Here is a 108,022-nt window from a genome sequence, read left to right as displayed (position 1 = left end):
TAGACAAAATATAACACCCTTTCATGATAAAAAATATCCAACAAACTAGGAATAGATGGTACTTCTTCAACCTGATAACGACCATCTATGAAAAAAACAGTTAATATCACACTTAATGATGAAAGACCAGATGGTTTTCCCCTAAGATCAGGAACAAGACAAAGATGTCTGCTCTCACCACTTCCACTCAACATTGTATTGGAGGTGCTAGGAGGGCAATTAGGAAAGAAAAAGAAATAAAAGTCATAGAGACTGGAAAGGGTAAAATCCCTATTTATAGATAACATAATCTTGTATATAGAAAACCCTAATAAATCCACTAAGAAACTATTAATAAATGAGTTCAACACATGTATTAGTCAGAGTTCTCAAGAGAAACAAGACCAGCTTGGGGGGGAGGGTGCAGAAGAGAGGAGAGGAGGAAGAGAGAGGACAGAACAAAGAGGAGAAAGATTGAGATTTATAAGAAACTGACTCACACGATTGTGGGGACTGGCAAGTCCAAAATCTGCAAGACAGGCCAGCAGGGAAGACTTAATGTTTCAGTCTTGAGCCAAGGCAATCTGGAAGCAGAATTCCTCCCCCCTTGAGAAACCTCAGTCTTTTTCTTTCAGGTGTTCAACTGACTCGATGAGGCAGTCCACATGATGGAGGGTAATACACTTTACTCAAAGTCTACTGATTTAAATATTAATAACATCTTTAAAATATCTTCACAGCAACATCCAGACTGGTGTTCGACCAAACAACTGAGTACCAAAACCTAGCCAAGTTGACACAAAAATTTAACCATCATAGCAAGGTTAATATACAAAAGCCCATTTCCATACACTGGCAATGGACATTCCAAAAATGAAATTCAGAAAACAATTCCATTTATAGTAGTACCAAAAAGAATAAAATATTTAAGAATAAATTTTTTAAAGTAGTGCAAGAATCATACACTAAAAATTGTAAAACATTTTTAAAAGATATTAAAGATCTAAATAAGTAGAAAAATCCCCATGTACATGATTAGAAGACTCTAAGATGGCCACACTCCCCAAACTGATCTGCAGATTCAATGTCAACCCTATCAAATTCCTAGCTGGAAATTTTGATAAGCTGATTCTAAATTTATATGAAAACTCAAGGGATCAAAAATTATCCAAAATAAATCTTGAAAAAGAAAAACAAAGTTGGAATAGTTACATTTCCCAATTTCAAAACTTATACTATAAGTTTACAGAAATCAAGAGAGTGTGATACCAGCATAAGGATAGAAATATAAATCAATGGAATAGAATTAAGAGTCAGAAATGAACCTTTACATTTATGGCTGATTTTCAATAAGGGTGCCAAGATAAAATGGGAAACAACAGTCTTTCCAATAAATATTGCTGGGACAACTGGATATTCACATACAAAAGAATGAATTTGGACCCCCTATCTTACACCATACACAAAAATTAACTCTAAATGGATCATAAACATATATGTAAGAACAAAAGTATAAAACTCTTAGAAGAAAATGACCCCGGGTTAGGCAACGGTTTCCTAGGTATGCCACCAAAAACGTGTGATGAAAAAAATATATAAATTACACTTCATCAAAATTAAACCTTTTGTGCCACAAATGATACCATCAAGAAAGTAAAAAGACAGCTCACAAAAAAAGGAGAAAATATTTGTAAATCGTGTTATCTAAGAAGGGACTCTGATTCAGAATATATGAAGAACTCTTACAACTCAAGTAAGAGTTGTAAGTAACCCAACCGAAAATGGACAAAGGGTTTGAACAGACAATTCTCCGAAGAATATATACAAGGCCACATGAAATGATGTTTAATATCATTTAGTCTTTAAGGAAATGCAAAACAAAACCACTTCACGCCTCCTAGGACAGCTGGAATCAAAAAAGATAGATAATAACAAATGCAGATGAAGATGTGGAGAAACTGAAACCCCCATACACTGCTACTGAGAAGACAAAATTGAGCAGCCACTTTGGAAAACGGCGTAACAGTTTCTCAAAGGCTAAACATAAAGTTACCATACAATCCAGCAATTCCACTCCTGTTATATACCCCAAAGAAATGAAAAGCATGTGTCCACACAAAGGCTTGCAGGTGAACGTTCACAGCTGCATTACTGATAACAGAGAAAAGGCAGAAACAACCCAAATTGTCTATAAACGGATGAATGTATGAATCATGTGTGTTAGATCCATACAGGGGAATATTACTTGTCAATGAAAAGGAATAAAAGTATTTATGTGCTACAACGCGGATAAATAAAAAGGAATAGTGTACTGACGTGCTACAACATGGATAAATCTTGAACACATAAAAGAAGGCAGGTGCAAACAACTACCTTATGCATAAGCCCATTTACACTGAATCTACAGAATAGGCAAATCTTCAGAGCCAGAAGAGAGATTAGTGAGTGGGGGGGGTGGAATTAGGAGTGACTACTAACGGGTAAAAGGTTTCTTTCGGGAGTGACAAAAATGCTCTATAATTAAACTGTGGTAATGGTTGCACAACTCTGTAAATAAACTAAAAACCACTGGATTGTACACTTTACAGGGAGGAATTTATGGTAAGGGAATAATATTTCAATAAAGCTGTTAAAAATTTAAGAGAAAAAAGATTCAGACAAGAAGGAGGAAAGAGAAAAAAAAGTAAAGAGAAGGAAGAAGTTATCTGTGTTGTCTTTCCAAAGTCATAAGGAAAGCTCTAAACACATCCTTGGAATGAGAGAGACCAACCTAAAATCGCAAGAGGGGTCACAAGTCCAAATGCCTTAGACATGTGTATCACGACTGCGGAACACCAAGCTTAGGAAACCAGAATATTTCATTAATCTTTTATTTGTTTATCTTTTATTTATTATACAGGCTGCTAGCAAACCTGTCTGACTTTTACCTTGAAGGGAGACGTTATTATACTAGACAGCAAACAAACCCTACTCTCTGCTCCACAAGGACACGAGTTCTCTATTTTCCAAGGCTATTCGCCATACAAGTGTTACCGAGCAAAGGCTCGCCGCCTGACACGCACAGGAGCCAATATCCTGGTACTGGCTTTTGAGAAAAGAAAGAGCTTTATTGCAAGGTCGACCAGCAAGGAGACAGGAGGCAAGGCTCAAATCTCTCTCCCAATCCAGGGTTGGGACAAAGGAGTTAGGGACAAAGGAGTTAGGGGAATTTCAAACTTGGAAGCTGATTGGCTAGTCTTGAATCTGGCCATATAAGCTACTCATGCTGCTGGAAGCCAGATTCTCCCCCCATTGAAGGACTTCTCACTTCATAAAAGGCTCTGGTGGCAGCATTTTTTTTTTTTTTTCGGTTCGCGGGCCTCTCACTGCTGTGGCCTCTCCCGTTGCGGAGCACTGGCTCCGGATGCGCAGGCTCAGTGGCCATGGCTCACGGGCCCAGCCGCTCTGCGGCACGTGGGATCTTCCCGGACCAGGGCACGAACCCGTGTCCCCTGCATCGGCAGGCGGACTCTCAACCACTGTGCCACCAGGGAAGCCCGTGGCAGCATTTTTATTCTTTGAGTTCCGTAGACTGAAGGTTCTTGGTTCCAGGATCATGCTGGAGACACGGGTTCCCATCTTGCATATGCACAAGGCTGTCATTCTCTAGTCCCTGGATAAATTCTCATTTGGGTACGTTTTCAGTCATCATCCCGACTCTTGCGTCTATGTTCCAGATTACTTACAGTTTTCCAAACACGTGGCTTTCGGAAATGAACACACTACTCCAGGTGTGGCTGACCAGCACAGAGTGAAACGGCCTATCACTTTCCTCTTCCCAACTTCTGGACTTCTATTAATGCAGTCTGAGCTCATTCCAGGGCTTCTGCTTTTTGTGGATTTTTTTGGCAGTCACTTCACAAACTGATGACTCACACTGAGATAACTTTTTAAGAAAGGCACGAAAAATCCAAAAGTCTATTTAATAGGAGATGCTGCAAAACTACATGGTCCACATTCTGCACTTGAGCAAGTGGGTATATGGATCAAGACCAGGACTTTTCCTAACTGCTACTTGTCACGATTCTTCTGAGTCCCGATTTCTGTTCCACAGCTCAGTGTAACATACAAGTGTGAGAACTGTGCCTTCTTTGAGTCATACTGCAGGATTGGCATGAGACATGATGCTTCCTTACAGCACCCTGGAGCAGGTGAGATCAAAGAGGAGCCAGGACCTGAGACAACCTTTATCGAGACAGTCAGAGGAGTAGACGGAGCCTCTGCAGAGAATGCTGTGCCTGGAGGGGCAAGCGAGGTATGGCCAGCCAAAGGATACGACCAACGTGGTCTTCAATCTGGCCACTGGTGCTAGGGTAGTGAAGACAGTGAAATCCTTTTCTGGGGGGTTACAATGGAAGGGGCTGAGAATCTGATGGGCAAAAAGCCATGGTCCAGGGCAGCTCTCCAAAGGGCTACAATTATTTGGAATGTGCAAAGAAAAGGCTTGGTCCCTGGAAGTAGATCTAGCAAGAACAGGACAAGAAGCACAATGGAAACCCAGTCCTAGCAAACAGGGCCTAAGGAGAGCTTCTGCTGGGCAAGGGCATGGGGCAGGAATAGCACTTCCTGACCTGAGTCCAGGAGTGACAACCTGCTGATGGACCTGCCTGGACAGGACTGGTTTGGAGGCTGGGATGAAAGGGGGTGGTGCTGGGGATGAATCCAGCAGGAGACAGTTGCAAGTAACGGAAGAGGCAGAAACTGGGAAATGAGATATCTGTGCCATCGCTGAAGCCCCCAGTGAAAGCGCAGAAGAGGACTGGGCTAGATAGGGTCCTAACACCCACTTGCAGCCACACCACTCTCATCCTCTTCACTGTGAATTCCCCTTCTATGTAGTTTTCTCCACTTCTTTCTAAAATCTCACTTCATTGAGAGCAATTTCCCCTGTACTTTTTCCTGATGTTACTTGGCCCTTAAATAGGAAGATATGTCTTTAAATAATCAGGCATCAGGTATCAGTACTCAGCACTTACACCTAATTGCATTAGCATTTAACCTGCATTTTCCTCTTAACCAAAGGGATAATGTTTTTTAAAAAAAATTAGGGGCTTCCCTGGTGGCGCAGTGGTTGAGAATCTACCTGCCAATGCAGGGGTCACGGGTTCGAGCCCTGGTCTGGGAAGATCCCACATGCCACGGAGCAACTAGGCCCGTGAGCCACAACTACTGAGCCTGCGCGTCTGGAGCCTGTGCTCCGCAACAAGAGAGGCCGCGACAGTGAAAGGCCCGCGCACCACAATGAAGAGTGGCCCCCGCTCACCGCAACTAGAGAAAGCCCTCGCGCAGAAACGAAGACCCAACACAGCCAAAAACAAATAAATAAATAAATAAATTTATATTAAAAAAAATTCTCTTCACAAGGAAAAAATCTTTAAAAACAAAAATTATATGCCTTGCTAAATTTCAGTAGCAACGTCGACCACTTTGCCAATCTCTCAATTTTATAACTGGATCAAAAAAGGAAATGAAGCTACTTCAGTATAGTTTTTAATTGAACCTACTGCCAAATTCTAGTCACCTCTTGCTTGTGCAAGTATAGACAAGCAATTCATTTGCTAACCTATTCTACAAGACTACAGTCTATAGAATGTAGGATGTACCTTCTTTCCCTTGGAGAAAATGGAAGCACCTCTTCATCTTTGTTCTTCTTACATACTCCAAATACCTGTGATGTGGTGAGTTCAGCTGCTCTGAAGTTCCTTTGGCTCAGACCTATAGAACAAGCAGATAATCTCTCAGTAGAGCTCACCAACCAGCAGACCTTGGACATATCCAGACCACAGCTGTATTTGATTCACTCAAACAGGTTTTAAAAACTATGAATTAGTTGCCAATGTTGAACATTGAAGACATCACATAAAATCAGGATTCCTGACCTCTCTTGAAAATTTGGAAGCTATGACACCCCTGGGCCCTCATTTCCACATGGTACATCAGGTGTCTTGGGGTAGCACGTGTTTCTAGTTTGCCTCTCCACCTGGCCCACCTGCTCCTCCATATTGGCTTGCTGGCCCCTTCTGGTGTGGCGTTTGTGATCCCTGATTTAGAGTTTCAACATTCACCCTGGACTCGGTTTCCCCCTTCCAGTTACAACCTTCCTATCTGAGGTTAATACTCCCCAGATGAATACTAAGATGCAAAATTTGAGTTGAGAGCAACGGCAAATACCAACATAGCACCTGCCAGGCACCACAGACACTGCACTATTAGTTCATGTCACACTCAAAACAACCCTGTGTGAAAAGTGCTATCATCCCCACCCGCCCTTACAGGTGGAGACACTGAGGCTCAGAGCTCTTAGTCAACGGCCATGTATACATCTTCTGCTCAACTAACCCTTACACTCCGGATGTTTTCTGCTCTGAACCTAATATTCAGACTGGTTTTTTTTCTTGACCTCAACGTTTTGGGCTTAGCCTCAGCGTATCTGGGGGTTAGGGTACTAGCCCTCCAGACACTATTCGTCCAGCTCTGTGATACTTCAGTCTCCCTTCTCTCATGTTCTGTGTTTGCCCACTTCTAAACTGGAGCTCATCTGAGTATGACTCCCGCCATGTCTTCTTGGCTCAGGAAACCAGAATCTGTTAAACAAATGAAGTCATTGTTTTGGATACACCACTAAGAATGCTTAACAATAAAACTGTCTGATAGAACTGTGTGTAAATGGCCTGGGAAAATGAAGCGTGGATGAGCATGGTAATTATTCCTTATGAGTCAGGGAAGTTTTAAATTTACTTTCTGAAGTCAGAGGGTTAGAGGGTCACCACTGCAATCTGGTGAGTAAGTGGTTTCAGCACTTTTCACTTGTCATTGTAAATAAACCTGAAACTGAAGGGAAGTGAAGAAACACGTTTCAGAAGAGCATGGTGTCTTTGACCTGAATTACTAGGGCAGGAACTGCACACAGACGCCTAAAACCTCACCCAGTAAAGCAGGAGAGCATTTAGATTCAAGGACATTCACGCAGTCAGTAATTCATCAGGTATGTATTAAGTGCCTACTGTGTGCCGGAAACTGTGCTAGGTGGGCACCAACAGTTTCATCCAATCGTTAATATTCTTTTGTGGGCCTACTACGTGCAAGCACCACATTAGGCTCTGGGATGTAGCCCAAACTTTGGAGCTTATGTATTAGCAGAAGAGCCAGACTTTCAACAACCAATTACACAAAGTAGTTAATTATAAGTGCTGCAAAAAGAAAACGCAGTATGCTCCCCAACTTAGGTGTTCCCGAACATCTAGTTCCCGACAACTAGTCTGGGAAGTAAGGAAAACCCCCCTGGTGAGGTAAGGTTTGAGCTGAAACCTGCAGGAGTTGGAAGAATAGTGAAGTGAAGTGAGAGAAAAGGGAATAGAAAGTGCGAAGGACCTAAGGAGCGAAGGAGCCCTTGACTTCAAGGGACTGAAAAAGGCCAGTAGCAGCACACGTGGAGCACAAGAAGTGAGAGGAGAGGCACGGAGTGGGACCAGTGACCTGGGCAAAGATCACACCAGCTACAGCTGGTGGACCATGTTAAGAATTTTGAGATTTATCCTAAAAGCACTGGAAAACCAGTAGAATTTTAAGCAGGATGGTGATAGGATCAAATTAGCATTCCTAAAGTTCAGCATGCCATTATGTGAGGGAAGGTCAGAGGCGGGGAAGAGCAGGTGCCGTGGGTCAGTGATCAGGCTAACTCAGTGGGCAGGCAAGGAGTGCAGGGTTAGGGACTTCCCTGGTGGCTCAGTGGTTAAGCATCCGCCTGCCAATGCAGGAGACACGGGTTTGATCCATGGTCCAGGAAGATCCCACATGCCATGGAGCAACTAAGCCCACGCGCCACAACTACTGAGCCTGCACTCTAGAGCCCGTGAGCCACAACTACTGAGCCCGTGCACCACAACTACTGAGCTTGCGCTCTAGAGCCCAGGAGCCACAACTACTGAGCTCATGCGCCACAATGACTGAGCCTGTGCTCTAGAGCCTGAGCTCGGCGACAAGAGAAGCCACCTTAATGAGAAGCCCACACACCGCAATGAAGAGTAGCCCCCGCTCACTGCAACTAGAGAAAGCCTGCGTACCACAACAAAGACCCAACGCAGCCAAAAATAAATAAATTAATTAATTAATTAAAAAAAAAAGAAGTGCAGGGTTCGTGCTGAGTTTCTCAGCAGCAGCACCACTGGCATTCTACACTAGATGCTTCTTTGCTGTGGGGCTGTCCTGTGCATTGCAGGATGTTTAGCAGCAACCCCGGCCTCCATCCACTAGATGCCAGTAGCACCCTCCCTTAGTCATGACAATCAAAAATGTCCCAACATTGTCAAATGTCCCTTGGGGAGGAAAGTCACACACAGTTGAGAACCACTGGTTTAGACTAAAGTGGTGACAAGGGAGGTGAAGAAATGTGGAGAGATTCAAGATGTACCTTGAAGCTGAATCAAAAGTAATTATTGATGGATGCATTAAAAAGAATAAAATACCTGGGAATAAACCTACCCAAGGGGGTAAAAGACCTGTACTCGGAAAACTACAAGACACTGATGAAAGAAATTAAAGATGACACAAACAGATGGAAAGATATACTGTGCTCCTGGATTGGAAGAATCAGTGTTGTTAAAATGACCATACTACTCAATGCAATCTATGGATTAAATGCGATCCCTATCAAATTACCAATGGCATTTTTCACAGAACTAGAAAAAATCATTCTAAAATTTGTATGGAACCACAAAGGACCCCGAAGAGCCAAAACAATCTTGAGAAAGAAGAACAGAGCTGAAGGAATCACGCATCCTGACTTCAGACTATACTATAAAGCTAAAGTAAACAAAACAGTATGGTACTGGCACCAAAAAAAGACACATAGATCAATGGAACAGAATAGAGAGCCCAGAAATAAACCCACACACCTATGGTCAATTAATCTATAACAAAGGCAAGAATATACAATGGAAAAAAGTCTTCAACAAGTAGTGCTGGGAAAACTGGACAGCTACATTAAAAAAAAAATGAGATTAGAACATTCCCTCACACCATATACAAAAATAAGCTCAAAATGTATTAAAGACCTAAATGTAAGACCTGAAACCATAAAACACCTAGAACAGAACGTGAGCAGAAAACTCTTTGACATAAATCGTAGCAATATTTTTTGCATCTGTATCCAAAGGCAAAAGAAATAAAAGCAAAAATAAACAAATGGGACCTAATTAAACTTAAAAGCTTCTGCCCAGCAAAGGAAACCATCAACAAAATGAAAAGACAACGTATGAAATGGGAGAAAATGTTTGCAAATGATATGACCAACAAGAGGTTAATATCCAACATATATAAACAGTTCATACAACTCAGTATCAATAAAAAAAAAAACAAACAATTAAAAGATGGCAGAAGACCTAAACACATTTTTCCAAAGAAGACATACAGATGGCTAACAGGAACATGGAAAGATGCTCAACATCCCTAATTATTAGAGAAATGTAAATCAAAACCTCAATGAGATATCACCTCACACCCATCAGAGTGGCTATCATCGAAAAGAACACAAATAAAAAATATTGGTGAGGATGTGGAGAAAAGGGAATCCTCACTCATTGTTGGTGGAAAAGTAAATTCCAGCCACTGGGGAAAACAGTATGGAGGTCTCTCAAAAAACTTAAAATAGAACTACCATATGACCCAGAAACCCAGAAATTCCACTAGGGTATATATCCAAAAAACCCAAACTACTAATTAGAAATGATATACGCACCCCAATGTTCATAGCAGCATTATTTACAATTGCCAAGATATGAAAGCAACCTAAGTGTCTATCAACAAATGAATGGATGTGGTATATATACCACATCACATATATATATATATATACACACACACATACACACACACACACATACACAACGTACATGTTGCCATCTGCAGCAACTTGGATGGAACTGGAGGGCATTATGCTAAGTGAAATAAGTCAGAGAAAGACAAATACTGTATGATATCATGTATACTGGAATCTAAAAAGTACAAAAAGCTAGTGAATATAACAAAAAAGAAGCAGAGTCACAGATATAGAGAACAAACTAGTGGTTAACAGTAGGGGGAGGGAAGGGGGAAGGGGCAATATAGGAGTAGAGGATTAAGAGATACAGATTATTATGTATAAAATAAGCTACAAGGATATACTGAACCACATGGGCAATACAGCCAATATTTTATAACTATAGAGTGTAACCTTTAAAAATTGTACACCTGGGGCTTCCCTGGTGGCACAGTGGTTGAGAGTCCGCCTGTCGATGCAGGGAACACGGGTTCGTGCCCCAGTCCGGGAAGATCCCGCATGCCGCGGAGCAGCTGGGCCCCTGAGCCATGGCCGCTGAGCCTGCACGTCCGGAGCCTGTGCTCCGCAACGGGAGAGGCCACAACAGTGAGAGGCCCGTGTACCGCAAAAAAAACAAACAAACAAAAAAATTGTACACCTGTAACTTACATAATATTGTACATCAACTATACTTCAATAAAAATAATAAGTAATAATTAAAAAGTAAGAACTAGAAAAAAAGAAATTAATGATGGGTTTGAAAATGGACAGAGCACGGGGTCAGGGATGACTCTAACTTAAGCTACCAGTCGACGGCATGGCACCCACTGATAGAAAATATGCAGACCAGGTTTGAAGGAAAAGAGAAAGGGTTCCATTTGGGGTATGTGGAATGTACAGTGCCTCTTAAGACCTGCAAGGAATGCAAAGAAAAACAAACAAACAAAAAGTGCCTGTCTTCCAGGAGTTTAGAATCTAGAGAGACTGACAAATACGTTAATGAGTGTGGTGCACCGGGTCAAACACTGTTAGCTGTGCTCACGTGAGTGGCCGGGAGTGAGGCACACACAGACGCAACCAGATGTAACTGGAGAGGGAGGCCAAGGGTGGCTTCTTAAAGAAAAGAACCTCAGGGTGGCTCTTTTTTTTTTTTTTTTTTTTTTGGCGGTATGCAGGCCTCTTACCGTTGTGGCCTCTCCCGCTGCGGAGCACAGGCTGCAGACGCGCAGGCGGAGCGGCATACGGGATCCTCCCAAACCGGGGCACGAACCCGTGACCTCTGCATCGGCAGGCGGACTCTCAACCACTGCGCCACCAGGGAAGCCCCAGGAAAGCCCCTCAGGGTGGCTTTTAAAGGCTGGGTTTAAAGAAACTGTTTAGAGACAGAGAAGGGAAGAGGAAAGCAAATGTGAACAATCTGTGCAGCAGCGAGCAGCCTAATGAACTCAGACAAGGTGCAGAGCAGCTGAAATGAGGGCCTCTGCTAAGACAGTGAAACTTATACGGGGTGAGTCTGAGAGGTCCATTCCTCAAGACTTCAGACCGACTGGCCGTAGGGGCGAGAGGATGGGCTGCTCGAGCATGACCTCCAGCTGGCGCAGCAGGTACCACCACCAGGACATGTGCAATATGGGACCAACTCCCCTTGACAGAGACTTCAGGGTGAGAACTAGATTTCGTGGGAGATATTTGTGTGAGTTTAGGAAAGGCGAGTTTGAGGTGTGGGAGGGAGACAGGCAAGCGGCAGCAGCCTCTAGCGCACTGACCCCAGGCTCCTAGACCCCTGGCCTGTTTCAGAGCGAAGTCGGGCCCCAGCAGTGGTCCTTCCAACAATCGTCCTCCCCCACCACTCCCCACGCCTCCCCCCGGGTTCTGAGCCGGGTGCTGCCTACATCTCACCATGTCCACCGCTGCCCTGGTACACCTCGGACTTCCAGTCTCCATGTGTAAGCAGCCAGGGTCCGGGCGGGGAGGCGGAGGGTCTGCGCGACGCCGAAACTGGGAGCGGGTGCGCTTCGGACGCCAGCGCCGGGGCTTCCCCTGGAGCCGCTTCCGGCCGGCGCCGCGGGGCGGGGCTGCACCCGGAAGGATGCTGAGCCTCTACCTTGCCGCTCACGCAGCCCGCCCAGGCCTCGTCTTCCGTGAACATTTAGTGCAGGTTTCCGGCACTTCCGCTGAGCTGAACTGCAAGCTCTATGGCGCCGACCCCGTTCCGTGAGGCCCTGGGAACTCCTTACGCTGCAGACATTGCTCGGGGCGTTTCAAGGGATGAAATAAATTGGTAAAATGCGGCAAGCTGGCAACGTGTATGAAATGGGGATGAAAATAGATCAATTTGAAAACTTATTTTAAAAATTTCTAAGAAGAAAAATGCTTCCCCCATTATGAACCAAGACTGTACCTCATCCCCTTTCATCAATCCAAAAAATACCGCTATGGCTCGTCCACTGTCTCTTCTGTCACTTGGTCACAACTGAATTGAAAAGTGAAAAAGCTAAAACGTTGTGCATGGAGTAGGGTTGCCAGGTAAGATACAGAACATTCAGTTAAATTTAAATATCACATAAACAGCCAAGTTTTTAGTATACTTATGTCCCAAATATTGCATAAGACACACACTAAAAAAAACAAAAATAGGCATTGTCTATATAAAATTGAAATTCAGCTGGGCACCCTGTATTTTTATTACTAAATCTGACAGCTGTACTGTGGAGCGGTCTGAAATTGGACCTTCAGCCTCCTAAAAGAGGTATTTAAATGTGTTTATTCACTTGTCAGTAGGTCCCTCCTTGTTCCAGAAAGGATGGGACGTGCCTGAATAAAGTTGTGTCCTTCTAGGTGACTCTGTTGCCAGCTGTGGTCACTTACTCTTTATACTGAAGAGAAGGTCCTCCTCAGACGGCAGAGCAGGTCCCCCCCGGAGCAGTCAGAGACCCAGGCAGGTTCTGAGAGACCCTGACACCCTCCCTCGGTGCCTCCTGACTATCCTCTCGGCTCAGGGCATCTATTTTCCCATCGTAAAGCCGGCATTGAACCTACAGCAAACGTGATGAGAATCAAGGAGGTCTGTGTGCTGGTGCCACCTTCCTCTTCACCCCCTACTCTTTCATCCTGGGGGAAAGCAGAGCCTCTCACTCCCCACACAGTGCTCCGGTTCATTCTGTTCCCTAAGGATGGGTTCCCAGCGAGTCAAGAGGAGTGTCCTTCAAGTGCCAGGGGTCCTTTCAGACCTGTTAGGTGTGCCATGGAACCAGCATTCTGAGCTGATTCTGTTTGGGTCAGAAGCGAAACCAGGGAGAGGGACACTCAGGCAGTGGCATCTTCTTAAGAGTTATGTGTCATGGTGACAGACACAAAGACCGTGAGGAAGACTGGAGAAGTCCGAAAACACCTGAGAGAGAGAGAGAGAGACCAGGAGTGGTGCTGTTTTAATGTCCTCGCTCTCCCAACCGGGCTGACCCTACCCCCAGGCTTAGCCTTTTCAAAACTAAGAAACTGGTTGAAACTCTGTGGTCAGAAGTGCCTTCGAAAAGCTACCTTTTCAGGCCTCAACTCTGTCTGGTTTTGCTGGGAAGGGAGAGAAGCAAGGACGTGGACAGCAAGGCTGGCTGTCCCAAGGAAGAACAGGCACGGGCTGGTCTTCAGAGGCACACACCCACAAGGCCTGGTCTGAACTCCAGCCTAGAGCTCCATGGCAAGTCGCAGCTCCTAGGATGTCATCTTTAGTCACTCGTTAGAAAAGTCTGAACAAATACACAAGTCACATGCCTGGCCTCCTCCAGATGATGGCTCAGAGCTCTTCAAGGCCATTATTACATGAATACTTTTTAAGATTCACAGCAGTCATATTTGATAAGTGGTTGTAAATATTCCTTTTTATAAGAGAGACATGGGGGCACTAAGTTTACTTAAGATCAGGCCAGAGAATAGTAATAAGACTCCTACATAAAAATGATTTTTTTCTTTTTTAAAAATATTATTTAAAAGGTTAAACATATACAAAGTAGAGAGAATAATATAGTGAACACCCATGGACCCATTGCTCAACTACAACAATTATCAATTCATGGCCCATCTTATTTCAACATCCACTTTCCCCTCTCTCATATTATTTTAAAGCAAATCCTAATTATTTCATCTAGAAATGTTTAGTATGACTCTCTGAATGATCAGAACTCTTTTTTAAACATAGCCACATTACCAATCTCATACCTAAGAAAGAGTTAATTTTCCAGTAGCATCAAATATCCAGTCAACGTTTAAATGTCCATTGATCTCATAAAGGTCATAAATCTGTTTTTGGTTTATTTGAATTAATAGGATCCAAATAAGGTCTACACACTCGGATTGGTTGACATATCTCTTAAATCTGTAACTTCCCCTTCTACATTATTTTTTTCCCTGCAATTTGCTTGTTGAAGAAACCAAGTCATTTGTCCCGTGGAGTTTACCATAGTATGGATTTTTCTGATTGAATCCTGAGCTGTCGTTGAACCTATTTCTCTGCCTCTGTGTTTCCTACAAACTGGTAATGGGGGCTTGATCCACCTTTTTTTGGAAAACTTCTTCACAGGTGGTGCTGTCTACTTCCAGGAGTTCTTTTCATTCATCACTGGTTGTGAAAAGGTGACATTCTGATTCAGTCTTTCCTTCTTTTATCTGTTAGCTAAACTACATCCACAGAAAGAAACCACCCTCTTCTACTATCTGGTTACCCACGGGTATAGTTCATAGAGGAAAAGTAGGTCAACTGTTTGATTTCTTCCCTTATGTATCATTTTCAATGTACCACTTTTCAAAATAATGAGGTGATTCACTAGCGTTCTGCAGCTGTAATCAGCGAAGTTTCTTTTGTGTTTGTGTCATGATGATCACAAATTAAGATATTGATAGATCATGAAATCAGAAGGTAATAGAAGATTGGAAAAATAATTAACAAGCTTACATCCATAATTGCAGAAAATATATTTTTAATTGAAAGGTAATTCAGACATAAAATCCACCCTTATAAAGCATAAATTTAGCAGCTTTTAGTATATTCGCAAAATCGTGCAAACATCACCATTATTTAATTCCAGAGCATTTTTATAACCTCTCCCAAAACACCCTATAATCATTAGTGGTCATTATCTACTCCTCCCTCCACCCAGCCCCTGACAACTCCTAATCTACTTTCTGTCTCTATGTATCTGCCTGAAGATAATAATATTCTTTACAATCACATTTGTAACGTTTAAGAAAAATTACTGTATGAAAAGTCAGAAAGCAAGTCTCAAGGAATGTCAAAGGACTGATAATATTCTTTGACTACTGTGCAAATAAATTAGAAATAAATAACGAAAAGATACCACATAACTGGAAGATCAACAACACACTTATTTGACTCAGGGGCCAAAGAGTCAATAAATCATGTCAATATTTACAGTACCTAGGAAATTACTTCCTCTGCAACTATTTAAACCTAAATTGAAAAGTATTAGATATCAACTTAAAGGTATGGAGAATTTTTCAAAATCGTTTTATGGAAGCGTGAAAGAAAGAAGGAAGTTAGAAAGGCAGGAAGTTCGCTGGTTTAGAGACCACTTAAGGTGCCTGCCAACGGGGGTGGAGCCCTGCTGAGTGAGGTGGTGCTGAGCTGGTGGGCGGGGTCATCAGCGAGAGGTGATGGGCCATTCCTGGCAGTTCAGAACAGACAACAGATGTGCTCTGACTACAGGAAACATCCCTTTAAGCCAGGCACTGCTCTGCCGGGAGTGAGAGTGCTTATTAAATTGGTCACTGGAGCATAGGTGCTTCCCCAGTATCTCCGTCACTTGAAATCCCCTGCAGTAAGGACATACATCCCCATAGCTTCTTCCGGTTACCACCCAGACAATTGCCAGTCACTTCTTCACAGGTTGTACGATGAATGAGAATCCCTCTCAAAAGTGAAACTACTTCCACTTTGCTGCACACCTGAAACTAACACAACATTGTTAATCAACTATACTCCAATAGAAAATAAAATTTTTTTAAAAGTCCAACTTCCAACAATCCTATATTTCTAATTTTATGCTAACTCATCACTCCAGTAGCTCCATAAATGTGCCACGAAATTTGCATTTTCACTTGCATTTCAAGTGGCCCTGGCGTGCACCTGGTGGGCACATACAGCAACATCACTTGAGTGCCTTTTGTCAACCACCATGGATCAAAGCCACTCAGATGAACACACAGCAGTGGCGGGAAGCAGGACCACAGCAGTGGAATAAACAGATTGGTCAGCACTTGGGAAGATGAGGAAACAACACAGGGACCTGCACTGGCCACAGGGGCACATCTGACTCCGTGCCATCACATAGCGGCTAATGTGATATGAGGATTGTGTTAACTGTACTCTTCAGAATTCTAAAATAAAAAATACTTCTGAGGGAAACCGAGCCATGGTGCCTCAGCCTGCACGCGGTCGCTGAGTGGGCATGATGAGACGGCGCGGCCTGGAGACTCAGCTGCAGTGCTCAGGCATCAGGGTTTCACCGAGCCCAGCAGTGGTATGGGACTAGAGGGAGGCCTGGGGTTCCAGTAGTTACTGGTTTTGTTACCAAGAAGAGAAAGGTCCATTCCTCTTTGCTCTGTTGTCCTTTCTTAGACCTGCGGCCAAAGGAAAAAATGTAACTTGTGGAACTTGAAAGTTGCTTGAAAATTCAATATAAAATAGTAGTTAGTGGGGTTTCCTTCATCCAAAACCATCTTGCTAAAGCACATATCAGGGGACGGTCAGTGACTGAAGCCAGGGTATAAGGGTTCACAGATGGACAGCTAGGAAGCGGTTGGCTAAGGGCCCAACAGGACATCTGTTAGCCAGGAAAGTCAGACCTGAGAATAAAATATTTTAGAATATTATTTTCCTCTGGACTAGACTTACAAAGCATAACACAAGATGAAGAGGAAATGTTTCCAAGAGAAACAACCTGGAGTAGAGGGAGGCCTCGTTATCTTTGTACTCTTAGTAAGTCACCAAGCATGGAGTTCATAGAGGAGAATTCCCGATCCCCCCAGATCACAGAGAATGTCGCGTGATGTTAATTTTCATTATTTTATGCTAACTGTGCTACATAACGTTTCAGTGTAAGTCTCAAAGTGCTGGCTAGAGTAGGCCGAGCCAGCAAGCAGATGCCCTCTGGGAGGACTCGTGCAAGAAGTCCGCTCCTGGCCGCTACCCTCTCCTCCGTTACTGCTCTCCTGCGGTCCCCTCCAGGGTAACGTGCATATGGGCATTTACGAAGGAAAGCTGTCATGTGGCATTGCACACAGACTTCAGGGTAAAATCATAGCTGTTTTAAATAAATTACAGCTACACATTTTCTTAATCAACCCAGGTTCTAAGCATTAATCATATAGATTAAGGCCCAATTAAGGCCCATCTACTTTCTTCCTTGAATAAGATAGCTGTTGTTTTAAAAATACATATAATAATAAATGCTAATCATCAGAAGTTTAAAAAATTAAGAATTCTAGTGTATCAAGATCTTACTACCAGTGATTACTGTAATATAACAATACATATACACATACGTGCGCACACACACATATACACACGTGCTGAAATCTTGGCATTCACGAGTTAATCATTTGCAGTTTTAGTGATTCACGAGTAACTCCAAGTTCAACAATGTACAAATGTCACTTCGGTGTGTGAGAGAATGTCACTTTGGTGTTATCACTAAGCTAACGAGCTATCTTGCTGAAGTTCCTGCCTCGACTACCTGGATCTCTGGATGTCATAAATTAATGCATAAGAGAACCCGAATTCAATCCATTCAATAAATACATTTATTTGAAAGCCCTACTGATATCAATAGAGACGCATTCACACTAAGTGTATAAAGGAAGAGGGTGGGATTAATAAGCAGCAGCCTCATTGACATACGTGGAAAGAAAGGGACACACGTGTGGAGCTCACAGGGAGTAGAGAAGAAAATTGGGAAACCAGAAACCATGGCTACTCTCTCTGCCCTGTCTTAGGGATTTATTTGCTTCTAGTTGGTTCTTTCTGTGCCTCTGTGTTCCCCTCCCCAGTTTTCTCTGCTTCCTCCTCTTGCAAATGCCTAAAAATGGCCACCTCACCCTCCAAGGATAAATGAATCTGTCTTATGATGCAGAGAAACTGTCACATTTTCAGTGTCTCAATTTCAGCATCCCTGGAGTGGAATCAGAATGGCACAGTTCATCTTTGACTGTCAGACCAAGGCCTGCTAGTCCTTTGGAAGGACTGTCTTTTTTTTTTTTTTTTTTTTGCTTTGAAACCATATTTATATAATTCAGTAAAAGATAAAAAGCGGATGCATTCATCCATCAGTGTACTTATTTAACTGAGTGATTTCAATCTAGTGTGAATATGCTAAACTATTACTTCTCTTGGACATTTACAGTTTAACCCATTTATTCAGTATAAGTATAGATTGAAAAGTTTTATGTAAAGACATCTCAAGCATCAGTAACTTTTCCTGCAGATTGGGGGGAAGTGGTGGGTTGAGTAACATAAAATTCAAACTCTGGCCTTAGAAGTGATCTGACATTGTCCTTGTACATGGCTGGATCCAGAGAGTCTATTTCAAATCTCTCTTGTGGGAGATGGAGCTGGTCTAGTCAGATGCTGGAGGCTTATTCCCACAGGTATTTAGAGGCTCAGGGGAACCAGGACTCTTCCCTGTCTTCCAGGCAGAGGGCAATTCAGCAAGTTTACATCTTCTATAGAAGGATGGTCTCCTTGAGTCCAATATCTATCCTGATCTCGTCAGCTGTCCTCCCTCTTATGAAGGGCAGCCTCCCTTGGAAGGGGCCATGGACATCTTTGGCGTACAGATGCTCAGACCACCAGAACTTAGCACTTAGTCTTTAATGTGACAGTGTGATCTCCTTCCTTCGTAGCTGTAAAACAGATGAAACTTTATTTGGGTCTTTGCAGTTGATTTTGTATTCAGGGAATGATTTATCTTCCCGAATATGAATTCTGACAATAATCTCTGAAAAATTAATGTTTGGCCTTGGGAGATTGGGTATATGGTGTGTGTGTATATGGGGTGTGTGTGTGTGTGTGTGTGTGTGTGTGTGTGTGTGTTTAAGCAAATCATCTTCTGTTGGAAGACTGGGAATAATGGAAAGGGTTTTACTCTGTTGGGAAAACCTTCAAGGTCTTTGACTAAAGTGCTGAAGCCCAGGTGCTTTAGCAATGTTTTCCTGACAGCTCCTCCTCTGCAACTTGATATTGGTATAGTTTGATTAAATCAGACTTTAGGAAGCATGCTAAAGTGGTTATTATACAATAAGAACGTACCAGTGGGATAGGAATGTACCGGTGGGTGAGGAAATAAATCCAACACCCAGAGCAGGTCACTTGGTCTGGGTTCCCCAAAATGCAGTTTCATAGGTGCAGCTAGTTTATTTGGAAAGAGGATCTCAGGAAGCAGATGCAAGAGAGTGGGCAGAGGCAGGGAAGGGAGAGAAGTCAGCAGAGGCTGTATTTTGAGCTGTACTTGTTGTAGGCGAGTAGAGCTTCATCCACCTGGGAGCCTCTGAAGAGCCTGGGGGAAAATGCCTCAGAAAGGCCTCACAGGAAGATGGGAACATCTGTCCATGGGTTTCCACCTTCCTGAGGCTTGGGTTGCCCCCAGGGGCATTAGCTCCACTGCTCCTGGGCAGGGGCTGAGTGTCCTCCTAGGCCTTCACAGCAAGCCCTGAGGCAGGGCGACTGAGAGCCACTGCTGGTTGTAACCTGGAGAGCCCAAGGCCTGCGGTGAGGGCTCCAAAAGCAATGGCTGGAGCTGGGGATGGAGTTTCTCTAGAAGGTGGTGGAAGTTCCCACTGTAGAGGCGCCTGCAGGGAAGCTGAGTTCTCAGGACAGGGAGCTAGTCTGGGACCTGGGAAGTATCCTGAGAGCATCTCCCATGGAAAGTTTACCTATTACTTTGTTTTCTTTGTTTTCCCAAGAACTGTGGGACTAGTTGTATTTCCCAGAAGTGCTCAACCTTTCAATATTCTCTAGCTAGCATCAAACATCTGCATACAGTTGCCTAACTCCATCTGCGGTTAGTGTTTTCCCAGGTTTTCATTAACCATATGTATATATCTATCTGTATGTGTATATAAGTATGTAAATAAAACGTCTGGATGATTTGAAAGTAAGTTGCAGATGTTACGTCACTTCACTCCCAAATACTTCAGCAGTCTTAAGAGCGGCATTCTCCTGCATGACCACAATACCATTCTCATAGCTACAGAGATAATTCAATAATGTCATCTAAGAGAGAACTCATTTTCAGATTCCCCAACTGTCTCCAAGATGTCATCTAAAGTACTGACCCACCCCAGATCCAATCTGGTTCACACACCGAAGCCGTTAAATGTTAGTTTCTTTTAGTCTAAAACTTACCCCTTGCCTTTTCTTCCTTTTCATGATAATTGACTGTTTTTTTAAGAATCTGGGCCAGATTCTTAAATTAACCACATTCTGCATTTGTCTGATGGTTTCCTTGTGATGAGATTCAAGCCAAATTCTTTTGGTAAGAGTATAAATAGAAGATATTGAATATTTCTTATTGTATGTACCACGTCAGGAATTCCAAAATGTCAGGTTTTCTCACTGTTGGTGCTGTTAAATTAGATCACTTCGATAAGGAACCAACCAGTCTCTCAATTCTAAAACCACATCTTCCCCCATCTAATTAGTAATTAACCTATGTAATCTGTAAGTAATCTGTGGGATGAGGGTTTTTGTGTATAACATCCCGTTCCCACAACATTTTATCTCATCGTTTTATCATCTATCTAATGATCACTGATGAATCAGCAATTAATGATCACTCAGGGGTGCTGTTTAAAATTCTATCATTCTTTCTAAATTTATTCGCCGGCAGTTGTAAATAAGAACTTGCCTTCTTCTGCCTTTTCTTTCTTTTTGCTTTTGAATTTTATATGGACTCACGCAATTTTTTACTGTTATGACTTATTATTGTCATTATTCTTTTTGACGAACTGACCCATTTTGGGGCAGTGGGAGCCTCTTCCAGACCGTGTGTTTGTTGGTTTTTTGGTTTTTTTGGTAAGTGTTATTGAGGTATACAATAAATATAGAAACGCAAATCCTGTGTCCTTTGACCCTGTTTATCTTTCACTGAATTCTTCCTTGATTTCTGGTAAAACAAGATGATATCCCAGGCTCACCTCAGACTCCCCCGGTCCCAGGCCTAGCTTCAGATATTTCTTCAAGTGTTCCTGGTTCCTTTTTGTAAGAAATGGGATTTAGAAAACAAGCTCTTGCAACTAGAGATTATCAGACTAAGTGAAGTAAGTCAGAAAGAGAAAGACAAATACCATACTATATCACTTAATGTGAAATCTAAAATATAACTCAAATGAACCTATCTATGAAACAGAAACAGAATCATGGATATAGAGAACAGACTGGCGGTTGCCAAGGGGGAGGGATGGCGTGGGAGGTTGGGATTAGCAGATGCAAGCTTTTATATACAGAATGGATAAACAACAAGGTCCTACTCTACAGCACAGAGAACTATATTCAATGTCCTATGATAAACCATAATGGAAAAAACTGTTTTAAAAATAATGTATATATTGTATAACTGAATCACTTTGCTGTACAGCAGTACTTAACACAATATTGTAAATTAACTATACTTCAATAAAAAAAAAAACAAGATCTGATGTTTGTTGCTTTAGATCATTTTGGTATACAGACCCAAAAAAAAAAAGGTAGTATTTTTAAATGTTGATAAGGGCTATAGAGAAAAAAATAAACAGGGAGGAGAAGGCAAAGATAGCAATTTCAAAAGGGAACAAAGGAATTAGGACATTAAGAAAAAATGGAAGAGTAGAGCATAAAGGGAGGTGCGCTCCCTCCCACACCCACCCTCCAGCCGTTGAAGGCGACCAGCAGATGGGCAGGAAGAGGCTGGAGAAGTGAGGACAGCTGAGAGGATGGCTCAGGCGCAGACTCAAGACTGAGCACCCCACCCCACCCCCGCTTCTCGGCACGCCAGCCACGCCAGGACGTCAGGAGGAGTGATGAGTAGTGGTTGGGGGGCAAGCTGGCGGTTGGGTTACAGAATCATGGCCATTTTTTTAAGTAATTAATTTTTTATTGGGGTATAGTTGATTTACAGTGTTGTGGTAGTTTCTGCTGTACAGCAAAGCGAGTCAGTTATACAAACACCAATCTCCACTCTTGTTTAGATTCTATTCCCATATACGCCATCACAGAGTATTGAGTAGAGTTCCCTGTGCTATATGGTAGGTTCTTATTAGTTATCTATTTTATATATAGTAGTGTGTACAAGTCAGTCCCAATCTCCCAATTTATCCCTCACCCCCTGGTAACCATGAGTTTGTTTTCTACATCTGTAACTCTATTTCTGGTTTGTAGCTAAGTTCACTTGTACCTTTTTTTTTTTTTTTTTTGCGGTACGCGGACCTGTCACTGCTGTGGCCTCTCCTGTTGCGGAGCACAGGCTCCGGACGCGCAGGCTCAGCGGCCATGGCTCACGGGTGCAGCCGCTCTGCGGCATGTGGGATCTTCCCAGACCGTGGCACGAACCCGTGTCCCCTGCATCAGCAGGAGGACTCTCAACCACTGTGCCACCAGGGAAGCCCCTGTACCCTTTTTATAGATTCCACATATAAGCAGTAACATATGGTATTTGTCTTTCTCTGTCTGACTTACTTCACTTAGTATGATAATGTGTAGGTCCATCGATGTTACTGCAAATGGCACTATTTCATTCTTCTTTATGGCTGAGTAATGTTCCGTTGTATATGTGTACCACATCTTTTTTATCCATTACTCTGTCGATGGACATTTAGGTTGCTTCCATATCCTGGCTATTGTAAATGGTGCTTCAGTGAACACTGTGGTGAATGTATCCTTTCAAATTATGGTTTTCTCAGGATATAAGCCCAGGGGTGCAACTGCTGGATCATATGATAGCTCTATTTTTAGTTTTCTAAGGAATCTCCATACTGTTCTCCATAGTTGCTGCACCAATTTACATTCCCACCAACAGTGGAGGAGGGTTCCCTTTTCTCCACACCCTCTTCAGCATTTATTGTTTGTAGACTTCTCCGATGGTGGCCATTCTAACTGGTATAAGGTGATACCTCACTGTAGTTTTGATTTGCATTTCTCTAATAATTAGTGATGCTGAGCATCTTTTCATATGCCTCTTGACCATCTCCATGGCTTCTTTGGAGAAATGTCTATTTAGGTCTTCCACCCTTTTTTTGTTTGGGTTGTTTGTTTTTTTTGAAATTGAGCTGCATGAGCTGTTTGTATATTTGGGGGATTAATCCCTTGTCGGTCACTTCATTTGCAAATATTTTCTCCCATTCTGTGGGTTTTCTTTTTGTTTTGTTGATGGTTTCCTTGCTGTGCAAAAGCTTTTAAGTTTAATTAGGTCCCATTTGTTTATTTTTGTTTCTATTTTCATTACTCTAGGAGGTGGATTGAAAAAGATCTTGCTGTGGGCTTCCCTGGTGGCACAGTGGTTAAGAATCCGCCCGCCAATGCAGGGGACACGGGTTCAAGCCCTGGTCCGGGAAGATCCCACATGCCGCGGAGCAGCTAAGCCCGTGAGCCACAACTACTGAGCCTGTGCTCTAGAGCCCGCAAGCCACAACTACTGAGTCTGCGTGCCACAACTACTGAAGCCCGCACACCTAGAGCCCATGCTCCAAAACAAAAGAAGCCACCGCAGTGAGAAGTGTGTGCACCACAACAGAGAGTAGCCCCTGCTCGCTGCAACTGGAGAAAACCCAACACAGCCAAAATAAATAAAATAAATAAAAATAAATAAGTTTTTTAAAAGCCTTATTAAAAAATAAAAATTTTTTTAAAAAAGCAAGGACTCTTTAAAAAAAAAAAGAAAAGAAAAGATCTTGCTGCAATTTATGTCAAAAAATGTTCTATGTTTTCCTCTAGGAGTTTTATATTATCTGACCTTACATTTAGGTCTTTAATCCATTTTGAGTTTATTTTTGTGTATGGTGTTAGAGAATGTTCTAATTTCATTCTTTTAGGTGTAGCTCTCCAGTTTTCCCAGCACCACTTGTTGAAGAAACTGTCTTTTCTCCATTGTATATCCTTGCCTCCTTTATCATAGATTAGGTGACCATAGGTATGTGGGTTTATCTCTGGATATTCTATCCTGTTCCATTGATCTATATTTCTGTTTTTGTGTCAGTAACATACTGGTTTGATGACTAGCTTTGTAGTATAGTCTGAAGTCAGGGAGCCTGATCCCTCCAGCTCCGTTTTTCTTTCTCAAGGCTGCTTTGGCTATTGGGGGTCTTTTGTGTCTCCATACAAATTGTAAAATTTTTGTTCTAATTCTGTGGAAAATGCTATTGGTAACTTGATAGGAACTGCACTGAATCTGTAGATTACTTTGGATTGTATAGTCATTTTGACAATATTGATTCTTCTGACCCAAGAACATGGTATATCTCTCCATCTGTTTGCGTCATCTTTGATTTCTTTCATCAGTATCTTATAATTTTCTGAGTATAGGTCTTTTGCCTCCTTAGGTAGGTTTATTCTTAGGTATTTTATTCTTTTCGATATGATGGTAAATGGGATTGTTTCCTTAATTTTTCTTTGGTGGTACGCGGGCCTCTCACTGTTGTGGCCTCTCCCGTTGCGGAGCACAGGCTCCAGACGCGCAGGCTCAGCGGCCATGGCTCACGGGCCCAGACACTCCGCGACATGTGGGATCTTCCCGGTCCGGGAAGTAACATTTTGAAGACAGACAATCATTTTGCATTCAGTCATTCATCCAGAATGTAGACCAATTGTTCACCAATATTTTATACCAAGTGGAGAAGGCTTTTGGCATAGCTACTTATTTCACTTTGAAAATGTTACACTCTTTAACCATTTTTTGAGGAAAATTTTTAGGAATAAAGCTAATTTCAGATTTTCTTGAAATTTCCTGGGTCATTGCTTCTGTGAACAGGAGTCAGTTATGGGCTAAGTCACCCCATTTCAAATCCTCATAAGGAATCTACCCATTAATTTGACTGAGAAATCCAAGACCTAGAGCAATGGTCTCCTGATAGATCATATAATTTCCTCTGATGAAAACTAGGATGGTTTTACATTTAATTCACACCACAATGATTTTATTCAGTTGTTTACCTGCCCCCTTGAATGCCTAACTCATTAAGTTTGAGCTTTTCCTTGTTTTAAATGTGTTTAATTTTCCTCCTAATATTGCTTTAGCTACATTTCACAACTTTTTATGTGTGGTATTTTCATTACCATTCAATTCAAACTATTTTCTAATTTTCATTATGAATCTAGACCTATGAGATTTGGAGGCTATCTTTCCATTATTGATTTTTTTATTCTTTTCATTCTTTTTTTATTCTATTCATTTCATTTCATTTTATTCTTTTCATTTTCATATTCATTTCAGGTAATGAAATCTGTTTTATTCCAATTCTTTGAATCTCTTTAGCCTTGTTTTTGGAGATATATATACATACATATGTACGTACATATATATATATGGAGAGAGAGAGAGTGAATAAACATAGAATATATATATATCTCTTCTATGTCAGTTTACTTCCTGGTCGCTTTACACTAAGAGTGGAGGACTGGAAGTCCAGCTTTGTGGGAAAGAATCTGACTCCTGGTCAGGCTCTGGGCTCATTTTTCTCTATCTTTTCCATGATGTGACTGAGGTTGTTTGGTGTGTGGCTCTGCTCATGTCCCTTTCTTTCGCTGTGAAAATGGAGGGCATGTTCTCCGTGTTCGCAAAGGCTCTTGCCCATGGACTGGGTGCAGTGCTGCTTGCCTTTCCAGCTCCTGTCTTCATACAACACCAGCCTGAGGATGCCTAACTGTCCTGTCATCTCAAAGAAGCCTCTAAGTCCTGTAGACACAAGTTTATCCAGGAGTCTTTGTTGTTTTCAAGCAAATGGGTAGATGTGGGCATATAGCTTGTTTTTACTGAAAGTGGATACCCTTGAGGCTGTGTTTTGCACAGTGAGCTTAGAGGTTCTCGATTACATGTGAGTTAACAGAAAAGTCACAACCTGCTGGAGACTTCACCTGGAGACAGGGGAGAACAGGGCCTAGAAAGGGGTTTAAAGGGGCAGAGGCACTCTAAACTAAAGCCACTTTATGAGAATTGTGCTGTTGAATGTAATGTTTGCACTGAATTTTATTTTTATGATTAAGTGAGCATTTTCTAATATCAACTTTAAACATTTTTCAGGGAAAAATAATACAGTAATGCGCTATGATGTATAACACTGGGTGTTTTTCTCCCCTTTTCTCTGTGTTTGAGCAAAACCAAAATTATTTCCCAAAGAAAATCTTTTGGAAAAATGAGTCAAGAAGCTTTAAAATTTCACATCGTTTGATCCACTGATTATACTTCTAGGAATAGTTATAGTGGAACAATCAGACATGCAGAGTTACAGATAGGAATATTTTCCAAGTGTTATTAATAATATGGAGAAATTGGATATAACTCAGAGTCCAAAAATAGGGGCCTCCTGAAGAAGTTAGGGTGTTTCCTTTAGGTGGAATATTACACAGCCACTAAGATCACATTTTGGCAGACTATAGCATAGTTTGAGGAAATGCTCATGATAAAATGTTTATGGGTAAAAGTCAGGGTCTATATCTATCTATCTATACATATATATATATAGGCATGTTTTTTAATAGATAATTAGAACATTGCCAGAAAAGGGAAGATAAGAATAGGCAGAAACCGAATTAGTAAAATGTTAGACCAATCATCAGGAATATTGCAGCCCTGAAATTCCTGGGCAAAACTGTACACACTTTCTCAAAGATTATTAAAGAAATAAATACAAAGTATCAGTTTTTCATCCAAATTATAATATCACCATCAGAAACAATCAGCACAAAATACCGGCAACAATTAATTCTACACACAGAAGAAACGTTTGTTAGAGACTTTGTAAAACTGACAGAAGAATCTTGTAAAATCCGCAAGTTTTGACTTAGTAGAAATAAGCGACAGTAGGTAAACGCTGAATTTCTGGATTTTTGTCATGAGGAATCAATTCCTTTTAAAATGTGGTAAATAAACTTTACCATGACCAATTTTACTAAAAGTTTATTCCCAAACTGACTGAAAAGGGTTAGCTAGTTTTATTTTATTTTATTTGTAGACCCTAGAATGGCAGGACCCGTCCTCCACACCTTTGCTTTCCCTGGAGAGCTGGCAGGAGCTCAGAGAGGAACATTCACAGGGCAAACCTGAGGAGAATGGAGCTGGGGGAGCGGTCAGGGTGCCCCGCCTAGGCAGGAGCCCCATAGCATGAAGCCGAGGAAGCCCCACCTCCAAGGAACCACAAGGGCTTGGACAAGGGGCAAATGACGGTGACTAGTGTGACCTACAAACCAATGGGCTCTTCCTTAATGGTCTGGAAGGACCTGGATTCTTTGTGCTTCTCTAGTAGAAGGGACATCTGTGCTGGTTTCACTCTATTCCTCCCCAGCTCTAACCCCTCAATCCATCCCCCCCGGCCTTCTGCTCTGGGCCTCAGGAGGCTGACCCTTATGGGCATGATTCCTTGTGCTCTCTCACCTTCTGGCTTCCTGAAGCATTTGGCCGGTGGAAGGGCACTGACTAAAGGTCAAAACCGGGGAGGAGAGAGAAGTCAGAATATGCTTTCCTGAGAACGCAACAGAAGTTGAGAGAACTAATCCAAGTATCTTCTGCAATGATTTTATGTACCTTGGGCCAAATCAGAGTGTTGAGTCAAGTGAGTCCTTCCAGGAAACCATGGAACTAGTGGATGATGACGGGGCATCACCCACTTGATTAGAGAGAAAGAACAGTCTTGGCATGAAAGAAGAATTGCAAATGACAAAAAAGCAAGTTTTGGGCTTCCCTGGTGGCGCGGTGGTTGAGAGTCCGCCTGCCAATGCAGGGGACACGGGTTCGTGCCCCAGTCTGGGAAGATCCCACATGCCGCAGAGTGGCTGGGCCCGTGAGCCATGGCCGCTGAGCCTGCGCATCTGGAGCCTGTGCTCTGCAACGGGAGACGCCACAACAGTGAGAGGCCCGCGTACCACAAAAAAAAAAAAAAAAAAAAGCAAGTTTTACCTGCCCAGTGTAACAACATAGATGAATGCAGGTAGAATGAGGGTTTATTATTCTCAATTACAAGTAAACTTTCAGGGATCAAGGAATATGAAGATAATTTGTTCCTCCAGTTACAACTATAGTTGGGGGTCCAATGAGACAAAAATATACAAGCTTATAAAAATATGGAAGTTACCAAAGATTGGAGCCAATCTTCTAGTATTCTTAGATACTTCTGGGTGGAAGAATATTGCCTGCACACTTTGCTTGGACCCATCTTTTGAGTATTCTTTTATCTGCGAAGATTGGGGCAGTGGTCCTTGGGACAACAGATCAAGTGGGATTTTTCCAGTTGCCCCAGAATTAGTGACTAAAGTCCAATTCCTAGGACAGAAATGTGCTGAGTATCCCCACTATAGTCAAGGTCATCTATAGCCTCCCCCCGTCCCGAACTAAAAAGGAGACCTGTAGCTTCCACCTGCCTCACCAGAGGAGGAGTGGGTGTGGGCAGGTCCCTGAGTTACCTTGTGATCCGGCCCAGCATTCATGATGAGAGGCTTCTCTCTTCTGCTTCTACAGAGAAGCAGGAAGTTCTTCTCCCCTACCTATCCCCACCCAGAGCCCAGAGAGGAAGGAGGTGCTAGAAGAATTATTTAGGGGAATTAGGAGTGCCTGAATAATAGATTGGCCTCTCTGGAGCAGAGAGGTCACGGCGTGAGGTCGGAGCGCCCAGCTGCACCATGGCCTACTGCCAGCAGGAAGGGAAGGATTGAATCATAGTTGTGACCAAAGAAGACCATGAATCTCGGAGCTGGTGGCCGATGACCCCAAAGATCCGTACGAGGAGCATGGACTGATCCTGCCCCACGGAGACATCAGCTGGAACTGCCTGTGCCTTGGGGGCGGCCTTTTTCCTGCTTCCACCGCCACACAGAGGATGTCAAGGGGTCGGACTGCGTAGACCAGGTCCGGGCCATGCAGGAGTGCATGCAGAAGTACCCGGACCCCTATCCCCAGGAGAAGGAGGAGAAGCCAGCAGGTCGATTAAAGGAATCGGCTGCCTCTGAGGTCATGGCAACCAAAGAAGAGGAGGGGTCCAGCTGAGGAAGGCGCGGGGCGCTGGGCGCATGAATCTCTCCAAGAAATTGTCTTTCCCTCTGTTGTTCTGAGCGCTGTAATGTACAAACTACCTTACTGAACTGATCGGGGTCTTGGCCCCTTGACATATACACTGAAAAATGGGTTGCATGTATGTGTGTCTCACATAACCTATCAGCGAATGTAGCTACCCCTTTGGAATTCTCTTTGAAATGATGTGCTGAATAATCTCAGCAAGCAAAAATCTTTATCTGGGGGTGTCTCTTGTGAGCGAGCTGATCTATTCTGATCCATTGTATCCCTTTTAGTAGATTTTATACCTACTTGGAAAGTGAAATAGAAACAAACATCTTCCTTTAAAAATGTTGGAGTAGGGCCATTCCTTGTAGAAGAGACGGGATGATCAGACCTTGAGTATATGATGAAGCACTCTGCTTCTTTTCTTTTTTTTTTTTTTTTTTTTTTTTTTTTTTGCGGTACGCGGGCCTCTCACTGTCGCGGCCTCTCCCGTTGCGGAGCACAGGCTCCGGACACACAGGCTCAGCGGCCATGGCTCACGGGCCCAGCCGCTCCGCGGCATGTGGGATCTTCCCGGACCGGGGCACGAACCCGTGCCCCCTGCATCGGCAGGCGGACTCTCAACCACTGCGCCACCAGGGAAGCCCTCTGCTTCTTTTCTGATATATTTTGGTTTCCAGTTTGCATTGAGCTCCAGGTTTTCTACGTTTGGAAAACAGAGCTTTGGACCCTCTGAGGGACTCCCTTTGTAAGTGAAGAGAAAGGTTGTTTTTTCCTGTTCTTTTTATTCCGAAAACCCTGGTTTGGGGTCTCTGTTCACACTGGCTCTGTCTCAGCCTGTTCAGATGCAACGTTCTTGAGAGGTGGGGACCTAATCATTCCCAAAGTAGCACCCGAGAGAGGAAACGGTGTCAATTAAAAGGAAAACCTGGGCTTCCCTGGTGGCGCAGAGGTTGAGAGTCCGCCTGCCGATGCAGGGGACACGGGTTCGAGCCCCGGTCCGGGAAGATCCCACATGCCACGGAGCAACTAGGGCCCGTGCGCCACAACTACTGAGCCTGCGCGTCTGGAGCCTGTGCTGCGCAACAAGAGAGGCTGCGATAGTGAGAGGCCCGCGCACCACGATGAAGAGTGGCCCCCGCTCACCACAACTAGAGAAAGCCCTCGCACAGAAACGAAGACCCAACACAGCCAAAAATAAATAAATTAATTCATCAATTAAAATAAAAAAAGAAAAACCTGATTTAAAAAAAGAAAAAAAAGATTGGCCTCTCTCTCCCCCGTAGATGCCCTCCATGCCAGCAAGATGAGAGGGACCCACTGCGGGATATGCCAGAGAAGCAAAGGGAGTTACTCCTCCACCCAGCCCAGATCTCTGAAGCTCTTGGAGACATGAAGGGGGGATAAGGCATTCCAGTGTGGAGCTTAGATGCTGGGGGAGACAGGAGCCCTCGGGTCACCCAGGCACAGGACAAGAGATAGCAAGCCCTGCCCTGAACAGATGCTATAGACCTGGACTGTTGGTGCGGCTAACGGGACACACGGTTGCCCCCTTTTGAGGGAATACTCTGTGATAAAGTGTAGGTCAGGGTGAAGCTGAGCGCTGCCCCCTCCCAAATCAAACACACACACCATCTACACAGAGAAAGGCATAGCAGAGAAGCCACCAGAGTCAGATTGAAACAATCCAAGTCAAGGTAGGTCCAGAAGGGAAAGGGGATTAAGGAGCAGGTGCAGCCACACTCCCATCCCAGCCCTTGAGCCACAGTCTCTATAGAGACGATGGTGGGGATGCACATCAGATGCCACTGGACCAGATTTCATTTAGCTTTTTAAAATAAATTTTTAAGTGAAATGCGCATATAGAAAGTGCTTTAATTATAATTAAATTATAATCAATTATTAAAATTAAATTATAAGATTACAGCTCAATGAACCATCACAAAGTTGAACGCAACCCTAGATGTAAAGACTGAACATCACTGAAGCCACAGGCACCCCTCATGCCCCTCGCTGTCAATGTCCCCTCCACACAGGCAACCACTGTCCTGACTTCTAACAACAGAGACGAGTTCTGACTGTTTTTAAACTTTACCTAAATGGAACTTATACAGTGGGTTGCCTTTTGACTCTGGCTCCCTTGGTTCAGTGTTATGTTTCTGAGATGCATCCAAGTTGTGTGTGAAGCCATTCATTTATTTTTATTGCTATATAGCATTCCATTGCATGGCGTATTCCTTTCCTGAGCTGCTGTAACAAATTACCACAAACACAGTGGCTTACAATAGAAATTCATTCTCTCATGTTTCTGGAGCCAGAAGTCCAAAGATAGTATCACTGAGCCTTAGTCAAGGTGTCAGCAGAGCTGCACTTTTTCTGTCTTATAAGAAAGATCCATCCCTTGCCTTTCCCAGCTTCTGGTGGCGGCCGGCATTCCTGGACTAGGGGCCACATCACTCAGTCTCTGCTTCCTGGGTCACACTACCTTCTCTTCTGTGTATGTGAAATCTCCTTCTGTTTCCCTCTTAATAAGGTTACATCTGATTGTATTGGTGGTGGTAACAATAAACTTTACATTAGTGAGATCCATGATAGCCAAACTATAACTTTTCTTTTGCATCTTTCCTTATTGATCTGGATGGGTTCTATTGGACTTTCTCACTATCTTTATCAACCTGGTGCTAGGAGGAGGGTGAATGTTATATTCAACAGGACCAAGTACAGATGGAACCAATCTTAGTTAATCAATTCTTTTTAAGAACTGAAGCCTCCACTAGTGATATGAATTCTGGGTAGATATAATTTACTAAAAATAATAAGAAAAGAACATAGAGAGATTTTTTGCCCAATCAGATAGAATTCCATGATATTCATATTGCCAGAGAAATAATACAGGACTAGAAGAAATAACCAAGATGAGTCACCCCTACCCTTGCCAATTCTTTCCCTGACAGATGGAGAGATAAAAGATCTAAAACTGTGTATATAGTAAGAATTAACAGTCTAAAATGTAGTCACTTGTAGGAATATTATATCAATGATCATTTGAAAAGAACACATCAAGCATTTTGCTTATGGGACCCCAACTGGCTTCCCCCAGAAGGAGCTTGGATTTGAGAAGCCACGCAAAGTATTTCCTCCCCCTCACTCCACCCTCCACCCTTCTTTTCTCTTTTTTTCCTTCTTGCTCTTTCCCCTTGCTCCCTCCTTCCTTCTCCTTCCTTCCTTCCTTCCTTTCTTCTTTCTTTCTCTTTCCCTTTCCTCCTTCCTTTCTTATTTCTTTCTTTTTCTTTCTTTCTTTCCAATAGAAAGTATTTTATTGTTCTATTTTATAGCCCTATATTTAAATTTCAGTCAAGATGTTACCCTAACCCTAGAAAGGAATATAAAGAAAAGTAAATGTGGGACCTCCCTGGTGGCGCAGTGGTTAAGAATCCACCTGCCAATGCAGGAGACACAGGTTCGAGCCCTAGTCCGGGAAGATCCCACATGCTGCGGAGCAACTAAGCCTGTGTGCCACAACTACTGAGCCTGCGCTCTAGAGCCCACGTGCCACAACTACTGAAGGCCGTGCACCTAGAGCCTGTGCTCCGCAATAAAGAGAAACCACTGCAATGAGAAGCCTGTGCCCCTGCTCACTGCAACTAGAGAAAGCCCGCACGTAGAAAGGAAGACCCAACACAGCCAAAAGTAAAGGTAATTCTTAAGTCTCGTTATTTCCAAAGGTCTCTTAGAATAAGAACCTTTAACATACCCATGTCAGTAAAGAAACTATAATCATGTCATTTTTTGTAAAGATGCTCTCTCTTCTAACCCAAGTTCTTCTCAGCAGGAGAGTTCCTCAATATAATCAGCAATAAAGAACGCTCTCTTCTTCCCTGGTCAAGTCTTCACAAGCACCCTGTGGTCAAGGTGCCACTCTCTGGACCGAGACCTACACAGATCCATGCTGATTCCCGGAGCTGAGCATGGAGAGCAATGGAGAAGGAGGGGACTGGAAGGGTCAGACAAAGTAAGAGATTCAGAGACAAAGCAGGGATGCGTGAAAGTAGAAAGAAGCCGGTGACTTTGGTACAGTGTGTAGTCCACACTTTCTCAGCAGCACCACAGGCAGACACATAAAGGCATGACTAGTAATTTCAGGGTTAGCAGAAAAGATATCATTTAGTTCCAAGACTTCAACTCATAGTTTCTTTGGGATTCTCTAGCGCTTCATATCCTCCTTTTCCCTGACAGTGTCCCTGGGCTCCTAGACATGGCCCCAGCACAGCACAGCTCTACAGAACTATGTGTATTCTAAGATGTGCTCCTACGGATGTCTCAGGCACAATACAGTGTGAGTGGCGCCGCCCAAAGCTGGGCAGTGCCGTGTACTGTCACATGATCACCTTGTTACTGAACTCAAGTTCAGCTGCTTGCCACTCAAAAGCCAATAGTCGAGAGGTATGTGTCAATAGGAAGGAAAGGTGCTTTAATCAGAAAAGCTGGCAATCTGGGGAGAAGGTGGACTCACGTCCCAAGGCCAACTCCAAAGATTCTGCTCAGCCATTATAATGTTTGAAGGGACAGAATGAGGGGAAGAATCTCAGTGAATCATTGAGGCAGGAGGTTGGGTTCTGCATCCTTCTCCATTGTGTGCAGACTGGCTGACTCTCTCTTCATATGTTATCTTGTCTGCGTGATCTGCCTGCAGGATTACTAAGAGGGTCTCTTGAGGGTAGAGAGCTAGTCATTCTTTACTTAATTCTTCATTCTTACTTCTTATCTAGGAAAAGAATCAACAGGTTAATTAGGTTCTTTCAAGGTTAGAAGGGAACAGAAATGGGAAAACAGGAAAGGGGCAAAAGAGCTGCTTTCAACTTTGGTGAATAGCCAGTGGCCGTTAATATCTTATTATTTGTTACTCATAAAAACAAACAGAAACAACTAAACCTCTCATAATGATGTGATAAAATAAGTTCTGATAGTTCATACAGTGGGATACTATGCAGCCAATAAAATCATGTTATAGGAGATATTTAAGGACAGAGGTAAACATTCATGATTTATTGCTAAAGAAAAACATAAAATATATACAGGAGTTCTGGCTTCTATAATGGGGGAACGATTTCACCAAACTATCTGCAGGAGGTCAAATCCTCCCGCAGATAACACTGATAAAACCTGAAAAAAAAAAAAAAAGAGTTAGGGGCTTCCCTGGTGGCACAGTGGTTGAGAGTCCGCCTGCCGATGCAGGGGACATGGGTTCATGCCCCAGTCCAGGAAGATCCCACTTGCTGCGGAGTGGCTGGGCCCGTGAGCCATGGCCGCTGAGCCTGCACGTCCGGAACCTGTGCTCTGCAACGGGAGAGGCCACAACGGTGAGAGGCCCGCATACCGCAAAAAATAATAATAATAATAAAGAGTTAAAAAGACAACAGTGTGGTCCATCAACAGAGGAATGGATAAAGAGGATATGGAACATATATACAATGGAATATTACTCAGCCATAAAAAAAGAACAAAATAATGCCATTTGCAGCAATATGGATGGACCTAGAGATTGTCATACTGAGTGAAGTAAGTCAGACACAGAAAGACAAATATCATGTGGTATCACTTATATATGGAATCTAAAAAAAAGGGGGAAAATGAACTTATTTACAAAACAGAAGTAGAGTCACGGATGTAGAAAACAAACTATGGTTACCAGGGGATAAGGGTGGGGAGGGATGAACTGGGAGACTGGGATTGATATATACACACTACTATATATAAAATAGATAACTAATCAGAACCTGCTGTATAGCATGGGAACGCTACTCGATACTCTGTAATGGCTTATATGGGGAAAGAATCTAAAAAAAAATAAAGAGTGGATACATGTATATGTATAACTGATCCACTTTGCTATACACCTGAAACGAACGCACATTGTAAATCAACTATACTCCAATAAAAATTTAAAAAAAGGCCACAGTGTGTATATACTTGAGCATGACCAAAAGCAGGCAGAAACTGGAGTGGAGTCAGTCCTTGAAAGTCAGGGAGCCTAGTGCGCAAGATTTGTGATTATGCAGCTGTTGGCCTGAAGCAACCTGGAGAGCTCCCCAGGCCATAGGCTGCTCAAGGCGGCTTGAAGTGTCAGGTGACAAAATTTGGGGCCGGCAGAGCAGATGGAAAGTTTGGGAAGAAATCCTGGAAGGGAAGGAGACGCAGAGTGGCTAAACCCCAAAATCTGACTGTAAACTCTGCCCAGATTCTTGGCTGGTCTGCTAAACTACACATGCATGGGGATGTTACCAAACCAAACTTGGGTCTGCTCAGCCTTGCCCAGTAAAGCCAGTCTCCTGACACTGGGTTATGGTGAAGGAAAGTGCAGCCTTTATTGTAAGGTGCCACACACGTAGTAGTCCGGGACAGCTAGAGCTCAAAAACCCCGAGCTCCCCAATGAGTTTCAGTAAAGCACTTTTAAAAGCCAGGTGAGGAAGGGGTCGCAGGGTAAGTGATCAGCTCGTGCACAATTCTCTGATTGGTTCATGGTGAGGTAACAGGGTGGTGTCACAGGGGTTCACATTATCAGTCCTCAGGCTCTAGGAGACCTGGGGGCTATGTGCTCATGGTCATCTAATAATTAACGTCTTCCATTTGGTGGGTTTTTTCCACATCTGTAAAGCAACTCAGGAAATGTGCATCAGATACTATTATCTAGGTACTTCAGAGAGGAGCTAAAGCAGAGCATATGGGGGAGGGGTCTGTCCCGGGAAGGCCCCATAGGGTCGTGCTCCATCACAGGGAGACTTCAATGGTCCCAGCAAAAAGGAACAGCTGAAAGCTAAAAGAACGGTTAGCTATTTCAGCTGCTGTCCACTGCAGGGGAAACAGTTTGAAGTTCTTTTTTATTCTATTAATTTCTTTAAAAGAAAGATGAACACTGTGTTTGGATGTTTATGACGTATATACATGACATATATCTATAATAACACAAATGATAGGACATGTAACTGAACTATATATCTTTTTTTGTTTGTTTGCTGTTGTTTTTATTTTATTGTAGACAAAACACTTAACATGAGATCTACCCTCTTAACAAATTTTAAAGTGCACCATAGATTACTGTAGAGTATCAGTACAATGTGGTACAACAGAGCTTATTCATCTTGGGTCACTGAAACTTTATACCCGTTTCTCTCTCCCCCCAGTCTCTGGTAGCCACCATTCTTCTTTTCAATTCTCTGTATTTGACTATTTTATTCAAGCTCCACTTTTAAATTGAGTTGGTTTTTTTTGTTTGGCTGGTTTTTGTTTGTTTGTTTGTTTTACTGTTGTGCTGTAGGAGTTCCTTGTACATTTTGTAGATTAACTCCTTATTAGATATATGGTTTGCAAATATTTTCTCCCAACCCTTAGGTTGCCTTTTCACTCCAGTGATTTTTTCCTTTGCTGTGCAGAAGCTTTTTAGTTCAATGTAGCCCTGCTTCTTTATTTTTGTTTTTGTTGTTTGTGCTTTTGGTGTCATATTTGTGAAATCACTGTCAAGATCAATGTCATGAAGCTTTTTCCCTATGTGTTCTCTGAGGAGTTTTACAGTTTGGGCTCTTATGTTTAAGTCTTAAATCCATTTTGAGTAGATTTTTGTGTATGGTATATCAATGAAAAAAAAGTTCCCTCCCGTATCAGTAAACAAAGGATCAAATCAAGCCATCACATTACAGCCCGCCCTGTGGTGAGCCCTAAGGGAACTCAGGGTAGAAACAGGATGCCCACCATCAAGTAGTCAGTCACTGCAGCCACCCCCTGAACTGCCCCCTGAAGAGACTCAGGATGAGAAAGCACACGACACTGGCCCCAGATAGCTGAGGTGCAGAACAAAGGGATGATTTCAGTGAGCCCAGACTCTTGCATCTTCCCACACATAGAAAAGCACTAAATTCCTTAACTTGAGATGCCTGGTTTTCTTTCATTAACAGTAATCTTTTGATGTCCTGACTACCTGGTCTTTGTTGCAAAAACTCCTCTGTATCCCGGTTTTCCCCTTACCTCTTCGGGGCAGTCCCTCAGAGCGATCTGAGAGGCTGTGTCCCGAGCTTAAATCCTCAGTTTTGTCCACCAAATAAAACATAATTCTCAACTTTTAGCTTGTGCATTTTTTTCAGTCAACAGGTTTATAAGGGTCCAATTTCATTCTTTTGGTTATAGATACCCAGTCTTCCCATCACCATTTCTGGAAGAGAAATTGTATATCCCTGTGTATTCTTTTTGTTTCTCATATTTTATTTTCTTTCTTTTTTCATTGAAGTATAGTTGATGTACAATATTTTATGAGTTGCAGGTGCACAATATAGTGATTCACAATTTTTAAAGGTTATACTCCATTTACGTTATTTAAAAATATTGGCTGTAGGGCTTCCCTGGTGGCGCAGTGGTTGAGAGTCCGCCTGCCGATGCAGGGGACATGGGTTTGTGCCCCGGTTCGGGAGGATCCCACGTGCCGTGGAGTGGCTGGGCCCGTGAGCCATGGCCGCTGAGCCTGCGCGTCCGCAGCCTGTGCTCCGCAATGGGAGAGGCCACAACAGTGAGAGGCCCGCGTACCGCAAAAAAAACACAAAAAAACAAAAAACTATTGGCTTTATTCCCCACGTTGTACTCTTGTGTATTTTTGACCCCCTTTTGAAGAAGAGTTGACCATGCAATTGACTGTGACAGTCACAGGGGTGAACATGGTGTTCCTTCTTCTCTACTAACATTATTTCTGAAGTTGGGGGAGGTGATGAAATAAAATTTACATTTTAAGGCAAGACAAGAAAATTTAAGCATAAAATTCTCTCTGTTTGGGCCTCCTCCCTCCCCCTTTAAAGTGCAGTGTGTATCTGCATTATACATTAACCAGACCTCCTCAAAAGTGGGAGCGCCTGCTCGATGGTAAAGATCAATTGTTTTCCTTTCTTCTGATGCTAGCAATGGAACGTCTTAAAAGGTTAGTGTTCTTTCCCAGGTCTGTAGGGGGTCATGGTGACCTGCTGCTCACTTTGACCATGATTACCTGGACTAGTGTGTCTTTGGTGAATTTTATGTAAAATATAAGTATGTCATTTTTATGTACGATCCTTTGTCTTGAAAATGTGTTTGACTGGGCCCTCAACTTCTAACAGGCGGAATAGTTCCCAGGTTATAATCCTCAATTTCAAAATTCTCAATTTTTCCTTCTTAGCTTGATGATGAATTGAGTTTTCATTGACAAATACATACAGGAGGGTGTATAGGTCCCAAGGCAAATAATGTTCTGCCGGGCCATTATTTACACAATTTGAATCACCCCAAGTCAGTGTATCAGCCCCATTCTGAGGCCTAATCATTCTCCAGACCACTCTCCTAGAACCTGGGTCCAGCCAGGGGGACACCAGGGGATCTCCCGAGGCACAAGTCCCAGAGCTTCTGGGGCATCTGGTTTGTACCCTGCAGGGAGCGAGTGCTCTGAAGAAAAGAAATGGGAACGGACCCTTGTATGTCCTGCCAGGGCCTGGGGCACCCCACCCAGAAGGCATAGCCAGTCTTCAAGAATCCTGGGCAGAGGAAAGGAACTTGGAAGATTCCAAGGAAGGGCCTAGGGTGTATTATGCCATCTCTCTCCTCTTCTCTTTATCCTTCTCTTTCTTCCTCTGGTCACCGTACTAAGTCTTATGGGGACCATATCAGAGCACATTTGAGGGATGCCGTGTAATGTCACTCCCAAAGCCTTTTTTTGGCCAATAATCAATAATTAATCTGTGTCCCAGCATACAGCCTAGGTGTCTTGAGTTTCTCCACCTCACCTGGTGCAGGTGAGCACAGTCTTGCCACCCACCTGTGTTGGTGGAGAGTTGGATCATGGCACTCTTCTGCCTGGGTATCAGCTATCAGTGCCTCAACTGTTTTTTGTGTATAACAGCTTTATTGAGATATAATTCATACAGCATATAATTCACTCATTGGAAGTGTATGATTCAATGGTTTTAGTATATCACAGAGTTGTGCAATTGATTGTATCACCACAATCAATTTTAGACCGTTTTCATCACCACAAAAAAAAACCCTCCATATCTCCTAACCATCACTTCCTAATCCCCTCTCCCCTCAGCCCCAGGAAACCACTCATCTATTTTCTGTCTTTATAGATTAGCCTATTCTGGACAGTTTATATAGCACAAGATGTAGAGTGGGAGGGGGATCCTTCCATGCCATTATCTGCTAAGGAGATCGGGTAGCTAGCTAGTAAGCCAGCTCTTTCCTTATGAATGGGAGTCCAGTTTGCATTAAGAGAGGCCTATTTCTTTGCATGGAGAAGAGCTAAGGATATAATTAGCTAGATGGAGGCAGAGCAGCCACCTGAGTAGAAAAGATATCTTGTAGTACTCGTTACTGAAAAATCCTGTATTTTTTCCTGGAAAGAACTTATCTCTGCAACTGCTCTATGCACCAGGTAGGCCAGGTTCCCCTAGCTTATGAAGAACTTCTCATGAACAGTTGGAAGTCACAGTTCACTGGCTCATTACCTGCAAACACCCCGCCACCAAATATTTATGGGAATCTTTATAGTGCGTCTCCTCTGTTCTAGGGGGAGTCTGCTCCTCTGGCACTGCAACTGCTTCGCGGGGCACCATGCTGCCTTTGCCTCCCTCATGGGCTGTGCCTGGTCTGGAGGAAGAAAGGGGAAGTGCACAGTTATCCATGAAGCCCATTCTTCCTTCCAGTGTTTTGTAAAGCACTGTTATTAATCAAAATGCAGAGGCATAGCCGCATAGCACAGGGATATCAGCTCGGTGCTTTGCGACCGCCTGGAGGGGTGGGATAGGGAGGGTGGGAGGGAGGGAGACGCAAGAGGGAAGAGATATGGGAACATATGTATATGTATAACTGATTCACTTTGTTATAAAGCAGAAACTAACACACCATTGTAAAGCAATTATACCCCAATAAAGATGTTAAAAAAATAATTAAAAAAATGCAGAGGCATGGGTCCTCCCAGTTTTGCTCAGAGAGCAATTCAAAGATATAGATATATAGATAGATATATATATATCTATCTATATATAGATAGATATATCTATATATATATATATATATAGATATATATAGATATATATATCTATCTATATATATATATATATAGATAGATTTGATTTGAAAACTCTTGTGGGAATAGAGATTATCCTAATCATTACAGCATAAGAAAAACTTGAAATCAGTTCTGTCACTAGAGAATTCTATAGATCGTGATATAGAAGTATGTCTAATTCTTATTTTTAAAAAGTCAAATAACTGCATGTTTAGTAAACTGTTATATGCAGAGTGCAGTTAGTAAGAACCATGTCTCAAATGCAGTCTAAATTACTTATAGTTTACCTGTTTTCAGTTTCAGTTAAATTATTAACGTGTCCCTTCATTTCATTTTTTACTTGAACCCCTGCAATGTAACATCTAGGCAATAAATTTTGGAACAGACGTACAGTTTGTATTTACAGGAAACGTAAAATTCTGTAGAACTGACGTAATATAAAACTACGTTGTATTGCTAAATTAGAAGTTCATTCCTCAGTATTGCTCATTTAAATGTACAAATAACATCCGTATGTAATAAATTCATCATTTCCTGTGGGAGGGCGGGAAATGATGACATTCTCTTTTCTGAAAACCAATCCGGGTTGAGCTGGGGATGAGCCCCTGCCCCGCATTGTTCTAAGAATCCCACCACATCTGCAACTGAGGCTTTGTTCCTGGGCCCTATGGTTGCACCTGGCCCTCAGAGGGTAAAGGAAGACACATTCCTTGCAAATAGACTGTGCGGGGGCTGACTGCATGTCCCCAGACCTTCTCAGAGACGGCTGAGCTGAGTCAACCTTTCTGTCTCATACTTTGGGGCATTCCAGATGAGCTCGTGCTGAGAGCCTGTGGCCACTTCAGTGCTGTCTGCTCCTTCTTAGCCTTTCCTGCGATCTAACCAACTGCTGGGTTCACCCTTGCCTTCTTATCTATCTGTTAGTCTAGAACAACTTAAATCGTCCCACAGATTCCTGCAGAGATCTAGAAATCAAATTAGATATTTTGAGCAGTCATGATAGATTTTGATCTGATGTAGAAAGAGAGCATGAAATTGCCCATTTCGACTCAAAGATTTTCAAAGTTCGCCACGCCCTCCTCTGGTGAGAGCCGCTGAAGCATCCCCACGAGAGCACCCACGGGCACTGCCACAGAGGACCGGTGCTGAGAGCTGCCACAGGGGCAGGAGCAGAGAAAGATGCCCTCCAATCCACCACCACTTCTTCCTGCAAATGCTTGCAAAACCCAACATTGGTTACAATCTAAATTGTTTCTGGTTTCTACAACTATCATGGACGCAATAACATCCAGCTTACTTTTTTTTTTTTTCAGCTTACGTTTTAGATTTTGGCACAAGCTTTAAATCTATCGATACATCCGTGACTACACACGCAATTTGAGACAGGATCTCCTAACTCTCCTTTTACGTGTTGGATGACACCTAGCCTTTCTTTGATCATAATTTTCCAATCACAAATTGAGTTCCACAAAGCAAGAAATTATACAAATGACATCAAAATACATTAGTGTCATAGGGAGACCTAGTAAAAAAGACTACAGGAAGTGGCAAACACGAGCAGGTGAGGGTGCAGCTCTTTGCAGTGCTTACCTGCACATTGTACGGCTTTGAATCATGTCCCTGAAGTGAAATGTGCCTGATGCAACGGCTGGCTGAAGGCAGTGGTTCTCAAATGTCCGGCCTCAGAATCCCTTTACACTTTACAATTTATTGAGGACCCAAAATAATTTCTGTATGGGCAATATCTATCAATACGTACCAAATTAGAAATTCAAACTGAAAACATTTTAATATTTATTCATTTGTCAATATATTAACATAAACTACATGCTACAGATTAACATAAACATATTTTTATGAAAGATAACTATTTTCAAAACCAAAATAACAGATATGGGGATATATGTATAGCTGATTCACTGTTAAAAAGCAGAAACTAACACACCATGGTAAAGCAATTGTACTCCAATAAAGATGTTAAAAAAAATAACATGCATGAGAAAAGGGGCATTGTTTTATATTTTTGCGAATCTTTTCACCTGGCTGCTTCTCTACTTAATCCGCTATGACATCACGTATCATGTTGCCTCTGGAAAACCCCACGGTACACTCATGAGAGATGGTAGTTCACGAGTACTCCTCTCGCACATGACTCCAGCTGTCTGCACAGGCCCACTCGTGCTCTGTGTCCCGTGCACGTGTATGAGTGACATGTCTGACTACCAGAGCACCAGTTACCATTGCTGCTGGGACAGCTGCAGTTGGTTATCTAGTTTACAAAAGATTTTATGTTAAAGATCATTGCAGCCTTTCATATCCAGAAAAACAACCCTGATCTGTACTCCTGCTATTGTTGGAGGTCCAAAAGGTTTCCATTCTGTAACGGATTTCACACAAAACACAACAAAAATGAGACAGGCTGGGACCTGGGACCCTCTGCTGCAGGGCTGCCATGCTTGCACCTGGACAATCGGCTCCTAGAGCAACAAGATACAAAGAAACTATATGGGACTAAAAATAACTGTGTGCACGTGCAGTTGGGGCAAATTCTGGACAAAAGATACAAAAGACCAAAAAAAGCCCAACTGCCACTTCTGAAGAGCTGGCAGCAAAAGCAGGGTGTCAGGAGCAAAAGCGGGGCACTGCACGTGCCCCCGCACTCAACACCACCTAAGGGGTGAGCAAACAACCTAAGCCGCCCCTCTGGCCCGACCCCTCCCTGGATACACCCCTGCCCTCACCCCATATAAGGAAACAGCTTGCACCTCAGAGCCCCCCACTTCCCAACCCCTCAGGAAGCAAGCAGGGAAACCTGTTACTTGTTCTCCCTCCTGCTGCAGCAGGGGCCCCGATAAAGCCTTGACCGGCCTCTAGTCAATTTCTATTGTCTGGGGAAGGCCACGAACCTTGGTCGGTATCAAAAAGACTGGAGACAACGTGGGACCTCTGATCACTAAGAGATAAGAAATCTAAATGAAGAGTTTTGATGCTGCAAATCCATTTGTCATGATGCTACTTGATTGTCTAATTAGAATGACTACCCCTTCTGTCTAACGCACCTCCCTAGGTTCTAGATGTGGTATACTGTGAACTGCAGCGTTCATATCCACATTACTTACTTGTTGAAACTGGCCTGGTGAACATTTGTTTAAATTTTAAAAAAAAGGAAAAGGGAGAAGCCCACCTTATGGCCTGTGTGTTATTTTGGTCTTGTAAGGATCTGTTTCTTCACATTTAAAATAATGACATTAAGATATAATAGTTTATGTTAAAGTTAACATATCAAATTATTCTCAAAATCAAAACACCAAAAACTAGTGTTGGCTTCAGAGCCACCCTAAAGGGTCTCTGATCACACTTTGAGAACTGCCAGCTTAAGGGATCAAATTGGTCTTAAATCAGGGCTGTAGAGCATACACAGGTCCTGTATATGGACTGCAGCTGGAAGGAACCGTCTTATGTATCAACAGAGAAAGGGGGTAAAGCAAACCCCTCCCCTATACCCCTGGGCTTGTTTCTTTCCCCAACTAGCTAACAACTTGGACCCTGACGGATGGACAAAGTGTGGGGAAATCTCAGAGGGGAATGCAGTGAAAGACAAAGGGAGTGTGCTGGTCTGCCTGCTGGGACTTCCCCTTGTACCATCCAAAGGAAAAGCCTTCTTAATGAAAGGCTGGGCAGCTCTGGCAATGGGACCAGAGGACTCACTGGTAGCTGAGGAACATGGGCAAATCTAAAGCCTGTCAGATGACAAACGGAAGGATAAATATAATCAAAAGAAAAACACTTAATAAATCAAAAACAAACAAAGCCTCAGGCCTGCATGTGTCATCAACAAATGTTCCTTCCCCTGACCCCCTGCCAACAGGCATGCCATCTGGAAGTTTCTCAGCCATGCAGCCCTCTGCACTCCCTCAGGAAAACCTGCCGTGACAGGGAGAAGTCTCACTCCCTGGGCCCTTTCAGAGTTCCCAACCTTGAGTGGTGCCCTAGGTTTCAGCCAGGGAACACAGAGGCGCCCCTCTCCCAGTTAGATTCCTTTGAGAGAAAGCACAGGTCAATTGCAAATTGTCCTTACCACTCCTGGGATTTGTTTTGGATGGGCATTTAGCTAATCCTTGTACTGTCCATCTCACTTACATAGAAGGGTTGGGGAGGATGCCCTCCCTGTCTAAGAATTTGGTTTGGCCTAAAATAATTAAAATGTTGTAATTCAAGGCACTGGCCGAGTCTTTGTACTACTAAAGAGTGTACACCAGAGGAGGATGGTCCTGAGGTTTGAAAGGGAGAACGGATCCCCATACCTCCTGCATTAAGATGCTTCTTGGAGACAAGAAGGTGAGGAAAGGAGACAGTCACTTCTTGAAAAATAGTGTAATCAGTAAGTGAAATCTCCACTGAGGACAGGAACCTGCAGATCGGACAGCGTTTAGGAAAATTTGCCAATTCCTTAAACTGGGTTTAGCTATTTCGGTCTTTGAACATACCGGTTGTCCTTAGGCCAAGTTTGTGTACTTGCCAACAGTTGTCCATGGTTATGCCCAAGATTTTAAGAAGAATGAGAAAACCTGCCTTTACCTGGCACCAGGTTGTGGACGCAATGTTGCCCTGCCATTTCAGTAAACGAGGAATGGTCTGACCATCAAGCCCTCAGCCAGTGCGGCTGTTCCCAATGGTGCACCCTGAGGGGATTCAGGATGGAGAAAAGCAGGATACTGGCCCCAGACAGTTAAGATGCCAACCAATGGAATACTGTCAATGAGCCTAAAATCATTAATCTGCGATGTCTGGGGTTTGTGTGTGTGTGTGTGATTAGCAGTAATCTTTTCATATTCAACAACAGGGTTTGTTTTGTTTTGTTTTTTTCAGCAAACTCCTATATATGCTAGCTCCTAGGTTACCTCTTTGGAACAGTTCCTCAGAGCTATCTGAGGGGCTGCCATCCCAGGCTATAGCCCCCAGTAAGGCCACCGAATAAAACATAATTCTCAACTTTTAGGTTGTGCTTTTTTTTTTCAGTCAACAGGGGTAGAGAGAGATCAAAGGTCACCAGGCTTAACATAAAGCCAGCAGTGGAGGCTTCTGCTGCACCTACCTGCGGTGTTAGGGTCTACATAACGCAGGCTTTGGGAAACGTCCGCTGTGGGTTATTCTGTGTAGTAAAGTCCCTGAGGTGGGAGAAGGGTGGCTCCTAAGACAGGTCAGCCTCAGTGGTTAGGGTGTCACCGTGTGGACTTGCGTTGTAACAAAGTAGCTTCAACCGAGGAGGTCAACGGAAGGCCCGGAGCAGCAATCTCGGTTCACGATAGTAAACAAAGAATTGCAAACTACGACGTTAAGCTTAAGCACAAAGCAAAGTTTATTTAAGCATAGGTACACTCTCAGAGAGGGAGAGAGAGAAAGAGAGAGAGAGCGGGCTGTTTCAGAGAAGTGAAGGAAGCCCAAAGCAAAGTTCATCGAAGCAAAGGTAGAGACAGAGAGAGAGCGAGAGAGAGAGCGACAGAGAGAGAGAGAGAGAGAGAGAGAGAGAGAGAGAGAGAGAGAGAGAGAGGGAGGGAGGGAGGGAGGGAGGGAGGGAGGGAGGGAAGGAGAGAGAGAGAGAGCTGTTTCTGCGAATTGAAAGCAGCATTCCTGTACAGGCTTAAGAGTGCTTTTTTTTTTAATTTTTAAAATTTATTTATTTATTTAATTTATTTAAGAGTGCTTTTAAGGAGCATTTTGCAGGGAGGCGGGGGTGAGCGACAGGTGATCATTATTTGATTGACAGTCCCGAGCTATGGAACAAGTTTACTGCTGTGCATGCCCTCACCCTTGAATCGCTAAGAAATGCCCACCGGGGGGGCAGGGGGGCAAAACCACCTGTAGATTTTATTATAATTATGGTATAATGAGTTCGGGTTCACTATAGGTTATATGCCTGTGTGGTCTGGGCATGGGCAGCCCAGGGAAGTCCCCCTCGTATCATTGTGCCTCTCTTTACCAGGATAAGTTGCTCACCACACGACCATAGTTTCGCCCCTTCTGGGGGGGTCAGGGGAGAGTCCCCAGAAGGCTGGGGGTTTGACTCGATTTTTCCTTGTCTTTCTCGCCACTGTCACCTCCTTGCTGCTAATGTCTGACTAACTACCTAACAAGGGGACTGAATTTCCTATATGGTAAAAGTATCAGAATTCAGGAGCAGTTAGAAAATGTCCTTGACTGAGGGTGGGAGAAAGATGGATCCCGGGACAAACGAATGAAGCAGAAGAGTGGAGCGGGCCCCTCAAGGCATCCCGTTATAGCAGTTCTGTTTCCTCTAAGGATATATATTTATGCTAACCCCTTTATAATGATTTTTTCCAACAGTGGAATTTCCCATGGTCATCCTATAGGTAGGGGTTGTTTCACATATGCATCCTTGTACAGTTGGGGGAGACAACAGGACAGACAGGAGTGGGAAGCCAGGCCACAGAGGCAGGAGGATGGAGCCTTTCCAGTGCTTGGTACTGTTTTCCTCTATCATGTCACTTTTTGATATATTAATGTATACCTTGCTTGGTTTCAGAAAAGTACCCACATCATGCTAAGCTATGCTTACTTTTCTCACCCACTAACTTGGAATCCCGAGGGTAGAAACTATCTTTTGTCATCACCTAGTACCATCTGGCATTCAACGTTTAAATGCAAAAAAAAAAAAAAAGGAATAATATATTTCCCTCAAGGAGGAGAAATCATTACATTTATTTAGTTTCAAATAATTAAAGAAACAAGAAGAACAAAGAGAACCAATAAAGGCTGCTAACTATGTTGTGATTACATAAATGCAGATGTACTTGCTTGTGTCCTTTTATTATTATCCATGTTATGCTCCTGGGCAATTAAACTAATATTGGACGAGCCTGGGGGGGGCGGTCAATGAAATATTTAGGTGATTAAGGATGCTTTCACATTACATGCTGCTGCCAAAGATACCCGTTTATTCAAAACAAAGGGACTTAAAACCTAAAAGGAAAAAAAAAGGCGGTGGCTCCTCCTCCAGACCCCCCTCCCCCCCGACGGCGGGATGACTGGGAGGGACAGCGCCCTCCCCGGAGACGCTGCCCTTGCGGCGCCGCTGGCCGGAGCCTACTCCTCGGAGGGGACCCCGCTACCGCGGCGCCCCGGTGACTGCGAACCGCCGCAGCCTCCCCGAGGGCACGTCTAGAGCCGGGCCGGGGCGGGGCGCCCGCCGCCTTCCTTAGGGCTTGCCTGAGACCCGTCCGCGGCCGGGCCCGAGCGCCTCGGAGGAGGCTTGTCCCCGCTCGCTCGCCGTACCGCGCGGCCCCGCGGAGGGCAGGGCGCGCGGCCGACATGGGCGAGACCATGTCCCGGAGGCTTAAGTTGCAGTTGGGCGGGGACGCGGATATGGAAGAGCGGGCGTTCCCCAACCCCTTCCCGGACTACGAGGCCGCCGCCGCTGTGCCGGCCGAGGAACCGCCACGTGCTCGCTCCCAGCTCACTCCCGACGAGCTGGGCCTCCCCTTCCACAGCGATGGGAAGGTGAGTCGGCGACCGGCGGCCGGATTCGGGCCGCGCCAGGCGTTGGGGGAGGGGAGCGCCGGCGGTGGTAGCGTCCACCCGCTGCCCCCTCGCCGCGCGGAAGTCACCCACCCGCGCCGCGCGCTGCTCCTGGGTTAAGGCCCTGGGTTCCGCCGCTGGGCGGTCCGGGGCCGGCGAGCTCACAGCGCGCGGGCGCTGAGCTGCGGTCCTTCCCGGGCGGTGTGGCCCTGGAAGGCTGTGGAGCTCTGCGTTGTTAGCCGCTTTCCTCCTGGTAGTGCCTCCTGGCCCCTCGTGCCTTTGAAATACGCTCTTTCGGGGCTCTCGGAAGTGCGGGCCAGGTCTTCGGGGTCTGTTGAGGTGCAGATGTGTTTACCATCGAGGGCCCGCCCCCAGAGCTGTAAAGCGTACCCGCTGACCGCCTGTTGGCACTTTCCCTGGGGCCGAGGTTATCGTCAGCCCTGGCCTCCGGTCCCCTGCTCTTGGAATGTAGGGCTTGGGAACAGCAACCAAAAGGCCTTGTTTCTACACAGTAGTGTTACTGTAATGGGTCTGCTATGTGCGCCCAGGAGTCGGAAATGGAATACGTGTGAACAAGCTAACTCGGTAGGGGGAAGGTGGGCAGAAAGGAATACGTGAATATCGGCACAGCTGTTCTCGTTTTGGTAAAGCCGCGCGTTCACCGGTTAGGTTCCTGTGTTTCCACTGATCTCTGTTCCAACTCCCACTTTACCTCCCTGGCTCCCCATGTATTTTGTGTTTGAAAAGGCATTAGTTCGCCCCAATGAAGGCAATTTTGAAAGAGCTGTTATTGGTCTGAACATGGAATCTTAGGCAAGTGACTTCTCTAAACTCGCTCTTCTTGTATGTAATTCAAATCTGGAGAACAATTCCTAACTCACAGGGATGTTAGTGATTGAATTAAAGTATATCAAATGGTCTGTCAAACTGCCTTACGTGGTACCTGGTAAGCCCCCCAATAAATGCATCCTCATTCTTCCCCTGGAAAAGTCAGTGCTCGTGGTTTAGAATTCATATGTCAGCACTGATTTTTTCTCTGGATTTCTTCTGTTTTCACATATATTTCTGTTTTGTTTGTGACTTGGTGTTTAAATCCTTTGTAGTAAAAATAAGTCTCTGGCAAACATTTGAAAAATGTCACTCATACATATTATCAGTTGCTATCTCAATATTATCCTTAGAGTAAGGAGGCTACTGCAGTTTAAAGATAAGTGAAAGGAACCACTATTTGAGTCTCCCTGAGAACAGTAAAGAGGTGAGAACAGTTGAGTTTCATTTTCTACCTCAGAGAAGGAGATAAACACTGGTTCTGAAATTACATGTTTTTCTTTTTAACCTTTTATATCCAGTAAACATAATGTTGACGTCAACTACACACCAAACGGGCTTATGTAAAAGAAAATTAAGCCACAAATAACTAATGGGGCTTGTGATATCTCCATGCAATTAAACAATTAAAATAAGTCAGGGTGGGGGACCCATGCCAGTGGTCGTTGTTATATGCTAAAGGAAAGGGGAAGAGTTTTTTCATGTTCTTGAACATGAAAATGAGAGCACATTAAAGGGAGAGAGGGATTTCTGATTTTGAAAGGTGGATATGAAATGGAGCAGGACCCTGTGGTCCGCACCGCCGCCCCCCGCCCATGTCCTCCACCCACCTTTCGTCTGTAGAAAAACTGCAGGCAAAGAATAAGTTGAATTAGAGAAGTGAGAAAATGCAGAAGCAAAGGAAAGCAATCAAACAGGACAAAATAATAGTAGTTTAGTCATGAAGCAAAGTGAAGGACCTTTAGTTCCTCCTCAGGGGCTGTAGATAGTATTCTGGGCCGTGTCCTTTGAGCTGTTTTGTAGAGATGGAAAGCCCCCCCAGGTGGAAGAAGTGAACTACATGATGACCAGACTGTAGCCATGACATCACCTGCCACAATTCTGAGAACTGGCCTCAAAGAAATCGGAGCAAACCGGCCCTGGAACTGAAAACTAAGTGTTCTTAAAACAAGATGATGTTGCTCAGACCACCACACGACCAATTTCAGGATGCCTGTCAGAGCTGCCTGTGCTGTTCTGCACGTAGCCCCCTGCTTCCACTTACACACCCCAGAAACTCGCCTTTAAAAGCTCTTACCCACTGGTCATCCTTGGGGGCGGGGGGTGTCAGCCTTTGGACACGAGTACCCCCTCCCCCCTCCCTTGGTTTGCCAGCCTCCAAAATAAAGCAGACTTTCATTTCCACCAGCCTTGCCTCTAGAGTATTGGTTTTAGAGCAGCAAGCAGCCAGACCCCACTTAAGGTAAGAGAATGCTTAGATTTAGGGAAGTCGTAAAATAAAACGAACATGAATTAAGTTCCCCTGCCTTCTGTATTGATAGATTGTGATTATTACGTCTTTAATTCTTAGAATATTAAGAATGTAATTAAAATAGAAGTTGTCAAACTATGCATTTGTTTTGATAGACATGAAGTTTCATGAAAATGAGGGTGTTATGAGTTGAATTGTGTCTCCCCAAAAGATGAAGTCCTGACCTGTGGAATGTCAGAATGTGACTCTTGGGAATAAGGTTATGTTAGATGTAATTAAAGTAAGGTCATGCTGGAGTAAGGTAGGCTCTTAATCCAATATAAACCAGTGTCCTTAGAAGAGAGGCAGAGACACACAGGGAGAGAGAAAATGGCCATGGAATGATGGAGGCAGAGATTAGAGTGATGCATTTGTAAGCCAAGGAATATCAGAGGTTGCTAGCAAACACCGGAAACTAGAAGAGGCAAGGAAGGATTCTGCCTAGAGTCTCAGAGGGAACATGGCCCTGCCAACCCTTGATTTTGGACTGATGGCCTCGAGAACTGTGAGACTATAAACTTCTGTTGTTTTAAGCCACTCAATTTGTTTCGGCACCCTAGGAAATTAATACAGAGTGTAATTTGTAAATTAGGCATTGAGGAATAATTTTATCATGATGGTGTGTGCTGTTAGTGAGAAAAGATTACGTAAAATCTACCAACACAGTAACTTTATTGCCAAGTATTCTTTAAGTCACTTATTTGATCCCGTTTAGGTTAGCTGTGTATGTGTTGTGGTGTAATCGATCAGTAAAATTCACCTCCAGTTCTAAAACCAGATCAAGTCTACTTCACTGAATTATGTTTCTGTAAGTAGGCTTTTGTAACATTTTGACGACATCGGTCCAGATACTATGAAAAGCAGTGAACCAGTGTAATAGCAGCTTTTTTTGTTTTTGTTTTTTAAATTTGGAAGGTATCTAAAGTCAGCACTGTTGGCTGCTTCTCTAATAGCCTCTTCTTCCCTTCTTTTTGCTTGATTTCGTTGTGGCCGTGAACTTCAGGAGCTGAATCATGGTTGATGTACACCAGTGTTTCTCAGAGTGCTTCTCCGATGAGCAGCGTCAGGTTTATCTGCTGTATCGTCAAGGATACACTCAGGAGACAGAAACCACACAGTGATTTGGTAGGGAAGGTTTCATATAAAGAATTATTCCTAAGCATAAAGAGATTGGAGTAACGAGAGGTTGCCTCATAAGAAGTAAAGAGAACTCTAAAGGATAGAGGAATAGCCGATACGAGGAGCAGCCCCATTCCTGGGGCTAAGAGGGCACTCAAGGGAGAAGCCACTGTACTATCCATCTATTGCTATGTGAGAGATGATCCCCAAACTTAATAAGTTAATAAACATTTTTTATCTCACATAGTTTCTGAGGGTCAGGAATCCAGTTGCTACAGCTTAAAGCCCAGTTGGCTCTTTGTGATTGGTTGTCCTTAGGTTTTGCTTTTGTAACCTTGAGGCATTTACAGGCTTAGGTTTTGGTTTGCTTACAGGGGCTGCCAAGGCAGTAGAGCCACCTCAGCCTAATGGTCTCCTTGTTTAATTAATCTAACAATACCCCTTTTGGTCACGCTCTCATACATGAGAGATTGATCTCAAATGGTGTATAAGCGCCACTCTGGGTCACCATCAGAATTAAGTTGCCCTTGTCTCATTGTGAAACTCACAGGTTGTGGTGTCAGGTCCATGGAAGAATTGTTTTTGCTGTTCATCTCTTTGTTCACTTGTTTCTGTTTCTCCAAGAGCAGTGAGACCACCTGATGTACTGCTGATGGCTGTGAACATGCGTTTAAGATGGTTGAGAGAATGTAGCCCACCAGGGAGACTGATGGCGACTGTGAGGACGATAACACAGAGACTGAAGGCTAATCCTAAGCCAGGGCCCCCATGAACCAAACCAGTTGGTATCAAATAAATCAAAGAATATACCTGAAAGGATATCATCCTGTTTCAGCCAAGTAGCTTATTTGCTAATTTCTTACATTTGCTAAAATATCAGAGGGGTTGATCCAGGTACAGCAGGAAGTATTTGCTTTGGTGCACACTCCTTGTTTAGCCAGTAAGTGATCTAAGCAATTCTATTATCTAGAACCACCTTAGCAAGAAAGCCCAGTGACTCTTGTTGTGCAGCTGTGGCCTTGGCAGTAGATTCAGTGATAGTTGCCAGAGCTAAGGAGCATTATCTTCTTGTGCATTAGCAGAGAGAAAAAGCAAGTAGTGAAGAGGCAAAAGGAATGAAGGTTTTTATATTGGAGATGAAGATCTTGTTCTGGGATCTTGGGAGATGCCATCTGCTTCTGGGGAGGAACCTCCCTGGACAATTTCACTTCAGATCTTCACCTGGTGTGCAGTTCCAAGAGTCCGGAGGAGCCCTTTTTAGTTGAGGGATGTGGATCTAAGGTTCAGGGTCCTGAAATTTGGCTTCCATCTGGGTTTGAGGAGGGGCCTTTCAAGGAAGTTCAAGGGCAATCTTTGTTCTTAGTGATTCCAGATCAGAAAGGTGGGAGAAAACTGGAAATATTATAGATAGTTTGGAGAGTCATAGCCAGATATTTGAAGAAGCTAGAAGAATTCAGGATCCAGTCCAGTTTACAGGTATATAGCAAACCTCAAAGACAATGAACAGGACTAAAATCTGATATGCACATGGTTGTGTTACAATTTTCTACTGAAACATAATTTTTTTTCTCTACAGTCACCCTCATTTCTTTTAAAGATAATCAAAGTAAGGCTAATTTGTTTGCAAAATAAGTCATCTCATTGAACTTGACCTGTTTTAATGAGGGGACCTCCTGGGGGCTGTCAAGGGTCTCCTTCAATGTCCTCTTCTGACAGCGGAACTGTCAAAAGATAAACTGAGGCATATTACAAGTGTTAAGAGCTTAGTGAGCACAAATGGATTTGAATCAGGCAGCGCCAAACTGGAAATGGTTTAGGAGCATTTTTCCGACGAGCCAGGGGAACGGTGAGGGGGTTGGGGCACTGATCCTCCGGACAGTCGAATGTCCCCATAACTTAATTCTGCATAGGTCGTTCCTCTGTACTGAATTTCTTCCATATCTGTGGTTCCTTATCCGTGGATTCAACCAACTAGGGATTGTGTGGTACTGTAGTATTCACTGTTGAAAAAAATCCCCATGCGGTGGACCCAGGCAGTTCAACAAACTGTCTTCTTTAAGGGGCAGCTCTGTAGAAGAAGCGTGGAAGCAAAGCAAGGACATTCTTGATTGGCTGTAGCTTAGAGCCTAGCTGTCTGTGCTTGGTTGGCTGTAGCTTAGAGCCTAGCTGTCTGTGCTTGGTTGGCTGTAGCTTAGAGCCTAGCTGTCTGTGCTTGGTTGGCTGTAGCTTAGAGCCTAGCTGTCTGTGCTTGGTTGTCCTTGGTGTTTTGATTTCATAACCTTGAGGCATCTACGGGCTCAGGTTTTGGTTTGCTCACTACACTGCCAGGGCTTTGGAGCCACCTCGGTCCAGTGGCTTCTGCTAATGAATCCAACAGTGGGGCTTTGCCAGGCTAAGGGGGAGCGCTGCGTGAAGGGAAAGGCAGGGAGTGGAATCTGACTGCAGAGGAGGGAGAACATTGGGTGGTAACGGGGCTGAAAAGGTAGATTGGAGCCAGTTCTAAAGGACTTGATGGGTCCTAAGGATTTTAAAACTTTTTCCATACAAAAATGAAGATAAAGAGAATTTTTACTTGGAATCTATAACTTGACATTATCTTGAGTTGTTGGAAATTCTTCATTTTATACATTTTCACTTAATTTTCTGTATTTTTGCTTTTCACTTCAAAATTTGTTGAATGTCATACTATATCATGGAAGCATAAGGAAATAGCACTTTTCAGTTGCCCAGAAAATACATGGGGTCGGCCAAAAAGTTTGTTTGGGTTTTTTGGTAACATCTTACGGAAAAACCCAAACGCACTTTTTGGCCGGCCCAATAATTTTTCTTTCGTTCAGATGAGCTAAAATGGGGGTGAGGGAGGGAATATACTCTACAGCCTTTCTCCTCAAAGTGAGATTTGTGGACCCAAAACATCAGCCTTTCCTGAATGCTTGTTAGAAGATGCGGCTTCCACCCTACACCTAAAGAACCAGAACCTGCATTTAACCAAATTCCCAGGTCAGACAGTCCATATGCCCATTATATTGGAGGAGCACTGCTCTACATACAGCTTGTTGAATTTTCTTTTAATTTTAACCTCCAGCCAGTTTTCAGTTCCTGATATGGAAAGATATTGACATAAAAGCATAAGGGGAAGATCATGTAGGGGAGACTACAAAAATATTGCAAATCAGCATTTCCCATCTGTTGGGAATAACGTGGAGTATAGAGCAGGTGAGAACTTGGATAGACCTGGGTTTGACTCCTACTTTTCTGCCACTTATTAGCTATAGCCTTTGGGCAAGTAATGTGGGCAATGATAGTACCTTCCTAATAGATTATGACTATTTAATTAATGCATTTAAACACTTAGAACAATGCCCATTAACATAGGATAATAGCATTTATCTCATCAGCTTGTAGTAAACGGTTAAGTTGAAAAGGTAATTGAAGTTCTTAATATAATATATTGGTTGAAAGTTGATAATAATATAGTTGTAGAGTAACCCATTCCTCATTAGGTTGTTATGGTGTTTAAGTTCATACATGTAGAGCACTCAAAAGCGTGCCTAATACTGATACAATTAGTACCTTGTTACACATAATTACTAATATATAGGTAAGTCGTTTAAGAGTTCAGTTAATGATAGCTATATTAGCATTATTATGTATCCTGTTTTTTGTCACTATAGCATACAATGTGATAATGAAAAATTGCTTAAAGGTTTATATCTTTAGTGGATTATAAAAAAATATTGCATATCCTTTACTTTTTCCTTCTTAGAGAAATGCTTATTCTTGTGCCTTTTCCTTCTGAGGAAAATATAGGCAAACATGCAGTATTCATGTGGGTATGTTCTCAGATTTCTAAATTCCGTACCATACTTTCCTCACTCACATCTCTGCAGTGGGGACACTAACACGCCTGCTGATGGTGGGGAAGGTGAAAAAGGATTATTGGATGTTGGGAAGTCAGCTAAACTCTCTGCCCACAGTTCTGTCAACTCGTGCTCTTTTTATTGGGGCCTCAGCAAAATTGAAAATTGTTGTATATCATGACATGGACCTTCAGATTCGCATGCTTATGCTTGAACCCCCAGACAGGAGCTCTGAAGGTTTAATCCATGGTTAGTGAGGGCTGACTGATTCATTTTTGTTTCTCTTCCCCACTTGACTCTTAGAGACAGGAATTTTTTCTTACCTATGCTTGAATTATTATTATTATTTTAAAAACTATCTCCACACTTGATACTGAGCTAGGACAGAATAGATACTCAGTGAATGTTGAGTGAATAAGTGTACTGAAATAAAAAACTTTTTTTATTAGAATCATTTTTATATATTATTTAATAGCATCATTTTATCTTTAAAATCTCTTCTGTATCTAGAATGTTATATGAGTCATGACCTAGGTCCTCTAGACAATCTTCTAACCTAATATAAGACTATAATATACTTCATGGGTGTCCCAGGGGAGGCCTATATTCTGTAGGGTGGCCACCTAGGAGTCTGCTAGGGCCAGAATAGGTTTGAGCCAATTTTACTTGAATAGAATTGAATATAACAAACTGAGTTTCCTTTTCGGAAAATGTTTCTCTTCCCTAGATTTTAGCTAATACCGTGCAACAATTGTTTAATCAAAAATGAAACCTAGTTTTTCACCGAGAGCTTTCCAAAAATAAATATAATTTGACCACAAAGTCCTATTAACCTTATAATTGTGTATGCTTTGAGCCCTTATAATCAGTTTATTAATATACCATTACTAAGCAGCTGTCCTTGGTTCTTTATGGCAATTCCAAACTTCTTTTGTGGTTATGATATATATATATCCCCTACAGAGTATACACAGCAGATTATCAGTTAATTTTTATGACACAAAATAAGTATATCAGAATTGGACAGATGTGTGTGTTTAGGATATGTAGTCTAGAATATTTTCTATTAATAGTGTTACTGAGTTTGAAACAAGAAAAACAGACCTGATTATGTAAATATACACCTATTTTTAAAAGAATGAACTATTTTCAAACATCTAATCAAACAGCATTTCCTTGACACACATTCAGTATAGGTAATGATCCTTCTTCTGTTTATTGAAAATACTGCTAGTGAGGGTAGATGTTCCCCCACCATCTAATTCTTTTTTTTTTTTTTTTTGCCTTACGCGGGCCTCTCACTGCTGTGTCCTCTCCCGTTGCGGAGCACAGGCTCCGGATGCTCAGGCTCAGCGGCCATGGCTCACGGGCCTAGCCGCTCCGCGGCATGTGGGATCTTCCCGGAGCAGGGCACGAACCCATGTCCCCTGCATCAGCAGGCGGACTCTCAACCACTGCGCCACCAGGGAAGCCCCACCATCTAATTCTTTACTGTCAAAACATACAACTTTTTTCCCCTTTTCTCCTTTAGTAATTCACTTTGAGGTAATGATTGGGGTACTTTTGCTTATGCATTTTTGTTTGAAAATAAAGTGTTAGAAAACCAAGCCCACCTACTTCATATGTGTAAACTGTCACAGAGCATCTTCCCCTGGGAGATCTGAGATTACAAAATATACTTTCCTCAACCTGTGCCCTGGATTAAAAAGATTTGTTAAAACCTTTCCTATGAAAGAATTACTTGCTGATGTATATATATGTGCCTGTGTATACATATACTTGTCATTACTGGTATCTATATATTTGCACATATTCTGGAGTGTATAATCTGTGTATCGCACATACACAAAATGTGGGTTAAAAAGCTATTTTTATTATCTTTAAAAATGTAGACAAGTCATTGTTAGCTTTAATTTCTTTGTCTATAACACGGGGATGATAATGTTGTTATAGGGTTATCAGGATTGAATTAGATAGAGTGTCACAAGTGCCCACCTATGTGAGGAGTATAATAAATGATTTTATTCACAAGCTCTCCTGGTGCATTATTCAAACTCAGAAGTTTGGTTCACAAATACCTGTTCCAAGCATTACCTTTTGCTTTAGGAGTTATTTATTTGTGCATGTTAAACACCTATTTTGAGAGTTTCCACTCTCTATTTGAAGTTAAGATCATGAATTTTAAAGTTAATGATCAATCTCTTTTATGATTTCTGTATTTTTGTATTTTAGGGTTGTATTTCCTCAAACACAGCTTTCATTTAAAAAAATACAGAAAAACATGTAAGTATTAGAAATACCAACATCGTTTTGCTTTATAGCACTTTGGGGCATCCTTGTTTGGGAAAATTGCCTAGTATGTAGGAAAAGAATATTTTCTTTCTAATTGCAGTGCAATTACTAAAAATTAATCTTTGAGTCAGAGAAAAACCTCCCAAATTCTTTAGCTACTCGCTCTGTTTCTGTGCTTTGTGGAAGATGTGTATTGTATTCATATGGTGTGATTGAGTGAAAGCTGTAGTAAGCCTTTGAAAATTTAAAGGTAAACTGTAAATAGAGAATCAAGCAAAGATTTTCACAACAAGGGCTCAGCATAGGGAGGCCCAGGAACTTTCGAATTAGACAGTCTAGCTACAGCCCCAAAAGCTCAGTCTCTTGTTGTCTCATGTGACCTTGGGCTGGCCCCAGGTTTCTCACCTAAAAAACAGAATCATTCAGTAATGTGAAGATGAATTGAAATGTCACATAGAGCACTTAGTGCTAGGCATATGGTAAAGTGCTCAGTAATTATTAATTATCTTTATAATAATACCATTATTAAATGAGATTAACCAGTTAAAATTTCTCCAAATAGAATTATAGCATAATAAATTTTTTTCTTTGTTCTTGAGACTTTTGTTCCAACATCAACAAATTAGAAATCTCTTTGATGACAGAGAGTTAGAAAATTAGGAACTAGAAAAGATACCTTAAAGCGAAGGCAGAGAAATCACTTTCACAATGGAATTTTGTCAAGTATTAAAAGGAATTAGAGTGAGTAATCGTAAGCCTTAGAACTATACTCCAGTATCATTTGTGAGGAATAAAGCATATGCTTTGGAATAAAGTTATCATGCCAGAGCTAAAACTGTACATGAATGTGTTAGGCCTGCATTCAGCTACAATAAACGGAAGACTCAACTTGGAAGTATCTTAGATTATTTTTCCTGTATAACAGGAAGTCTAGAAGTAGGCAACTCTTGGTGTTGATTCACTTCAGGATTTCTGCAGTTATGTTGGTCTTTCTCTCATTTTTTTGTGCTATAGTATAAGATGGCTGCTCTAGTCCCAGATTTCTTGTCCAATTTTACAGTAGGACGAAGGGAGTAAAAAGAAGGGAGTACCAGCTGTATCTTTCTCTTTTATCAAGAAAAATGAGAACCTTCCAAGAGCCCTTAGAAGACTTGCACTTACATCTCACTGGTTAGAACGGTGTCATATGGCTGCCCCTGGTCATAAGGCAGTCTGGGAAAGCAAGTAGCTCTTCTGGGGTTGGATGCATTGCTGCTGTGAATCTAATCAGGATTCTGATAAGGAAGGAGGGTGTCCTGCAATAAGTGTGGGCTAGGTACTACCTTATGGGTTCTGCCACACCAGGTAATGAAGTGGTAGTACTCTAGTTTTTTTCCTTCTCATGAAAACTATTCTGTATCTCTTTGATTAATGGTGGAAACCAAAGGTCAAGACACAGGAGGCTTACATTACTAACTTGGAGTCAAAAAGTTATTAAACAGTTGGATGGAGAATCAGACATCTATCCTCTTTGACACCTAACAGCAGTACATGTTAATTTTTCTGATCCATGAAAACAGGATATCTTTCTATTTGTTTATCTCTTCACTTTCTTTCATCGGAGTCTTACAGTTTTCAGAGTACAGCTCTTTCACCTCTTTGGTAAAATGTATTCCTAAGTATTTTGTTGTTTTTGATGCTATTGTGATGAGACTGTTTTATTTCTTTTTCTGGATAGTTTGTTGTTAGTGTATAGAAACAACTGATTTCTATATATTGATTTTATATCCTGCAACTTTACTGAATTTATTGGTTAGTTCTATCAGTTTTTTGGTTGAGTCTTTAGGGTTTTCTGTATATAAGATCATATCGGTAAATATAAACGGTTTTACTTTTTCCTTTCCGATTTGGATGCCTTTTATTTCTTTATCTTGCCTGATTGCTCTAGCCAGGATTTCCAGTACTGTGTTGAACAAGAGTGCTTAGAGTGGCACCCTTGTCTTGGTCCTGATCGTAGGGGAGAAGCTTTCAGCCTTTCACCATTGAGTATGAAGTTAGCTATAACCATATAGTAAATATATGGCCTTTGTTATGTTAAGGTGTTCTTCTTCTATTCCCAATTTGCTGAGAGTTTTATCGTGAAAGGATGTTGTATTTTGTCAAATGCTTTTTCTGCATCTATTGAGGGGATCATATGATTTTTATCTCTTGTTCTATTAATGTGATGTGTCACACTTATTGATTTGCATATATTGAACCATCTTTGTATCCCAGGGAAAACTCCCACTTGATCATGGTGTAAGATCCTTTTAGTGTATTTTTGAATTCATTTTGCTAATATCTCGTTGAGAATTTTTGCATCTGTGTTCATCAGGGATATTGGTGTGTAGTTTTTGTTTCACGTAGTGTCCTTATCTGGCTTTGGTATCAGGGTAATGCTGGTCTTGTATTTGGGAGTGTTCCCTCTTCAATTTTTTGAAGAAGTTTGAAAAAGGTTGGTGCTAATTATTCCTTAAATGTTTCATAGAATTCACGAGTGAAACCATCTTGTCTGGGGTTTTCTTTTTGGGAGGTTTTGTATTATTGATTCACTCTCCTTATACATTATTAGTTTACTCATACTTTCTATTTATTCCTTTTTAAAGATATTTATTTGGCTGAGCTGGGTCTTAGTTGTGGCACGTGGGACCTTTAGTTGCAGCATGTGAACTCCTAGTTGCAGCATGAATGTGGGATCTAGTTCCTCGACCAGGGATCGAACCTGGGCCCCCTGCATTGGGAGCACAGAGTCTTAGCCACTGGACCACCAGGGACCACCACTGGACCACTATTTCTGATTTGGCCTTGGTTAGTTGTATGTTTCTAGGAAATTATCCATGTTTTCTAGGTTATCTGTTTTGTTCGCATATGGGTTAATCTGCATATAACTTACAGTCAGCCCTTCATATTCTCGAGTCTTCCACATCCCTGAATTCAACCAACCATGGACCATGTAGCACTGTAGTATTTACTACTGAAAAGTATCTGCATATAAGTGGACCTGTGCATTTCAGACCCGTGCTGTTCAAGGGTCAGCTGTATTTCTGTGGTATCACTTGTAATATCTCTTCTTTAGTTTCTGTTTTTATTTATTGAGTCTTCTCTTTTTCTTAGTTTAGCTAAAGGGTTTGTCAGTTTTTTAAAAAAATCTTTTAAAGAAACAGCTCTTAGGGACTTCCCTGGTGGCCCAGTGGTTAAGACTCCATGCTCCCAATGCAGGGGCCCAGGTTCAATTCCTGGTTGGGGAACTAGATCCTGCATGCCGCAACTAAAAGAGCCCGCATGCCGCAACTAAAGATCCTGCATGCTGCAATGAAGATCCTGCATGCCACAACTAAGACCTGGTGCAGCCAAATAAATAAATGAATATTAAAAATAAATTAACTAATTAAAAACAGCTCTTAGTTTTGTTAATCTTTTCTATTATTTCTCTAGTTTCTATTTCATGTATTTTTGCTGTGATCTTTGTTATTTCCTTTTATCTGCTAACTTTGAGCTTGGTTTATTCTTTTTCTAGTTCCTTGAGGTATAAAGCTAGATTATTTATTTATTTAAGATCTTTCTTTTTCCTTACTGTAGGTATTTATCACTATAAACTTACCTCTTAGAACTGCTTTTGCAGCATCCTATAGTTTTGGTAATGTTGTGTTTCTGTTTTCATTTGTTTCAAGATATTGTTTGATTTTCCTTTTGATTTCTTTGACTCATTGGTTGTCCGGGAGTATGTTGTTCAATTTCCTCATATATGTGGATTTTCCAGTTTCCTCGTTGTTGATTTACATTTTTATACCAGTGTCAGTAAAGATACTTGGTATGATTTGAGTCTTCTGAATTTGGTTAAGACCTGTTCTGTGCCCTGTCATATGATCTATCCTTAAGAATATTCTGTGTGTACTTGAGAAGAATTATATTCTGTTGTTGGATTGAACGTCTTATATGTGTCTATTGGGTTCATTTGGTCTAACATATGGTTCAAGTCCAGTGTTTCCTTAGTGATTTTCTGACTGGATGACCTACCCATTGCTGACAGTGTGGTATCGAAGTCCTCTGTTATTATTGTATTGTTGTCTGTTTCTCCCTTTAGGTCTGGTATTATTTGCTTAATATATTTAGTTGCTCTGGTGTTGAGTGCATATGTATTTCCGATTGTTAATGTCTTCTTCAGAGGAGTTGACCCCTTTATATAATGACCTTTGTTTCACGTGACTGTTTTTTTACTTAAGGTCATTTTGTCTGGTATAAATACAGCTACCCCTGCTTTCTTTTGGTTTCCACTTTGTGGAATGTCTTTTTCCGTCCTTTCACTTTGAGCTATGTGTGTTCTTAAAGCTGAAGTGAGTCTTTTGTAGGCAGCATATAGTTGGCTCTTGTTTTTTATTCATCCAGTCATTCTTTCCCTTTTGATTAGAAGTTCAATCTACTTATATTTAGAGTGATTATGGATATGTAAGGACTTACTAGTGCCATCTTTTTAATTGCTTTCTGGCTGTTCTGTAGTTTTCTTGTTCCTCTTTGACTCTTGCTGGATTCCTTTGTGAATTGGTGATTTCCCACCATTGTATGCTTCTGACTCCCTCGTCTTTATCTTTTGGGAGTCTACTCAAATATTTTGCTTTGTGATTTTCATGAGATACATAAAACATTTTATAGCTATAACAGTCTATTTTACTCTGGTAACAGCTTAATTTTAATCTCATACGAAACATCTACCCTTTTACTCTTCCACCTTTTATGGTTTTTTATGTCACAGTTTGCCTCTTTCCATATTGTATGTTCATCAGCAAATTATAGTAGCTGTAGTTACTTTTGATACTCTAGTTCTAATCTTTATACTAGTGTTAAGTGTTAACACACCATCATATTGCAGTGTTCTGAATTTGATTTTATATTTATCTTGATCGGTGTATTTTTTATGTTTCACATTACTAGTTAGCCTCCTCTCATTTCAGCTTGAAGAACTTCCTTCAGCATTCCTTGTTAGACAGATCTAGTGATGATGAATTACCTCAGCCTTTGTCTGGGGAAGTCTTTATTTCTCCTTCATTCCGGAAGGGTAACTTTGCCACAGGGAGTTTTTTGGTTTTGTTTCTGTTTTTTTTTAATTTTTGGCCACGCCACACGGCATGCAGGATCTTAGTTCCGCGATCAAGGATCGAACCCATGCCCCCTGCAGTGGAAGCGCAGAGTCTTAACCACTGGACCGCCAGGGAAGTCCCCACATGGAGTATTTTTTATTTTTTTATTTTTTGTTTTATCACTTTGAGTATATCATCCCACGTTCTCCTGGCCTGTAAGATTTCTGCTGAGAAATTCACTGATGTCCCATTGGAGGTTCCTTTGTAGGTTACAGTCTTCTTTTTCTCTTGCTGTCTTTAGGTTTCTCTTTTTGTGTTTGATTTTTGATAGGTTTAATCCAGTGTGTTTTGGAGAAGGACAATTTGGGTTGAAGTAATGGGGTAATCTGTTTATTAACTTCATGAACTTGATGTGCATATCTCTTCCCAGGTTTGGAAAGTTCTCAGCCATTATTTCTTTAAATAAGTTTTCTGCCCCCTTTCTCCCTCACTTTTCCTTCTGGAACTCTAATGATTTGGCTGTTGGTTTTTTCAGGATGTCTCATAGATCATGTAGGCTTTCTTCACTCTTTTTTATTCTTTTTTTTCTTCAGACTGGGTTCTTTCTAAGTTCCTATCTATATTGTTGATTCTGTCTTCTATATGATCTGCCTGCTTTTGATGCTCTCTATTGTATTTTTCATTTCATTCATTAAATTCTTAAGCTCCACAATTCTATTTGTTTATTTTTCAGTGATTTCTATTTCTTTGTTAAATTTCTCATTTTCGTCACATACTGTTTTTTTTATTTCATTGAATTGTTTTTCTGTGTTTTATAGCTCATTGAGTTTCCTTAAAACAGCTATTTTGAATTCTTCCTTGTGTAAATATTAGATTTTCACGTCTTTACGTTTGGTCACTGGAAGATTATTGTGATCTTTTGGTGACGTCATGTCTTCTTGATTTTTCATGTTCCTGGTAGAGTCCAAAATGGACCAGCGGGAGCTACATTCCTTTAATGCCCTGGGAATCTTATATGCTGCTATCTGACTTGCGCCCTCTCCCCAGGCCTGGACTCCCTCTGTAATGCTCTGGATGCATTATGAGAAGTGAGAGAAATAGGTCTCTTCATCGGAGTCCTGCACAGAGTTAGAAACCAGGCAGTCACTCAGTGGCTCTCCCTTTCCCCAGATGGAGAAATAACGGGCCATCTATTTAGCCATATGCTATACCTGAACATTAGGTGATGCCAGCAGAGACAAGCTGTTACTCTTACCCACTTGAGTGGACCCAAACTCCTTTTTTTCTTTTTCCTCCAATGGAGTGTTGGTACTTCTCCTCGGGAAATCTGGACTTCCACAAAGGCTATCTCATCCGAAGGCGACTGCCTAAGTCACTGTTCTGCCTGCACTCCCAGACTGTAGCTGAGGGGCTGGAACCGATTCAGTCTCCTGTAGGTTTCACAGCCGGTACTGAAGTCTCTCTGCTTATTACCTAGTTCGCTAGTGGGCTAGCTTTGCCGTGGGTCCCTTGGTGTATGGTGCTGCATTCCACAACTCACACGAAGGCACTTCCGTTGGTGGATGGATGCCTAATTTTTGTTGTTAAAGGGGAAAACAAAAACAAGGAATGTGTTGTACTGCCATGATGTTGATATTACCCTGGTTTAGGTTTTCAATATTTATACTTATTAATTTTTTCCTGAATGTACACAAGAGGTTTCTGGATCAGAGATTTCTTATTTACTAGACAGAAAATAACCAGTGAGTGGTTCCCTCAGGCTCACGTCTTACCTCTTTGGCAGTGAAAGCCAGGTCAAATGTCCTACGTACACAAAGTCTGTATTGTAGGCAAAGAATGAAGAAAAACAAGTTTTCTGTGTTTTTATACAAGGGAAGGAGACAACTGTCTCTCCTTCCCTTTCTGAGAGAGTTTCATTGGAAATATCAAAGTCTTTGGAATATAAATAACTCTCTCTGTGAAAAGACAGGCCCGTTTGTCTTCAGTTCTATGACTGGGAAGGGTTTCCCTGCTGTAGCTTCTCATCCCCTTTGAAATGTAGACACAGCCCTCCGGGGTTAAGTAAAACCTCCCCGGGGCTTTGACAATGTATACTATTGTAACTTAGTTCCTAAGGTTGCTTTTAGTCCAGAATCCCAAATTTCAGTAAAATTTGGCCTGAAAACCCTAACTGTCCAGTAACATGAAAATATTTTCCTTGCAGTCCCACAGAGGGATGTTTCTTTATGATAAAATCTGTCAGGAAGATCTAGCATTCCTAGATTTGTCTATGCCAAATAACAGAACTACAAGTACACTAAAGAAAAAAAAAGAATTAAAGGGAGAAACAGACAATTTCACAGTCACAACTGGAGATTTTAATACACCTCAGCAATTGATGTAACAACTGGAGTCTTCAAAAATCATCAAAGGCAGAAAAATCTGGACAGCACTGTCAACTACATGTTTAAGAATACTGATAAATTTCCCTTGAGAAAGATCACCAGCAGTGAATAAGAATACCTGTTATCTTAGCTCCTGGCAGCCTTGGGAGTTAACATTTTTAAATTTTTTTATTATTTGTTAATCTGATAGGCAAACGACAGTATTTGTACTTACTTGCATTTCATTAATCGCTAAGTGATTGAACATTTTTGCATATGCCTGTCATTTGATTTTTTTTCTTCTTATAAGGTACATTGATAATTTTAAGTGTATTTCTATATTGTTATATAGTTTTCTTTTATTTATAATATTTTATATTGCACATATTTCCCCTTGTCATTGACTTTTAAACCATCTCATGTTTTTTAACTTAAAGAAGTTAAAATGTTTGTGTAGTCAGGTACATCTCTTTCCTCTTTTTTTGTTTTTTAGTTTTTTCCTTTGATTTCTGCAACTTATTTTTTGTGATTCTACAATACTTAGAGTCCATGTAGGGCATTCTAATTCTCCTTATGACTTAGAGTCCGTATAGGGCATTCTCTCATTTTCAAACTTACCTTGTAAAAACCAAGGTAGACTCCCTCCAACCAATGAAACATTGAAATGGGCCAGGTAATATAATTTGTCTGTTTTTACAACTTAGGCTGTTAGTTACTACAACATTGTCCTATTCTTGTGCAATTTAATTTTATGTCTTCTTTTGGTTCTCAGATTATTAATAATTTCACAAGGCGGATCCAGACCAAAATCAAAGACCTTCTACAGCAGATGGAAGAAGGGCTGAAGACAGCGGATCCACATGATTGCTCTGCGTATACTGGTTGGACAGGTAAGCCTCTGGGATGTAAGTAATTGATATGTTTTATTTTTGGATTATGATATGTAAGCCTTGGATCTGAATTCTTCTTCTTTTAAAAGTCAAAGGTTTATACCTTTTAAAAGAAGTCTTGAGCTATCTTCATTGATGAGATGCTTTGTAATTTTATTTCTAAAGAAATTCTTTCTGCCTGAAGTTTGAATGGCATATGAGTTTGTATGTCATATTTTTGTAACATTAATTATCTGACCTAATTTATGGCTGTTTTTGAAAATGCGTTAAGATCAGCTTTTTCGTCTGCTTTTGGGTCTTTGATCTTTGCAACAAGATATATTTGTGTGATTTCTCTGGCCCGATACGTATGAACGATTTAACCTACTTTTTGTACTCATTTACATCATTTGTACACATAAAGATTTTGATTTTGTTTCTGATAATAATAATTAAACAAGCAACCAGTAATACATTTCACATCAAAAAACTTAATTTCAAAATGAATTTGCCTTAACTAATCTTTACATTCTTTTTGTTATTTTACCATGTAGCCATAATACTGTCGTAGCTATTTAGGGAATATAAAAGAAATGAGACAGACCTTGTTCTGAGGGATTAGACTGCAGTATGAGCATTGCTATCGTTACAGCCTTTTCTTGCTAAGTTTTTATAGTTTAGTCAGTGAACAGTATGGGCACAAGTGTACATGTTGGAGTCACCAAGAGCTGGCACTTGTCTTTGCAGTGCACGCTCAAACTTGATGGCCCTGATCTTTTTTATTATTTGTGTTTATATTTGTACTCATTTATGCGATGCTTTATTTATTATTTGCCTGTTATCAATACAGTAGTACATAGTAGCATTAGAATTGAATTTTTCAAACTTTTATACCCAAACAGACAACGAGCTAGTTCTCTTACAGAGCCAAAGAAACTTATCCTAAATGTAATTTTTAAAAAATATTTATTTATTTATTTGGCTGTGTTGGGTGTTAGTTGCAGCACGCGGGATCTTTGTTGCAGCATGCGGGATCTTTAGTTGCAGCATGTGAACTCTTAGTTGTGGCATGTGGGATCTAGTTCCCTGACCAGGGGTCGAACCTGGACTCCCTGCATTGGGAGCGCAGAGTCTTAGCCACCAGACCACCAGGGAAGTCCCCTAAATGTAAAAGTAAATAGTTTTGGCTAACTTGAAGTAAAATACAGAGAATAAGGTTATCTTGAAAGAAAAAACAGTTATTAGTAGCACAGTTTTCCTCCTATAAAGTCTTTTACTTAAAGCATTTCTTCTTGTTGAAAAGGGGTTTTAACTCCATGATTGTTAGGTCCCAAATTGGCTGTGCATCAGAATTATCCAGAGAGCTTTATAATAAACAAAGACTGTCAGCCTCCACCCCAGGACAGTTACATCAGGAACTCTGGGGGGAGGATTCTGAGAATCACTGTTTCTTAAAAATCCCCGGTTGTTGTCATTTTTTGGAATCACTGAGAGTCATCATGGAAATATTTGGTTTGAATGATTTCAAATAATATTTAGGACTTTGGGGTTCATGTAACTGTGTGGAATCCACTTACACCCCTACCTCCCTGTCTTTTCTCCTTAAACTGTACAATATAAGAACAAATGAAGCACCCCAAATTTATCCCTTTAGCAAAAAGTGAGAATGAGAATATACACAAATAATAAGGGGTGAAAAACAAATAGCATCCAGAATAACTATGGAAAGTCACAGTGGCAGAGCCGGTGAAGAAAGACAAAGGATCCAGGGCTGGCAGAATCTGTCCCACCATTCCCCACTTTCCCAGTTAACGAGTAGTTATTCCCAGAAGGAGTGAGACACACCCTGAGGGGGATCTTTTGAGGGCGTATCTAAGTGCAAAGTGGGCAAGTAATGCTGGACAAAGCAGAGGAAAAAGGTGTTTAGGGTATACAGGGAACAGGTTTTATTTTAGACTTTATATAAAAGCGCTGTTCTGAAAAAGAGGGGATTAACTTACAAAGCAGAAGCTGCATTCCTGGTGGCACTGGCTAATGGTGTAGGTAAGGAGAGAAACAGCAATGATAGGGGCCCTCCTCAAACAAGAAAGAATATGAGACTCAAAGGAAATCTGGCTACCAAAAGTCGTCATTTATTAACTAAACTGTTCATCACTTACTAAGAAGAGGATGCCTTTCATTTTCCTCTTCCTGTTAATAGTTGATCCAGAAAAATTTATCTTTTGAATTTAAGAAAAAAAATCTACAATTATTTACATAATATTAGGAAAAAGAAAATCAGGTTTTGTCAGCAGAAGAAAACACACCAGGAAAATTCTACTACAAGATGGAGAAAAAGGGCAGTACTTTCAACATTAATTTTGTAAGTTAATTATGCAATATAGTCACAATGCAGAAGTAAAGTAACTCAGAGAAGAGATGGCAAGACAGAAAGGTGATGTGAAATAAGAATTGACAGAACTAAGAAAAGAAATGAAAGGAAAAGGCAAAATCACTTCAGAAATGAGGACTAAATTGCAAGGAGTTGAAGAAAGAACTGGCACTGCAGAAAACACAGCAATACCATAAAAGGAAAAAAATCAAACTGGAGAAAAACTTCCAGTTTCTGGTCTGATGTGTAAGGAGTTTAGAAGTCACCACTTTGTCCTAAAAAGTTAAAAGCTGAACTAACTGAAAAATCAATAACTTTTCTAAGATCCGTCAGAGAAGTGGGGTTACATGACAAACAGCTGCACCAAAAATAGCAATAGACAGGGAGATTCAGAAAATCACAATTTACTGGAGCAGAGACCTACAAGGAGAGATCTCCACAGGAGCCAAAACTGTAATTGATTAATTGCTAGAAGCTCAGTGTGGGCAAATATGAGAGTTAAAAAAACTCTAGGAGGACCCAATCATAGGGAGGCACCCACACTTTTGTGAGGTTAACTTTGGAGTTATCCCAGGTCCTCAGTGTGAATATTGGAGAAAAATCCTCTCATGCCTCTGGTTGGGGGAGGGGAAAAGGAACCATTCTGAAATACGCTAGAGCATTCTGTTCTTAACACGGCCAGCCTTCAGGAGAAACTGCTTTACCAGAGCCTCGCCTCCTGGAGTTTTATCAGAAACTAACCTACCTGGAGGAAGGGTAGTAGCCAACTCCAGCTCCCTCTAGCCATTCTGTCCAACCTAAGGGGAAGAAGACACAGAAGCACTGGTGGAGTTCATGGTCCAGAGGCACATGTTCAACAAAACACTGAGACCTGGTCATAGGACCATAGAATGCTTCCACTGCCCCACTCCTTACTACTCCATTACTAGAGGACTATTTGTTGCAGTTTCTTTTACCCAGTACATTATGTCTACCTTTCAATAAAAAAATTACAAGACATACTGAAAGGCAAAAACAAACCAGTTTGAGGAGACTAAACAAACATCAGAACCAGAATGAGATATGGCGGGAATGTTGGAATTGTCAAAGCAGGAATTTTTAAATACTATGATGATATGCTAAGGATTTAATGAAAAAAGTAGACAACACGCAAGAACCCATGGATGATGAAAGCAGAGAGATGTAAATCCTAAGAAGGAATTGAACATAAATAAATGCTAGAAATCAAATAAGCTATAACAAACGAAGAATTCCTTTGATGGGCTAATTTAGTAGATGAGACACAGCTAGGGAAAGAATCACTGAGCTTGAGGATATGGCAGTAGAAACTTCTAAAACTGAAAAAAAGCTGAAAAAAACCCCCCAAAACCAGTATCCAAGAACTAGGGAACAATGACAAAAGGGTCAACACTTGTGAAATGGTAATACCAGAAGGAAAAGAAACAGAAAGAATCAGAAACAATATTTGAAGCAATAATGACCAGGAATTTTTCCAAATTAGTATACACTAAACCACAGGTCCAGGAAGCTCAGAGAATACCAAAGAGGATAAATGCCAAAAACAACAAAAAAACAAAAAACCTGCATCTAGGCATATAGTATCCAAACTTCATAAAACCAAAGATAAAAAATCTTGTGAGAGATACATGCTCCCCAGTGTTCATTGCAGCACTATTTACAATAGACAGGACATGGAAGCAACCTAAGTGTCCATTGACAGAGGAATGGATGAAGAGGATGTGGTGCATATATATGATGGAATATTACTCAGCCATAAAAAAGAATGAAATAATGCCTTTTGCAGCAACATGGATGGACCTAGAGATTGTCGTACTGAGTGAAGTAATTCAGACAGAGAAAGACAAATATCTTATTGCTTATATGCGGAATCTAAAAAGAACGGGTACAAATGAACTTACTTAGAAAACAAATAGAATCATAGATGTAGAAAACAAATTTATGGTTACCAGAGGGGAAAGGGGGGAGGGCGGGATAAATTGGGAGATTGGGGTTGACATATACACACTACTATGTATAAAACAGATAACTAATAAGGATGTATTGTATAGCACAGGGAACTCTACTTAATACTTTGTAATGGCCTATATGGGAGAAGAATCTAAAAAAGAGTGGATATGTGTATAACTGATTCACTTTGCTGTACACCTGAAACTAGCACAACGTTGTGAATCACCTATATTGTAATAAAAATTTTTTTTAAATCTTGAAAGAACACAAAAAAACTGCCCTATTATAGAAAAGCAAGGATCAAAATTACACCAGACTTCTGTTCAGCAACAGTGTAAGCAAGATAAGAATGGAGTGAAATACTTAAAGTATTGAGAGTTTAAAAAAAAATTAAAAATCCTAGAATTTTGTACCCTGCAAAATTATCCTTAAAAGTGAAGGAGAAATAAAAGCTTTCTCAAACAAAAATTAAGGGAATTTGTTGCCATTAGACTTGATTTTCAAGAAATGGTAAGCCAAATCCTTCTGAGAAGGAAAATGGTATTGGTTAGATATTTGGATCTATGTTAAAAAAGGGAAGAACTTCAGAGTATGAATAAATGAAGGCGAAATAAAAACTTTTATTTTTCTTATTCTCAGATGATATAATGGATCAAAATGTGTGTTCAAAATAAAAGCAATAATGTGTTCAATTACATATGCTTAAGTATATGTTTATATGTATGCATATATATATATATGTTTATATGTACATGTTATGTATAAGTAAAATGAATGACAGCAAGATATAAGAGGTAGGAGGAAGGAATTAGGAATATTTTATTATTATAAGATACTTGCTCTACCCATGAAATGGTACAGTAATATTTGAAAGTGGAGTGGGATTAAACAAGAAAAAAGTCACATCATATAAATATATGCAGAAAAAGCATCTGACAAAATCCAGTGGCTATTCATGATTAAAAATTCTCAGCAAACTGTGAATAGATGGGAACATCTTCAACTTGGTTAAGAACATCCACAAAAAAACTACATTGTATTTAATGGTAAAACACTCAGAGCTTTCCTGCTAAGATCAGCAACAAGGTAAGGATGTTCCCTCTCACCACTGCTCTCAGCATCATATTTGAAGTCCTAGCTAATGTAATGAGACAAGAAAAGGAAATAAAAAGTGTATAGATGGGGAAGGAAGAAATAAAACTACCTTTGCAGATCACATGCTGTTCTATGTAGAAAATCAGAAAGAATCAACAAAAAATAATCTCCTGGAACTAATAAACAGTGATAGCAGGGTTGCAGGTTATGAGGTAGATATACAAAAGTCAGTTGCTTCATTATATACCAGCAATAAATAAGTGAAATTTGAAGTAGAAAACACAATACTGTTTACATTAGCATCCCCCCAAAATACTTAGGTATAAGTCTAACAAAATATATGCAAAATCTATGTGAGGTAAACTACAAAACTCTTATGAAAGATATCAAAGGGGAACTAAAGAGAGATATTCCATATTCTTGGATAGGAAGACTCAATATTGTCAAGATGTCAATTCTTCCCAACTTGGATCTATAGATTCAATGCAGTGCCAATCAATATTCCAGCAGGTTATTTTGTGGATATCAGTAAACTGATTCTAAAGTTTGTATGGAGAAGAAAGAGACCCAGAATATCCCACTCAATATTGAAGGAAAAGAACAAAGTTGGAGACATGATGCTATCTGACTTTATAAGACTTATAAGACTATAAGACTTATAAGCTACAATAACCAAACCAATGTAGTACTGGTGAAAGAATAGAACAGAATAGAGAGCCCAGATATAGACCCACATAAATATAGCTACTGATATTTGACAAAGGAGCAAAGGCAATGCAGTGTAGTGAAGATGGTCATTTCAACAAATGGTCCTAGAGCAACTGGGCATCCACATGCAACAAGTGAATCTAGATACCTTTCAAAAGAATTAGCTCAAAATGGACCATAGACCGAAACATAAAATTCAAGACTGTAAAAGTCCTAGAAGATACACAGGAAAAAACATAGGTGGCCTTTGGTATGGCACTGACTTTTTAGATACAACACCAAAGATGTGATCTGTGAAAGAAATACAGGCGTACCTTGGGGATATTGTGCGTTCAGTTCCAGACTACCACAATAAAGCGAGTATCGCAGTAAAGTGAGTCATATGAATTTTCTGGTTTCTCAGTGCATATAAAAGTCATGTTTACAGTACACTGTGCAATAGTATCATGTCCAAAAAGAACAATGTACATATGTTAATTTAAAAATATTGCTAAAAAATGCTAACCATCATCTAAGCATTCAGTGAGTCAGTCTTTTTTGCTGGTTGAGGGTTTGAAATATTGTGAGAATTGCCAAAATGTGACACAGAGACACAAAGTGAGCAAATCCTATTGGAAAAATGACTCTGACAGACTTGCTCAATTCATAGTTGCCACAAAACTACAATTTGCCAAAAACACAACATCTGGGAAGTGCAGTAAAGTGAAGCACAGTGAAATGAGGTATCCCTGTAAATGATAATCTGGACTTCTTTAAAATTAAAAACTACCTGCAAAAGAGAATGAGACAAGCCACTGACAAGGAAAAAATAATTGCAAAAGACATATCTGATAATGGATTTTACCCAGCGTAAACAAAGAACTCTTAAAGCTCAACAATAAGAAATGAACAACCTTATTACAGAATAGGCAGAATGCACGAGCAGACACCTCACCAGAAAAGATATACAGATGGCAAGTAAGTGTATAAGAATATGTTCAACGTCTTATGTCATTACAGAATCGCCAGAATTCAAAACACTGACAGTACCAAATGCGGGTGACAACGTGGAACAACCAGAACTCTCATTTACTGCTGGTGGAAATGCAAGATAGACACACTGGAAGACAGTTCAGAAGTTTTTAACACAGCTAAACATACACTTACCATATGTGCCAGCAATTGTGCTCTTTTTTACCCAAATGAACTGAAAACTTAGGCCCACCAAAAAACCTGCACATGAATGTTTATAGCAACTGTATTCATAATTGCCAAAAGTTTGAAGTAACCAAGATGTCCTTCAATGGGTGAATGAGTAAATAAATGGTGCATCCAAACAAGGAAACACTATACAGACTTAAAAGGAAGTGTGCCACAAAAAGGCATGGAGTAAAGGTTAATGTATATTTCTGAGCTTCCCAGGTGGCGCAGTGGTTAAGAACCCACCTGCCAGTGCAGGGGACACAGGTGCGAGCCCTGGTCTGGGAAGATCCCACATGCTGCGGAGCAACTAAGCCCATGTGCCACAACTACTGACCCTGTGCTCTAGAGCCCACGGTCCACAGCTGCTGAGCCTGCGTGCCACAACTACTGAAGCCCGCGTGCCTAGAGGCCATGCTCCACAACAAGAGAAGCTACCACAATGAGAAGCCCGTGCACTGCAACAAAGAGTAGCCTCCACTCACGGCAACTAGAGAAAGCCCACGCACAGCAACGAAGACCCAATGCAGCCAAAAAATTAATTAATTAATTAAATTTTTAAATTGTATATTTCTAATTGAAAGAAGACATCTGTAAAGGCTACATACTATGTGATTCCAACTATATGATATTCTGGAGAATGTATAACTGTGAAGACAATAAAAATGGTTAGTGTTTTCAGTGAGCTAGAGGGTGAAGGACAGATGAATAGGTAGAGCACAGAGGATATTCAGGACAGTGAAACTGCTCTGGATCATTGTACAGTAGTGGATACATCTCATTATACATTTGTCCAGACCCACAGAATGTACAGCACCACGAGTGTACCGTAATAAAAACTATGGGCTTTTGGTGAAAATGATGTGTCAGTGTCAATTCATCAATTGTAATAAATGTACCACTGTGGTGTGGGATGTCAGTAGTTGAGGAGGAGGTATATGACAGAAATATCAACAGGGAGGAAATCACATTGGTATCAAACCTCTAAGTGGCCACATTCAGAAGTTCACCAGCAGGGGCTTCCCTGGTGGTCCAGTGGTTAAGTATCCACGCTCCCAATACAGGGGGCCTGGGTTCGATCCCTGGTCAGGGAACTAGATCCTGCATGCCGCAACTAAGATCCCATGTGCTGCAGCTAAGACCCGGCACAGCCAAATAAATAAATAAATATTTTTTAAAAAAGAAGTTAACTGGCATCCTACAAGATATTCAAGGAATGAAAATATGAAGATAAGATGTTAAATCCAGCTATAGGTTACTGCCCTCCAGGCATATGAAATATAACAAAAAGTATAACAGTAACCTAGGAAATATTTTTATCAAGAGCATTCCAGAGGACTCTACTAATGTAATAATTGACAAACAGTGGCTCGTGGGCCAAATCTGGGATACAGCCTGTTTGTTCACAGGCCTTGAACCCAGAAGCATTTTTATTTACATTCTTAAGAATTTTGAAATAAAAGAAAACCCAACAGAGACTAAATGTGGCCCTTGAAGCCTAACCTAAAGATGATTATCTGGCCTTTATGGAAAAAAAATTGCTGATTCCTGTATTAGAGGACTAGCCAAGATATGATTGAGGAAATGGGCATAATTTTATAGTGACATTAATTAGGAACAGAAGTTTGCAGATAGGGGATGAAGGGCACAAAAACATAAATGAAATCGGGAAGCCTTAAAACAGAGGAAATTTTAGGGACTTCCCTGGTGGTCCAGTGGTTAAGAATCCTCCTTCCAATGCAGGGGACACAGGTTCAATCCCAGGTTGGGGAACTAAGATCCCACGTGTTGCAGGGTAACTAAGCCCATGTGCTGCAACTCCTGAGCCCGTGTGCTCTAGAGCTCGCGCACCACAGCTAGAGAGCCCACACACAACGACTGCTGAGCCTGCGCACTCTGGAGCCCTCATGCCTCAAGTAGAGAGCCCGCGTGCTCTAGAGCCCTAGCGTCACAACTTAGAAGCCCGCGCACCACAACGAAAGTTTCCGCATGCCACAGTGAAGATCCCACATGCTGCAACTAAGACCCGACGCAGCCAAATAAATAAATAAATAGAGGAAATTTTAGAAATCACATGACTACTCTTCACTTTACAAAAATTTATTTCACAAGGTAACTTGAAATGGATAATTCTCTGTGAATACATAATCTACCAAACCTGACCCTAGAAGAGATAGGACATGTAAACAGACAAAATTCCAAATAAAATTTTGAGAATGTTGTCAAATATTTACCCAAAAATTTCACTGGGAAATTATAACAAACCTTTACTAAAGGACGGGAAATCCTTAGGAGTGACAACAGTAAAATGGTGGAATAGGAGTTTTCTACTGTCTTCCTCCCCAAAGAACACTGACTTCGATAATTATACACAGATGAGAGTACCTTTCTGGGATCCAAGAGTCCAGTGGAGGATTTACACAATACCATTGGGTGGGGGCGGGGGGGGACACAAAACAAAAACTGAGATTGGACACATTGAAAAGGGTAAGAGGAAAATTTTCACTTCACCTGTGTCACCCCATCCCCAAGGTGGCACAGCTTAGTGCCAAGAGACACATTCAGCCTGTGATTTCTCCTACGGGGAAAGTGAGAACATGTGAATGAGTGCCCGGCTTCCCCAGCTATGTGGGAAGCTACATAGGATACCCACTTCTTTCCCATCCCTTTCAGAATACAGAGGAGATGTTCATGACCAAGGGGCAAGGAAGGGCTGAGAGCATAGCAACCAGGGCTCAGAATTCAACAAGGGATGCAGGTCCACTAGCCACTTTGAGGACTCCATCAGGAAGCCTGCCTGTGAGCCACTGGGGACACCTCACCAGTGGATCCCCCAGTTAGCCCATGGTTACCTCCAACGTTCTGCATTCCTCACCCACACACTGATCCACCCCATAACTGTGTGTGCCCTTGAGGGCAGTGTGTGCAAACCTTAGTGGACAGTGAGCATGGGCAGAAAGCTGGCCCAGCCCTGCAGAACTGGGAGAAGGCAGACACTTGAGCATCCCTCGCTGCCCTAGGGAAGCAGACGAGACCGGCAGCACTCAGCCTGGCTTTGTGGAATCAGGAGAAGGCATACAGTCTTAAGAATTCTCCCCTAACAGGGAACAAAAAGTGTGGAGCAGGCATATCCATAGAGAAGGCCTGAGAATGCCTGAGAATCTGTAGTAAGGCTGACAGAAGACATTTCGTTCCTGAAGGCTGTCAGTAAAGACTGGAGGAGGCGACTGTGTCTTCAAATGCTAAGACAGCAACACAAGACTTCAAGGAAAATGAAAGATCAAGGAAATATAACAGCACTAATAATTTATAATTTTATAATAAAATAATTTGCCAGTAACCACCCCCAAAGAAATGGAGGTTTATGGTGTGCCTGATAAAGAATTCAAATTAGAGGACTTCCCTGGTGGTCCATTCGTTAAGAATCCGCCTTCCAATGCAGGGGACATATCAATGAAATTAGGAAAACCATACATAAACAAAACAAGCTTAAGAGAGAGAACCAAAAACGAAGTGTAGAGCTGAAGAATATAAATGAATGACATGAAAAGTGCAGTAGAGAGCAGCAGCAGAATGGATCAACAAGAAAAAAAATCTGTGAACTTGAAGGCAGGTCATTTGTAATTAACCATTCAGAGCAGGAAAAAGTAAAAAGAATGAATAAAAGTAAAGAAAGCCTATGTGAATTCAGGGACATAATCAAGTAAAGCAATTAATGCATTATAGGTGCCACAGAAGGAAAAACAGGGAGAAAGGGGCAGAAAGTTTATTTAAAGAAATAATGGCTGACAATTTTCCAAATCTGGGGAGAGAGTTAATGATGTTCATAATTTCCCATACAGACTCATCCCCAAGAGGACTTTACTGAGACACGTTATAATAAAACTGTGTAAAACCAAAGACAGAGAATTTCCAAAGCAGGAAACAAAAATCTACTTACATACAAAGGAACCCCAAGAAAGCTATCAGAAGATTTCTCAGCAGAAACTACAGGCGAGGAGAAAGTGGGTTGATGTATTCTAGGTACTTAAAAAAAAATGCCAACCAAAAATACTATATACCTGGCACGCTGTCCTTCAGAAATGAAGGAGAAATACTTTCACAAGCAAACAAAAGCTCAGGGAGTTCATCACAAGTAAACCTGCCTCACAAGAAATGTTGAAATGAGTTCTTCAAGCTGAAACAAAAGGATGCTAATTAGTAACATGAAAATATAAAACATACTGTTATAAGCAAGTGTGTAGTCAAATCCAAATACTATAGTAATGTAATATGGTCATGTAGTGCTTAATTTTACTACAAAAGTTTTAGCAGAAGTATTAAAATTAACTATAGCTACAATAATAATTTTTTACTGGGTATACAACATAAAATATGTAAATTTGTGATGTCAGAAACATAAGATGTTGGGAGAGGGGAGGAGAGTTTTTGTACTAGCTTAAAATAGAACGTTGTAAGATGTTTTATGTAAATCTCATAGTAACTACAAAGCAAAAAGCTGTAGTAGATACACAAGCAGTTGTTAAAAAAAAAAAAAAAGGAATTGAAGCATACCAATAGAGAAGATCATCAAATTGCAAGGGAAGACAGCTAGAGAGCAAGAAAGGAGCTATGGAACAGCCAGAAAAATAATAAGATAGCATTAGTAAGTCCTTACATTATCAGTAAGTACTTTAAATCTAAATGGCTTAAATTCTCAAATCAAAGACAGAGTGGTTAAATGGATAAGAAAAACTATATGCTACTTACAAGAGACTCATATCAGCTTTATGAACATAGGCTGAAAGTGAAGAGATGGGAAATTATATTCCATGCAACTCGAAACCAAAATAGAGCAGGAGTAGGTATACTTATGTCAGAACAAATAGACTTTAACTTCAAAAACTTTAACAAGAAGCAAAGAAGGTCATTATATAATGATAAAGGAGTCAGTTTATCAAGAGAATATAACTGTTGTAAATATATATGCACCTAAAAATATAGCGAACACTAACAGTTCTGAAGGGGAAAATACACAACAATGCAACAGTAATAGGGGACTTCAAGATCCCTCTTCCAACATTGGACAGGTCATCTGCATTATCAATAGGAAACATTAGAATTGAACTATGCGTTAGACCAAATGGATGTAACAGACATAAACAGAATATTGCATTCAGTAGCAGCAGAACACGTTCTTCTCAAGTGCATACAGAACGTTCCTCAAGATGATCATGTGTTACAACTCAGAACAAGTCTCAATGAATTTAAGAAGATAGAAGTTATATCAGGTATCTTTTCTAGCCACAGTGGTAAGAAACTAGAAATCAGTAATAGTAGAAAAACTGGAAAATTCATAACTATGTGGATATTAAAACAGAAAGCTCCAGAACAACCAGTGGGTCAAAGAATAATCAAAGGAATAGCAAAAAATATCTTGAAACAAATGAAGATGAGAGCACAACATATTAAAACTTAATAGGATGTAGCAGAAGTAGTTCTAAGAGGGAAGTACCTTGCAGTAAGCAACTACATTAAGAGAAAAGAAAGGTCTCAAATAAAGAACCTAACTTTACACCTCAGGGAACTAGAAAAACAAGAACAAACTAAACCCAAAGATAGCAGAAAGGAGATAAGAAAGATCAGAGCAGAAATAAGTGAAATAGAAACCAGAAAGCAGTGGAAAAGATCAGTGAAACTAAGAGTTGGGTTTTCAGTAAATAAACAAAATAGGCAATTTACCAAGCCTAGCTGAGAAAACAAGAGAGAAGATCCAAGTAAATAAAATCTGAAGTAAAAGAGAAGACATTATACTTGATACCACAGAAATAGGAAGGATCATAAAACACTACAATGAACAATTATAAGCCAGCAAATTGGATAACCCAGAAGAAATGGATCAGCTCCTAGAAACATACAGCCTACCAAAACCGAATCATAAAGAAACAGAAAATCTAAACAGACCAATAATGAGTAAAGAGATGGAATCAGTAATCAAAAACCTCCCAACAAAAGCCTAGGACCTGATGATTTTACTGGTGAATTCTGTCAGACATTTAAAGAATTAATACCAGTCCCTCTCACACTGTTCCAAAAAAGCTGAAGGAAAGAAGAAAACTAAAGGTCAGTATCTCTGATAAACCACAGATACAGAAATCCTCAACAAAATACTAGCAAACACAATTCAAGAGCACATTAAAAGAATATGCATGATCAATGGGTTTTATCCCAGGGTTGCTAGGATGTTTCAACATACACAAGTCAATAAATATGATACACAACATTTACAGAATGGAGGATAAAAATCATGATCATCTCAGTAGATGCAGAAAAAGCATTTGATAATACTCAACATACTTTCATAATAAAAACTCTCAAATTTGGTACAGAAAGAATGTACCTCAACATCACAAAAGCAATATATGATAAGCCCACAGCTATTGTCATACTCAAGGATACTCGTACTCAGCTAACAATACTCAGCGTTTCCTCTAAGATCTAGAACAAGACAAGGACACTCAATCTTGCCACTTCCATTTAACATAGTACTGAAAATTCTAGGGGGGAGCAATTAAGGCCTGCCCCAAAATAAATAAATAAATAAAAGGCATCCGAATCAGAAGAAGTAAAGTTGCTTCTGCTTGCAGATGACATAATCTTATATGTAAAGAACCCTGAAGATCCACCGAAAAAATTTGTTAGAACTAATCAATTCAGCAGAGTTGCAGTATATAAAATCAATATACAAAAATCAGTTTCTTCTGTACATTAACAACAAACTATTGAAGAAAGAAACTAAGAAAACAATTCTGTTTACAACAGCGTGAAAGAACAATACTTAGGAATAAATTTAATCAAAGAGGTAAAAGACCTGTATACTGAAAATTATAAGACATTGATGAAAGGAATTGAAGCAGCTGCAAATAAATGGAAAAATATTCTCTGTTCATGGATTGGAAGCATTAATGTTGTTAAGATATCCATACTACCCAAAGTGATCTATATATTTAATACGGTCTTTATCAAAATTCTAATGGTATTTTTCAAAGGAATTGAAATCAGTCCTACAATTCATATAGAATTACAAAAGACCGAGAATAGCCAAAGCAATCTTGAGAAAGAAGAATAAAGCTGGTGGCATTACACTTCCTGATTTTAAAGTATATTATAAAGGTATAGTAATCAAAGCAATATGTCACTGGCATAAAAACAGACACAGAGACCAATGGAACAGAATAGAGAGCCCAGGAGGAAATCCATGCATAAACGGTTCATTAATTCTTGACAAAGAAACCAAGAACGCACAGTGGGGAAAATTGCCTCTTCAATAAATGCTGAAAACTGGATTGCCACGTGCAAAAGAGTCAAACTGGATCCCTATCTTATTACCGCTCTCAAAAATTAACTCAAAATGGATTAAAGACTTAAATATGTAAGGCCTGAAACCGTGAAACTCCTAGAAGAAAACAAAGGAAAAGCTCCTTGGGTCTTCGCAATGACTTTCTGGATATGACACCAACAGCACAGGCAATAAAATAAAAAAATAAGCAAGCGGGATTAGGTCAAGCTAAAAAGTTTCTGCACTGCAAGGGAAACAGTTGAAATGAAAAGGCAGCTTTATAGAACAGGAGAAAATATTTGCGAGCCATATATCTGCTAAGAGGTTAGTATCCAGAGTATATTGGGAACTTATATAACTCAATAGCAAAAAATAAATAATCAATTAAAATATGGGCAAAGGACCTGAGTGGACATTTTTCCAAAGAAGACACACATATGGCTGGCACATATATGAAAAAGTGTTCAACGTCACTAGTTATCAGCAAAGTGCAAATCAAAAACCGCAGATATCACGTCACACCTATTAGGAAGGCTTTTGTCAAAAAGACAAGAGAGAACAAGTGTTGGTGAGGGTGTGGAGAAGAGGGGACCCTAGTATATGGTGGGAACATAAATTGGTGCAGCCACTATGGAAAACAGTGTGGAGGTTCCTCAAAAAACTAAAAATAGAACCATATGATCCAGCAGTCTCACTTCTGGGGAAGTCAGTATCTCAGAGAGACATCTGCACCCCCATATTTATAGCAGCATTATTAACAATAGCCAAGATATGGGAACAACTAATATCCATCCATCCTTGAATGGATAAAGAAAGTTGTGATCGATTGATCCATCTCTCTAACTATATCTAATGGAATGTTATGCTGTCTATGAATGGAATGTTCAGCCACAAGAAAAAGTGAAATCCTGTCATTTTTGACAATATGGATGGTCCTAGGGGGTATTATGCTAAGTGAAAAGCCTGACAGAAGGGCACAAACTGTATGGTCTCACATACATATTAATTCTAAAACAAACAAACAAAATGTCAAACTCATGGAAACAATAGAATGGTGATTACCAGGGGTTGTGTAGTAGGGGAAATGGGGAAATGGTGGTCAAAGGGCATAAGCCTTCGCTTATAAGATATACCAGTTCTATAGATCTAATGTACAACCTGGGACTATATTGTATACTTGTAATTTGTATACTTGTAATCTGCTAAGAGAGTAGATTTTAAGTATTTTTATACATACACACAGTGTATTGTATACTTGTTATCTGCTAAGAGAGTAGATTTGAAGCATTCTCATACACACACACACACACACACACACAAAATGATAACTGTGTGGGATGATGGATGTGTTAACCTGATTGTGGTAATATTTCCACATTGTATGTCAAATCATCCTGTTGTACAGTTTAATATATACAGTTTTATTTGTCAATTATATCTCAATAAAACGGGAAAAAGAAACAGTAAACTAATAAAAAGACAATTTTTTTTAAAGAACAGGAAATCTCAGTGCTCCTCTTACAGTGTTTTAGAGAATAGGAAAATAAGGAATACGTCCCATTGTTTTATGAAGCAAGGTTAATACTGGTACCAAAACTAATATAAATATCTACCAAAAAAAAAAAAACAGCTTAGTCTCACTAAGTATTAATTTTGATAATTATAGTGCTGTTTTGGCTTGTAAGAAAAGGTTCATATATTTTAGATTTTCATACTGAAGTATTCAGGGGCAGAATGTCATGATGACTTTTTTTTTTTTTTTGATACTTTACCCATCATCATTTACTTTAAAATACTTAAGCTTTGAATGTATACAACCATAGGTTTTTAGGTTCACAGGTTGACCAGATCATCATCCTATTTTTAGGGGTTTCTGAGTCAATCATGAAGTACTTGTAAACCTTTTATAGTGATTATTATGTTTGAAATTTGTAGGTATTTAACTGCTAACTTGTTTTCTGTATGTTTATCATTTCAATTTTTTGAATGCAGAAGACACTCAAGGAGGTCATAGCAATTCATATGGAGGGATTTTTTTCAGGGCTTACAAATATGCTACTTTTATGTCTGTTTGACTTAATGTCTTTAAAAGAAAAAATGGATAATGACAAAAGAAGGACTTCTCAAAAAATATATGTAGGTGTTAAGAATTAATTTGAAAGGCAAGTAGGATACCCTGAATAGGAGAATTAAAGAAGCAGCTACCTGTTTAGAGAAATTTGAAAAGCAAAATGAAAAATATTAAAAGTGAGAGTAGGATATCAGACAAAGAACAGAATATTAGAGAACCTCAGTTCAAACATTAATAGATATTTTGGGCTTTTCACCATCATATCATTTCTTTAAGTATTTTTTCCTACAGTATACTTTATTAGGTATATATTTATACAGATTCCTTTATTACTTATCTGTCACATAGACTTCTTGAGCCCAGGAATAACAGCATGCTCCTTTTAGAAGTCATATAGGTCATCCTCCATAGATTTTCGGAAAAAGACCCCTCTCTGGTTCCCTTGAGTAACCAGATCTGTTCTTTAATCTAAAATAGGAAGTTTGGATAGGTGATAAGCTATGTCTTCTGAATTCACTACCTTACTCTGCATCATGTAGCTGTTCTGTAAACGGTGAGTTGACTCACTGGTTGGTTGGTCACTAAAGAAAATTGAAAAATTGTGAGAAATAGATAAATTAGAAAGAAGATGGTATAAAACTCAGAAACGCAATCATGTAATTTGGCATAAGATAGGAGGACATTATTATATGAGAAGTAAGAAGAAAAGAATCCAGATTAGCTTATAATACAAAGGAGAATAAGTACAACCAGGAAACGAATGAAAATTAAAGGGGAATGAGTGGGAAGTCTTGTATTTCCCTTATCTAGGAGGTAGTGAATCATTGTGTCAGAACAGTTAGCAACATTTTAACTTGTTTGCAATTTTTTCTACACTGGGTTCTTTTTTTTCCCCATTTTTAAGAAACATATCATATGTAATTTGTTTGAAGTTACTCCTTCAGAAACGTAGGCTTTATGTAGGTTTTTCACGTAATCATGAAATAATGTCCTGACAGTAAAAAGGAAAGACAATAATGCTTTTCTTCTGCGGGGGGGTGGTGGTGATTATTCCAGGCATAGCCCTTTTGTACCTGCAGTTGTATCGGGTCACATGTGACCAGACCTATCTGCTCAGATCCCTGGATTACGTAAAGAGAACACTTCGGAATCTGAATGGCCGGAGGGTCACTTTCCTCTGTGGAGATGCTGGGCCCTTGGCCGTCGGAGCTGTGGTATATCATAAACTCAGAAGTGATTACGAGTCCCAGGAATGCATCACAAAGTGAGTTTTTACAACTGGAAGTATTTTCTTCAAATTCTCAGTCTTGATGTAGAAAGAAACTCAAAAAACGAAAAAGAATTTATCTTTTAATTCACCTGCTCTTGCAGACAGTTCTCTCCAATAAGCGAAGAGTTTGTAGTTTAATCTTGAGCGTAATGGTGGGATTGTATGCTACCTTTCTATCCAAGCATGCGTTTGCCTTAATTTGAGGGAGGAATAAACATGTTCTTTCCTAAATAATTTTTGGTTGCCTTCAATGCATGAAAATTACCTTATATGCCTTAGATTCTCTATAATAACTTAGTTATTTTTAGGTTCAATTGTTAGGAAACAATTAGAGAATGTAAGCTTTTATGGTACCGTTTGGTTTATATTCTCTTTTGAAGCAGCAGAAATCAGAGCTCACGGCCATGGTCTGGTGGAGTGTCTGGCAGGTGCTGGTCGGTTAATGTTTGTTAAAGATGGGGTGACTCAAGCTAATTTTCAAGCATTGGCTACATTTTAGTAACATTTTTGTTAAAATTTGAAATCACTTTCTTGTAATTCTGGATTACAAAATTGAGTATCTTCTCGTATATGGTTTAGAGTATCTTCTCTTATATGCATATATCCTATACATTTTAGATATAAATGTAGAACTTTTGAACAGCAAGGTGTTTTATCATTCGTGTTGATGATATCTGAGAGAGAAGTTTTTGTTTGGTTTTGTAGTGGGGAAGTTTTCGTTGTTTTCCCTCTTTTTTGGTATTTTTAAAAATTAGTTTTAAATTAAAAATAGTAACAGATGGTTCCTAAAGTGACAGGGTTCCTTGCAGTTTCAGGAAGAGGTATGTTAGACATTCTCTCTCTGGGAAAGCAGGATGTTTCTTGTTGGGTAGACTTTTGCAGCTCCAGAGAGCCATCGTCTGCCGAGATTCAGACCTTCCCGACGAGCTGCTTCAGGGCCGGGCAGGCTATCTGTACGCCTTACTCTACGTGAGCACGGAGATGGGGCCGGGCGCCGTGTGTGGGTCAGCTGTCAAAGAGGTACTGTGGGGTCCCGCCCCGGGGCGTCCTCTCCTGTCTGCCATGCAGCCTGTCTGCTAGCAGAAACTTGCAGTAGTGGCTGGACTCTGCTTCTAGGTAGGAGTAACTTCCCAAGGCCACTCATAAAATTAATAAATTGCTCCTTTTTTCTCTTCCAGGGATGTTTTTAAAAAAACTTTAGGTCTGTATTAATTTAGCAGTCTTTACTAGAATCAAACAGCAGCATCAGGAAGATAGAATGTTTATTTCTCTTTCAGGAGGTATCAGAACTGGTAGGCAAACCAGGCGAATATGGCTAGGCACCAGCTTCTGTCTTGTTCTGCCTTTCCTAGGACCATGCCCTTATGTGCACGACCACAGCTCGCTGAGCACCCCCAGCCCAGGGGGTGGTGAGGAAGTGGGAGATGAGCAGCTTCCTTTTTAAGCCTGAGAACTAGAAGTTGCCCACCTCACTTCTGCTCCCATCCCACTTCCAGAACTCAGTCAGATGACCGTGTCCAGCTGTTTGTATCTCTGAGGCCAGATGCCTTGCTAAAACTTGGGGCACTGTTACCAAAAGTGTGAGGGGAGAGAGGATATGAGGAAACAATTACTGTCTTTGCCGCATAGTCATTCTAAAATCCTCCAACAGACCCCACTTCCTTAGCCTTTCATAAATAAAGCCGGTTCCTCCAGCCTTGGAAGATGTACAGTTATCCTTTAGTACCTGTTAGGGGTTGGTTCCAGGACCCCCCTTGGATACTAGAACGCCGGGATGCTGGAGTCCCTTATATAAAGTGGTATAGTATTTGCATATAAATTTGCATATAAACTGTGCACATCGTCCCATGTACTTTAAATCTCTAGATTACTTATAATACCTAACACCATGTAAATGCTATGTAAAAAGTTGCGCACGTGCAGCAAATTCACGTTTTGCTTCTTGGAACTTTCTGGAATGTTTTTTTACCAGTATTTTTGATCTGAGGTTGGTGAATCCATGGGTGTGAAACCCGCAGCAAATATGGAGGGCCAACTGTACTTGCCAGTGTTTGGGGGAAAACATTGAAGCTACAAAGCAACTAAGTCTAGGATAGTTTTTATTGGAAGTTTTTCCAGGTTCTAGTAAACTGTTCATGGAAAGACCTTTTGATCTCTTGGTTCTACTTCTTAATATCTTCTTCTGCTCTGAGATTGTCTTCTGGTTTCTCTCTGCCTGTATTTATTTATAAAATAAAGATAACAGTGTTGGCTACTAACTGCTTAAAGATTTTTAGAATAAGTAATCTATATAAAGACATGTTGTTATTGTTAATTAGACTGAAACAGATTACATGTAAGTTTTTTAGACTTACGCTATCTCATTATGTCTGTAGGTAGTCGACGCTATTATTGAATCGGGCAAGGCTTTGTCAAGGGAAGAAAAGAAGGCTGAGCGCTGTCCCCTGTTGTATCAGTGGCACAGGAAGCAGTATGTTGGAGCAGCCCATGGCATGGCCGGAATCTACTACATGTTAATGCAGGTGAGTGATACTCTGAAATACTAGTGCAGTGACCGTATTATAAAATATGAGATCAAATCGGAAACGTGTACTGAAATTTTGCTACAAACCAAGCAGGCTGAAATGAAATAAGGATCCTGCTTTGAACCATGGATCCCCAAGCAGTGGCCTCCTGCGAGCACATTCTGTGTGCAGTTACGTGTTGGATTAGTTGTCTGTGGCCCACACTTTCTTTCTGTCCATGTCCTCCTGCTCTTTTAATAGGGGAAAGCCTTCGGGGAGCAGAGAGGGCTTCCAGAATGCAGACTAGGGCAGAGACTTCATATTCAGATACCCCCAGCTTCCTACCAGTTGTGTTCAAAATTTAACTGGTTTATTGCTGTGGTTATGATTTTGTCTCTGAATCATCCCTGACATCTACTGAATTAAATACTGACTCTTGCGTCAGGCAGTCAGAGACCTCACCCCAAATATTGCTTCAACCTGCTTCCAGCCTTATGGCCTGTGGGTCCCTCTTCCGCTCTGTATGCAGCCTGCAGGGAGACCTCGGCGACGTTGCGGGTTCAGTTCCAGACTGCTGCAATAAAGCAAAACGTCGCAGTGAAGCAAGACTATGCTGTAGTCTGTTAAGCGTGCAATAGCATTGCCTTAAAAAAAAAGTGTACTTACCTGAAATTAAAAATACTTTGTTGCTAAAAAATGCTTAACCATCATCTGAGCCTTCAGTGAGTTGTAATCTTTTTGCAATAGTAAGATCAAAGATCACAGATCACCATAACAAACATAACAGTGAAAAAGTTTGAAATATTGTGAGAATTACCAAAATGTTTCAGAGATACAAAATGAGCGAATGCTATTGGGAAAATGGTGCTGCAAGCCTTCAATTTTTAAAAACCGCAAGTGCAGCACAGTAAAGCAAAGAACAGTAAAACAAGGTCTGGCTGTGCCTCTTGTTTGTTTGTTTTTTCCCCCAATTAAGGCTTTATTTATTCTACTACACCCATAACAGAGTACTTTATAAATTTATTCAAAATTACAACGCTAGTAAGTCAAGGAGCATGGATTAGAATTTAGATCTTTTTAACTAAAAGCCCATGTATTCCTTTTTTAAATTTTCACTTACAAATTCCTGTTTTATTTTTACATTTTGCATCATGCTGCCCCTCAAGGGAAAACAGGAGATTCCTGTCTGCACAGGACTAGAACTTCCTTCTCTGGTGATTAGTAGGTGTCTTTGGTTATCACTGTAGAAAGTAAAACACATATGTATTCCAATTTGTGAATCTAGGTGCAGACATGTTTCCAAAATAATCAATTCCATGTCTCATTTTAAAATGGCAGTGTTGTTCTAGACAGTTGGTAGATTGTCCGTTTTTCTCTATTTTCCCAGAAAAAGGTTTAACAGTGGCTTTTGAACCCTGTTTTAAAAGTGATCATACCCTTAAGGGAAACATAATCATATGAGAATCACACCAATAAAAAATAATTTAGATTTAGGTGTTTAGTTTAATTTTGCTAGATACTGGGGGGTTCCTTGAGAGAATCACGAATCATAAAATTTACAGCTCATCTGCTTTTAAAGTGAAGAACGTGGAAACACTCTTTCATGAGGATCCTATTTAGAAACTGGTGTCAGCGTTCTCCTGGTGGATAGCAGCGGTGTGCCAGAGCTGGGCTCACGAGGCCAGCCGCACACGCCGCTCCCCAGCGATGCCAGCCTAGCTGTGCGGGGGCTCCATGTGTGGTTTCATCTGGACAGCTGTCAGAACGACATACACAAGAACTTTCAAAATATCACTTAAAGGGAACTCCGCTCTCACGATGAAGAATAAAAGCACAGTTCTCCTCTGGAAAATCAATTCAAAACCTCAAGGAAAACAGAAAACAGACACCCAGCTTCTCTGATGAGACTCGAAGACTTCTGGAGCCCTGTGCGACAAGTGGACTGAGAACAGACGAAGGAACGAAGGAACAGCAGGGGACCTGACGGGACAGGGCTGCCCACACAAGGTGCCTGAGGAGGAGGATGCCAGCAAGAAGCCAGCCAGGTGTCCTGCAGGCCCCTGCACTCGGGAGCTTACGGCGCCCTTGGTGTCGGCGCCACGCGTGTGTTCAGGTGGGAGTGAGGTCCGGGCTGTGGGGGAGCTTCTCTGGAAATCCTTGTGCGGCCCAGCTGGACCTGTGCAGTGAGATCACTGTGCAGGGTGAGGTGACTGCAGGAAACAGTACGTGGTCTGGAGCAGTCAGACCAGTTCTTCTGACTCCAGAAAAGCAGGTGGAGAGGAGAGTGGAAGTGGAGCACAGACCTGAAAGCGGGGCTTGGTGACTGTCCACACGGTCAGCGGGAGACCTCCCTGCTGCCACAGCCAGCCTTGCGCCAGCACCTTTCCCCGCCCCAGCCGGCAACACAGCCACCACCTCACCTGGGGGAGTGAAGTCTCTCTTCTGGAGAAACAGCTCAGATAAAAGATGTGTAGGTATAGGTATATGGAAGTCCCCATTAAAAAAGGTGGCTAGCTGTCTGTGGTGGTTACTTGTATGTGTTCACTTGGCTGGGCTGCCATTGCCCAGCTATTTGGTCAAACATTATTCTGGGTGTGTCTGTGAGGGAGTTTGGGTGATACTTACATTTAAACAGGTGGACTTGTAGTAAAGCAGTTTGCTCTCCGCTTGTGGGTGGGCCTCATCCAGTCAGTTGCATTGTGGGTGGGCCTCATCCAGTCACTTGCCTTCCTCGAGCAAGAGGGAATTCCCCAGCCGATGGCCATCAGTTTCATGCACAGCATTGGAAAGGGTTGATGCAAAGGTCTGCCCAGGCCTTAAGTAACCAGAGAAGTGGATTAATTCTAATTTTATGTGTTCCTCAGTATTCTGGGTAATTGATGCTTAACTATATTAGCCACAATGCAGAGGTTTAAAAAAAAAGAAAAATAGCTTATGGAAACACAAATTAAATGTTTTATTTTTGTTTGTTTAAAAGCCAGCAGCAAAAGTGGACCAAGAAACCTTGACAGAAATGGTGAAACCTAGTATTGACTATATGCGCCACAAAAGATTCCGATCTGGGAATTATCCGTCATCCCTAAGCAATGAGACAGACCGACTGGTGCACTGGTGTCACGGGGCCCCCGGTGTCATCCACATGCTCATGCAGGCGTACAAGGTCAGTGCTGCAGGGCGTGTCCTTAGCACCCGATGTGCACAGACACAGTTTTCACCGCCAAGTTTTCAGTTTGATTTTGGTAGGCACATTTGCTTGCAAACTAAAAACACTTTAGAGTTAATATTTTTACTAGTAAACAGAAAGTCTTTTTATTTCACTGTTCATCACCACTATAATCAGAGTTGTAAGTATATGTGTGTGTGTTTTAACAGGGATTATATTCATGTGTAAAAGAAAACCTAGATGACATAAGTGTGAATATCCAATAAGGCAGGAGGCAGTATGATAACCAAAATGCTTTTTATTTGCCTTCACATCATTTGATTTCCTTGCTTGAATAAGCCTTTATTGCCGGATGATGATGATTCAGGAGCTGTTAAATTTGAGTTTTAAATTATTATAGAATTATTTACAAAAGATCGATGTGGCATTCAAATTTTTACACGTATGAGGTATTATTGGAAATTAGGCAGTACCTTTACTGATGAATTGTAGTAGACTCTGTAGATCTATCTGGGCACAGTATTAAGAATACTGTTGATTTCTCCCCTGGACTTAGAATTATCATGTAAGTTGAAAGCAAACAATTCTTCTTTTGCAATTTTCTTTTTCTTTTAATGCGTCTTTGTTGGAGATTGTTGCTTATATACCAGCGTATACAGATGTAACCGCTGTGACTGATTAGTGTTTTGGCAAGGTCTCTTAGTTTTGCAGAAATAGGCTTACTGGAGCAGAATTCGTATGTCTACCTGAAAATTACAGAAGAACTGGTCCCTGAATCAATTTTATTTTCCTTTTGTCATTAACTATAATAAATTATTTAGAAAAATTGTGGGGAATTAACCTTTCATGATTTAGGCTGATTTCTCAGAATTTTTTAGTCCTACAACAATAACACCAAAAATACTCACATAATATAGAAGTCAGGTACGAGCATTCAAGAAAATAACTCAGAAAGTTATGATGTTTGATGAGAGGAAAGCACAACAAAGTATACTTTTTGGAGATCTGAAGAACTTAATGATTCATCTTCTTAACAATACCTCAGCTTTTAAATTAGAACAGACTTCTGTTCCAGTCATTGCCTCCCCTTTTCTAGAGCTTTAGAGGAAATGTAACTTCAGTGACATAGAGATAAGTCTGTGATATTATAAATATCCAACCATAGTATCTGAGCACAGTACTGACAGCATAAACAGGAATCCTTTGGTATTCAAAACAGACGTTTGACTGTTAAAAGCTGAAAGCTTCTATTTGTCAAACTCCTTTTCCCTTTTGCTTTAAAGAGGACCAGCTATAGGGTGGGCACTCCTGGTGGCTGGTAGGCTTGGCTTCTGGGGGTCTCCCCACTCCTGCTTTAGGAGCTGAGCTGTGGCCAGTCAGAAGTGGTCAGGAGCCAGGCCTCTCAGTGGGCCCTTGTCCTGGGCAGTTCCATTTCCATTAGCCATGCTGACCGTGGCCACCATCTGCTGCTTCCACCACTGCTGGTACCAAGGGAGCAGGCGCCACAGACCCCTGCCAGCAGCAGGGCCACCGTGTCCCAGCCCGGCTCCTGCCTGCAGGGCTTCCACTCCAGAGACCACTGGGTGCCTGTCCCCGCCCCCACCCCCCACACACACTGATTCCAAAACAGAAGTTCCTCTTTTCTAGAAGCATGGACAATGTCAATAAGATCCCATACTTAGTCACTAAAACTTAATTTTGTCCATGTACTTCAGAATTCCCAAACACGAGGAAGGGGAGGAATAGCGGAATCTTCTGGGGCAGAAGGTGTCACTGGTAGTTTGAAGAAGCATAGATCATGTAGTTTTACAGTTGGGGGTGAAAATATGTCTTCAGAGTATAAGTTAGTGGAGTATGAAATTTGTACTTGGCCAGGACAGGGGGTGCCACAAAGCTAGAGAAACACAGCTCTAGACTCTATTTTCTCTCAAGTTATTGTTAACTCAGATTAAGAGGGTCATTGTCCATTGAAGCCATCTCTCAAAATGCGGAAATGTTTAAATTTTGTGTAATAACAAGCTTTCAGCAGTTTCTTACGCTGGCACATAAAGTTGTAAGTCCTCCAGGAGCACTTAGGAAGGCATAAGGTGTTCAAGTATTTTAAAAAAATATTAATATCTTTCACAAATAAAACTATAATTTGAGTCCAGATTCACACTAAATTTGTCTTCCCTTCCTATAGATGCTGATCACATTTCACGTAGGGTATACTCTTCTTGGTATGAACATGTATTTGCAGTTATGTAATATTGTAGATGGTCTTGGAAAAAATGTCAAGATTTTAAACAATATTTCTATGCTGTATTAGGAATTTTGTTACTTGCAAATGATTTCCTAACAATTACATTTGTGGACCTCGTAGCTGGACTCCATTTTGATGAATAGTTATGATCAGTTCTTAATTATCTGACAGTAAATTACAGGTTACGGTAACAAATCCTACCACCTTCTAACCACACATTTAGGCCCTGGGGCATTAGCAGTTTGTGTGGACTCAGCCACTAATAAACAAATGCTAGTATTGGTCAAATATAATTACATTTGGAAAAGTAAATATGTTGCCCAGGAAAACCAGGTAAGTCATACCAAAGTGATATCAAAGTAATCCTTTGATTCTGGGCCAGATGTGTGAAACAACCATACCTTCGCCTCCTGCACCCACAAGCCTGCTCTGAAATTCCCACAGTAGACCTGGGTTAGAATGCGTCCTCATGGTCGACTCTTCACTGTCCATCAGAAAATGTTTTCATATGAATTATTTTCCAAAAGCTCATTTGTAAGTTGATTATTTCTAACATGGAATGTCTTTCTAGGTGGTGTATATCAGGATCACCTGGAGAGGTTATTTTCAAACTATATTTTCTTTCCTTCTTCCTCAAGATTCTGGTATCTTCCTAATATTAAGCATCATTTATAAACGTACCACAGTTTATGCCTTTGTTTTTCAGTTGTTTCTAGTTTTTTGCTATTGTGAATAAGCTATAGTGAACATTCTTGTACAGACCTTTTCGTAGGCATATGTTTGCATTTCTTTGGGGCTAATAACTAGGAGTAGAACTGCTTGATCAGAAGGTAGCTTTTTTAGTTTCATAAGACACTGCCAGGCCTTTTCTCAAAGGGCTGTACCGGTGTACATTCCATCTGCAGTGTAAACAGAGTTCCAGTCGCTCCGCATCTCCGCTAACATCTGGTGTTGAAAGTCATCTTGATTTTATTCCGGTGGGTGTTTCATTGTGGCTTTAATTTGTGCCTTCCTGATGGTTAATGATGTCGAGCAATTTTGCTTGTGCTCATGGGTTGTTTGTACAGTTGACCCTTGAACAACATGGGTTTGAACTGCGTGGGGCCACTTATACATGGATTTTTTCAGTAAATACAGTACTGTGGTACCACACGGTATGCACTGTGGTGAATACGGGGACGCAGAATGGCATACAGAGAGAGCCCATTGTAAAGTTACGCGAGGGTTTTCAACAAGGTGGGGGCCGGCACTCCAACCCCCATGTTGTTCAAGGGTCAACTGTGTATCTTTGTTGAGTGTCTGTTCATATCTTTTACCCACACTGTTTTATGTATTTATTGTTTTCCTTTTATTATGGAGTCATAAAAATTCTTCCTATGTTCTGGTTGTAAGTCCTTTTGTCAGATACGTTTTGGAAATAATTTCTCCCAGTCTGTAGTTGGCCCGATCATGTTCTTTATGGCGTCTTCTAATGAATAGAGTTTTAAATTCTGGTGAAATCTGCCTTATCAGTGTGTTTTTTGTACTGGTAACTACTTTCTGTGTCTTGTCTGAGAAATTTTACTCACTCCCAGGTTATACAGATAGTATTCTCCTACATGCTTCATGGATTTAGATTTTACGTTGAGAACTGTCTCAAATTAAGTTTTGTATATTATGTGAAGTAAGGAGTGAAGAACTTTTTTTAACCATAGGAGTATCTGATTGTTCCCACATCATTTGATTTCCCCATTGATTGATTTGGTACCTGTAGAGGCACTAGTTCAAAAGTCAAATGACCTAGTAAGTGTAGGTTTATTTCTGGGCTCTCTGTTCTGTTTCTTTGGCTTCTTTATCTGTCACTGTGATACCATGCTGTTTGGATTACTTTAGCTTTACTCTAAGTTTTGACATCAGGTAATTTAAGACTTCAGCTTTGTTCTTCTTTTTCAAAATTGCTTTAAATATTCTAGATCCTTTGCATTCCTGTATAAGTTTTAGAAATCAGTTTGTCAGCAAAAGAGGCCTAGTGGGATTATGACTGAGATTGCATTCAGTCTGTAGAACAGTTTTGGTAGAATTGATACCAGTATTGAGTGTTCTTACGCACAAATATGGTATATCTCTCCACTTTTTACGTTTTCTTTCATTTATGTCAGCAGTGTTTTATAGTTTTTGATGTCTTTATATTTAAAGTGTGTGTCTTCATAGTTGGGCGTTGTCTAGCAATGCAGTCTAACAACCTCAGCCTTTAATTTGGAATGTTAAGTTCATATATAGTTAATGTAATTATTTATGTGGTTGGATTTAGCTCTGCCATTTTTCCATATGGTTTCTATTGGCTACATCTTGGAACTCTTTTTTCCTCCTGTGTTTTTTCTTTCTTGCCTTTTTAGGGAGGTAGGAGAGAGTAACTGAATATTTTCTGGAATTCCATTTTAATTTCTCTGTTGACTCTTTTAACTATATCTATTTGAACATTTTTTCAGTGGTTGCTCAATATACATCTTTAACATTGCAATATACATCCTTAACTTTTCACAGTCTGCTTAGAATTAACATTGTACATGCACTTCATATAAAATGTAAGGAGATAGTAAGTGCCTAGTTCTCTTGACAGCAGTTCTGTGCATCTTTATTACATCTGTCAAGATGTATCAACAAATGTTATAAACCCCCAGTATAGTTTTATAATTTTTGCTTTTTAAATAGTCCTATGTATTTTAAAGAAATTAAGACAAGCAAAGAAGATGGTCTTTGATATGTATTTGTATATTTCCTCTTTTCAGTGCTCTTCATTCCTTCTTGAAGGTCCCGATTTCTATCAAGTATCATTTCCTTCAGCCCAGAGAGCTTCCTTTAGCATTTCTTATAGTCCAGGTTTGGTGACAGCAGATTTATCACTTATCTTAAATTTGTCTTTATTTCACTTTCATTCATTCTTTTTTTTTTTTTTTTTCTTAATGGAAAATAAAGGACAGTATATTTTAGTTGTAGTGTATGCATTTGGATCCCAACTCATTGCTAAACAGTCCCGTGCCTCCAGCCCTGCCTCGGGTGGTGAGCGCCATATGGGCACCATGTTCTGCCTGGAGCCACCCACTTGAATGCGCCAGTAGGAACTCCTTTGTCCTGGCTTTCATTGATTCAGCAGATTACTTAAAGGATGATCCATTGTCAAAGAGATGATTCTTGCAAGGAATGCATGTCTGCAAACAGCCTCTAGTTTGTAGATCGTTGTGGAATCTGTGATAACGAGGATTCTGTATCTTCCTCTAACTGAAGAGAATTTCTTGCAGTTCTGTGTGATGATGATGTATGGTTCTTGACATCCGAATGAACTGATACAATTCTAACAGTAGAATTCCTACCGTTACATATTCCTGTGGCACTGGTGCAGTTTGTACCGAATGGCTTTGTAGTTTCCAAGATGAGCTTGACATTTTGGGATTACTAGTACATCTGCTTTACATGTCAGGGAACTTTTCCTAATATAGGTGAAAATTTTGGTTACTTCCTGATTGTTCCTACAATGGTGATTTCCGTGGGCAAAATCTGAAACAGTCCCTCTGGGGTGGTGCTTCAATCTTCCTTCCACATCCTGTGGTGGTTAGTGAAGAATGCTATCCTTACCGTGACCATCTTGATCAATTCTGTGGACATTTCTTTATTATCCCAAAAACTGCAGAGAACAGGGGTTTTGTAATAACTGATCCAGAAATTCCCTTGCACTTTAGGAATGCCTAATAATAAGCAAAAGCGATGAAAGAGGTGAATATTACCCTGTACTTAAGAAAACTCAGTTCTGCTGCCCCATCAGATTGGCTACTAAGTCTAAATGGAAGATGTAAAAAAAAATTGAAGTGGAAAATTGTGAAGGATTCCTTCTCTCCAAGACCTACAGTGGAAATGCCTCTTAGGAATTAGTTTTTTAATTAACTACTAAAATATTGTAAGGTTAATCTCCTAATAAATTGAGTATTGTTACTGGAAGACGTCTTATAAATGAATCAGCTGAAACGTCACTTCTACTTATGAGAATAAAAAAAAAATGTTAAGTAGTGTTATTAACTTCCTGTCATGTTTGTTTCTTGGCAAGTCCAGACCCTCTTACCAATCCAGTTTCACTGAATATGAGCTCATTTTTCCTGTTTTGATATTTTCCTTGAAGGCTTTAATTTTAGTAGTTGAAATCTTTATCTTAAAGAAGATAAAGGAAATATTGGATAAAAAGATGAAAGCATTAAGAAGGAAGGGGGAAAAAACCTTCATTTCCTTGGAGCAGACATTGTTATTCACAGTGTTTATGAAGAAATGGTAAACACCATGGCAGTAAGACATAATGATTTGCATCCCAAAGGCTGTTGCATGTAGTCATGTATTAAGCCATAAAAGAAAAAAATCAACCCAGTTTTCCCTTGGAAAAGCTTAAGAGGCAGAGGGAGTAAGGTCAGAATCTTATAGCTCAGTGGAAAATTACACCAGGTATTAAAAAATTCTGAATTCTGCTTCATACCATGCAATCCACAACAGGGTTATACCAAGGAGAGGTCTCGGTGACCAGGTCTGAGGAAGGGACAGGGTGTGTTCTAGTCCACCGTGGTGCAGAAGAGCTAGGTTCACTCTACAAAGGGTTAGGTGTGAAACAGTGTGTGGTCTCAGAGGGCTGTGGTACCACTGGCTCCTACTCTTCACTCTCTTATTTTATGTTTTTTATTCACGTATAGTTGATTTACAGTGTTGCGTTGGTTTCAGGTGTACAGCAAAGTGATTCAGAGATATTATATATATCCTTTTTCAGATTCTTTTCCCTTATAGATTATTACAAGATATTGACTGTAGTTCCCTGTGCTATACAGTAGGACCTTGTTGTTTATCTATTTTATATATAGTAGTGTGTGTATGTTAATCCTAAACTCCTAATTTATCTCTCCCCACTTTCCCCTTTGGTAACCATAAGTTTGTTTTCTATGTCTGTGAGTCTGTGTCTGTTTCATAGGTAAGTTCATTTATGTCATATTTTAGGTTCCACATATAAGTGATATCATGTGGCATTCGTCTTTCTCTTTCTAACTTACTTCACTTAGTATGATAATCTCTAGGTCCATCCATGTTGCTGCAAGTGGCATTATTTTCTTATTTTTTATGGCTGAGTAGTATTCCATTGTATATATGTACCACATCTTCATCCATTCATCTGTCTATGGACATTTAGGTTACTTCTATGTCTTGGCTATTGTAAATTTCACCTTCATTCTTTGAAGATATTTTTGCCGAATATCTAGGCTGACAGTTTTTTTTTTTTCCTTTCAGTTCTTTAAAGATACTGCTCCACTGTCTTCTGGCCTTCACTGTTTTTAGGATGTTAGTCATTCTTTATATTTTTCTCTTATAAGTAGTCTGTGTTTTCTCTGGAAGCTTTCGGGATTTCCTCTTTTTGGTTTTCAGTATTTTTATCATGTACCCATGTGTATCTGTTTGTGTTTATCCTGCTTGAGAGCCTTTAAGCTTCTTGAACTTGTATGTCTTCCACTACATTTGGTAAACGTTAGGCCTTTACTTTCCAACAGGTCTCTGAGGCTTTTGTTTTTAATTTCTTTTCTTTTCTGTAATTCAGATTGTATAATTGCTATTTATTTAGGTTCATATTCACTAATGAGTTCTTCTCTCGTAAGCCTTACTCAGTACGTTTTTAATTTCATCTATTGGTGTTTTTTCAGTTCCTGAATATCTATTTCTTTTTATAGTAATGTTTCTCTGAGATTTCCAAACCATTCATTGATGATGTATTTAGTTTCTTTTTCATCCTTAAAGATTTTTAATAACTGCCCCAAATGCTTGTCTCTGTTTTCAACATTTGGTCGTCTCAGCATCAGTTCATTTTCTAATGTGATCAGACAGACTCAGAGAAGTTAAGATGACTCACCCAAAGTTACTTGGTCAGTTGTCATGGAAGAGGGAGTCCAGCCATATCTTCCGACTCCAGATGTCTTACTTCTTCCTCTGCATCGCACTGTCTCTTCAAACTTTCTGTCATGACATTTCCCAGGGAAATTTATGATTTGAGAGAGGTAATGTGGATCAGTAGATAGATTTTCTGGCCAAGTTATAATGGCTACAATGTAGAGAAGATAAATCTGGGAGCTTCAGTGTTCATTAAATTTTTAAATGTCCTACTATTTATTTTTTTTAAAAGGAATATTTATTTGTTTTTTTGTTTATTTATGGCTGCGTTGGGTCTTCGTTGCTGCACGTGGGCTTTCTCTAGTTGAAGCGAGCGGGGGCTACTCTTCGTTGTGGTGTGTGGGCTTCTCATTGCGGTGGCTTCTCATTGCAGAGCACGGGCTCTAGAGCTGCACGTGGGCTCAGTAGTTGCGGCTCGTGGGCTCTAGAGCACAGGCTCAGTAGTTGTGGCTCGTGGGCTCTAGAGCGCAGGCTCAGTAGTTGTGGCTTGTGGGCTCAGTAGTTGCAGCTCGTGGGCTCTAGAGTACAGGCTTAGTAGTTGTGGCACTCGGGCTTAGCTGCTCTGCGGCATGTGGGATCTTCCTGGACCAGGGCTCGAACCCATGTCTCCTGCATTGGCAGGCGGATTGTTAACCACTGCGCCACCAGGGAAGCCCCTCAAGTGTCCCGCTATTCAGAGTAGCTCCTCACGTGGAGTATGAGTGTGTAACGGTAGTGGGCGTGGTGGGCGTGCTGCGGGCATGCGCCAGGGAAGGAAGGTAAAGCTCGCTGCGTGGGGTGCCTCTAGCAGCTTCAGTCTCAGCAGGGGGACAGGGACGACGGGAAAGAAGTCCGATTGATTTCACGTACCCCTGGGTGACCATCAGAAAGGAGCCAGTCAGGTTTTCTTTAGGACTGGCCTTACTCAGTGTGATTTTATGACAGAGCCTCCAAAACAGTCTCCTTTCACCTGTCAGCTTTGACCTAGTCTTTTTCAGGATGGGAGCAAGGTTCCTTTTAGAATTCATTTCAAGAGGCTTAAGATGCAAATGCGAGGATGACATGTTTGTGCCGGCATCATAACACAGAAAGGATGGTGGTCAGTGACAGCTCGGAAGTAGCACTCACCATGCGCCAGGCAGTGTTCTGAGAGCTTCTTGTGTGTTACTTCATTTTAATACAACAAGCCGCTGAGATGAAGAAAGGGTATCTTTATAGTACATTAAGACGTAAGAGGTGCCTTGTCCTCGGTCACAGTTAAAAGGTGACAGAGCTGAGGTTGACACTCAGGGGCCCCAGAGTCCACGTCTCAGCTGCGTTTATGACCGAGAGGCCTGCCCCTGCCCCTGGCGAGGCCCTGTGCCCGGAGCGGTGACTGCGGTGCGGATCTGCCTCCGTCCCCTGCTGGCCACGGCAGGCGCTGGTCGCAGTTCAGGCACTTGGGTTTTCCTGCACCTCAGAGCCTCCTCGGCGGGTGCCCAGGAGTCACCGCTCAGCAGTCACAAGGAGGGTTCCCTTTGCCGCCCCAAGGAGCTCTTCTCCAGTGACCTTTTGCCTCTAATCCGTGGTCCAAAACGCATTTGCACTAGAATGGAATGAGCTAATAAGCAGGGGAGACTGCTAATAACAGATTCAGAGGAGAGGACCAGGGAAAGAAAATAAATGAAATGAGAGGCGACAGAGGAGTGTCCAGGGGAATCTGGGGGAGCGAAAGCTTCCTCATGCTGGCGCACTTGCCTCCACTGAGCACGTTTGTCCCTCCGTCCCCATAAACCATTGCGTGGAGATGGTGCCGCCTGGCGCTGGGGCTGAGGACACTCTTTGCGGGGTTCCTTGTGACGGTTTATGACAGCTCGTCGGGTGCGTTGGATGTGTGGCTAACCTAGGATGTGGAATGTTCCTGACCTGCATGACGGGACAGTGCGGAATCCTCGACTGCCCTCTGCACGAGTAGGAGTGTCACAGCTGCAGCCTACAGGTCCCAGGAGGCACGGTACCTGGTGCAGTGCTGCTGCCTCTGGGCTTGGTTTACCCGTCATTTCAGGTTTCTGAACACCGTGCAGTTTCCTAAACAGAAAGGGGAACTATTTCGCTAACTCGTTGCATAAGACATCTGTTTAACACCGCTTTGTTTCTCATCGCCCAGGTGTTTAAGGAGGAGAAGTACTTGAAGGAGGCCATGGAGTGCAGCGATGTGATTTGGCAGCGAGGTCTGCTGCGGAAGGGCTATGGGATCTGCCATGGGACCGCTGGCAACGGCTACTCTTTCCTTTCCCTTTACCACCTCACGCGGGACAAGAAGTACCTCTACCGCGCTTGCAAGGTAAGGGCATCTCTATCCAAACCGCTTCTGAACCCTCCAGGGCACACACAGAGCCCAAATACAGCTCTCTCCTCCTTCAGACATGTTTCTCCCAACTCTGCGGTTTCTTCTGCAGAGCCTTGTCCCTGGCGGCCGTGTGCCTTGGCCGTACCATCTGTACAATGGCACTAAGGGGTGGAAATGCATTCTGGAGTCCCATGACCTGTTAGGATGCCCTCCTGTGCATTTATTCGCTTCATGACTTTGGGGCGCCCCTTCTTCAAGCCTCAGTTTCCTCATCTGTAAAAATACTACCCGCCTCCTAAATTTGTTCCAGGAAGAATCAGTTGAGGTAATGGGCAGGTCGTCGGTAGTTGCCCCTGCTTAAAATCCTCCAGTGGTTTCCCACTGCCCGTGAGCGGCACCCACAGCCCCGAAGTGGAGAGCCCCGTGCGCCTCGGCCCCTGCCTGCCTCTCCCCTGCCTTGCCCCCCGCTCTCCACGGGGCGCAGCGTTCCTGGGGCTTCCCCGAAATCTGCCTGGTGGAGGCGACCTGTGAGGTCTCCCCAGTGACAGAGCCACCAGGGCACTCACCGTGCGCTTCTGCTTGTTCCTGAGTGTGCCGCACGCTAGACCACGAGCTGCGTGATCTTCCTAGTCAACGTCCCGACCCTACCCAGTACCTAGGGCAGTGCCGGCACCAAGGACAGGCCTAATAAATACGCATCGGATGTGCGAAAATGGACGCACAAAACAAGACTCAGTAAATGTTTGCTGGCGTTTTTATTGCTGTGCACATTTCACAAAATAAAGTTACAGGAGCACAGAAAAAAGATTGGAAGAAAATGCACCAAAATGTCCAATGACCCTTGACAGATGGAGGCATTCGGGTGGCTTATTCTGTATATTTATTACTGTTCTGAAGCCTTTTCTCACACCAGATGGAACAGAGCCTTCCGACCTGGTGCCCCGAGACACGCACACGGTCGTAGTGCCCACACTCAGCAGAGGCCGCGCGGGGTATTGTGGGGATGCAGAGGCAGGTGCCTGACCCGGGCGTCGGGGGTGCCATGTAGGCTGAGACCCAGAGCAGAGCTGGAGCTTGAGCAGGCGGGTGGGAGCGGTGCCGCCAGCCGAGGAAGCTGGCGGGGTGAGCACCCTGGGGCCCGCAGCGTTCCCTTGGCCAGAGCAGAGCAGGGCAGGAGCTGGGGTCAGCGAGGCGAGGGGCAGTTCGGGTAGACGGCAGTCACAGTAGCAGATCGGTAAGAAAATATGGGGATTGGGGAAGGCTTCATGGGGGCTGAGGCACAGCTAGTTTTCTAAAGATGTGGAGCTTTTCAGGTGGGCCAGGAAGGCAGGGCATGGGGAGGCGAAGTGCACCCCAGTAGGAGAAGAGCCCCTGCAGAGCCACGGAGGCAGGCACGGCACAGTGCAGCCTGACCCCGAGCGCTCAGCACGGGAGGGTGCAGGGCGAGGGGTGAAGTCAGAGGGGCCGAGGCCAAAGAAAGCTGGTCCTTCCCCTTAGTCAGTAGATCTGAGCCTTGGTTACATCTTAGAATCACTGGAGCTTTAAAAGAGTGCCTGGGGCTTCCCTGGTGGCACAGTGGTTGAGAGTCCGCCTGCTGATGTGGGGGACACGGGTTCGGGCCCCGGTCCGGGAAGATCCCACATGCCGCAGAGCGGCTGGGCCTGTGAGCCATGGCCGCTGAGCCTGCGCATCCGGAGCCTGTGCTCCGCAACGGGAGAGGCCACAACAGTGAGAGGCCTGCGTACTGCAAAAAAAAAGTGCCTGGACCACACCCTGGGCCCGGTTCTGCGGGAGCCCAGGCCCCCGGGTACCAGCTCCTGGGTGGTTCTCATCTGCAGGCGGGGCTTCCCAAAGGTTTGTGATTCATGTCCAGACTCCTCTCAGAAGGATTGCCGTGGCCACGGTGGAATGGATGAGGTAGAGGTAAACAATTTGGGTTTCTCCAAATTGTTGTTTAATAATTAATGCAAGAAATGTTGAGTTATAAACCCAAGGGCATTGGCTGTGATACTGAAGAGGAGAGATTCAGAAACACTTAAGCTATTGACACAGCTGACTCACTTTGTTATAAAGTAGAAAGTAACACACCAGCGTAAAGCAAGTATACTCCAATAAAGACGTTAAAAACTAAATAAGTTCCTCATGATAGACACTAAAAACAGACATGGAGCTGAGCCCACAGAATTCAGTGGGTTTTCTTAATGTGGAGAAGACAGAAATGTGTGAATGTCTCTCTGGTCTCTGACTAGGTGGTGGAGCATCAGACAAGCTAGAAGAGTGAGCAGATCTGGAGGGTAGAAGGTTTATTGTATATGTGCTGAATTTATGATTCTTTATGTACACATGACAAAAATAAGTTACCTTAAGCCAAAAAGGGAAATTTATTATAATGTTATAAAAATCCATTGAAGAGGTTTAAGAAGAAAGGGTCGGGGAGCTCAGAGGAAATTGCTGATAAAGCTAAGGGATGAGTTTTCAAGATGAGCAGGGTGGGCAGTGGGCAGTGGGTGGGCCGGCCGGGGAGCAGTGGGGAGAGGAGGGAGGGAGGGAGGGCTGCGTGTTCAGCAGAGGGGCTGGCGGTGAGCCCAGAGAGCGCAGCCAGGCGAGCGGTTTCAGAGCCAGTGTTTTAATCTGGACGGAGCGCCTGCAGGGGCAGGAGGCGGTGCTTAGAAAAGACCGGAGGTTGTTGGGCTGTGAGATTCCTTACTTCAGCCTTCCCAACAACCTTCCTAGGTAAATTCCCCCCTACGGAGGAGGAAGCAGGCCTAGGCAGGTGACAGAGCTTGCCAGGTCTCACCTGCTCAGAAGAGGTGGTGCCGAGTCGCTCCGAGCTCACGCTCCTGACCACTCTGTTGCCTGGGAGTCTGCTTACTTTGATTCTGGGTGAATTCACTGCAGTGTCTTAGGCGTTCCATTTTCACCAAGTGAAATCCCCACTCTTAAAAAGAAATGTCTTTCTCCCTAGTTTGCAGAATGGTGCCTAGAATATGGAACACATGGTTGCCGCATTCCTGACAGACCCTATTCTCTCTTTGAAGGTAAGAGTGAGGGAAAGCTCCAGGTTTAAGTATCTGGGTGTGTGCATTTGGTTCTCCTGACTGTGCACACTCACAGTTGATCTTAATTAGTAATCGCTGCACAGCTGGTAAATACCGTGAGCAAAGTCGTTCATTGCTGAAAATTATATTGAGTCTCTTTACCTTGCCTGTTTTGTGTGTGCTCCTGTGAACTTCCTCCAAGTATTTTTAGATCTTTTGTGACCTGTATAGGCATAGACTGTCTGCTGCTCAGTAATGGAAGAAAATAACGTTTACTCCTGTGCATTTCATCGGTAATATTGTGCGTGTAGTATTGATCTATTCACAGCAAACTTGGTTAGTTACTTAAATGTGTTTAATTAAGTCATGTAAAGAAGTGTAAATAATTAATATTAGTAATTTAAAAGTATTAGTAAATACAAGTATTAGTAGTTGGAAAAAATAATGAGAATATTGAAGACAGTTCTGAAAAACAAGAGCAATGAAAGAAACCAGCAAACACATTGCGAGTCTGCTCCAGGCACACACAGTACATAGAATATAATTCAGGAAAACAAAATGGAAGTCCTACAGAGACTCAGATATTCTTTGTTTAGTGTGTGTGTGTGTGTGTAATGGAAATTTGGAACATAAGCCACAGAAACCAGAGGGAAAACGTTAATGGTGTTACGATAAATGGATGGTGACTTTTTAATTACTTTAGAGCCACCTTTTATAGTAATTCCAAAATAAATTTCAGAAGGAATAAATGAATACTTTTTAAAAACTCAAAAATTAGATGGGTGTTGAATTTTGTCAGGTGCTTTTCTTGCATCAGTTGGTAAGATCATGTGGCTTTTCTTCTTCAGGCCCCTAGCACTGTGGATCACACTGGTTGATTTTCAAATATTAAGCCAACCTTGCATCTCTGGAATAAACCTTACTTGGCCATGGTGTACAGTTCTTTTTATGTATTGCAGAATTATATTTGCTAATATGTTGATGATTTTTGTGTCTATATTCATGAGGAATATTGGCCTGTAGTTTTCCTTTGTTATACTGTGTTTGTCTGGTTTTGCTATCTGGGTAATGCTGGCCTAATAAACTGTACTGAGAAGTACCTTCTACTCTGTTTTCTGTAATAGATTGTATATTAATTGGTGGAAGAATTCTCATTTAAATGTTTGGTAGCATTCTTCAGCGAAACCTTCCTAGCCGAGAGATTTCTTTTCTGGGAGTTTGAAATTTACAAATTCAGTTTGTTTAATAGGTTACAAGGCTGTTCAAGTTATCTGTTTCATATTCAGTGAGTTTTAGTAGTTTGTATTTTCAAGATATTGCTCCAGTTCACCTGAGGGGTTAAATTTTTGTGCATAAAAAGCTTTGGTGGCAGTCCTTCGTTATCTTCTTGATGTCTGAACTGTCTGTCGTGCTAATGCCGTGTTTTGTTTCAGCTACTGAGATTTTAATCATATAATAGATAAACGAGCAAAAATTAGAGCGTCTGTCATTATCTTTTGCAGAATAAGATCTTTTTAATATTCAAAGAAACCGTAATGAAAAAAATGTTTCTCAGAATAAAAATGTCGTCTTTTGGGTCATAAAAATGAGGTGTATTTGTATCAGATATAACACAGTTAATACCTGAACTCTAAATGGAGTTCATTCAGGTTCATAAATTCAAGTTGATAATGGCAAATTCAAAGCCCCAGCGGGTGAAAATCTTCGAATGTACCCTCCCGAGAGGCTGGGAAGCTCTTGCATTCTTCTGGGCCCCTGTGCCTCACAAGTGCCTGGCAGGAGGCGCTGACTAGGTTCTCGTTGGATGGGTGAGTGCCGGTGTGGAGGCCACTAGGCTGGAAGGGCCCACAGCGCCCAGGACCCTTTGTGGAGGAGCTCCCTCCCTCCAAGGGATCCTTCGGGTAGGCTGCTGAGTTACTGCAGTGATTGGCGGTGAGGACTTTGACCAAGCAAGTAAAGTTCGTTTTAAAATAACATTTTTGAAACCCAAAGTGCAACCTTCCGTTTGGAATAAAAATGTAAAGGCTCTGAGAGGACGTTTATATGTTGGAATATCACAGTAGCAGCGCCCTTAACTTCTGTGTTAGCACTTCTGTGAAATCATCTTAAAGTGTCAAGATACAAGATTAAAGCTCAGAAACCAATTTTTAAAATTAAGATAATGAAGAAAACTGGTATTACCTGCTGGGTGCTGATGTGAAGACTTCCTTTTTGTGCGTGTGAAGTTATTTTCAAAGTCCTCCCCACCTTTTCCCACATCCTTACAGCCCCAGTAAAGGCAGCGATCAGAGGTCACTTGGTTCTGGACCCCACCACGCACCCTTTCTCACGAAGGACCGCGTTTTGCGTTGCAGGTATGGCTGGCACTGTTCACTTCCTCTCCGACATCCTGGCCCCAGAGGCATCACGGTTTCCAGCATTTGAACTCGGCTCTCCACAGAGGGATACAAAGGTGCAAAAAGACGACTGAGAGATCCAACTGGACCAGAAGCCACCGGGTTGCTTAATGCCTGACACGGAACCAAGTGTGAATCCTGAAAGAGGGAGAAAAAGGAGAAGCAGGCACCCTCCCAGACCCCCTGTGTCAGAGTGTGATGACAGACCATCCCATCAGCGTTCTGTAACAGTGTCCCCTCACTGGTGTGAAATATGAACTCCTCGTGTCCAGTTCTCTGTAGTGTGTGCATGTCTCTTGGTGTTCGCTGTCTGTAGGTGTAGGTTCTAAACGGAAGCCCTTCTCTGTCCATGAGCCCGAGCTGGCTGTGCATGAGGGCACGCGGCAGCCTCTTCTCTGTACATAATATTTAAAGTGGGGTGTTTTCTGTACTGACAAACAGGAAATAGGCAGGTGGTGTCCGTCCTATGTAGCAGAATATTCTCCGCAGTGATGTCCCAGTTGTAAGACTTTCCAGCATTTTCTGGGGGTACCTTTCAGATCAGCATGAGAGAAAGACCACTCCAGAAATGAAAAGAAATAGAACAGGTAGAGGGGGTTTGCTGGAGTAGGGGGTGGTGAGCCTTTCCACCAGGTAGTCGAATGCTCCCTCTTTGTGTTTTGTGCTCACCTCAGTGTTTTTAAGAAGCCAAAGGGGGTGCATTGCAGCTCTGCTGGGGCTCCCATTCTCAGGCTCTTCGTGTGAAGTTACGGACCCTCCTCGCAATCCAAGGCAGCCCGTGCCCTGGGGGGTGGACTCATGACACCAGGGCCACTCGAGGGAACCGTGTTCGTGGCCACATTGTAAATCATGTAGCAGCGACTGAGGGCTGGCAAGTCTAGATTCAGTGTGTATTATTAAAGCAGGCTGCACCTCGGTTCTATCAACATTATAACTTAGTGTTATAAGTGCAGTGGATACAATTCCAGATGCATAATAAGCAGAGAGATACTCATCTCTTCCATGTCCCTCCAATTAAACTTACTCCAAAACTTGGTAAGTTATCCAAGTACAAATTGGAATGAATTTAGTCCTTATTTTTGTCTACTATTTGGTTGATAAAAGTCTCACCTTTGATGAAATGTATTAAGCATAAAGTACTAGTCTGCATTTATGCATATGGAAAGCAGTCTTCTAACCAAGAAAATTACGATTCTGTCTGACAACTTTTATTTTAAAACTGGGCATTACTTTGGGTTAGCATACCCTCAGTAATTACACCCTGTACATCTGTTTTTAGGAGAGTTTTGCTGTCATGGTGTGAGTGGTCTAGGACTGTACAGACTTCTCATGAGCTAAGCCAGTTCATAAAAGACAAGATAGGTCTCTCTGATGGTCTGGTCCTTATCTACAAGGGATTGTCAGATGTTTATCAGCCTCGTTTCCACTCCTTTCATAAAGGTGAAAGAGTGTCCATGTAGAAGACAGATCCTTCACACGTGTGTGATTCTGTGCAGTCCTCAGGGTCCCGCTGAGCCTTGGCGGTGGGGCTGACTCCCGAACACGTGCCCTTCGGTTTCTAAATGATGCCTCATGAGTCTCCGTCACGACTGTTCAGGTTAGGCTGATGACTTCCATGGGTATAAATCCTCACGGTTGTGTTTTAACCGTCTTCCCGGGCCTGCTCATGTGCATCTCAGGCAGCCCGGTTCCCCGGGACCTGCAGGCGGGGACGTGAGTGAGCTGAGGGGCTGTTTGTCCGAAGAGCTCCCCTGGTGTCACAGCTCAGCCCAGCTGCACTGCTGCCACCTCGGCCAAAGCTCAGGGCAGCCCCCGGGACTTCGGCACAGAGTGTTACCCAAGCCGTCTCATTTCTCAGGGGAGGTCAGTGGGGCTGCACAGGATTCACCCCCCTCAGCAAGAGGGGGCAGCTCATGGAGGCCCTGGTCCTGGCCACGTGTCTCCTGACCGGAAGCAGTGAGGGTGACCCTTCGTGACACCTGGGCATCACGATGCCTTGTACGTTTGGCTTGTTTCTGCCTCGCACACTGAGGGAAGATGGCGCGCTTGTGAGGTAAACGGAGGAGATTGTATTTGCAGGGTGTTTTTAGAAGCCAGCTGGATTGACCCCTCCCGCTTACCCACCAGATGTCAACAGAGACGCAGTCTGTGACTCCACAGTAACCCGCTTCCTGGGGCGCGACGCGGGCGGCTGCATGGTGCCGGGTCCAGCTCTCAGTCCCCAGAGGCAGCGGGACAGAGGAGTCCCAGAGCTGGTTTAGTGGTTCTGATGAGTGCGATTTCGGATCTCAGAGCAGCTCACGGCGATTTCTTACATTTCTGTATCCAAGATGTGTCTAAGTGTTTAAAATAATGTGTATGCACAATGCCATTTTAAAATATGAAAGAGAAAACGATGTCCACAGAAAGTGTGTGGGGTTCCCTGGTTCGGTACTTAGTAAAAACATGGTTTTGTTGTGACACTTGCGGGGTCTTCGTCTCTTCTCACCACTGCCTTTGAGAGCGACGGTTGGAAGCCCCGGCCACCGTTCTGGAGATGGCCTTCCTCACGGAAAATGTGGCCGTTGCTCACGTTATGGCGTGCTAGGTGCTTCACTAGAATGACGGCTTTCTCTCTCTATCCCAAGGGCCTCCGAGCCCTGGGCAGCACCAAGAGAAGCCTGTCTTGAGCCTGCCCGTGTGACAGGCCTTTACACTCACAGTCACCGTGAATGGCCCCAGCACGGCTGGGGTCACAGCGTGCATGGTGGTGGGCACTCTTCTCATCACTGTCTTACACATGAGAAAGCTGATGGCCTTGCCCAGGGTCACAGCTGGAATGAGGGACAGTCAGGCTTCCGACCCGACG

The 108,022-nt window shown here is 41.8% G+C and overlaps 1 protein-coding gene and 1 pseudogene across 2 annotated transcripts; both read left to right on the top strand.

Moving 5' to 3' along the window:
- The first annotated feature begins 28,679 nt into the window (after positions 1–28,679).
- Positions 28,680–29,043, top strand: LOC309827735 (mitochondrial intermembrane space import and assembly protein 40-like; annotated as a pseudogene). The gene has a single exon. The product of its transcript is annotated as a mitochondrial intermembrane space import and assembly protein 40-like (transcript).
- An 18,402-nt stretch (positions 29,044–47,445) lies between these two features.
- Positions 47,446–107,630, top strand: LANCL2 (LanC like glutathione S-transferase 2). The gene is made up of 9 exons (XM_082661590.1): positions 47,446–47,648; positions 65,504–65,621; positions 83,367–83,574; positions 84,453–84,600; positions 85,956–86,102; positions 89,062–89,244; positions 99,558–99,734; positions 102,706–102,778; positions 105,133–107,630. The coding sequence occupies exons 1-9, from the start codon at positions 47,460–47,462 to the stop codon at positions 105,246–105,248; spliced, it is 1,359 nt and encodes a 452-aa protein (XP_082517716.1). The 5' UTR covers positions 47,446–47,459; the 3' UTR covers positions 105,249–107,630.
- Positions 107,631–108,022: the final 392 nt, after the last annotated feature.

This window comes from Grampus griseus, assembly GCF_964374135.1.
Source record: "Grampus griseus genome assembly, chromosome: 9".
NCBI classification, from domain to species: Eukaryota; Metazoa; Chordata; class Mammalia; order Artiodactyla; family Delphinidae; genus Grampus; species Grampus griseus.
This window is presented reverse-complemented; position numbering and strand designations above follow the sequence as displayed.

Coding starts and splice junctions, on each gene's coding strand:
- LANCL2 (XM_082661590.1), top strand. CDS start 47,460: ATGGGCGAGACCATGTCCCGGAGGCTTAAGTTGCAGTTGGGCGGGGAC. Junction 86,103..89,061: donor TCTACTACATGTTAATGCAG/GTGAGTGATACT, acceptor TTTGTTTAAAAG/CCAGCAGCAAAAGTGGACCA. Junction 102,779..105,132: donor ACCCTATTCTCTCTTTGAAG/GTAAGAGTGAGG, acceptor TTTGCGTTGCAG/GTATGGCTGGCACTGTTCAC.